Genomic DNA, 121,896 nt, shown 5'->3' on the forward strand with positions numbered 1-121,896 from the left:
TGTGCGTGTTTGTGTGTGTGATTGACTTCTCTCGCCTGGTTGTGTTTGTATAAGCTGAATGTTGTTGCCTCTGAGACCTGGCCCTTCCAGCTCCTCCAGCTGTGGGGCTCTAACCCAAGCTGCTGTGGGCTGTGCGACCCACCACATCAAACACACACAGACATGCATCTCTTAAAAACACATCTTAAGCACTAATTTATGCAATCGCTGCTCTCAATTTACATACATTACCATAGATCATACATGTTGAGGCTGCTTGCAAGGTCACTACTGAAACGCACCCTCCTAATTAAATGGGAGGATAACATGTATGAATGCTGGAACGGTATATCCTTGATTTATTTCAGGAGCTACTGCCTGGGATTTCTGACACTCTATAGAGCGATATGCTACAATCCCTGCCCGTTCCCTGCTATACCGCTCAAGTAGACGTGAAATGCATAGACCTCATTACCACATAATTGCAGGGTTCACCAGCGAGGATGTCTCTCTTAGCATAAGAGCCCTTATGTTAAACAATGGGCCCTGTGTTTCCTCTGCGGAGGTATGTAGCGGCATGTGAGCTGGTGAAAAGAGGAGTGGGCTGGAGCCAGTGATGTCTCCCTGATTCCCCGTTTCCTATCCCTGCCTCCCTCCCTCTCAGCTGGTTAGTATGCATTTCATTAGGCGGCGTGCTGTTGGGGAACCGTGCTCTTTTGGCTCGCCTCTTCCGCTTGCAGCGTGACTCCCTCCAGGCTTGGTGGTGATTCTCCGAGATGGCAGCAGGTCCAAGCCCACTTTCCACTCCGCATCCAGCCAAAGAGAAAGCTGTGGATAATTCACCTCTCCTCACTCCCCTGTCTCTAACTGAGATGGATGCTGATGAGCTTTTCTATACCTCGCATTGTGCATGCATGCGCGTGTGTGTGTGTGTGTGTGTGTGTGTGTGTGTGCGTGCGTGCATGAGTGTGCGTGTAGGAGGCGGCGTGCCTTAAGCAAGAAATGGATTGGTCTGTGTCTTTAGACGGGGCCCGGTGAGGCAGGCGGAGAGTATAATCTGATTTAAAGCATGTCAAGGATTGTGAATAATTTCCTCATTACCCCCACCCCTCCCGTCATTTTCAGGGCATATTTAATTTAACAAGAAGAGGGAGAGGGCTTGTGTGTACGTGTGCGCGCGGGCGTGTATGTGTGTGTATTTGTGCATGTGTCTTTGTGTGTATGTCACGTCTATGTTGAAGACTGTCGCCCATCTTCCCGAGGAGGAAAGAATTACTCCTTGCATACTGTCTCCGTCTCTCTCTTTGCCTCTCTCTCTCTCTCTCCGACCCCCTGAGAGCTACAGCTGTCACAGTGTCACTTTTCCCATCCATAATTGAGGAGTGCGCACCGCACAAAGCCCATGAAACCATGTCAACCACTTCCAGTTGCTCCTGTTAAATAATCAGGCAGAACCAACAGTGCCGGGGGGGGGGGGGATCTGCCTGTGCAGCTGCCTGTATTGCTGGCTTGTGAAATCGGTCCTTAACTTACCCCCTCCTCTATCTTCTCCACCCATCCCACCCCCACCTGCCCAAATATAGATGCTCACTGCACTGGATCAGTTGCCCGACTTGTCCAGTCAAAGTTGGGTCACAGTGTCATGATGGAGGTGAACGCCGGCTTTGGTTGTCAGGTGATGGGGTTGTCAGGAGTGGAAGCACAGAGAGTCCAGGTTGACCTTCATGCTAGAATGCTAACATACCCACAAACAGTAGTAATTACTGGCATGTTGATGTTTAGCTGATATAATGTGCATCTCAGTTTCGTAACATTTGCTAATTAGCACTTCACTTGAAAACAGTGAAACACTGAAAGTACAGCTAAGGCTGATGGGACTGCCATGAGCTTTGCTGGTAGTGTTGGATGAACAGATACATGAAAGTAGAAAAGTTTTCAGAAGTCATCCTCTAGAGAGCATGAATGTCTGCACAACATTTCATGACAATCCATAGTTTTTCAGACATTTAAACTTAATGTCATAAAATCTGTTGCCAATTTGAGGTATTTCACTGAATAAGTAAAACTTTTGACCTGCTAGTGGCTCTAGTCTGGTGGAAAAGTCACAGAATCACCAGATTCATTTGGTTTTATCCTCTATCCTCTCTGCCTGTCGCCGATTTCATGTCAATACATTCAATAGATGTTTAGATGTTTCACTCTGAACCCTAGCCCAGAACCTCATGGTTTCACTTGAGGAAAAGTCTGGGGATTACCAAAGAGCCTTCATCCCCTTGTGACCCTGAATGTCTGTACAAAATTTCATGTCAATCCATCTAATATTTATTTAGTCTGGACCAAAGTGGGAGACTGACCGACTGACAGATCGACATGGCCGTCCCCAGAGCCCTGAAGCCAGCAAGAGATGCTAACTGTGCACATGTGCTCACTTGTGCAGCACTAACAGAGGAGCGTAACTGGGGTTACGTCACTTTTTGCTTCTTCTTTCTACAGTCTGTCATTCAAATGAAGTCTGGCATAATTAGATCACTATTATCTCTCTGATTCGTGAGCCACAACGTTTCAGGAGGTGGGGGGGGTTTCACCTCTTTTTATCCCCCCCACTGGTTTTCTCTTGCTCTCCCTGTTCCCATTCCTTTCACCCCTGCCCCTCTTCTTTTCTGACCCCTCCCCTCTTTCGCTGTCCTGATGGCAGGTTCTCGCTGGCATCTCGCAGCGTCAGGAACCAAAGCGGGCTGAAAGCTCCCAGGAAGGCGTAAGGCACGCTGCTTAACAGGCGATGAGCTCCCGTCCTCGGCCACCCCTTCGTGGGTCTCTGTATAATTAAGCATCACCACCTTTACCGTGGAACTGCAGTGACTCACATTGTTGGCAGCCACAGCGTCCATTAGAATAACGCTTCCTACCCCGGTGATTGTTAGACGCGGGCTTCACTCGCAGGGCGAGGTTGCATATTGGAGTGCATGTGAAGACAGGAAGAAAAAAAACTGGTTAAAATGCAAACCTTCAACCACTTCAAAACTACACAGCTTACATTTAGAAAATAAGTGGTGCTGCCAACATGGCATACGTACAGAAATTGTCCTTTGAGTGTGTGTCTGCGTTGTGTGATCAAAAGAACTGTCTGGAAATGTACACCCTCGACAGAAAGGTAGAGTATAGTGAAGCTTAGTGATGAAAGATCTGTAATTACTGTGTAGTGAACAGTAATGGTAACCTCCCACTCTACAGGCTTTTGACAGCCATGCAGCTCTCTCTGGGGAGCGTGTCTTTATATAACACGGCTCTCTTATCCAAGTCGTATAGGAGCTAAAATGCACCCTGCCAGGCGTGTGGCTCACCAGTGAATACAAACAGGGTCGGACATTGTCTGGCGTTGACAGCTGCCTCTCCATTCTTGGTATAAATCCTGGAAAGCATCACACAGTTGGCCTCAGAGAAGCAGGCCTGCTTTCTAATAAGGCGTTCTTCATAAATCTCCTATCTTCCATCATCTTCTTTTTGAAAAGGTCTAATTCATCACACAATAAGACGCTGCGATTGGACAGTTCAACCGCTTGAAGAGAGGAATTCATGAAAGAAATGATTAACATTGTAATCTAACTGTTAACATTTTTCTGCACTTTTTGAGTCACAGTTATGAACAAATGATTATTGTAATGAACAATTATGAAAGGAGTTAAAGGTTCACATTTTTTCAAGTCTAGCTCAATGAAATACTCACTAAATAATGAAGCACGCATTTGATGTACTTGTACTGTGTTTCATGTTATGCTGTGCCTCTTTATACTTAGACATTTCAGATGAAAATGTTGTACTCTTACTGCTCTGTATTTATTAGACACAAATTAAGATTTTGTGTACAAAACATGTTACGATCTAATGCAATATGATGCTTTGTTAAAGGACTAACATTGATACTTCCAGTCTGATGCATCAGTAATAATAATCCAGTGATTTACTGGTAATGATGCTCAAGTGGAAGTTCAGTCAGGAAGAAGAATATTTACAGTTTGGTGTGCATACTTTTAAGTAAAAGATCTGAATACTTTCTCCACGACTGCCTCTCCATGCACACTGAAAGAGCTCCTGCTCGCTGTAATTGTCCGCGCCGCTTGTGACAAAATCCTTTACCAAAGTGATTCCGATGAAAGCGGCGGGGGACACGTTTCAACATCTTCATTGCATGTGAAAATGCGTTCTAATATAAAGCTGATATGAGGCTTCAGCAGCCTGAGTTAGTCAGATCAAGTGGGTAGCGGTCATTTTAACACAGAATTCCCTCTTCCTGTTTCCGTGGTAAAGAGACGCCCACATGATTGACTAACTGATTCCTGAAGTGTCATATTAGCTTCAGCTCAACTTTAAACTGCACACTTATGGATAATAGGCTGGAGGAATCCGTTATCACTGTGGTACTGACATTCATAGCTACAACCGTTACATTTATCAAGAAAAACATAACTCTTTATTCTAATTAGTTACACTCATTTAATAACTAATCAATTCTGCAGCAGTAATTAATCCTAATCATTTTTAATGAAACATCAATAAAGTCATATGCTACAGCTAATAAAACAGCTGTTAAGTATGCCTTGTTAGAAAATGGTACTTTGTTTTTACAGTATGAACAAAGAAGGATTCACAATTTAAACTGAAGTCACAATTTCATTTGCTTTGTCAGTACTTGCACGAGAAAACATGGGCTCAATTTTGACACACTATTAAGTGCTTCTCACACAGTTTCAACAAAAATGGAACATTATGCCAAATGCGTCACAAGCTTAGTGTTTATTAGCGGGATGTATTCCTTAAGAGAGCCTGATCATTCGCTGTTTCCAGCCACGTGTTTCCAGCTGGTGCTCAGCATCAAAAGAGGCCCACAGGCTGCTGCTGCTGCTCCTCTCTGCACTCGGGAACATGGCTCCGGTTCCCGTGTTTGCTCACCCAGAGACAGCTCAGTGATCTTTCATATCACTTTAATAACGTCACTGTCTTTATATGCTAAGGTACTACTGTTCGTGTGCAATGAATTCCTCTGTGATTTACTCCTGTATGTATGAATGATGATGTGTGGGCCACAGTGCCTCTCTGCCAACCCACTGCTTTGTTGTTATTTGCAGTGACACATGCAGGCACTGGAAAAGGTCAATGGCTTCTCCCATAGAGGGAAATAAGAGAAGCTCTGGATCATGACATCTGCATATCTATGAGCAAGAGAGAGTGGCTGTGACTCGCTTCCGTGGATTTATTGACTATCATGTGAGTCTAAATGGGGAGTCATAATTGTGTGGAGATGAAGGAATCCAAGCAGGTTATATTATGTTAATGTGGTGTCTGCTAGAAGAGAAGAAAGGGCTGTGGAGTAGTATTTGTGTTTTCCTGCCACTCAGAGTCTGCATCTCATGAAAGCAGTCAGCTTCAAGGTTTTTGCTCTGTGTGTACTAACCGGAGCTATTCATAGCTTTGATTGCCCCTGAGCAGAGCTTTGTCTGTGTGAGTGACTTACCAAACTGTGCAAGATGCAATACGTCTAAGAAATGGCTATATGTTTGTGTGTGGTGGTTTTTTCCTTTGTGAGTGTGAGAGAATTTTAAATAATTCATTCATTTTTAGGCATTCTTTTTAGGAATTGGTAGTGATATCAATTCAACTCTGCAAGAGAGACTATTTGTGGAGTGAATCTGCAGAAAGCAGGGCCCTGCTGCAGCAGCCAGCACCTCTGAGTCAGCCTCCGACTTGTGTGTGCCTCTCTACCTTTCCCACGCAGACCCTGGGATTTCTGTTCCTTTAGCAATGAGTGGAAGGCAGCTTCAAGCCTGCCAATCCTCATTACTGGCTGAAATGGTGTAAATTGATTGGAAAGATTTTTCTCTCTCTCTCTGAGTGAAAGAGCTGACTCCCCTGGAACTGAACTCGCAGTATACAGTCTGTTGATATCTGTTTGTCTGAGGCCTATACATGAGCAGCGACTGGATAAAATAATAATGAAACAGTGATAGAAGAGCAAACTTCTGGCACTCACACGAAGAGGAGCACGAGTGATGCAGGGTTTTGATTAAAAGCATTTATTGGGTACATGGCTTGTTCCTGAAACAATAGGAAAAAAACAACCAGTTTCCAACTTGGCAGATCCTTATCAGGCTTCAATTTAGGAAACAGTACCTGAGTGTGTCCTGGCTGGATAAACTGGACAACAGGAGATAATGGTTGCCACTCAAGAGAACACTGCCCCATGACAAATAACAAAACATCTTAAAGAAGCACACAACAGAAATGTTTGTGCGCAAAACCAAAGAACTAAGAAGTTAAACTAAATGAGGAAATTGATATCAGGTCATTTTTCTGTGAGACAGTTAGTTAACTGTCTGTGCAGTATGTTGTTCATTCAAGTCAATAACCAAGTGCATCCCTAGATTGACCCAGTGAGCACTCTACTGTCTTTCTGGACTTGCAGTTGGTACACTTTCATTTCTAAGGAGGTGGATGAAATATAACAACGCCCACTTTTGGTGCGCCCGCCCTAGATGTTTATTACATATGGCTAAAAAGGTTGATTTTCATGTTAAACCTTAAAAATCTGGCCTTCATTACCAAAACAAAAGCAGAATCGAATTGGCATTTTTTTTTAAGCTTTCACCCGACTCCTTACAAGTGTGCTAATCCACAGGAGTGTAGTCCACTATTTCCGTGAGGACGAGGTGTAGTGTGGTCTGCTCAGGAAAGGGCAGATTGGGTTTAAATAAATGTCTCACTGCGCGATTAAGAGAAACAGATTGTGTGGTGTGACACACGCTGCGCAGAAGACAAATATATGCACTGCGCACGAACAAATATTCTCCCTTAGTGGAAGCCTCTTCACACATTGCTTCATAGCCAAACACTAGGCAGGCTACTTGCGTGTACTATGTCTGTGGATTAGATGTGACACGGCGGTGGATGGAGGGGATGTCATGGCGATTCCTCCTGTGTTGTGTTTGTGTGTGTGTGTGTGTGGATGATCACTGTGTAGATCAGGGGGCTGCTGAGCTCATATGTAAGTGTTATTTAGAGGTCAAGCTGTATTTCATGACGAGCACTGCAGGGGCCTTGCACAACATGATGATAATCTCACTCCAGTGTTTGTTCAGACCACGGGGATAATATCTGAATATCCCATAACGACGACCAGTACTTCCTTTTAACAGCTTACTCTTTCCTCTTCTCTTCATGCATTGCCCTCAGGTAAACATTTCTCATCATAACAAGGCAGTTTAGGGGGATTATTTTGCCCCACACAGGGATGCCTTCTTGCTGTGATGTGTTTCAGGATCGCTCTTTACGACTTCCTTGTGTTTTCAATGGCCCACCAGTCAGTGTGTCCTTGACTCTGTCAGCTGCTTAGCTGCCTGGATAACATAAGGAGAATACGATCCTCTGGGTGTGTGTGTGTGACGTGTCTGCAAGAGAGAGGGAGCTATCTGTGTGGATGCATGCATAGTGTCCATGTTTTTCTCTTTTTGTGCCTGTGTTTGTGTGTGTGTGTGTGTCTGTGTCTGTGCTGTGTGTGCAGGTGTCCTCTGCCACAGCACAGGCCCAGGCTCCGCTCAGACATCTTGTGCGTCTCTGGTGAGTAATCAGGTAATTGATCATAGAGACAGGTAATTATTCCTGTGCCAAGCTCACTGGCAAATGAAAAGTCCGGCAAAAAGCATCCGTCTCATCCAACACAGCCTGGAGTCAGAGGATGGAGGGGGAGTAAAAATGGGGCTCTGGGAGGATAGATGGCCAAACGAAAAGGCCTTAAATCAGAAGCGAGGTTTTTAGCCTGTTTTGTCTTGGACTATTAGAGAGGTGTGTGTTCCAGATGTTCACAACCACAACCTCTGAATGCAGGGACAACTGAGGGGATCAAAGGGCTGAATTCTGAGCTCATTCAGAAGGGATTCCTGTTTACTAACTTGGAAATACATTCCTCTTTCATACAAGTTCCCACTGTCACACTTAAGAAGTTTGAATAAAGGCCTGAAATCCTTTCCAGCGATTAGAACGTTTCAGCGGCCGTGTAGTGTGTTTTAGTTGGGCCTGCACTCTGTGGGTTGTAAAAGGTGAGCTACTGTCGGAGTGACAAAGTGCTTACAGGCAGAATTTTGCCTCTCCCTGCCTACATCTGTGATCTAGATTGCTTGCTTCATTGGTGTCATTTAGGTTTGTTCTGGAGCAGTGAGTAAACCAATCTTCTTACATACACCCCTGTCTGCAGTTTGCCTTGATTTATGAACAGAGAATAACCCAGTTGAACTTGAGGCTCATTTGTCACCTGTCATTAAGATGTACTGGTAAGGTGTTTTCCTGTTACAAACAGCCCCCCTCAGCCCCATCAGTGGTTGTGCTGCTGCTGCTGCTGCTGCTGCTGCTGGGGCCGTGTTGTGGAGAGCCGTGGAGGAGGCAGAAGAGAGGAGAGGAGCTTTGCTGCCTCTCCAGATGTGTGTAGCTCACGGAGAAGGGAAGGGCATTACGCGTTGTCCAGTTTGTCTGCCTTAATTGCATTGCCGTCTTCACCAGAAGACTCTTGTTCCCCTCACGGCGATCACTCATTGTCATTTTTCATCTTTGCAAGTGAGTGTACGGTGCTTTTTTTCCCCCTCCCCTCCTGTCCTTTCAGCCCCCCCGCTCCTCAAGCACCCCTCCACCACATACAGAAGTGGTTGCGCTCTTGTGGGCTGAAACTCCCACTGGAGACAGACACTTATTTGGCTCCAGGATAAAGCTAGATGTGTGCTGAATTGAAATGCTAAGTCTAGCATGAAACTCGGGGGCCATCGGAGACTAATCAGTTGTTGAAAGGCAAATAAATAAATAAAGGCACAGTGCAAATCTAATTTCGCCCGGATGTATGCTCCTGCATTTGTGAGCCTTACTGCTGCTAAAGCCTTAGTTGTAAAACACAGGCAAGTGCAGGAGGGTTTTTTTTCCCCCCCTTTGTTTCAGTGCAGGTTAATGGAGGGACGGAGAGAGGGCTAGGAAGGGACAGCAGCCCCAAAGAGGTGGAGGTAGGAGGTAGGGTGAGGCTGGCTGAATGGGTGAGGTTGAAAGAGACGCAGTTGCAGATTTGTCATTAAATATGTATTCCCCTCAGCAGAAATCCCTCTAAACACAGTCCTGAACTGACATTCAGTTGGTATCTCCGAGCTGTATGGGGGGAGTGAGGCGGGTGGAGAGAGTGAGAGAGAGAGAGAGGAGAATATGTTTGACAGGAATAAGAAACAAAGGCAGGAATGGCTCTCCGGCGGGGAAGAGCTGAGCCGACAAACGAGTTAATATAGCTTTAATCAAACATGCGAGTGCTAAATATTCAGAAAGTAAACAGTGACGGAGGTCTGAAATATGAATGGGAGCATTGTTAACCAAATGCTGCTTCAGATCTTCCAGATTGTTCTTTCGAGTGAAAGCAAAATTGAAACCACTGTTCCAGGAGTGAAATAACTGGAGCGTGTGTGACAGCTAAGATTGCACATAGCTACGCAGCTATCGCTCACTAATATCTGAGCCTAATTATAGCATCACTTTCCAGAGGAGCTCTCAGTGCGTGTTCATCTACCTGTTCACACGGCACAGAGGTGCTACGATGACTCGCAATAGAGGCATTTAGAAGAGCACGACTTTTTTATTCCCTCTTACTTGGCGAGTTTACGCTTCCTTCCAGATTCATCGTTTTGCATCAATATTCACCAATCCTGCACAGAGGAATGTGTCGTAGATGATTCACAGGAAATCATCTCTCCATCAGCAGTAGCCTCAGTAGCCCAGAAGGCAGAAAAACTACGAGGCATGTTGTCTTTTGAGTAACAGACACAACTCTTTTGTTGAACTGAAAACCTTGCGCTAAGCCTGTCTCTCCCGCTCTCTCCACCTACACGTAAAACCACAGCTGAGAGCAGCAGGATGATGTCCATTCTTTGGTAGATGATAAGCTGCAGAAATTGCCGACATAGACTGAAGGACACTGGATTCACCAAAGAAGAATAAATCCAACTTTAGTTTGAAGCCACGGGAGGAAAAACCTCTTAAGGGCGCCGTCTCATTTCTGACCCTAACCCCGAACTTTCTCAGGTGTGACATCAAGTAAAGTTTGTTGGCTTCGATTGCCTGAACAACGTGACATTTCCTTCGCCATCCTAGGACCAAAGTTTCCCTCCAGCATGCAGAATTGTAGATGAAGACCCTGTTCCTGTACAGGCAGTCAAATCTTGCATAAAGCAGTAATGTCAGTGTTCTATCACAGGCAGAGCAGACGGTCACGCTGAGCCTGACAGCAGCCTGCTGCACAACACAAGAGCCACAGACTGCGAGCAACAACTCACTTTCCTGCTAAAATCTCCTGATTTAACTTACAAACATGAACGCACGTCTTGTCTGCAACCTTAGCTTGTTGAACAAATGACAGAACAAACACTCACCAGGGAGAAGCGCACTGCTAACGGCAGCTTACAGGCTGGATAGCTTCAGCATTAGTTGCTCAGCTGCTCAGCGGCTGCACATTGAACAGTACGTAAACTACCTGAAAATGCCACTTTGGTCGGGTTTGATGCCGGTGTGGTCCTGACTTCCAGGAACGACACGCTGTATGCCCGTGACATGCAAGCCACAATTCAATTTTGTTTGCTTTCGCTTTCATTCTCTTCAGTGTAACAATGGCCTGCTGTCAATCAAACACTGACGGAGACACGCCCCTCCAGCGTGATGAGGTGAAAAGGAGAATTTCTGATATTTCCCCAGAGACCTATTTTCTTCCTTTTCATAATAGAAAAAAACTGTTAACTACACATTTAGCTACAAAAGGGTCTTTGGGATTCACCCTTTGTGGACCATGATTGTTTGTACATGATTCCAAGTACTGACGCAGTCAACCAACCAACTGATCAACAGGTTGTCACTGCCATCCCAGTGCAGCACTCACAGCTTGATGACATGACATACACAAGTCAGCAACTGATTGTGTGCTGTATTTACAAACTGGCAAAGCATCTTCACTTTGGTGGAGACATTTGGTCGTGATGAGGATAGAGACGGACGAACACACCCAGACCCATCACTCTCATCAAGCATGAGTAGATGTGAGGAGTGTCAGTACCTGTTACTTAAGGCTAAAGCTACCAGACACAACATGAGGATCTATATGTGAAGGATTAGCAGTTATGTGTGGAAAGGCACTGGATGACATGATGGAGTCATATTAACCTGTTAATAACAATCCCAAACTGATTATCAAGGCTCACCTGCAATCAGGTACGTGAACCAGATGTGTCACACAGAATGTATTCAGCATCCATTCAGCTTTGGAGAGTGACAATTACAGCATTTATATAATATATTTGTGTGGGACAAATACAGTATATAAATGCTTCTGATATGATGAGAGCACAGCTTTCCCTGCTACATATAAATTGCCAAAGAAGTTACTGACATGAACATTTTTCCATTAAGTCTGAGTTAAAATATCTGGGGAAATAAATTCTGGAAGAAGAATCAAGTATCAAATTGTTATTCAGCATCTTTTTTACATTAGCTGCCAACTGCATGATTTTGTTATCATAATTTGAAACAAGCTTCGTGGAGTTCATTTACTTCCAACCATTAGTTTCTGCTCAGGCATATGATAACACGTGAGTGCTGACTAGATCAACTTTGTTTCAGGGTCACTCCAAAACGGATGTTTATAATGATAAAAAAAGAAGAAGCTGGAATTCATTTTATTCCCACAGCGTTCGTTGATTTGAGTGCAGCCTGACTCACGGCCAGTTACAGCGTGAAAGTAATTGCATGCAAGATTGTCAGAAATTGTCCACTTGATCTACAAAAGGCTTCATAGAACTCAAGGAACATTTCCCCTAAATCATGTAGCACTCGCTTTGCTCCTCTGAGGTTCCTTCATCCATTTCCATGGAGAAGTAAAATCTACATTCTCCTGACAGCATAAACCAATATTTAAAATGCACTGCCCCACCACACACACAGATTTGATATCTCTAGAGAGAGAAGTGTTGCATATCATCCATTTGAAAAAGGATATCTTCACCAAAATATCGACCGGCTTTATGATTACAGAGCTGGATGTGTCGTTTAAACAATGCAAAGATTTGTTGTATTAGTTTCCTGAAGGCTGGAGTTGCTGCTATCCTGGGAATTGCGTGATGTTACAAAACTCTGTGTTTTTAAGAAGGACAGCTGTTGTCCCGCCCCATCAGGTGCAGCAACGCCAGCTGAGAGAGATGTCAATCAAGCCCAGTTTGTGCATGCCAACGCTGTCCTGAGAAGAGGTGTTATCAGGCAACACAAAACACCTGGAGGTGCTGCAAATCAAAACTGTTTGGATTTCCACAATCTCTGCTTTCAGTATCTGCCTTCCAGCACCCTTATCTTTTCTGCTTTAGGATTTCTACCTTCCCTTACTTTGCAAATCATTAAGAAGACAAAGGCAGCGATGCTGAGCCATATTTTAAAATCTCTCAAAGTGATGGGGGAACCGTCTACCACTGCCCCCCTCAGCACTGATCTGATTTAACACCAATGCTTGGTGCCAGTGAGCAAGGGTTTTTAAAATCTGTCTCAAGGTCAGTTTCAATTCTATGAAGGGTTAATCATGAGCTCAGTGCAGGAAGACCTCTCTGGCTCTCAGCAGGACCTCCCCCTAATGAACACAGGTGGTGGGAGTCCAGTGTGCATGGCCCCCTGCTGTGACTGATGGTTGGAGAAACATGGAAATTGCATTCACAGGCTCAGTGGGAGCTGCTTTCCTCCTCCCTGTTGGTCTGATCCCACAAGTTCTGCAGTTAAACCCCAACTGTTTAGCAAAATGGTGACTAAAATAGTTCTTTTCTAATCCTCAGCAAATGTGGTTCAGAACATATTTTGATGGGCCCAAAAAGCTCTCCAGATTTTTTTTGCATACCCATATAATTAGTGACTAAATTCTTGTAGTTGTGGCCTATTTTGCATATCTGCTCTCATTACTTTTCAACACTTTGCGCAATTACAACTACATTTGGATTGCACATGCAGACTGTATATAAACTCTGAGTGATCCTGCAAAATGTTATGGTATGTCACCTATAGGTGGCGGTACTCCAACCTGATAAATTTAAATGGCCAACTCAGAAGCTCTGACTCTGACTAAGTTGTTTGTACAAGTCAATAAAAATTGAACTGAAAACAACCTGTGTTTACAGACAGCGGTTTTATGAAGTGTTCCTGAGCCCATGCAGTAACATCCTTCATGCACTCATGTGTTCACAAAGTGGTGAACCTCGCTCCATCCTTGCTTGTGAGCGACTGAGCCTTTCCAGGATGCTCCTTTCATACCCAATGATGATACTATCAACTGTTACCAATCAACCTGTTTACCTGTGGAATGATCCAATAATGACCTTTTTTATTATATTAACCTCCACTCTACAATGTGCTGCATGGAGGGAGGCAGGGATGCTGCAACGTGGTTGTTGGCCACAGATTTAGTTGCCTGTTATACTTTCTCCTCCTCTCTGTGTTTGTTTGTTTCTCCTCTCTGTGTCAATGGTGTCGTCCTCCTCTGTGTTTGTGTGGCCTGTCCTCATTCCAGGTCTCTATGGTGGACAGGAGGTGGCGTGGATCCTACTTAGAGGGCGACACCTGGAGCTGCTCTGTTGTCCTCCTGGATCTGGCCTCTTCACTTAATGTTTTACAGTCTACATCATAATTATATATGCTATGATTTATTGCATGGCTGATGGTCTTTGGAGAGGAAGACCTCCTCTGTCGCTCTTCCTGAGGTTTCTTCCATTTTTTCCCATTGAAAGGGTTTTTTAAGGAGGAATTTTTCCTCATTCGAATCAAGGGTCAAAGAACAGAGGGTGTTGCATGCTCTACAGATTGTAAAGCCCCCTTGAGGCAAATTTTTAAATTGTTATATTGGGCTACATACTGTATATAAAAATGACTCAACTTGTAAAATTGACACAGAGTGACAGAGAAGTTAACCAACTCCCACCCCTCATTCATCCTCCACTGTGGCCAACTCTGACTCATCAAGTCACACACAGCCATGAATCAGAGAGAAAAGGCCAGAGAGAGTGTGTGTGTGTGCAGTGGGTGGAGGTGCCAGAAGTACAATAAAAGGTTTTAATATGTCCTGAAAAGCCCATAAACACAGAGCCTATGTGGCTGATACCACTGGGCAGATGTTTATCTCTAATCAATATGAACACAAAGAGATTGCAACGTAGTCTTATCATCTGTCATCTATTACAGCGCGGCTCCAGTAAATATACTGTGGTTGTCTGCACTACCTGTTGTGGGGGGTAAATCCTGCAGCAGTGAACTGACTGAGCAGCTCTGAGCTTCAGTGGCTCTGGTCCAGTCAAAGCTGCGGTGATGATGATGAAGCGAGCTCAGCCAACTGTGCCCCAAGCTTTGTAAGTGGTATCATGAAAGCACTCGAACATGTAAGGGCATATCTGATTTGCAAACCAAATACCCTCAGCCAAAACGTTCTCTTTCACTTGTTCACAACTGGAGTATATTAAAGAACCATTTGACACTAAATTATAACAGCATTTTCTTTTTTTGCTGCTGCCACAAGCTGCAGATAAACTGAAAGAATGATAACTTAAACATTTCTCTTTCTATCTGCTGTCGTCTTGAGATCAGAGTGACAGAAGCTCTTGAAAAGAGAACATTGCTGCTGTAAACTTGCAGTAATTCCCATGCTCTGCCTTTTCCTTCTCATGATCAAGGCTGACAATTTGAAAACGCACATTCTTAAAATCAACTTCCTTAAATTCCTTTCTTTAAATAGCTAAAGCAGTGATGTAGGACTATGCATTTCACTTTTTTCACATGTCGTTCTGTTGCATTTAAATTCTTGAATCAGTACACTACACTCAATATCCCATAATGGGAAAGCAAAAAGAGATTTTTTAGCAAAATCTATTGAACAGAAAAAGGCTACATATCACATTACACAGACATCAACATAGTATCCAGACTGTTAACTATAACACTTTAATTGAGTTGAGGTGCCTCATTCTCTGATCATCTTTGAGATGATGCTCAAATTCAGTTGATTGGACATGATTTGGGAAGGCACACCTGTCACTTTAAGGTCTCGCAGCTGCATATCAGAGCAAACACCAGGCTATGAGGTTGTAGGAGCTGCTTGCAGAGCTTCTCTGGAGTGAAAGACACATGAAAACCCACTTTGAGTTTGCAAAAATGCAACGAAAGGAAACCGTGAGAAACAACGTTCTTTGGTCTGATGAAACCAAGAGTGTGCTCATCACCTGCGCAACATATTAACCCAACATTGAAGCATGGTGGTGGCAGCATCATGCTGTGGGGGTGTTTTTCAGAGGACAACAGGCAATGACCCTACACACACAGCCAAGACAACTCTGTGAATGTCTTTGAGTGGCCCAGTGAGAACCTGGACTAGAACCAAAGCAAAAATGGTCCATGGTCCCCATCCAACCTGACAGAGGATCAGAGAAGAAGGACAGAAAATCCCCAAATCCAGGTGTGTAAAGCTTTTCACGTCATACGCAAGTACTCTTAAAGCTGCAGTCACTGCCAAAGCTGCTTCATGTAAGTCAATGTTACATTCCAGTATCTTCCTTTTTTAAATCTGGGGGGGGAAAAAATCACAAATTCTGTTTTTGCTTTGTCACTGTGGGGTATTGAGTATAGACTGGCGAGGGGAAGAAATGAATTTAAACCATTTTAGCATAAGGCTGCAACATAACTTAATGTGAAGAAAAATGAATGGCTGTGAATACTTTCTGAAGGCACTGTACAATCAAGCTGAGACTCTCAGCTTATATCAAGTAAATCCCATTCAGTGCAGGAAATGGTGCAAGCTGATCACACACATTACAGCATGCCAACCATATTGCCCCTCGGAACAAGACACTCTGCACAGTAAATGTAAGACGCAGATGCAGACATGCATAATGCATGAGTGTTGAGCAAGTGTCCACATTGCGATGCGAGTGTGCTATGTTGAGAGTATTTATGGCATATTGCGCCGTGAATAATGACTCAAAACACACAAACGTACACGCACACTCTCAGATTTGCATGTACATTGAAGCACACACGTCTGCAGACACGCATTCGGCGAACAAAGCAGGCGCTGCTAGCAGTACAAACGGATGTGTTCTTGGCAGCTTATAGCCTGTATCAAACTACCTGCTTGGCTTGCACGGAGCAAGTAATGACATGCACACCATATTATTGCATGCATTAATAGAAACGTACACTACAGTCCTCACTAGACTGTCAGTTCTGCTCAGTGTTAATCATGAGAAGTCATTACTATGCTGTTCTTTACATCCAGAGCAGATTTAGTGTACTGCATGTATTGATCACTGAGCAGAGGAGGTCACTGTATCCATCAGTATTCTCTATTGGGAGGAGGCTGTTTACAGAAGCCTTGGATGCTGCACCTGGTAAACTTATTGACCAGTAACAAGTATGCTCAAATAATCCCCGCTCATGAATATTGACCGACATCCCATAAAATATTGAGCGTGCTGTTTTGATCCTTGGTTGTGTGTTTTTGTTTTTTCTCGGTGGATGTTCTTTTTAGACTGTATTTATTCACATGAGTGTTAGAGTCTGCCATAAATAGTCTGAAAGTCATTTACTGTTTCATTTACCTAAATGAGATGAAAACTAAAAAGCCAAAACCCATTTTAGTTTTTGTGCGATTGGAATCTTGTGAAACACTCAATGAAACGTAATTTATTTCCACATTTTATTCATCATTGAGAGGTTCGGTGGTTTATGTTTATTCAAAATGTAATCTCATTTACAGACGTAATGAATCCTGAAGTATCTCTCGAATGTCTGGTGGATTGCATTCAGAAAGAATAGATTTCACTGAGATCACTGAAACCTTAAACATAACGTGACAGCTATCACAAACACAACTTTAATAAACGTTATGCATCTAATCACTGAAACCGAATTAAAGATTAGAATGTTAAATGTATAAAAATGCATGAATCAGATATCAAACAACAAAATGGGAGAAAATGGAGAAATTCCTCTCATATGTAGTGAAAATTAACTATTTTTTAGAATTTTCCATCTTACATTTAATTTATGATATAGGAGGATTATTCAAATAACTGAAAGTACACGTTGTCTTAGTAAAGGATTGATTTATTTGCAGTATTTATATGTATTTAAACATTGATTATAGTTTGTGAAAAAAGCACAAGTCACATGATATAGATTTGGATTTTTTTCTATTAAACTTAGAGCACTAATATCCTCTTCATCAGAATCTGAGTGTACACAATATATTGACTGTATCTGACCCCACTTGCTTCACTACCTTGACTTGACTTGGGGCGTCACACTGGCGCTCAGACTTTGACATTTATGAGCTGGAAATTGAATTGAGAGTCGGACCTCACGAGTTAAGTGACTCAAACGAGGGCTGTTGCGTCTCACATCTGTTGTTCAGTCGGAACAGAGGTTGGCAATAGCCATCCATCACAGGGCTGCTTTAATTTGTGCATTTATGCAAGGGTTGCATTTTTTTTTTTCCAGAGCGATCACCTAATGTAATGAGCTCAGTGCACAAAGTTAAGGGGCGAGGCTGGAAGGGGGGCGGGGGTGCTGATGTGCGTTGGTGGAGGTGCCGATGGGGCAATGAAATCCTATCATGAGAAGTGGAAGCCTGCTGGGTGGTAAACAGGCCTCTATATCAATCAGCTGAGGAGGAGAGGAGAACACATGGGCTCTGGAGCCTCCTCCATCCCACACACAGCCTCCAATTAAACAATTAGGGGCCGAGGCTGCTATAATTGGAAACATGGTCGGTCCTGCTGCACAAGGGCCTCCACTGCATCAACAGCCCTTCAGTCACCTACTCCATGACACTCAGCATGCCCTTGAGTTGAACTCTAACATCGCCATCGCTCTCTGTCTCGCTGCCCCCTCCTGCTCCTTCTCTTTCTCTCTGTGTGTGTCTGCTTGTCTCTCTCTCTGCTTCGGTTTCTGATCTAATTGCAGCAGTCCATATGGATGGTGGGAAAACTGCAGTGTCTGCAAACCTGGACGTATTTCCTGCGGCTGCTGTGTCCTTTATGATGGCGCAAGCTGCCGTAATCCAAGAGTAAGGATTCAGGATTGCCTGCAGTATCTTAATGTACGTGACACTGGCTGTAGTCTCTTGTGTGTGTCCTTTTTAAATGTCGTTTTACAAGATGGAAACTGTGTCAAATATTCATGCATGTTCTGGAGAAATAACTCACATACACAGAAGCAGACATGAATAATTACACCAGCTTGAAACACAGTGTAAATGTTGCTTCTTCGGACGTGGCCCGTCCCTCAGTGTGACTGTAAAGAAAATGACAAAGCACCATGTCACAGAGGAATTCTGGGCATGTTGTAGCCAGTCACCCAGGTCAGCCTCCTGACAGCGGGCCAGTTTTATGGTTTTGCTGACTGCTGCTTTTGATGGTGTAATTGTGACAATGATCTCATTCTCTCCCTCTCTCAGCCTGGTCTCAAGGAGCTCTGTGCTCAGCCTTCTTCCCAGCGACTGGCAGTCAGGAGGGAGAGGTGGGGGTGCACATTTCATTAGCTTTCAATTCATATTGAATTTATTAATCCCATGCTGGTTCTGCAGGGTGGAAGGCTGCTTAAGAAGGGGGAAAATATCTTCGACATAGACACCTTTTCCTCCATCTGCTTGCAATGTGTGTGCAAAAGTGTATGAAAGAGAGGAGGGAGGGGGGAGGGAGGGTAAGGAACCAAGAAGGCGGGAAGGGAGAGGGAGAATAACAACGACAGCCTAACAACAAGGGCTTGTGAAAAGACTGCAGCGGGAAAAAGTGTGTCAGATCATTTACCAGCGGGGATGCACGACTTCGTCTTTTTAAAGGCAGCAGCCCTGCAGAAAGGCTCTTGTCTAGTCAGCACTGCAACAAAGGCACAGCTATGGCTTTATTTGTGCGCCTGGAATGTTCCTGTGCGCACAGGGGCAGCACCCGAACAACTAACCCTCAGCTCCATCAAGGGAGGGAACATGGCGTTAACCTCGGCCAGACCTCACCCCAGATAGAGAAGCAAAGCATTGTTGCAACAACTGAGCTGACAAGCACTTCACACTATTTAACTATAGAAGTCTCTCAACAAAGAGCAGCTCTCTGCCTAACTGCCTCTGAATAACACTGTTTGACGTCGCTCTGAAGAGACTCATGTTGTAGCACACTGGTCCTGTTACAAAGCAGGTTGTAGAGCTGGATTTGAGCAGGTGTCAGCTGACAAAGAGCTGAAGTTCATCCATCAGTTTTACAAGCAGTCAGCCATTATGCGTTCGTGCTGTAATGCCTTGTTGACCTGCAGAACTACCAGGACTAGGCTTTTTTTTTTTTTTTGGTTAGAGTGCTAGTGGTTCACAATCTGCTTTGCCTGACCCCTCACTCAGCGAGCCTTTACACACTCCAGCCCCGGCTGCTCAGATGAAGGCTGAGGGCACGGAGCCAGCCTCTCTGCATCCTCAGCACTCTGCAGCCCTCTCAAGCTAATGACGAGGGGCTGCTCCCACTTTGTCATATGAACACTCGATTTGGCATTTCTGTGCTTGTGGGAGGGGCTCGGAGGTTCCCATTCACGTTCAGGCAGTGACTGAAATGTTTTCGACTGCATTATCTGCCTATTAAAAATGCAACTCTGCCCCATGCTTGATCTGACAGAGGTCAGACGATCCCAGCAACACCTGCTGGACCCGTAGGCCTCCAGCTCACTACGTTTCATTCAGGGTCCCCTTGGTGGGATTTTCTAATTCAAGGTGTACAAGCTGTTATGAGTGCAATATTTCTGTGCTTCCTATGTATATTTCCATCATTTATGCAAGCTACAACTGTATTTATAGGGAACTTACACAGCACAATGCAATGCCAGGCGACAATGTGAAGCTGTCTCTGTGTCATTGTGGCACAGTTGCTACAAATATCCCATATTTCTGGTGACGGGAAGCAGGCTCTCTGAAACTTCAACAATACAATTTTATATATGTCTGAACTCCAGCCAAACAAGAGCCAATTAAATGCTGCGCATGATGTTCTCTGTTTCCTTCAGTTCAAGTTTTATTTTCACTGCCTGGCGTACCAGCCAACTGTGTCATTATGTTTTATGTGGCAGTACAAGAGAGATTTACTCTACTTTCCCAAATGCAACTTCATCAGCAGACTCTGTGCTTTTATTTTCATGTTTTGCTTTTCAGCTTCCTCCTTTAAAAGTGAATTTCTCAGTGGGATTCAGTGAGACGCTGTTGCTATTTAACAGGAAAAACGAAAAAAGTTGACCAGTGTATGTATTTATTGACTTTTTTTTTTCTTTTTCTCTGGTTTAAAAAAGGGCTAATGACCATGTAGAGAATATGAACCAAATGCAGTAAGTACTTGAAACTCAAGTGCTCTTATTTTTCAGATCAGCTAAAACATTATATTATTGTAATTCAAGCACAACCTTGGCTCTCAAGATGTTTTTATTCCACATTTTAATAACTTTGCAGTCAGGGCCAAGCGCCATTATGTGAGTAAATGAATGGAATAAGTGCTTGTACTCATTATTTTCTAAAGCTCTTCTCAATTCATCTTTGCAGGCTAGGTTTGTAGATGCTTGGAATAAAGGTCAACAGGCAGTGTATGTATGTTTTGTGTGTGTGTGAGTGAGAGAGGGGAGGACAAAGAGCACATATCTCTGTGTGCTTTAACATGGGGGTTGGGAGGAGGGCTACTTTATTTGAACACGGCATGCTTGTTGACCCTCTTCATAACTATTCCTCCTCTGCAGAGGCCAACAATGGGATATTACCACTTAGTCTCTGTAAACACAAGTTACGCAGTTGAACTATGGACCTTGGAGTCGCGCTCTTAACTGATGTACGCCTCAGCTGTGTCTGCCAGCGAAGGGGAAAAAACCTTTCCTGTCTGTGTGGTCAATTTTATTGATTTACAGAAAGCTTTTCTCAAATATGTCATGTGATTCTTGTAATCTTTCCGTGGCAGCGTTGTTTATCCTGTCTCTTGCCCTGTGTCTAAGGTCACAGGACGTACACAGCCACATGTGCACACACATGTACGAGAGGGTGAAGCCTCACCTCTCTCCATACTGTATTCTCACATTGTGTGTTTCATACTCTACCATTTGAGCATGTTAAATGAACACTGAGTCTAATTTTCCATCTGATGCGTTAATGTTTTTCTTATCTGACCACCGGCACTCATTAAATTCAGCCCATGTTCTCTTTCTGGCTAAATCTCAGATTTATTATTCACTTTCTCATGCAGGATTTAGTCACACAACACTGAGACAGGGCCCTCTGGCAAATGCTCCTATAGCAGAATGGCAGGGACCACAGAGCATGTCAAATCAAATGTCAAAAGAGCAGTTGGCCAACTCCAAACTGTCTTACACTTTCATTTCCCCAATATTCTTGAGTGCTGCTGGGATAGAATATATATGACAGAATGTCTCCCTGGGACTCAGATAAGAGGGAGCTGGAGATAAGTGAGAGAAAACCATTACCAGACATGATAACGATCTGGTATTCACATTAGTTACTCTGCTATGACGACTGTGTTCATTGGCTGTGCTATTAGATGTTTTTTCTGTTAAACAATCTTTTACAGATGGTATCATGCCACAATTGTTTTTTTTTTTCGTATCAAGGAGAGTGATGATAAAGCGTGGGAAGCACTGAATGTGAGATTATCATTCATTCCTATGGGGAGACTTAAGGTTGAGAAAGCTGCTCAATCCTTTGGGATCAGATGAAAGACACAAAGCTAATGTCGAGGGGCCTTGGAGACTGCACAATACAAGCACAAAACTCTTGTTATGCATTATATTGGTAATGAGTTTAAAGTGCTCGCATAATTAACATATCCATGCTGGATCATATCATTTAGATCTGGAATATTTGTTACAGTTCTTTGTTTTTTCATGTGAAGGACTGATGCTTTGGAGCGGTGTTATAGAATGAACCAACTGTATGTTGGCAGTGGAAGAATGCCGCATTCACTGGTCCACATTGTTTTCAACCTCGGCAAGTCATATTTGTGAAGCCTCCTCCCAATAAATACTTGGAACAAATTGATCTCCCCACGTGTTGCTGTCTGCTCCAGTAATATCACTCCTCAGACTGCCACACCGTCATGACTCCATCAGCGTTTCAGGAGCAGCCAGCTGTTTTCTGAACCAGGACCTGCTGTCCTCACCACTGCGAAGGCCTGCTTTTCCCACCTCTCACTTTCAGTATTGCAAACAGGAAATGTTACCATTGTATAATTCTGGCCACAGGAGAAAAGGAGTGTAACAGATTATTATTATATTATTTGCAGCTTATTTACAAAAATACAATGCAGCAGTGATTTAGTGATAATAAGAGTTTAGAATAACAGAGACATTAATGTTGGGATTACATGGCAAAGCAGTGGTATAACTACAATTAACTACAAAAAAAGATGCACTTTCAGGTAGAGGAAGTATCAGTGAATCCAAACAGTTGCCATTCATTTCTAAAAAGAAACTACCAGGACTGAAGACTGCTAGCATTTTATTACAATTCGAGGCATTGCATAATGACAAGGACTTGCTAAAAAGTCATTAGAAATATTTGCCTTGGGGTAAAAATGAAAGGAAACTTCTGTTGGCTGAATTTAGTTAAAATTCATCGGTTGCCTGCAGACTTGATTGTCAAAAAAAAACAACAACAAAAAAACAACATCTGAACAACAACAACACAAAAATGCAAAGAGCGAGTGATGGGAGAATATGTGAAACTATTTTGCATGACAGTGGCCTATAATGTTGCATCACAATATTGTTAGTACAGTGTATTTCATAATAATCTTTTATCCGCAGTATAAGAATTTGATTCATTGCTGAAATGATCCATAAATGTCAGCTCCAGTTGCACTGACTGCAACAATTATTTGCATGCACAGCTTCCAGAGGAAAACTCCTATATCCAGTGGCAACGCAAATTCAACTGGACACAGGGGCTCTCTAAAATCAGCTCGCCTTAAGTTTCATGCAGGCTGCATTATGAACAAGCCAAAAGAAAATGGGAAAAAGAAATATTTTGTTTGGTTTATTTCTCTCACTATTTGCAGCTGTAATTGTAGCCCTTTTGGTTTGGCCCAACACCATCTTGGATGCTGCTTGCATGAGATCAGAAGTGTAGCTCTCAATTGTGCAATGTTTTGCAACATTTTGGAAAAATGATATTTATCACTGAGCTCGTTCCAGAGCAAAAGGGGGAAGTTACAGTCATATAAAACTGTCTGAGTTTGACTAACAAATTATTTAGAAGGAAATGCTGGCCGCAGCCAAAACGTGCAAAATGAATAAATAAATAAATAAAATAAAGGAAGAGAATATCCTGAAGACAACCATCCATCCTGCTAAAGAGTCCTTGAGCAACACGCTGGCTGTATGGTTGCTGCTCTAAGGCAGAAAGAAGAACAAACAAATAATGTGTAAAACTGTCAAAACTCAAAGCTAATGAAATGGGACCGATTAAGTTTGTTTGAGTTTTGCTGTGCAAAACAGCTCAAGTAAAAATATGAACCTGTTGTAACCTGAAAAATAATATTGCGCTGATGTTGCTCTGAAATGTATTGGTTTTATTTTTAAAACCAAATGTAAATCAAGACATCTAAAAGTAGGTGCGTTTCTCTGTCATTTCTTTGCATGAGGCTTCTTTGTCAGCAATAACTGACACTGAGTCAGTAGAAAAGTGTTTGAACTGTGTTTTTTCAACAATAAAACTGGTTTGGCCTTTGGATTTACTAATATTAAACTGTTGCCTGTAGTGGCACGTGTAGACTTTGAATTACCCTGAACTTTTATTCTTATTGTCCCGTTTTAAAGTACACGTCACACCCTTTTCTGGAAATGTGTCGGCAAACACATTTTATTTCTTTCCCGTTGAAGTGTTTTCAGTATGTCCTCTTGATGTAATCACTTTTTGAATTGACTTTAATAATATGCATTTGTTTTCGTCCTGCGGTTCTGACTCGAATGTTCGATTTCACAGCTTTTTTTTTATCTCACTTAAGCCACACTGTGTGAAATTGAAGTCAAATGAATGCATTTGATTCAAATAAAACAAAACAAAGGGCGCATCAATGCATCTTGGTTGCACATTTCAATTGCAAGTGCAACATCACATGCGCTAGGTGGTGCACTGTGTAAGTGAGCAAGTTTATAGGGTTTGATCATTGGTAACAAAATCTGTTGCTCAGTAGCGCCACTTGCGCTGGCCTAGCGGCAATACCTATCAGTCTTGTGTTATTACAGCCCTCATGACCACGACGGTGTCAAGTTAGCTATACCAAACACGGAACATCTTGTTTGGACTATCAAAATAAAACGCGCACCAAAAATATCATGTTCCAGCTTCTATTTTGACTCAAAGCACCTTGAGAAAACCAAGTATATTATTCAGTAATTAAATACAAATGTCATCTTTCGGTTTTCCTAATGCTTTGCTCTTAGCATTAGTCATAGTCTTAAAGAACACAATTCTTGTCTTTTACTTTGCCGGAAATGTTGCCTACTTTCTGACGTGTGTCTGTTTATGCTAGGTCAGCTTGACAAAGCTTTGACCACGAATGAGCCAATAGGCTGTGGAAGGCAGAGTTGTCCCTGTGGCCGCCATTAAAGAAAGGAATCCATGAATTCAAATGGAAACCAACAGGAACCGAGGCTGAAAAAAATGATCGAAATTATCGTAGAAATATAGGCGGATGCCAGATTTCGAGAGGGTTTTACAGGATGTATTTCATTTTTAGACTAATTTTTGCAATGGAGGAGTAAGACAGGACGTTTTTATTTTTTTAAGCAGAGACCGTTTTAGGGCTAAGGGGGAGGGGGAGAGTTGCTTCTTTGCTCCCCTTTTCTTTTTGTTTTATGAACATTTTTCGCTCCCTTTAATTTGCTTTTGCTGTGTGCTTTTGGGATGTCTACATAAAGACCACACAGTCTCTTTTATCCGCTTTTAGCTCTGGCGGGGGAACTGCAATCGGAAGGTTGTTGAATTAACTATCCTCCAGCCAAATGTTACAAAATATATTTCTCGTTGATTAAGCCTGCACATCTTAGAAAACACAAATCCGCAAATTGTTCTTTATTTCCCGGGAAGTGAAACGATGGAGAGTTGGATCTCGCAGTGAAGAAGGATGAGTTCTTGTTATGTACCAAACGGGGCCAGCTTGGAGGATTGCCATTCCAATCTATTCTGTCTGGTAAGAGATTTAAAACTAAAGGAAAGCAGCCATTTTTAACTAGCTGAACAGGGGCTAAGCTAACGTTAGCCACACAGGCATCAGTTGATAGGAGCTTAGCTAGGCTTACGGCCCTGTCGAGCTGACATCATTTCAGGACAACAAGATATCGTAGTTCGCTAATGTTACCTCGTCCCCTTGTTTTAACACCTTGACACTTGGTTAAAACGGCCAGTCTATCATAATGTTCTTCCTGCTACATTTCCATTTTTCCATTCGCAAACCAAACACTCAAGGTTAACGCCACTCGCTTGTTAAGCTTCATTTACTACATTTCTCCGGACAGACAGCAACATATCGCCTGTTAGCACGGAAATAACTGTTGTGCATTTTGCTGCCAAAAGCACGGCCGTGTTTCCCAACGAGTTAGTTGTTGTGGCACTTTCTCCCTTTCGCCTCAGCACCTTGTTTATTATTAACTTCCTATCTCGCTCTCGTTACATTTGCCCCGTGTTTTATCAAGTGCTGAGCCGTAAACCAAACACTTCACGCACTCGGGCTTGCAGCGTTAAGTTGTGTCGCTGAGACCGGCCGAGCACGGTGCTTTTGCTGTGATATGCTGTGTTTTTGAATAACTGAAAACTCCTGGAGGAACGAATGTCAATGGCCAACTTGCACAGCTCGTCGGTTAAAGCACGCCCCTTGTGCTTCAGCTAAAAAGCTCTTTTTTTGCAACAAGCATGTAACACCATTGTGTGTGGTAGCAGTATTTGTTTGCCTGAATTATTTATATAATATGTCATCGTGTTTGTCAGTGGCTTAATCTCTTTGGACTTCATTTTCTAGTATTCACACCAACTAGGGCACAGGCCCCAGGCTGATTATATAATCTCTGGCATACATTCCTGGGCATTACAAACATCTAGGTAGCTACATGTCAGGGATGCACTTTCTACTACTATAAACTACACTGTGTGCTGGGAGGGAGTGTGTAATGTGTTCATCTGTTTGCCTTCTCTGAATAGCTTCATCGTCATGTCATGTTGTCAGTTGCGGCCCGCTGACATTAGCCCAAATAGTTGTGGTTGTGATCCTACTTGGAGTTCTTTAAAGCCCCTGTGAGATAAATAGTGCAGCGGGCCTCCACAGTGGTGTCCACACTTTTAGCCACCACAGCAAATGTAAAGGTGTTACTTCAGTGTACGGTTCCTCCTCTGGCCGGATAATCAAGACCATGGTCTGAATGTGTTTGTTGTTGCAGTTAATTGGCTTGTCAGCACGCTCGACTTCAGTTTCACTCATAGATTAGGCCGAGAGTGTAATGCTACCTCCATGAGCTCCTCTGCACATCCTGTCTCCACGGCTGCAAGTTGGAGATGTGATTTGTCAGATGTTAAAAGTAGATATTTGTTACAGATTAAATGAAAAGGAAGCACTTTGTGGTGCGGTGGAAGTTAAAGACCGCAAAGTGCATCGATCCTAGATTGATTTGTTAATATATGTGTGCAAAATGACATTAAAAGTTAAGTGAGGAGTGAGAGTAGGAATGCAGCAATAGTAATGTTGACATAGAATGTAGTATAATAACAATACAGTGAAATACTACACTGCTTTTACCACAAATTGACACAGCTTCCAAGCTGTCCGCCCCCTAAAGGTAACATTTCATTGCAGAAAATCCCCACTCTCTCAGTACTACTTAGTTGGGTCGATTGTGTGTGCTGAACTCGTAATTACAATGTTTACGGCAGCACTTGAAGGCAGCGTTGGCTACAGTGGACAGGCGAGGTAGAGGCTGGTAGTTGTGGTGCTGTGCCTGTCTGGCTGACATTTTCCTGCACACTGAGACTAAGCATAACACCACTGCTGTTATGACTCACTCACTGAACAGACTCCACTTTGTGGTTTTATGGTGAAAGAATGCGAACACATTGTGGTGCTTTTCCCCCCTTCGTTTTTCAGTGGATAGTCTTCTCTGGAGTGTGACACTACTTGTTGCATACTTTTCTTGCATTTTAAAGAGTTTATTAGAACTCATAGTGTGAATTCAATTGATTTGCTCCTGTATTTTGCACCTATGGAGCTGGCATATCATGAAATGTGTAGTTTGAGCTGCCATGCATTAATGCGTCAGAGTACGTTCTCACATTAAAAAAAAAAGCACCTGGCAAAAGTCGTCTGTTTGGTGATAGCATCTCATGTGGCACACAATAAATTAGCAAGAACTGTGTATCAAGCAGCTCAAATGAAACCGAAGAATTTGCATTCCACTCAACCAAAAATGCAAACACACACTTGTTAGTTTCACATTTGCTCCATGACAAGGTAACTGAGAGAGGTGACAGGAAAAGAGACTTGGTAGTAGAGGAGCATTTGCAACATGATTTGAGCAGCTTCACCTGTTGCTTGTCTCATATCTTGAAAGGCAGGAAGGCAGCTGTTTGGACACAGTGTTCCCGACTCAGACCCAGAACCCTAAGTTGCCAGAGGGAAGGTGAGCAGCTGGTAAAATCAGGGGTCGTAACCCCCCAAGTACGCTTCACCTCGGGAAAACATCCTGGCTGTATCTAGTGGCTTTGGCCTTAAATTCCCTCCTAATGCAGCGGTGTGATTTTTGGCTTTGGCTTATGAAAGATAAAACTCCTGACCCACAAACAGTTTCTCACATACCTTAACATTTATGAAGACACCGGCAGGGGGGAAACCTTGCAGATTCCTTGCAGTGCATCAAGTGTTTGAGGCACGCTCACGTGCAGAGCCTGGAAAGCATGAGCGTTGGAAGGAAATGCACAGACATCTTTGGCAGCCTCTGTTTTAGCACACAGGCTGCCACTAATTTATTTTGAAAGGACAGACAGAACAACTGCAGAAGGCACATTTATCCTTGATAGTGCAGTCTGCCTCTTGGATATTGTTGAGGAGGAGTGGAGCACTGATGTGTCTAGTCTTTGACAGAGGGGCAATTCAGTTCTGACTCTTCAAGCTCAGGAGTATGTAAGGACAAAGTTAATATTTTGTCTGTAGTTTAGCTTAAGACACAGTCACATGTATTTTGTGCATTGAACATTTATAACAAAAACATTAAAAGGGTGCAAGCTACAAGCAGTGTGACTTAATGTTTCTACACCATAGCCATCTATGACTTTTTTAATGCTAATAAAAAAGCAATTTAAAGGCAGTTTAATTCCTAAATAATGCAGCCTACTGTAAATCTGTGCAACTGGAGAGATTGCTTGTTCAAGAAGCAGACCTCTGAAATGATATTTAAAGGTTATACAGCATTCAATTAGTCATTGTAGTTTCTTTATTGGCATTGCACAAGATGCATTCTCTTGCTTGAGTTAATTGCAATGTCTCTGAATATGCTTGGGATCAGTCTTTGTTTTTCCGTTTCAAACCCAGAATGTTGCCACTCAGCAGGTCCACACAAACCTTGAGAAAATCATTTCTGTGTCCAATTGATGATTTGCAAATACAAACTTTAAGTGTTTGAAAGGGGGCGTTTGGTTTTATTCAGTTGTCTGGGGAATCATAGATTACATAAACACATTTTCAGTCTTCATCATTAGTTACATCCTCTGTGAATCAGCAGTGTAAATACTTATTTCCTGTGGAAACAAAACAGATTTTGCTTGATGTCTTGTGAGGGAACAGCTTCACTGACAGTGCCGTTTTTGTCTAAGTCTGTCAGATAAGCTCAGCAGGTTAAGATGTATGTCATTAGAATGAATTCATCCAGATCAAGAGCTGCATTAGACCACTTTCTTACTTTTCCCAAACATGTGGTCCGCGTAGTCACTTAAAAACTTCGTGGAGTTGCAGTTTGGGTCCAGTTTGAGTCCACCTGCTTGCCACATCCATGCAGTATTAAGCTCAGCTTCTCACTGAATGTGTTAGGACTCCAGTTTAGACTTGTTGGCCTTGTGCTCTCCAGCATCCAAGCACTGCAGAAAGAGTTTCTAATAGTTTTGAACTTTAAGTGAGTTTGTATTTTATTTTAGTTTTAGTTGGTTTTCGGAGTGTGCTTGCTAGTCTAAGGTTAGTTTCAGATTTCCAAGAAGGTTTAGTTTATTTTTCTTTAGTGTTAGTGTTACAGCAATTTTTGTTTGTTTCTGTTTGGACGACTTACAATGTGTATATGGATAATACATTTACGTATTTTTACGTAGTTTTCTGACCAGGCAGTATTATTTCAGTTTAATTTTAGTTTTTTTATTTTGAATTGTATTGTTTTTTTTAATTCAGCTTTTTTCAAAGCCTACTTTCATTTTAGTTTCAGTTTTAATTTCTGATAATAACCCTGGTGTAGAAGAGAAAAGGCTGCTCTGGGTGTCAGTGAACGCATCGTTCATGATATTATTTTTACATGTTGGATAAGGATCTATCGTAAGCTATAGTGATGTTGTAATTTAGAATATTTCTAAAGAATTGTGACTTTGACAGGTTGATTATGTCGTGTGTTAATGATCATGCTGTTAGATATTGAGGGTGGAGATGTAAGATATAGACTTAAAATAAACACAATACATTCAATAAGTCTTTCTTTACTGAGGACAATTGCTTGTTGACAATTCACATGCCACAGTTGCTGTAGTGAAGACTTTTTTTTGTGCCATATATTCTAAAGGAAAGCTTCATAATGTATTCAATTTCCTACTTGGCAGAGAAACTGCAGCATAGATGCAGCCATCCTAATAGAGACAGAAACAGTTGCAAAAAAGGTGATGAATAGAACTGTAAAGTAAGATGAAGAGTCTAGCCTTCTGCTCTTGTAGGCTGTTGTATTTCATTCACACATTAACGGCCCAGCAGCATTAATCAGTGTTTTGGCTGTGACTGCTACTACAGTAGCTAAATCTCAGAAATGAACCAGGTCAAAGTTTCAGTGGCCACAGGATGTGGTCGGTTGGTTCAAGTTGCCCCAAGTGTACAGTTGTACTGCAGTAACTGTAGTCAATAACAATACGCATGTCAGTGTTTCCTCCGCTGCCATTAGAAAAGTCTCTTGATCCCTGGCTGACTATTATCGGAACTATTTAACCTTCTCATGACCACATGTGCTGGTTTGCTTGAATTTGAAGGCAGACATATGACTGTTGCTTTTTGTAAACCATCTTTGCAACAGTATACACCAATGAAACCTCTGATTGTCAGCTGAGAAAGTCTGACACTTGTAAATATTTCCCTCATTCTTATAAAATTGTTTTTTCTTAAGCAGCTTTTGGTTAATTGGTATTGCAAGTTGTCATTTATTAATACTCAACTGACCATCATGAATTGTGTAATTGTTTCAGAACAGATTTTGTGTGTAGGATTTAGGGGGCTCTATTGGCAGAAATTACATATAATATTTAATTATGTTTTCAACAGTGTATTATCACCTGAAAATAAGAATCGTTGTGTTCTTGTTACATTAGAATGAGCTCTTTTTATCTAGAAAAGGAGTGGGTCACCTTCCAGGAGCCACGTTGCACTGCCATGTTTCTACAGTATTAGAAAAAGAGAGAGTAATTTAATAGTTGACAACTAGTTGATTAAACATTCAGCTCTACTTTTAACCCTCTATAATGTAAATCCAAGACGATGCTCTCAAACCTCAACAATAACAAATGTTATAGCTGTATCTGCTTTTGTCGTGGATCTGGAATAGATCTAGATTGTTAGAGCAATGGTGTTGGCCACAAAAGGGCAATTGTTACTGAAGCGCTTATTTGAATAAAAGTCAAGCTTGATGCCTGGCTGTCTGTGATCAGCACATAATCACCTCTTAAAGTGTGAAACCTCTATCTATGAAGAGGACTTGTCCATAATAAAGTCTAAGGGCCACTTATGAAGAAAAGCATTTCTATGATGAAACTCATCAATACTGTTGGAGACTGGCCTCGGTCAGTAAGATGATGTGGCTGTTCACTTGCTAATTGCGCATCTGTTCGGGTTATGCGCTGGTTTCACAGTTAACTGTTGTTCCCACCCTCTTTGCATTGTGTGCACAGATGTTTCCTAGCAAGACGCAGGTGTAACGTTGTGCTTCTCACACTCCAGCAGGAAGGAGCAGCCTAACTGCTGCAGCTCTGTCGTTACACACAGACAGACCTAGCTCTGCTGTTTGCACCTTGGAGCTTGACCTCAGCATGTGCAGCAGCTATTGAATTCCTTAGGAGCCCCACCGTTCATCAGAGATCATGATGTTTAGTTCACACGTCCAGACAACCGCCGCAGTTGTGACACTACAGTGAGATCTTGGGCTTTTGTATGCTTGCCACAGTTTTTCCCCCGTGAGTTAGTGGTGGAGAATAAATGAAACACATGCTGTCTTTTTATTGATGATGCCTATATGCTGCCGTGGGGTGTTAGTTCGACATGCACAGGAGTCATAAATACAGTCAAAACTATTTTCAACCTCAGATTTATTAACGATTTGTCCACCTGTGTCTGTACTCACTACGTCTTATGGTACACTAACTTGTTGTGATCCAGCTCTGCTCCAGCTGACGCCACACAACGCTCTGTTTTGACAGTCCCCAACCCCCACTACCACCATCACAACTACCACCACAAATCTCCCAGCTTATCCCTAGCCAGGCGAAAGACCACCGCTTCGCCACAACCACGGGTAATCACTTGTTCAGGCTCAGCGCCTCTGCACTTGAGTTAAGATATCCCCTGAATTGTAATGGATTAATTGGTTGAACATACAGAGGGACAGCTTGCCAACTCAGCCTGAACGGAATAGGACTAAACGGCATGAAAATGAACACTTCATGTTCGCACAGATTACTTGAAATGTCTACAAGGATAGATAGAGGGCTAAGATTGCCAGTGGAAATGGGAATGTACGCCAAAGGCATCGTGTGTTTTGTGGTAGTTAGTGTGTGTATGCGTGTTGAGGGAGACATGGGTAGTCTGTCGGCACTTGGGTGATAAGCAGCAGTGCTAGCTAGCAGTGGAGCGTAATGTTCCTGCTTTAACACTTAATAACCCCGCCAGTGATTTACTGCCTATGAGGCTTTTTCCTGTGTGTTTTGTTCTCTCTATAAAAGCCAGACAGCGTTTATAGAAAGGCAAAACACCCCCCCCAGCACTCACCAATAATGAGGATTAAGGTGGTGAGACCACATTTACCAGCATTAGTTTTTTCCTATTTGTGTTTCGAACATGTTGTTCGCAGTGATATTGAAAGCACCTGAAGCACAAGTACACAGTTCTTTGCTGAAAACAAACAAATGTCCCAATTTTTAAAGGCAATTTCTCTTTTGAATCAGCACACAATGGCGCTCTATTTTCTTGTCATTTACTGTGTATCTTTCCATCTTTCAGTCGTCCCCTTTTGCTCTGTTTTTGTGTTTTTTCTTTCTTCAATTTTGACAGTCTGGGCATCTTGTTGTCAGAAGTAGTTGGTGGGTGAACTGCCCCATAAAAGAGGATTAATTCCTACTCTTTACCTTCTGCTCAGCACATGTTTACTCCAAGGTGCTGAGTGGATCCTGAAGCAGCGACTCTGCACACTAACAATCTCTATTTCTCCCTCTCTCCCCCTCCCTTGTCTTGCAGGCTGACTTGACAGGGATCAAATGGAAGAGGTTTGTGTGGCAGGGTCCCACCTCTGCACCCATCCTCTTCCCAGTGACAGAAGAGGACCCCATCCTGTGCAGCTTCAGCCGATGCCTGAAGGCAGACGTGTTAAGCGTGTGGCGGCGCAGCCAGCGGCAGGGCCGGAGGGAGCTTTGGCTCTTCTGGTGGGGGGACGACCCCAACTTTGCTGATCTCATCCACCACGAGCTTGCAGGTGGGGGCCCCTTGGCATACACATAAGGACTAGGAATGGGCATTTCTAGCAAACTGGGTTCTGATCGACTGTTCTTCAACCACCACACACACACACACACACACACACACACACACACACACACACACACAGCGTGAGAGTGCTTCACTCTCAAATGGCAACAAGAGCTGTATAGTTGTTGTAGTGATATGCAAGCAGCTGTCCTTTCCTGTCATACCATAGTTGGGAGCGCACTGGTTTCTGGAATGGTTCAGTGCTTTGCTGATGGTAGTGGATGGTAGTGAGACATTGTGGTGGCAACTTAATTTGTGCACTTGTGCACTGCCTATTATACCTCACTACCTGTAGCATGTTCTTTACGGTGGCGGAGAAAATATATTTTAAGTTTTATAACTTAGACTATTGGAAAATTCAAAAATCCCTAATACGGACATGTCATTTGGCCTGTGCAGGTACATCCTCTTCATGCTGCTTACTCAGTACATGGAGGTCAGAGTTCAGAGGTCAGGGTCAGCTACAGAACAACACCCAGGGTGCTTGTAGGCATTTACTGATTGAGTTCAATGGGAATGCTCTCTGACATAGATGTGTTTTTTAAAGTTAAAGAGCGGTTAATTTACCACATTGCCGCATGAAAGGCAGATAGTCAGCCTAGTTAGTCTTTTTAGTTGTTTTGGCAAATTAGATGATTAATAGAGAGAGATGACTGCTATTCAATATTTCTGAGTCACTGCTCTGGTAAGAAAAATCATCTGTGAATATGAAATTCACCTCCCCTACCAATACACCCTTTGTTGCGTTCATCCAAGGTTACATAGCTAAGAGTGATGGCTGTAAAAAATAGCTGGAAGTGTAGAGGGTTCGCAGTTTTTGTAAAAGAAGCACTTGAACATCGATCACCGTGTCAAGCTACGTTATTGGCTGTGCAATGAAAAATGATACAGATTTCATCGCTTGATTGTCAGGTAGGCACAAGGGAGATGTCCTGTATGTGAGAGCCTCAGGGAAGTGTTAAAATCTGTAGGATCTGATACCTCCCTAATGCCCGTTCTTACCCTCCTCTGACTGATGAGTTAGCCAGCCAGGCTGGTAGTGCCAACACCTGCAGGGCAACTCCCTCTTCCTGGAGACACTGGGCATCACACTGTCTCATTATTACATGTGGGTTTGAGAGGGAGGCATCATATGTAAGTGGCCGCTGCCCTACAGCAGATGAAGCAGCACCCTGCATTTTATTTCTTTTTTTCCCCCTCTTTTTACTTGAACAAGTAATCTAAATTTGCATGTTGCCATTCCACAGAGGATGAGTAAGAAAGGAAGACGGTATAGGAAACTGAGCTCAGGCTGATTATAACTTGAGAGAGAAACACAGCATGCAGAAGCAGCCATGCAGAAATGAGGCAAATGCATTCACCCCCCACTTTCTTCTCCTCCCTCTTCGGTAACAGTAACATCAGAGGTGCAAGGTGGAAAAGGCCATCTTTATTCATGCTCTCTGCCATGCAGATTGAACTTTGGATTCTGAGCCAAGCGCAGCCCGTCTGTGACCCTCCTTCATTATGGGACATTGTGCCTGAAGTGGACTCAAAATGGGAGCTGAAGGCTACGATGGGCAGCTCATTCAGGCCTAACGGGTCCTGGTAATTACCTGAAGCGTCTGGCTCAGGCCCTCTAATGGAGTGTGCTACATTTCAAGTAGGAGGGGATGGTACGGAGAATCTATATTTGGAAATTGTTGGAGTCAGTGCCGTGTTCTTACACTGGTTTTGAGGAGACTCGATGTGATACCATTTCTGTTTCAGGAGATAGAAGTTATGTAATTGACTATTGACCAGAAAATCAGCGGCACATCTACCTTCCAGGTATTTTAAAACCAAATGATGAATCATGTTTTAGTAGGACTCTTGGCCAGACTTGTTTCAGACGTGTTCCTTGAATTTTGGTGAAATCCAGAGGGCATCTGTTTTTCTAGAGAATGATCTTGTCGTGGACAGTAACAGAGACATGCATCCCGGTCACCTGATGAGATTTTTCACATTCCCCGCTCCCCATGTTCAAGTGTCTTGCACTCTGACTCAACTGTGTTTCGGTGTGAATGGTTCCCAGATGGGCGGTGTAATCCATGTTTCCTGTTTTTGAAGCTGCTGTTCCTTTCTTTCTTGAGGAAGATGTCTCCCTCCTCCGTCTTGAGCCTTTTCCCCTCCTGTAGCTGCTGTGGGACTCTGCCAGTGAAATGAAGCAGAGCAGCCCCTCTAGATGGATCTAAAGTCAGCCAGAGGGCTTCTTTCTCTCATCCTCCTTCCCTCCGATCTGCAGCTGCTGATCAGTGTGCTCAGGATGGTGTGTCCTGAGACCTGATAACACAGCTGAGACGGGGATGGAGGAATGTCGGGACCTCTGTCCAGATTTACCCGTGTATGTGAATCTGTCCTCTTTGAGAGCCCTTTAAGGTGTAAAGCTGCCAGTATACTCGATACCCCCCGTCACTTTTCTAGCAAAAAGCAGAGTGCAGCACGGTGAATGTCTTCTGGGAGAGACTGTCTGAAAGCATGTGGATTATCCCCATACTTAAACAATATTGTGTCTCCCCTCTCTCTACAATGAGCAGCTGTATACACACCTCTGCCTTCTGACATGGACAGACAGGTCGTACCCACATGTTCTTTTTTTGGCACCATTGGGCCTTTATGGCAGTGCACCCTCTCCTACAGCCGCAGATTCCTACTGGAGTTCTCTCTGACCAGCTAACTGGGATTAAGGGGATGTCGTGTGAACGTTGATAGAATAAAAAAAAAAAGAAGGTTGTCTTGTTCCCAAGCACCTGGATGGAAGATCACTGCTTTGGCAGCATGTGTGGATGATGATTGACAGTCTGTTGCGCTTGTGGACTCTCCTGAGTGCTCTGCCTGTGAAGGCGCGAATCGACAAACACCAGCTAGCGCTGGCAGAGCAGATGATGGCAGGATCCAGCCCAACACATGCACTCAACTTGAATGTCACAACTGTTGTCACCTTTTAAACGCCACACTCACTTTTTCCCCACTAGTTTGATGGAATTTTTTTTCCCCTTTTGGTCAGAACCTGTCTTGGGAATTTTAGAAAGCTTTCTTTTCTTTCTGCGTTTTCAGCCTCTTTTTAGTCTTTAGTGCAATCTTGGCAGTAAACATGAAAATCCGCTCTTTTCCTTTCATTTCGGCAGCCAGAAATGGCACTTTTGCTCATTCCCCCACCCCCCTCCACCCTCATTAGATTAGTGGTCTGTGAAAGTCTTTTAATTTTGAGCAAGTGCCATTTCTGTATACCAGTGTGCCAGTAATCCCTTCTTTCCAGGGAGATGAGGGGAGAAGGAGTGAGCTGGAGAGATGAGAGTAGTGAAGGGCGGAAAACTTGAGGGATCTTTTAACATCTGACACTTAATCACCATTGAAGGAATGTAAGGGTAACCACGAAGCCCCTTCTCTGCACTGTTAGACAACACGCCTTGCTCTACTAACACAACAAGAAAACCAATTCCAATCTTCCCCTGGCCATGCAGAGAAATTATTCCCAACAACTGAATGCCTTTGCTGAATTAACCCCCCACCCCCAGTGGTTGCGTATAGGCATGTATTTTTATGCAAATGCCTTGCTCTCTTCATTGTCCTCTCTCCTCAAAGGCGGGTGGAATCTCCTGACCAGGAGCATCCAAAGCGAAAGATAAATGGCAGCCTCTTCCTCACCTCAAAGACCCACTGATCTTTTTTTTCTTTTTCTTTTTCTTTTTTTTTTTTTGCATAGAAATTAGGAATGGATGTCGGTCTGTGAGGGTAACTTCTCTGCTACGTTTCTCCTACGTTCTTACTCATCTCTCCTGGTGCCTTTTCCCACCCTCCATGGTGTACTTCCCCTGCAAGACAAAGTCCCACTGGGGCTTCCACTGCTGGCAGTCTGGCACCACATTTCCCTCTTGGGCTTTTCCTAGTTCACTGTTCCCTCCACTGCATGTGACTCCAGAGTGGTGGGCTTCATGTTGCAGTCATTCTTTACCTTTCTGATTTAAGTTGAAGCGAGTAAACGCAAAGAACACACATGTAGGGAATTTTAGCAAACCTCCGATTTGATGAAGACATGTGATTTTGGTGTTGCTGTTTTGGAACTATGTGAAACATCCATCCATGCATATTCCTCTCTTTGATCAATGATGAATGAATGATGAATGCATTGTTTGGGATCCATCCACTGATGGAGTGGAAAAAGGTTCAATTCAGCAGCACTTGTGTGCTGGTGAGTTTGTTTTCCACAATGATCCTCCTTGACAGTTGTTTTGGTTTTTGCTAGCAGTAATTCTTGGAATTTTTCAAGCTTTGCCAAGTTCACAGGATTTTTTTTTTTGTTCTTGTTTGACCTCTCTCCTCTGTGCCTATTTGAATCAAAGTGAAATAAAAACAACCCTGCTCTGCACCTCAGGGCAGAATACCCAGTTCCAAAGGGCATATTTCAGTAGTCTGTGAGGGCCATGTTGACTGAAGGTTTCACTGTTTTACTGGCCAGACTATTTTTTTTCCTGTCTTCTGTGAAGATCTCACTACTTCAGAATTATTGAACTGCCCTCATCTGTGAGAGATGTTCTGTTTGAAGCACTGCCTGCAGAATACAGATGTTTGTTGACGACAAATATCCACATCATTCAAATGCTGAAACATCTGTTGAAATTATGTCTCTGCGGCTCTTTTTTCCCCCCAGTGCTTTGAATTTTCTCGGATGTACAATGACTGTATGACGAGCCACCTGACCGAGGTGAAACGTTTGATCTGCTGTTGATTTTGTGTGAAACAGACTTAAACCTTAAAACGGTGTGATATAGATGGTCAGTTCTTTTTACTGGTGAAACAAAGCATTGTGGGCAAGTCAAAGTTATTGCCGTGTTGGGATCCTTAGGCACAGTTTATGCCAGAAAAGAACTGGTTTGTACGATGTGTTGTCCGACTGTGTCTGAAAACAAAATTGTGTTGACCTGTTCCTAATGGCCACGCTCAAAGGCGGAGTGAAGCTTGCACTGAGCATCAGTGAGTGTAAAGAAACAGCTCTGTTTCCTGCTCACCCTAAGACTATACCTGCCCTCTCATATCCAGTACAGCAAACAGTCTAAAACAAAACTCTTACAGATTAAACTGCTGCCGTTAGTGTGTTACCCTGACCATCAGAATGCATTGAGAAATCCAAACAGATCTTCCTGGCAGATGATTGTACTGTGCAGTTGTTGCTTTATTGGTTGTGTGGAGTGCTGATGTTTTACGCGTGGTAGACTTTCAATTCAGGTATTTTAAATCTTAAATTAGGCAGCTGTGATTGTAAAACACCATTTGTATTAAATACAATGTATGTACAAATGTATAATTCATGTTTATTTGATTAGTGCTGCTCCCATACAGCACTGTTTCTTTGTGTCCTAGTGCAAAGTGTAAAGTATCTGCTTTTTCCCCACTTGTCTGCATTGCTGGATTTTATGCGTTAATCTTTATTACATGACCAGTTTTGGCAAAGTGAAAACATAGGATCATACTTGTCTATTGCAGAGCCATATTCTTACAGCGAAATGCCAAGCCTTCAGTTAAGTGGTCATCTGGGTCCGCACTCGCTATCCTGTTTAAAAAATTGTTATGGCATATTTGCTGTCTTGGATAACGACCGAAGCGATGACACAAAAATGAATGTGATAAAGACTCAGTCCCACAATGATGTAAGGCCCATTGTATGCACAGTAGCCCAGTGGATGCCCCAGGCAAGGATTCAGAAAGGAGAAATGCCACTCACTCTTTAGAATTTCCAAATGTTATTGACTTGGACAGCCTGTGAAAGTCAAACTGAATTTTTGAAATCTCCACACTTCAGCTGTAAACATGGACAAAGGGTGTCCAAAAGCTTTAAAGTGGACGGTGAAAAGTGTGGGCTGTCGCGTCCTGGCTATGACTAAAACTAATTAAAAAAACTGACTTAGAATACATAATTGGGACAGGAAACATTGCTTTCTGGAATGACATTTAAGCACCCTGTTAATACTGTGAAAGCTGTATTTTCTCTCAACTTCGTTTCAGCAAATGGCATTTTCTCATTTTTTTAAAATACTATTTGAACAACACTGCAAATACTCTGAAACTATGCTTTGTTGGAAGTACACACTGGTTTGGTGTAGTGCTGGTCACAGAGAAGCTGTGGATGTGTATCACCAAGATAATTGGTCAGTGATACACGTGGTTAACCTTGGCTTAGGATCTGTGGTACTTTTCTCCCTTCAAAGATGGTTCTGAAGTTCAGTGTGCAGCACAGAGAATGATGAATAGATAAACCCAGACCAGCTCTTAGGAGTTAAAAGTTGAGGAGGCCGATGGCTTTTGTGCTTGGGGATCAATTTTCCAGGGCTAATCTCCTGCCTGTGAACCACCCTCTGCTTTCTCCTTTTCCTCCTGCTCCATCTCCCCCTCTCGCGCTCTCTGATGGATCTCCATTGACCGGCACGGTGCACCGACTCTGCCATGCATGCAGCTCTGACCCATGGGTGCAGTCTCCCTCTCTTCTCTCTCTATCTGTCTCTCTTTTCCCTCTCTGCTCAAGAAATATTCATTAATTAGTAATGGAGACTTTACAGAGCACCGCTGGCTCTCTCTCTCTCTCCCTCTCCTTCCTTGCAGATAAGGAGGAAGAGGAGGTGGAGGAGAGGAGAAAACCTTCTGGCCAGGCTTGGTAGAATCCCCCTGAGCACAGTCGATCACAAGGCATTAATCTTGCTGTTTAATGACCGACTGCTGCTCTAATTGCTTATACACAGATGAGCGTGGGGGTGGGGTGTGTGTGGGGGCTTTTACTAAATTCCATAACTTTCTCAACAGTTTATATAGACCCCAAAACATTCAAGTGCCATTTTGTGGTATTTAAACATGGGATAAGCATATAAATGATGCTGCATTGTACCTCATCGTTACAGGAAAGGTGTTGTGCGCTTTTGTTTCAAAAGGTGTTTTTACTTGCAGGAGGTAGATGTGAGTATTCTTAATAGAGCTGCTGTGCACCCGCTTAAGAGCTCTTATAAAGGTCAGCTCATCTGGGCCTGCTACACAGGAGGCAGAGACATGAAAGTGTCGCGGCCATCAGCTGAGCTCATAAATCTTTGTTTAAATGAGGCCACTCATCTTTCGCTCTGTGCACTGACCACCGCACAGCATTCCCCACCCTCCCAATCACATGTGCACTCGCAAGCCTGTCAACAAACTGCAATTCTGGGTCACAAATGTGAAAGAAAATTTTACAACAACCGTGTTAACCTCAAGTGTTCATTCTGATCATCTCACTTTAAAAGTGCATGTGCGCACAAAACACTGTTAAGTAAATAAGGTGAAAATTGAAGCAGGAGGCAGGCCTGCAGAACGCACGTTTACTGCAGTTTGAGTAATTTGAACATTGATTCCTACTTTTGCCAGAGCTGAAACGTTTGTAGATTTAATCTGCAACTATTTCACTAATCGTTTCAGTCAAAAACATTCACTGTTTCCACTTGTGAGGATGTGGCGTATTGATGCTTTTCTCTGTCGTAGTGTATTTTGAGCTCCTGATATGACTTGAAAATGTTGTCTGGTTGATTGTGACATTTTACACATTTTTCTGACATTTTAAATTCACAAACACAAATTTCTCAATGGTTGTGTCTGTAAACCATGAATCGATAATGGTTATTTTCATCGATCGATAATGAAAATAATTGTTAGTGGCAGCTTTTGCGTTCACTTCTCAATAAGATGGTTAAAAAGAGGATTTGTTCTGGTTTGTTTATTGAACATTTCTTTTCTCTATTTTGCTATTTTTATATCTTGCAATTAGAGTCACACAACGCTCTGTTACAGGTTATAACCCACTCACTCTCAGCTGACTGTATTCGCTGATTATCTTTTACCTCTCTGTAGTGAAAAGTGGTTTTCCATTCGGCAGAACCTTACAAGATTCTGCTGTTGTGGATGGTTTTGTTTTTTTGATGGGGAGTAATGTTGAGAGGAGAGGTTTCTGCACTTGTTTTTATCTCAAAGATGGTGAACGCTAACCTGGGAAAACAAGGGCAGCAAGGAAAACTAACATGTTCAGGGATGAGTTTAAAGAGGTTTTTGTTGTTGTTATTATAATTATTATTATTATTATTATTATTATTTCCCCTGTGGAACCCGGATTCCTCCATTTAAAAATGTCAAAGTGAAGTCCTGTCTGTCCCGGGGCAGAGAGTCTTCCCTCTCCTGGATGCTTGGTTCTTTATTGAAAGTGATTATTCTCATTGCAGTTGCATTGCCAAATCTAGTGTGTGAGTGAGTGTCATGTTGTTTACATCGGAATGAACGCTAGATTTCGACTGCAGCATCCCTTTTTTTTGTCCCAGCGTCTGTGTGAAGCAGGGAGTGTTGCAGCAGGCATTGCATGATGAACATGAGGTCGTTAGGAACACTTGATGTAAACCAGACGCCTGTTTTAGCGCTGCTCAGCGCTCGAGGGAGAGACCGAGGAGGAACAGGCGACAGAGAGGAGGAGGACGTACGGGGCAGATGTGGTCTTGGCAGAGTGAAGCAGATGGGATTGCCATGGCGGCTGATGCGAAAGTAGGTGTAGGGAGGTTTCTGCCAGTTTTGCAGAAGAGCCATCATCCATAGAAGACTCAAGTAGGACTGCAAAAAAGCAAGCTGCGTTGCATGCTTTGGACTGGGTCCTGTCGTGGTTGGATCCTGTCTCTCAGACATTATCAGTCACATTGATTTGTCTTTTTAGCATTAGAGTCTGGCCTAAATCCTATTTTGTTTTCTTTTGCCTTGTCCTGTCTCTTAATCTGCTGTCAGTGCCTTAGTGTGCTGGCTTTCTTTTCTTGTCGAGTTCTTGCCCTGTTGCCTGCCATGTTTCTCGGGATGACCAGACCAGCTGCTAAATCACTCAAAACGAGACTTGGTTGAAAGCGTTCTAGATCCTAGGGCTGCGCAATAAGCCCAAAATCTCATCTTCATATCCAGATGACATAGATATCACAATGTGATACAATGTGAATTGATGAATAATTAAGTAAGTATTGTTTTCTGGTCCTTATCAGACTTTTCATACCCAAACCACGTCCATGCGATAGAAGTGGCCCTTTGATAGATAGAAAGATAAACATGTATCGTCATATCACACAGCCGTACCTGATCCTGTACATACACTATTAAGTGTACATTTTCTAGAGAGTTAAATGGCTTTATACTGTTGTTCATTTATTTTTATTCTGCAGTTGCTGTTAAATCTTCATAGGAAATTGCTGATTTCCTGCCTTTTTCCTGCCTTTGCCCTGCTTTTTTGTGTTCCTGATCTTATCCCCCAAGATGTGTGTGCACCTGATGAAATAGTTTGTTGCTCTCAAAATCATCGGGCACATAGCTGCCTTTACTTGGCAGCTAGCCTGAGGTTGTTTTCCATTGGTTGGCTGTAATGTTTTAAAGGCTAGCGGAACTTTCTGTGCCTAGTAGAGCTGTGGCATTTGAAAGTGGATTTGATGGGATTTTTTTTCCCTTTTGAAATTAAAATTGACACTTCTTTTATATTTTTCCAGCAGATGTTTAGAATTGCATTCATGCAACATCGCTGGCTGTTTGCTTAAACTCAGGAAAAGCATAAAAGCTCTCAGCGTCTCCCTAAAGCAGCTTTTCAGACCTGCCAGGCTGGCACGGGGCCCACAGTGTCTCTCTTATTTAAGGAAGGAAATCAATGTCATTTCCTATTTTGATAGCTTTGGAATCCTCTAAATTTGAAATATCTTTACCTACTTCGGCATTACAACAGCAAGCCAAGGGTTCGCTTAATAATTCAATAAATTTTGATTATCTTGCTTTTGGGTTGGCTTGTGCCTCTCTGGTTGCACGCCAAGCTGACATGAAGGGTGGGTCACACCCGGTATTTATTTCATCTGTGCTCAGGCAGAGACAGCACACTCAGGGAGATGTTTGCCGGAGACTTGACTGAAAGGAGCTTAAGTGCTGTAAGATGTGAGCAGTGGCTGTTAATGAGATTAGACCAGCATTCAGGCCAGCGTAGAATGTGATTCAGAAAGCAACTCTGATATGGGTGTAGCGGTCTGTTCACCCTGAACAACTTGGTGCAGGACACTCAGTCCGGCATGTGACTCGTTTAGGTTCGGTGCAACATATGAACCAAATAATTAGAGTCCTGTGAGCCAAACACAGTGCAATTGCAGTCTAACTTGCAGGTGTAGAACAGAGAAACTGTGAAGTGCAGGTTCTACCTGAGAGTGTTGGCAGTGTGTCAGTTACTTTCTGTTAGCTTAACCATACTAGTGTCGTTATCCCAGCGTGCATAACAACACAAAAGAGCTACATCAAACATGTTATGTTTTTTGCGACAGCATCTCCTGAGTATATGTACCACTGGAGGGAGGCTGAAACAGAGTGCGGGTGCTAAGTCCTTTCCCCCCGTGGTGTTCAAGCAACGAGTCGCTGCAAACAGCAACAATGACACTGGGAGAGACGTTACTCATGTGACCATAATCAGTTTTGCAGAAGACATGGTATTTATGCATTGTATGCTCAGCGTGTGGGCCACAGTTTGATGTTCCTACATGTGCACAACAAAATGAACACACTCAAACATAATGAGGAGAAATCAAATCTTGGTTTTTCCCACTGTACCGAAAACAAAACCCAGGGCACTATTGAGCTGTGACTCTGTGCACCGTTACACCCCTAAACCCTGGTATTCAAACTAGAGAGAGAGCACCTGAAACCTCCACAGCCTAAAAGCAGTCAGCAGCAGGTTTCTAATTAAACTCTCTCTCTGTCAGTGAGGACACTGCTGTTTGCATTTTCATTGCCTGTTAACCATCGTTTGAGATAGGATTTTCAGATATCACATCATCAGACATGTCTTACTGTTTTGCATTCCAGGAACTGTGCATTTTCAGTATCGAGGTGTCCAGTGTCAACTGACAGGTCTTTTTGACATGGCTTGTGAGAGAGTAAGCAAGCCACACCTCTCCCTCAGTGATTGTTCTGACAAGTGAATGCACAAGACCCTGCTCTCACTTACCTGTGTGTTTGACTAGAAATGTAATTGCCGTGTTTATTAGAAAGTTTGCCAAACTGGAACTGCAAGCTGTTTCATAATGCGATCCATTGGACTGAATTCATTGAGTGTGTTTAGTCAGCTAGATTGTCACCGTGAAACTGCTCAGACTTGATGCCATCCACACAAACAGTGTATACATATTCATGCTGAAGCCTCAATTCCTCTTGAACTACCTGTGTGGAGAGTGCCTTCTTCAAAACGAATAAATCTTTGAGTTTGTGGTGTTTGCTGTTTATGTATTTTTTTTAAACGCTTTCACCAGTGGGACCTTTTACGAGTCACATTTTTTTAACTTGAGCAAGGGAAAGCCGAGCGATAGAATACAATAGTTTTAACTTCAAAGCTTGATATTGGTGATACAGTGGAATGTGACAATATGTTTGGTATGACAGTTGGCGTTTCCATACTTAATCTTGTCAACACTGATATGCCCGTCAGTTACTGTGCCATCTGAACAAGTGTAAATGCTGCTCGATGCCATGCTTCTACCAGCCACAGCAGCAACATGCACCTCTCACTGTAATTGTAAATGGAGCTTTTGTGCTGTCAAGATTGACATTCTTTGCCGTGGATAGTTCTTACAAGTTTGTGAAAATGGCACAGAAACTCTGAAGTTTTCCACTCCTCTCACCTTTTTGTGTCTCTCTCCTCTCTCTAGCCGAGGACGACGGTCTATGGGAGAACGGCCTGTCTTACGAATGTCGCACGCTGCTCTTCAAAGCCATCCACAACCTGCTGGAGCGCTGCCTCATGAATCGCAGCTTTGTTCGCATTGGCAAGTGGTTTGTCAAACCCTACGAGAAGGATGAGAAGCCCATCAACAAGAGGTAAGTTGGCACCGCTTGTTCTGCTGGGCTCCAGGGTTGCCATGGGTCTGGAAAGAACTTGAAAGTGTTTGGATTTAGCCGTCCGGAATCTCTTGAGTTTTTTCGTCTAGTGTGCTCCATCATCTCAAAATGCATCAGGAGCCAAGCGTGATACACTTTCTTTCCATCTGTCACTCTCCACGTAGGCTACAAGCATATAGCGATTTGCCAATCGCTGTGCTGTGTCATTGGCTGTTGTGCTCTCATGTAGGCATTCCTAGCTCAACTACGCACCTGGTCGTCTAGGTAGCCTGCGTTGTTTCGGGTGTTTTTTTTCCCCTCTGTTACTGGGTGGTGCCTGGTCTTAAATTTCTATTGCCGTCTGATTAAATTAAAGCACTTAAGTTTTGTATAGTACTGTGTTTGGTTAGACTGGTAAATGCAAACATCTATGTGAATTATTGCCCTTAATTTTGAAATCATTTGTCCTTGGAAAGTGCTTGAAAAGTCCTTGAAATGTATAATTACAAAAGAGTGGCAGCCCCGGAGTTCTTACCCTCATAGTCTGTTGTTTATGGCAGTGCACTGCACATTCACCTGCACTCTGGAAAAAGGTGTTTTCTTGGCTTTTTTTCCCTTCCCATTGCCCTTTTAGACATGTTATGTCTCTTGTTGTCGGCTGTGATATGGTCTGGTGCGGCTCAGACTGAGCACTGCTCCAGCAGACACAGGGTTCAGTTTTTATGTGTAGTGGAGTGTGTAGGCTATTGAACCCACACTTCCAGGGTGAGGGGTTCTGGTTCCCACTGGGCAGCACTTGATACATGTTCATGTATTCATATGGCTGCTTTGCATAGAGGCAGATGTTAAATAGCATGTGTGGTGCTAGGGATTTCCTGCTCATGTTTTATTTGTGGCTGATCTCAATTTCAGTGTCTTATGATAAAGAGTTCAAGGCAATCTTTGTTTTATCATGCTTGTGTTCTTTTTTAAAACATTACACACAGTTCAAGCTTAGCTCAGAGTTAAGACATTAAAAATTTGTAAAAAGCTGTAGTGATTTTTAATCTCCAGCACCAACAAAATATTGAAGTTCAAAGGCAGCTTTCAACCAACAGCAGGAGTATGGATGTGTAATTCACTGACTAAATGATGCTGAATGATATGCAAATTGAACTTGTTTCTGAACCCTAAGCAGCTCAGCTTGCTTGCACATGATCATATCATTAGTTCAGTTGAAACTGCTGACTGCTGGTTTGTTGTTTTGAGCGACACAGTTACCGTTCAGGTCAATTGCTTGCCGGTTGCATTGCAGTTGTTTTAATGGAGAGCAATTGGACACTTCTGACAGTGACTGTACCGATTGCAAACCAACAAAAGAGTGTAAATGCATCAGGCTTTATGCAACTTTATTGATGTAACAAAAAAAAAAAAAAAAAAGACTGCCGTGGCCCCTATCAGTATCCTGTGGATCAGCTCTGGACACTCCTGCATTGTGCACTACATTACAATGGTGATATGAGAGTTTTAAAAAAGACTGAAAGAGGTGCTGTTGTGCCAGAGTGCCAGCACACTCTGTCTCCTATCTCTCCTCTCGCTCTGAGTGTGTTTGTGTACAACTGAGACATCCTCCACCTCCTCTTTGCTATCTGCTGAGCTGGATTTCTTGCCCTTGGTGTCTGGGTTTATTGATAAGAGATGGAGATGCTGCTAGTGAGGAGAAAATGACCGTAGCAGTTTTTTTTGCCCTGCACCCCCACCAACTCCCTGACTCTTCTCAAATCACCTCCACACTTGACACGCTGCTATTGTTTGAGAGCTCAAATTTAGTTTTTTTTAATTATTTTGGTTTTTAAAACTCTAACTGTAGTGTGCAGTGTGACAGCATGTGTAACAACTGCAGGGCAGTGTTGAATGAGAAAGTAGACAGCAGCCTGTAAATTGTGGAAAAAGCTCTAGAATCAAAGAGGCTTTTTGTTGTTGTTTTTTTTTAAATGCATCTGATCGCTCGCAAACTACCAGCTGTATTTTGTGTGCGCATGTGGCAGAGTGTTATTGTTTCTCGAGGTCTTTAGTTGTCGTTGCCAGATTTCCCAGTCAGGTGACCATGGGGGCCATGCAGTGACATAGTCGTGTGTGTGTGCGTGCGCAGGCCAGTTGCTCTGTCCTGGATAGAAATGGCCAGAACTCTGCTACCTGCTGTCAGCTTGCCTTTCTCATCACCACAATATGGGTTTGGAGATCAGAGTTGCCAACTTTGATGTAGACACTTTCTGCTCTTTGCATCTGTAGACAATGACTCTCATCTCTCAGGACAAGTATGATGGATTTTCACTTAACCGGCAGAATAATAGACAAAATAATACTGAAGAACAAGCCACTTCTCTGTACAGCTGTATTCATGCCTTGTTTTTAGCTCTATTGCCTCATTACGCAGTACACTGATCACAGAGGGCCCCAGTCAAGGGAAAAAAAAACAACAACAATGGTCTTTTCCTCTGCTCTGGAATTCACAGGCCACCCTCTGTCTGTGTGTCTGCTTCTTTCTCTCCTCCCTCTCCTCACTCTCTCTCTCCCCTTCCCTCCATCCCCCTCTGCTGTCACGGAGCAGACTGGGCAGGTTATAAATAGTGGTGCAACCACCCTGATTCTTAGTTGTCGTCAAGGATGTTTGTCCTCTCCCTTTGGTGTGTTCTGCTGTGCTCCAGCCACACTGGGATTTCGACAAACAAAGCACCACAAAACTGTGACGGAAATTTACTAGACCCCTTTTGTGTGTGTTTTTTTTTTTGATGTCGCTACTGCGCCCAGACCAGCTGGTCTGACAGTGAAACACTTCCTGAGCTGCTATTGATGTAGGACTGTGGTGTTCCTGATTATTAAATGGCTATAGTAATGCTATTTTTTTTTTATAGCTGTTGGACAAAATGAAGCTAAGTGCAGTGTGATAGGTCCCCACTCTCTTATGGTTGCACTCAATCCAGAGCTATTCTACCTTCCATGCATCTTGTCACCATGGAGATGCTCAAGTTTGTCAGACCAGTGCTGCCACAGAGAACTTGGTGTTCACCCCAAGGGAGCCTTCATCCTCATGGGTGGCATGATGGCATCTTTTATGCCAACGCTCAGATCTTACATCATTCTCAGAAACTTGCTGATTCCATAGGGAACGGGATTGAAAAGTTCCAGGGAACCCCCCCCCCCCCTTGTCCAGTGTTCATTGTTTCACGCCCGTCATTCTTGGATACTTCTCCTTCCTCCCTAAATACAGAAACACAAACTAAACTGATTAGTTAACAGTGTTTACTAACACCTCTGCTCATCGGTCGCCAGAGCACCTTGTTCACCCTTCATTGACATGTAGGTCAGGCACTAGTTAGTATTGCCTCCTCTTCTAAATCACAAGTGGATTTGCAGCCAATCAGTAGTATATTTAAATCCATACTGTATGTCTTTTACTGGTGGAAAACTCCTACATCAGACATGCTGGTTGAGGAGAGTGGTGGCTGCAAAATAGCATTGGATGCAGAAGCTCATTTTTTTCCTGTCATCACACATGAATGCCAGGCTACAGCTAATGATTATTTTCATCATCAATAATCTGATTATTATTTTTCTAATGAATTAACAAATCATTTTGTCTATAGAATGCGTGGAAATTATTATTTAAGTTATTAATACCCATTGAATTTCCCACATCTTAAAGTGATTCTTTTTAGATATTGATTCACTTGTTTTATTCACCAAACTGTCCAAAATCCAAACATGTTCAATTTGCTATCATATATGCCTTTAAAAAAAGAAAAGAAAAACGAGCATCAAATCATTACATTTGAGAAGCTGGAACCAGCAGATATTGGTAGTTTTGCTTGAAAAAGGATTAACATGGTTAATTGATTACAAAGCTGCAGCAATTGTTAATAATAATCTGAAAAATAATCTGTTTGTATATTTTGTTTAATTAATATTCTATTATCAAACTGGTTGCATTCTTTTAATAAAGCCTCTCAAATGTGAAAATCTTTTTGATGTTTGGACTGTTGAAAAACAAGACATTCAATGACACGGCTCTCTGTTTTTATGATTTTTAACTGTTCTCTGTTGTTATGTAGTCCATTAACCTGTTTATGGGACTCACTTGCCACCCCTCTGATCATTAGACAGCTCCTCTGCAGCATCCGAAGTCTCCAGTTGGTGGAGGCTGTGGCCAGCTGACAGTGTTCATAACCTCAGCACCAGACCTTAGCCTGTGTTGAAATGCTTACATCATCCCCCTCCCCATTTAGCATTTTAGCCTAAGCATTGAGCAGCAAACTGAATTTTCAGAGCACTTCATAATACCTCTGTGGGTGCCTCCAGTTGTTCGACTGTCGTCTTTTCAAATCAAGACATTATGAGGAATTAGCCGTAGACTCCTATTTTAATGAGTCTACAAGAAAAATAAAATGTGAAGAGTAATGTTAAAATGACACATTGAAGACAAACAGTTTTTTCTTTATACTTTTCTTAAATAAATGGATGCACGTCGATTGGGTGAAGCCTTTGTTTTTCACGTGAACTGCGAATGCAGCAGTACGTGTTGATACAGCTGACAGTAATTCTCTTTGTCTGGGGTGCAGGCGGCTCCAAGTTGTGCAGCCTGGTTGTTTCTGTGAACCTTATGCTGCTAGGTAGACTGGCTTCAGGAAACAGAGAGAGCGGGAGAGAACACAAGGGAGGGAGGGAACGAGCAAGGGAGAGCTCCTCTTGGTTGTCATGGCAGCAGGGAAATGCACCATGGGATCGTGTGTTTCCAAGGTGAAGCGGGATGCTCGTGCTCTATTGGTCAGCTTAAGGCAGACTAACTCGTTGACTTGCTCCTAATTGGCTGCATTACTGAAATGCGGAGCAACATTAAATCTGCGCTGCTTTGATGTTTCAATTTGATCATGACAAAAGGGATATCATTTCTTTTTATCTGCTTGGTATGCGCTGTGTAATAAAAGCAGCATTTACAAGATCTACAATGTACTCCAGCTGCGCTTCAGTCAGGAGAGTGTTAGATTACCACTCCACTGTATTTAAATATGTGTAGTCTGGTGTACATTTAGCTGTTATTGTCTGACTGAAAGCATCATTAACAAAACAAGCTGTTGTGAAATGAGGCCAGTGTGCATCAGCTCATATCAGAAGAGCAAATCATAATGAGTGAATGCAAGACATAGTTATACAACAACAAATATGCCTGCATCAGCACATGCGACTATCTGCACTCATGTTACGTGGCCGAGCACATTGTTCCTCTGTTGTTTTGGCCCGATGTTGGGAGGTGAATGTGTGAGTCCTGGTGCGCTGTGGCAGGCGGAAGCAGAGAGCAGCACTCTGTTAAGTAGGACAGTGCAGGATAAAGGGCCACTGCCTCCAGTCTGGGGCTAAAGCGCTAAATTTATCCCCTCCCTGCTCCCAGCACAACAGAAGACACACAGGGAGACAGGCACACAAACATGCTCGTCAACAATCGGCATGCAAGCCAGTATGCACCGACGGCAGTGGAGGAGTTGGCACACGAGCTTTTCATTGGAAGAAGACACAAGGAATGAAGCCAAGCAACACTGCGTAAATAGCATGTAGTGTTCATACAGGCAATACAGGACAGCTCAGCACCTCTCCTAAGTACCCCGCTCCCAACACTCGACCCCCTACCCCCTGGGCTTCCCTATGCTTCATCAGTCTCTCTAGCAACAGGAACTCCAGGGAGACTGGACTGTGGGACCATGTGACCCGGCGCTCTGGATATATCATGTTGCTGGAGAGATCCTGTCCAGAAGATAAATATGGCTCTTAAAGGAAAATACCAGTGTTTGTCATTGGTATGGGCCATTTCCTTAATTGCTGCACATTTAAACACTATTAATTGTTCATTTCCCATTGCATCACTTTAGTGTTACAATTTAAAGCAAAGTCTTTTGAATCACTGACCTTACAAAGACCTTACAATTCCTAGCTATCTGCTAATATCCATTTTAACGACATACAGGCATTTGAACTGTCAGCCTCAAGGCAAACCATATTATTTGTGTTGACTGTACAGGCTGAAACAATATTTATCCATAGAGTTATTTCCTGATGGAAATTAGGGCTGCAGCTAACGCTTATTGTCATTATTGATTACGGTACTGTATTGATTACTGTACCGATTATTTTCATGATAAGTGACTAATTGTTTGCTCTGTAAAAGGTCAAAAACATTGTTGACATCAGAAAAGTGATGTCTTCAAATTGGTTCTTTTGTCCAACCAACAGTCCAAAACCCACTCTTCATTTACTGTCATAAATGACAAAGAAAAAGCAGCAAGTCCTCACATTTCAGAAGCTGGGCCAGCCAATGTTTAACACTTTTTCTTGAAAAATGACTGAAACGTTTCACCGATTATCAAAAAAGACAATACATTTTCTTTCGATTGATGAATTGTTCGTAAGTAAACTGGTATCTAAAAAATCGCTATCGCTCAGTTGACATGGAAGGAGTATGGCATTCTATTGTGGTGAAGAACGTATGCCATTTGAATGAGAGCTCTCATTTACAGAAGTCAATATGACTTGGATTAACATATGTCATCACACTGCGTGCACAGTGAACAGAGCGCTGACATTCTTAGAAGTAGTGTGAAGAAACACGGTACTATCAGAAAACATGTAGCACCTTATTGTGAGATTTTTTTGTTTAATTAATTTCCACCATTGAATGCCCTTCCCATTTCTTCTGATGCCAGCTAGAGGCCCTGAGAGAAGGAAGAATTTATCTCTCATTACTTAAGTTAACAGGCATCATCGTCTTCTTACGCATTGTGGTGCCATATTTGTGTCAGCAGTGGAATTCAAGGGTAGCAGCAGGGACAAATGTCACTTTTCATGGAGAGAATCCTGTGTCCTTACATTTCCTCTGCTACCTCTTGACTCCCCTGTTCTTTACACCCTCCTGCATTCCTCCCATTCCTCCCATTTTCCCATGTGACCAGAGGCTACGGCAGGGTACAGTGCCAAGCGAAGGTCTGAAGAAGTCATCATAGTTAATCCCCCCCTCATCTCCCCGTCCCTTTCTCTCTGTCCCTCTCTAAACTGTGATTCCTGTGGTACTGTCTTTAATCCAGCGGTTCAGACAGATGGCCACATTTAAATGTCCAGTGTGTAGGTTTCAGGGGGGAAATGGAATATAATAATCATAATTATGTCTTCATTAGTGTATAATCACCTAAAAGTGAGAATTATTGTGTTTATTACCTTAAAGTGAGCGCTTCATGTCAACTGAGGGAGCCACAGCAACCCAGAACAGACAAACCAAACACAAGTTCTTCAGCCACATAGGGGAGGGTGGTTGCAATCTGCACCTCACCACTAGATGTCACTAATTTGTACACACTGGACCTTTAAAGCTAATCACTTATGTAGTGTTAGTCCTTTCACTTCATCCCTGTAGACCATAAGGTGGCTGCACTTTAGCATGAACTAGCCAAAATTATTCATACATTTGCAGGAACCTGGAATAGGAATACTATTTTGCATTGTGTGAGTTGAAGTCTGAAATCCACTGTTTTCCAGTTTTGTTAATAGAACCAAATGCAGAACTACTAGTAGTTGTTCCAATGTGCTGCTGAATGTGCTGTTTTGATTATCTGCGTTACCTCTCTGCTACACTCTTGGTTTAATACTGTGTTAATACCCAACATTGTTTGAGAGTTTGATTAGTTTAACAGATGTTTTCAAAGCGTCAACAACGAGCAAGCTTCCACTGCATGCAGCAAGCATAAAGGACGGCTTATTTCTCCACCAAGAGAAGTTGACCCTTAAACTTCTCTTCCTGATTAGGCACCTTTCTTGCATTGCATACATAAGCCAACACACATAGATGATTTACCAGGAAAAAGCTGAACACAGCCTGGCTGATGTTGCCAGCCAATACTGTTGAAAAGTATAAGGGAATATACTGTCTATCTTGTGTTGCCTTAACTTGACAAAAAAGCTGAAAGCAAATCTGATTACTTAAACTGAGCTTGGAGAGTCAAAAAAAAGCACATCTAATTGTTGGTAAATTTTGAGCTATTAACCTGATGCTGAAGTTTAATGTCACTACACGGTCGCATAAAACCCACAAACTCTGCGTTGGCATTTAGTTATATTTCCATGTAGAATTTGTCAGAGCGCGTAGTCCGAAATTGAAACCACACTAACTGCAGCATAACACGATTTTCAAAAAGCCTGTCAGCTAATTTGAAAGAAAAAAGGCCAAAGTAGGCCTTGCCTTTGTGGGTTAACTGCAGAAGCCCGGCTTTAATCGAGGATGAGGCTGGCTAATTAGCCACGGCTCTGGATGATGAACCTTTATTATTACAGCTGCACAACTCCTATTACTAAGGGCATGATGACCTAATGACTCAGTGTGAGCATGGCTTAAAACAGGCTTAAATTTCCACCCTTTTTACATACCACCATAACTGTAGTTTTTCACTGACGGCTTTATGGGATGCCATATGCTACGCAGTTAAAGAGTAGGATTGTTTGCAAGTATATTATGTTCTTTGTATAGAGTGCATATTTTGACAATTAAATGCATATCACACTGCAGTGATATACTAAGTGCCTCTTTCACAAGAAGGAACAGATGTCGCATCAACTTCATCGAAGTTGCAACATGATTATGTGAGCATGGTAATGAGCATAATTGCTGGAATATTTTTTCAGAAGAGCAAAAGTATCTGGCTCAGATTGAGACAGTTTGCTTTCTAGCTGACAGCAGGTGTATTAGAGGAACCCTGGGGTGGGTGGATGGGGGTGTGTGTGTGTGTGTTTGAGTGTGATACAGCCTAAACGGGGAGAGAGCTGGAACCTGACTTGTTGTCAGGGTTATGTCAGTATTATCTTTGGTCGGCTCTGGCTGTGTCTGTGTGTGGCTATGATAGACTTGTGGAGGATCGGATTTCTCCTCTTTTTGTGGACTTGTCGTTCTATCTCTTTTCCATTCCTCTCTCCCCTCCAAGTTTAATCTGACATATATAAAGAGGCTCACCCCCCTCTCCATTTGCGGCAGAGGGAAATCAATTCAAAGTAATAGAGCTCCGAGTGTGTGTAAGTGAATGTGCCGGCCTTAAGAGTTTCAGTTTAGTGTTTCCTCTAGCACCTACTCTCCTGTGTGAACTGTGTGCTAAAGCCGGCGCTGGTGCGTCTCTCCGGGCTCTGTGTGTTTGTGTGAGCTTGTGTTACTTTGGCAGCAGACAGTGCTGTTGTTTCCCAGTGGTCAGGTGGCTAGACAGTAGGGAGGATTATATCAGCCTGGAAGTGTGTCCTCTAATTCAGTGCTGTTTACCACCTTCTTTCTTTTTGCCTTTCTATCTTTCCTCGCTTATTTGTCTCATCTTTCACTCTTGAACACAACACCACCACATTATTTCATGAAAATATGTGCCATCGTTATGGATTAGCATGTTCCTTGTCCCATGTTAATTCCTAATGTGGGTTTGATATGAAAGTCACATTTGCACTGCTGGTGGGTAATTCATGTAAACAATAATCCAAACTCCATAGTATGTGTTCAGAAAAATGACCTCCTCGCTCCTTCGAGAAAAGGCTTAAATAGATACCCATGCTGTCTTTCGCATCTCCGTCCACAGTCAAAACAATTCAGCCTTGTTCATGTGGTGGCTGATTGTTATTGTAAGCTTTAATTCCAGAAACATTGTTGAATAATGTGCCAGAAACTGTGCCCGTGCCAGCACGCAGTGTCACTGCAGCAGCACATGACCAGTCAAAACATGTTTACATGCCCCAGTTCATAACAACAAGCTGCTGCAAATGGCAGATACCCACGTACAAGGCAGACCAGAGGTGACTGCTGTATCAAGTAATGCAAAATGACCAGAGATGGAAGGGTGACTCTTCCCAGCAGCAGGGGCACTTGCTGCTGCTGCTGCTGCTGCTGCTGCTGCTGCTGCTGCTGCTGCTGCTGCTGTTGTTGTGCTGAGGAAGTGTACATCAGCTAAACGGAAGCTCGGTTCTTAGAGCGTGGCCAGCCAAGCCCAACAAACATCTGTGGAATGTCACAGCTCTGCAGCCTCCTTCCTTTTTCTCCCCTCTCTATCTTCATATCTTCCCCCAAACTGTCCAGACGCTGTGGCTTCCATTTGACTTTTGATTCACCTTAAATCAAGTTTGATATTGCCTTCGTAGCTGTGTGTGTTTGCATTCATCTGATGTGTCGATGTTGGCGGATAAATTGGCTGTTGCCTTTTTTGTGCTCCAATCTATCATTATTATATCGCCCTTTCAAAATTCACTATCTGTCAACCTGTAGTCACAGCATCCAAAGAACTGAATCAACATATTTTTGAAGAGTGAAGCAAAATTGACAGGACTGAAAATGCCACTAATACATGAAAATTTGGCAGGAACGTCATAATCCTATGATGGAAAAATTACAGTGTACATGAATTTACAGCATCTTAGACAGTAAGTGAATGAAGTGGGATGCTCTGTCCTTGTAGGTTTACATGGGCAACTGCTTTTGCTGCTGTTTGCTGTAACCACATGCAACAAATTAATCTGGCAGTCCTTGTCCGGATACCTCACCGAAGATAGCACGGTAGCGTTACTCACGGAGCCATTGTTTCATTCAGAAAGAACAGCGTGCTTTCTTTCCATTGCTGTTGTCCACATGTAAAACACAGGTTTTCAGCAGATAATTCTTTCAGGCATGCAGGTTTGCGTTAATAGAGCTGAATTCTTTAAGGCAGATCAGCCATCTTTCCATTGGCTTTTTTCAGTCAAACAATTGATATAGAGAAATTTAATCATGAACCATTTTGATAATCAATAAATCACTTCAGAAAACAAAAATGCCAAACATTCACTAGTTCCTGCTCTTCCATTGTAATCTGAACGGAATGTATCTGGGTTTTGAACTAGAGGTCAGACAAGACAAGCAATTTGAAGGTGTCATCTTGGACTCTCCAACTATCTTGGAGCTGCAATTGGTATTTTTCACAGGTTTTGGTATTTTGTATGATGAACGATTAATCAAGAATATAATCATCAGATTAATCGTTGATGAAGATAATCCTCAATTGCAACCCTAGAGAGTTTGGGATTTGTAGCAAACAGTGGAAATGGTGCAGAATATAGTGTCCAGTGCAGTTTAGAAATGTTTGAGGAAACTAAAAAGCAGCATTTTGTTCTGTTTCGGTGTGTCAGTTGGTGTTGGTTCAGTGAATAAGTGCTTTGATGAAGTGAAATGTCAATAGGCCTGCTCTGTGTACTGTTAAGGAACAAGCTGTAATACCTTTTTGTGAGTAAATGCCGTGTCAAAACTTTGGGGTGGTGAAATGGCTGATCATCTGCTTGTGTGCTACACAGCAGACCATCCCTGTGACGCTGATGGAGGTTGTCAGTCCCACTCGGCTCCCTCACTCGCTCCACGCCGCCGCACAGCTCGCCGCTGGCCTTTGGCACCTCATTTCCATGGCATGCCAGCTGAAGGCAAATGTGCCCACCTGCCCTCCTTTGTATGTGGCCCCGCTTCAAATCCTCACTGGACTATCTTATTGTCTCCTCACCCAGCCAAAGGCCACTGGCCATTTGCATCTGAGAGGCTGGGCAGGGAGTGCCTCTGTGGACAGTCACAGTGGCATGTGAGCGAGTGTGAGCTGTGTGTGGCGGCAAAGGAGAGGGAAAAGTAGAGCAGATCAGAGAGCAGCCCAGTCTATTTGCCAGTTAATAGATGAAGAGCAGAGGAGAGGGGAGTGGGAGGGAAGGTGGAGACAGAGAGAGAAAAGATGATTAAAAGATCTTTGGCTTTTTGTCAGGCTACAACGGCAACCCTCCCTCCTTCATATTCTTTCTCAACATGACTGAGAGAGAGAGGGAGATGGAGATAAAAGTGAAGCCCCACACGTCTAGTTAATGAACATGATAGTCTGACAAATATCTAGTTATTTTGAAGGCTGTAAAAGTCAGTGTTTTTGGTACACTACAGCCTGTTGTGTCTCATATATTCTCTCCATTGTCAAAATGGTGCATTTAAATCCTCTAATAATAGAGTAAACAAATGAGATGAGAAATCTTAAGTCGGTTAAAAAGGGATTTCTGTGACCATTAGCTCATGCACAGTGTGCTGCTGACAGGTGGCATTTTAATCACGTGCATGCACAGTTTTCTATGGCGCTCAACACTGGCCTTGGATTTTGGCCTTTTTTTGTCAGTGCAAGCACTATCTCGCTGAAGGGGGAATGGCATTCTGAAATCCCTAAGAACCTGAGTCTTGAGGCAGGTTCGACATACTTACACAGACACAGTGTATCATGGAGCAGGGCCCCCGAGGGGTCCCTCAGGAGGTTCCTGGGAACCCTTAGGCAATGTAGGAAATTGTTTTCAAATGAAATCATAATTTCATTAGAATTTAATTTGGAGTTGAGTCACACAGGGAATGCCCATGCTCATTTAAAGGAGCAGTTCAGAAAGTTTTACATGGATTAAGCAAATGAGATGTAATATATTAAGTAGTGGGTTTTAGAGGTGCTGCCTGGTGGATTTTGTTCCCTGTGGACAGAGCCAGACAAGGTGTATCCCCCTGGTTTTTATGCTAAGCTAAGATGACTCGCTGTAGCTACATATTTACTGTACAAACATGAGAGTGCTGTCCATGTTCTTCGCGACCTCTCAGCAAAGAAGCGAATAAGTGCTTTTCCCAAAATGATTAATTCTTCCATTTAGATTTCACATAACAAGTGAGTGTATTACTGAATGACAACCAGAAGCTTCTGTGAAACTGATGACTGAAATCTGTCTGTAGGGAAATACTTAAAATCATTTAGTTCTCATTCTCCATGCCTACACTTGACCTGCTCACCCCCCAACCTCTGCCCTGCTTAGCAGCTGGTGTCTGTGTTGTGTGTTGTGTTTTGTGTTTCCCTCACCAGCATGCCGCGGATGTTTGCACAAGAATTGAATTTGGCACGATGCTCCGTGCTAGTGGTTAGTGTGTGTCACGTGTGTGTGGTCATGCTACCGTTGTTTTTGTTGATGTTTCGGTGCTTCCTTGGCCAAGCGCTAGCCAAGCACCTGTTGATATTCGAGCCTTCCCTCTGTCGGCAATCGCTCTGCAGCTTAATGCTCTAAATGCTCAGGTGGGTCAATAGATTCTAAAAATAACATTTAATGAGGCTGACATACAGGATTATTTCCGGGTTTTCATGTGATCTGGCAAAAAGTAAAAATGCCTTACAGTGATGCTGATTTGTTGCTTATACGAGTGGACAAACATGTAAAGTATGTAAAGTGATATTTTCATATAGAGCAGCTCGTCCTTTAATCTCTACTGGATAGTAATGTGATCATTTAGCATGTGACAGTTTTAATGCCAACAGCTGGCATGCCTGATAATCTTCTTAACCAATCAGCTGACACAGGCAGAGCAATCTGTACAATCACATTTGTAAAGAATTGATTTGGATCTGGTATGATGCTGTGTGTGAGAGTTGTGGTGTACTTCGGCCTGTTGAGCCACAGATGGCAGCCCTCTACCTCAAGTTTGCAAGTGCCCTGCAAACACACGTGTGAGTGTGCAGTGTCAGGTTTTCTGCGCGTGTGGGGGGAGAACGGTAGACTGCAGTCCCATTGACGTCTGCAGAATGCAACAATACATCTCTCATTTCTCTCAGCTGTAGGGTCTCGTCTCTCTCACTCGCTTTTCCTTTCCTCCCTTGTTGCTCTCTCGGCCATTTCGCTCCCACGTACATTAATACACCACAGTAATAGCAGGATGATCTGTTGGTCATTCTTGTGATGACAACAATGTTCTCATTGCTCGACAGGTTTACCAGCTCCTTCGTCTCCCCAAAAAATGTGGTTCATTCCTTTCAAGAGAGCATTAAATGACCTCAGCACCCCCTGCAAGCAGGTCTCAGTCCAAGTTATGCTAATGAGGAGAGCTAATGCCTGGCTACCATTCTAACCCTCATCTTTATTATTCTACTTGTTGTTTCTAACACACCCTCCAGGTGGTTGGGTGACATGCCATGCCCAGGACTGGAGGGTGTTTTACACAACACACACTCCCCTCGCAGATGTACACTGCAGTCAGAGCGCCGGAGCAGTCGTGTCACAGTTCCCAAACAAAGGCATCTTTGCTCTCACTGCTCCTTTTCTTTGCTTTTCTTCTTATTTTGCACTAGGAAGACTGAATATAACCATCACAGTTCAACTTGGGTGTTCTTTCCATGTACTGAAATTAATATTTGTTTGACAGGGAATCTTTGTTGCACACATATAATGCATTTAGAGGATTGGATTACGCTGTAAATTGTTTTATAATCTAAGAAGTCAGTTATAGGCTAAAGAAAGCGTGACAACTGAAAGACCGTTTCAGTTTGCTCGATAGCCACAATTAGACTCCATGACCTAATCTGGCCTGCATGGATTACATCACTGTTCTTGGCTAGATTTTTTTTAAATTAAATTTTTTTAAATTAAATTCTCAAGATTGTTTTAAGAGTCGTTGTTCACTACATTCATTCTTACTGTCCATATTCGCTGTTCAGTGATCCATTCCTAACTCCACTCCAGTGTGTTCTAAAGCTCATCTCAGGCTAATATGAGGCTTCAGTCCAAGTAAGTGGGTGTTAAGACCAAAAACAGCTCTGCACTTTAAAGTAAATTCAAATGGCATGTTGGTGGGGGAGTGTACCTCAGTGTGAGGGTGTATCAGATGCCAAACACCATACAGCGGTTTTCTGATATTATGAGACAGAATTTTGCAACTCTGGAAAGTATCACAGCAGCAAACTTTTTGTCTTTGTTTGTGGTGATGGTGAGGTAAAATGGCATTGTTACAAAATAATCTACCAGGATTGTGTTCTTATACTTATTTAATGGTCCAACACAGCGCCTTGCCAGATGATGTCACATTGTGGTTTGGTGAACTTGAGCCAAGTTCAACCTTTCTGCTGGACGACCCTGCATCATTTGCCAGAGCCTGCTGCATCAACAGAGTGGCCTGAGTGTGTTTTCATGTAGTGCAAAATAATGTCATCCAAATGCAGCCCTTGACAAATTAAGAGGGTATCTTCCAAACGTAGTCTTTTTCGAGTGGAGTTTCCTTTTTGGGTTCCCTTCATGTGCAGCTCAGTGAGGAAATAAACATAAAGAGGGAATTCTGTGCTGTAAAGACTGTAACTTTGGAAGATACCTGCTTGATTTGTCTGAGCGAGGTATTAGCTTTTGCCAAACTGAAAAATGCAAGGCTGTTTTCTGTCTGAACGCCCAGTAGCTCAGACTGCTGAAGCCTTATATTAACCTTAGATTAACGTAAGAATGAATTGTTTTACAGGGTGAGGTCTTGGTTTTTGTCCAGCATGACTTACATTGCGGTCACGTTAGGAAGGGATTGCTGCACGGCCTGTAGAAACAGGAGGAATGATTACAGCAACCAGTAGCTCTCTAAATGTACAAGTATGCATCTAAGTATTGTATTATGACAGACTTGAATAAATCTGACCTGATCCTTATATGTCATGGCAGTAGCAGTCCAATACCTGGGTACATGCATGTTTGGGCAGCACTGCTGTGGATGCAAGTGTCTCTCTCTTGCTCTGACTCACCTTCATTAGCCTACTTGCTTCCAGCTGTAGAATATGAATATCATACATTCATAGCCATTCACCAACTAGCACCACCTTCATTTTTACTGAAAAAAAAAAAAGTGTAAGATGAATGTCAAGCTCTGGGGGGCTTAGGGCATCTCTTCACTACGTAGGTGGTATTATCTTCTTGAAGTGCTCTCTCTCTCCATCTCTCTGTCTGCCTCACTCTGCCTCTCTGCTCCTTCTCTTTAATCCTCTGCAGAGTAGGTGTGCCAGAGAGAGACGGGGAGAGAAGACTGATATTTGCTTAACCAAATCCTCGGAGGAGGCAACCCTCTTTGATCCACTTCCAAATTCACAGCGTCCTCTTTCATTTGGTCATCCGTCACTTGCGCTGTCTCTCTCTCGCTCTGTGCGTTTGTGTGATTCGTGTGTGTTTGCCGGCGTGTGTTTTGGACGAGAGCGGGCTGAAAGAGAGAGGAAAGCCCGCAGACAATGGCCTGCATTTTGCTCCGTCCCTCTCTCCTTCCGTCTGCCTCGTCCTTGCTTTCCGTTTCTTCTTCAACTTGTCACTTTTGTTGTGTGGTGTTGAGGTCAGACTGGCACAGGCAGGCGTTGTTGTAAGCAGAAGAGCGTGTGTGCGACGTACTGTTAGAGCTGAGTGTCTTGGCTTGAAACCCAGGTTTGGTCAGGTCTTGCCTCTTTGCTTTAGCTACACACGGCGCTATACACACATTGTGGACACATGCTCGTGCACACATCCCACCTGTGAGCTCCGCTTTATTGACTTACTTAAATCTTGACCTCTGCACAGGCAGTTTAAGTCTAAAGGCATTACTATTTAACATTACGCTGGAAGGATGGACATGCTTTGTTATTGTCTTTAGCAATATCACAATATAGACTTAATCCAGCCATCAGAAAAAATTGATTCATGCTTATAAGGCATGTTTGCCAGAGGGTGCACGGATTAGCCTCTTCTTGTACTCCCTTGCATCTATCTCTGACCTCATCTTTCCTATCAAGAGTCACTGTCGAGAGCAGAGACTTTGAGGAAAAAAAAAAGACACAGGCTTTTATAATCATATTTTCTCTCTCTACTTTTCCTCTGCCAGCCAACTCTTTTTCCTTTCTCTGTGAAAAGGAACATGAACTCCACTATTTGATCTGCTCCCTTCTCCCCACAGCAGTCACTTCTCCACCTTACACTCTACTGGAGTCATTCATTGCAAGCGACGCTTCTTTTCAAAGGTGCATATTAAAGTAGTGTGATCCCAAACCACTCATCTCTTTCTTTCTCTCTCCCCTTCCTCGCAGTGAGCACCTATCCTGTGCCTTCACCTTCTTCTTGCATGGTGAGAGCAACGTATGCACCAGTGTGGAGATCAACCAGCACCAGCCTGTCTACCACCTGACGGAGGAGCACCTCACTCTGGCTCAACAGGCATCCAGCCCCTTCCAAGGTGGGTCTCCAGTCCACAACACATGGCGGTTTTGTGAGCCGCTCAGAATGCACTGGGAAAAGTTCAAAGCCAGCCGACAGAATCCAGTAGAAGACCACACACTTGTTTGTACATATGGGCTCGAACGGCCAGGCCAGCAGGACCAGTAGCTTGTTGTCATTGCTGTGTTTTCAGCTTTGCATCTTAAAAATTTAGGGTCAGTGAGGGAGAATTTTCCATAAACTGCAAAATACCAAAAACCAATGAAAAAGCACCAAGCTCTGCAGAGTGGCCCAGTTTGACCCAAACTTGAGAATTGGGATAGATTTTCCTGTTGGCACTATAAACTTTGACAACTGAGCTCATCATCCTATGACTTTGCCTAGCTGGAATTTTGTTTTTCAAAAATGAGAAAAAATCTGTATTGTTCACACTCACACAGTTGCATAGCTTGTTAAAAGTTTCCTCAAGTAATGTGAAATTATGTGGTTAATTTAAGTAGTTTGTTGTGTTGTATTTGTTTTAGCCACTGTGTCTGACCACATCATGGAACAAAGAGGAGTGAGAGGGAGGGCAGACATCAAAGAAGCAGACATTTTTTCACCTGACATCATGACTGCAGAGACTTAAATATGTAGGATTTTACTGGTCCAAAAAAGTAGTAATTCCCAGATAATGCAAACCCTGCTCCCAGTTAGCACTGATGAAGTCACGGGTAGCTGTGATGAAGCTTTTGTTTGTGAGAGCTGTCCAGCAGTCGGTGATCAGACCTGGCTTGTCTGCGCTGGCTAGCTTGACTTCAAACTCATTCTTGTTCGGTTTTTCAATGCCTTTAGTCACAGTAGCTCTCGATGGCAGAACGAACTCAGGCTTGAGATACAAAACCAGCTCTTTTGATCCCTTGCCTTCTACCACACTGATTGGCAGCATATGGATCTCAATAATACCGCACACCAACTGGGTGATGGCCTCGGACTGGAATGCATCACACTGTGTGTGTGTGTATGGAAGTTAAACTATGGGCTGACATTTGTAACCAGTCAAAAATATTCTCAGTAGTTAACTGAGTAACGGTTAATCACTGACGTCCTTAGTTGAAATGAACTGTTGAATCATAAGTGGTTACTTCTCTTCTGTCAAGTCTAAATGGAAAAAATGTCAACCAACAATGACACCATGTGTCAAAGGGCCAAAACAAGGAGACAATGCCTCCTTTGCTCCCACTTATGAAAGAAAAGACACAACATACAGTATCTGCTAATCAGATACTGAAAGATCCGTTTTTTGTACATAGTGGTCCTGCAGATACTTTTATTTTCAGGAAGCTGATTTAACCCAAAAAAAGAGGTTTTGTTGACACAACTGCCTACAAACCTAAGAAATAGCATTGACAAAAACATTAATCTCGAGGAGTCAAGGACTTCACTTAGCTCAAAGTAACTTTAGGCTGTTGAGAAAAGCACCCAGAATGTTGCCACAAGGAGTTCAGGGTGGAGTAGAGTGGAGAAGTAAATAAGGTAAATAGGCTTTCAACAGCATTTTAAAAGTATTTTTTGTCAGTGTTAAATGCTCAGTGTATGTGTAGGAGTGTTTTTTTTTCTAATAAAATGTATTAGTAAGCTATGTGTGTGCTGTGTTGGGGGCTGTTGCCAAGATAATGCATATACAATCTTCTGTCAGGCTTTCATTACAGATTGGCTTGCAGCCAGTTAAAAAAAGAAAGCCTCTGCAGTCTCTTTAAATTATAGTGTAGTGTAGTTATAGAAATGTGTGGCTCTAATGATATCCCATCTAAATTCATTACCCCACCCTAAGCCAAATACTATGTAATCCCAAAACCACTGTTTGCTTGCATTTCCACTCACACATAGGAGTGACTATGAAATACGTTTTGACTTATTTTGTGGCGGGAAGGAAATAGCTCTCTGAACAACACTGTTGGAATAAAATTATTTCTCACAAGTATCACACACTTACCCTGTTGGTATTTGTATCAAAGGTGAGGTATGCATATCTGTATCTTCATTATTCCCCTGATCCTCCCCCCCTCTACCAGACGTCAAGTGGACCCTTTCGTTGTCACAACAACAACATGCCACCTGAACTGGTCTCGCTGTAACGTACACATTTTAAACCCATGTGTCTCCAAACAGAAATTGAAGCTTGCCAGAAAACTGGCGAAAGGAGCACTTTTGATCAGAAGCTTGACTGCAGTCGCAGAATGATTCTACTATCAAGATCTTAAAATTCCTTTCTCTTTCTACCAAACATGAAGCAGAGCGAACCAAGAGCCCCAAAGTTTTCCTCTTTTACCTTGTCATAAATAGTTAGATAGATAGATAGATGTGATTCACCCCCCGGTCCATGCGGCCCATCCAGAATAATAACAGTGATGACTTCCTCCATTCACCACAGTAATTCATGTATAGCCAACCCCTTGAAGGTAGGTGATAATGTCCCGTCTTGTTAAAGTGTAGTACCCTGGATAAAAATAAAATGATTATTGGAACTTGGTAGATGTATTTCTATAGGGATTTTGATGGGTTTTGGTTGTCATTTAGGACGATTGTATTGCTCCCTAGCTGCCAACTAGTAGATGGTTATTTATGACTCATTTTATTGGTCAATGAATGCCTGCCTTTGCCCAGTTATCAGTCTTTCTATTTTCCCTGTCATGTAGTCAGACATGTGTCTCTGTTTATGTATTTTACGATCAGCACTAGCTTTGTTCGGTCTCTGAGTATGGCGTGTGTCAGTGCGCAGGTGTGTGTTTTCACCGCCGCAGTACATCTCCTCCTGGCTAACCAAGCATAGCGTCGAGGAAGGGCTGACTTCCATCCCCTTCATCCACCCCCACCCCCACAGCCCCCAACCTCTGCCAAGCTTGGTTTACGGTGCGGCAGAGCGCTCCGGCAGGCAGACCTCTTCAGGATGTGACCTCATAAAAGGGCGCAGAGTGAATGTAATGAACTCTCAGCCCATTACACTGATCTGAGCACATTTGACATGTCTTCAGGGAGCCAGAGATAGACTCACAGTCAGAGAGAGAGAGGCAGAGGGGATGGAGGAGAGGGTGAGGTGGGGTGGTGATGGGGAAAACGGTAAACCATTTCCATAATTGTGCTGATTTTGATCTCTCTTCCTCAACTGGCCTCAGGTCTGTGCATGCAATGCAAGCAGGAGTGTGTGTGCATGTGTAAATGTAGAAATGAAAGGGAAAAGGAGTCGGGTTGAATTTAATTAAGGTTAATATGATCGGCCGGTGCTGGATGTTGTTGTGTACCGCAACATTAATAACTTTTGTTCTTTCTTCTGTGTAGCCCTGTTTTTGCTGAGGTGAACATTATTGTGAGGAGCATCCAGGATACATTGTGTCTAGGCAACATGTTTCATGCTTTAGTTTTGAAAAAGTGAAGTACTTTGCCTGGTGTAATGCTCAACAGTGCTTACTCCATCACCTTGTTACTTACCTTTCACCGCCACCTGTCAGTCACTGCCTTAAAATATCCAGAAATGTTGCATCTGTATATTAGATTTTTCTATCAAACCAGTAATTTTTAAACCTTCTCGTTCTAATTTGTAATACTTGAGGTTTCAGTCCTTGTTCATTGGTTGACAGGTGTTTACTGTGGTAACAAGATATGGTTTAACACTCCTTGACCAACATTGTCAGAAATACAATAGACGAGCAATATCTGTTTATATCATTACCAAATGGACTCACCTTGCTTTGATAAATAAGTCTGTCAGTAATAACTGCAACCATGATGTGATGTCAGGCTGCACAGGGTGCAACAGTTTTCTACATGACAGCAGGGCACAGTGAAGCTGGTTATCTTGCAGAGGAGTGCAGCCTGTCGCATGCTGCTCTTCATATAACAGAGCTGCTTCTTGCTCCATTACTCCTTTGTAAAAATTAAAACTGATATCACCGAGATTAAATTGCGTTGGATTGTTCTCCATCCCCTTGTGCTTAGGTAGGCAATCTGAATCCTGCGCGGGAATGGTGGACTCCACCACGACCAATAAAATCTACTATATAGAGGGGTAATTATTAAATGTAGATATATTGACTAGCTATTGTAGATTAATTGGCCACCATAAATGGTTTAAAATGGGTTTGATTCCATGATAGTGTTAAGGATTATATGTTGGAAGATTTGGAAGGTGCATCTCATCTTTCTTCTCCTACACTTTTCTTCCCATTGCCTCCCGCCATTTTCCCATCCTGGAAGCTGTTCTCTGGTCCAGCCGCAGGATCAATACCCGGGGACAGAGGCCATCCAGTCTAGTAATGACACACTAGAAAAGCAGTGCAGAGAGGACATTAACTAATGCTCGTTCAGACACTCTGTTCATAGAACCATTTATACCCCCGCTTCCACGTTCAAATGTACGTTGCACACAGAGAAAGCAAATGCAGCATAACAAGCTGATATACATCTATATGCGTGTCAAGTTGCTATGCATATGGTTTCTGTGCTCATATGTATGCATTATGCATGTTAGTTTATAGTACTATCCCCAGTCGCTGATGGATGTTGGTCTGTTCTATAAGCAGGCTGATGGGCTCTGTTTGACTCCCATATGTCTGTGCAGTCAAGTGTGTTTGCTGAGGAGTGGCCTTTTTTTTATAAGCCTCTGTTTATGGCCTCTGAGAGGCCACCGCTTGCCAATAATTGGCGTCTGGATTGCTCTGTAAGTATTTGGCGAGTCAGCCAGGACCGGCTGGGTCCAGCAGTGCTCTGGAAAGGTCAGAGCACTTCTGATTCGGCCGGAGATGGCAAAATGACAGGGAAAGGGAAGCATGTGGGAGAAGAAAGACAGGAACGATGATCAAGATAAGAAGCGTTAGATTGTTGCAAGAGTGAAAACAGGAAGAGAAAATATATAAAAGTGGACATGAATGAGGTGAAGAATGAAATGAAGGCCTGGACCTAGAAAAAAGGCATAAAGACAGACTAATGAGAGAAAGGAATTAAGACAAGTTAGGAGGAGGAGAAGGGGAAGGATAAGGGTATGATGGCAGAGCGATTGAAAGAAAAAGGGAGGAGGTGAAGAGCAAAAGGTTTATTATGTTTGTTGAGGAGACAAAAGAAGGGAACGGAGGAGGAAGAATACAGACTATTCAATGAAAAAAGTGAGCGAAATAAGGTGGAGCAATGTTGGAGGATTTAATAAGAGGAAGCAGTTTAAGAAAACGGATAAAGGTGCAAGGAAAAGCAAAAATAACAAAAATTGGGAAGAGGGAAGTGTGGGGGAAAGGATGTGAGGATTGGTGCTGTGAGAATGATGGAGAGTTGAAAGTGTCTTCATGCTGACTAACATTGTCTTGTCTTCCTCATCTCTTTTACTCCACACCCTTTCCCTCTGGCTAGTAATCCTGAGTCCTTTTGGCCTGAATGGGACGCTTACTGGCCAGTCTTTCAAGATGTCAGACCCACCCACCCAGAAGCTGATTGAGGAGTGGAACCAGTTTTACCCCATCAGCCCCAGCGCCAAGGAGGGTGTGTCGGAGGATAAGGTGGAGGACATGGACTGGGAAGATGACTCTCTGGCCTCTGTGGAGGTCCTCGTAGGTCGGTTCTTGGAAAATATGTGTATCATTAAGCGTAACCTTTGTGAGATTACCTGTAGAGCTGACTACTCTGGTTCCTGAACATGCTGCCTCTGTGTGTACAGGTGGTGTGCGGATGGTGTACCCAGCCTGCCTAGTGCTGGTACCCCAGTCAGACATCCCTGTTGTGGCCCCTGTGGGGTCCTCCCACTGCACTACCGTCTACTCGGGTGGCCACCAAGTGCCTGCTTCCCAGCGAGAACCCGCCATGTCTTTGGTGACCCTCACCCCTCCCACATCGCCTGAGGAGGCACAGACAGGTAGTGGCATTAACACGATGTAAAGTTATAAGCGAGGACAGTAAAGACTTCCTTTAAGTCTTAAAGGCGAGGATTGCTTTTGAATTGATCTGCATCATTAAATTGTTCACTTTTTGTTGTATGTCTATTAACCCTGCCCCTCTCCTCTCCAGTGGACTCACATTCAGCCCAGAAGTGGGTGAAGATGCCTTCATCGTCCGATGCTTTCAGCGTGGACAGAACAAGTCACCATGGAGGCAAGATTCCACGACGACTAGCCAGCCACGTGGTGGAGCGCGTCTGGCAAGAGTGCAATATCAACCGAGCCCAGAACAAGTAAGTCTGTCTTTGTCTCTATTGTTCAAGTTTTCTTGAAGTTAGAAATCTCATTTTTACTTGCAGTACAATAAGCTCAACTGCTTCAGCTGGTTCAAGGTGCTCCACACAGGCCAATACTCCACGCCTGGTGAATTATTTTCCCAGTAAACTTTGAATGAAGTGTGAATCTGCACAGCCCCATTCTCTGGCACTGTTGCCTTTTGATGATATTTCCCTGCACCTTCTGACTGCGCGTCTGTCATATTCACACTGCATTGACAGACTGCATTAAAGCGTTTTCAATAATGTTTTATTTATTCATACACAAACCATACAAAAATGCCAGAAAAACCTAGGTGGAAATGATGATCGCTCGTAATTGAAGCAAGGGTTAGCTTGCAGTTTTGTCCCATGGTCTTTTGTATTATTCACAATCTCTGAATCTGACACATTGGGAGCAACCCGGGATCTGTTGCCCCTTGACCAAGCACAGAATGTCGGCTGGAGTTAGCTGTTGGCTTGTCAGCCAAAATATTATTGCTCCAAGCAGGACAATGAAATCAGCCTCAGCACAAAGCTTGTGCCATTCGCCACTGTAGACTAAAGAAACATGAGAAAGCTGTGCAGTTTGAATTTATGCCATAATTTTAGGGTTTGTCATCATGGTGGGTGGGTCTGTTCTCATGAGTAACACTGCATGAAAATGAGCCAATGAAGTGGCTATACTTACAGTCAAAATTAACCCCCAGTAGAGTTGTGACCGAATTTTTTTTTCTCTCCACTCCCCAGGCGGAAGTTTTCAGCCGCAACCAACGGTACCTGTGAGGAGGAGCTGACAGAGAGGGTGGGAGCCTGGGATTTTGTGGAGCATTCACAGAGGTCATACTGCAGCTGTTCCAGGTCAGTCTCTTCCCATGTGGATGTACAGTATGTGCACATATTGCTCATGTATGTGCGCTCAAAGACATTTCAAAGAGGTTATACATAGCTCCTGAGCCCAAGGAGCTTTGAACGCAGAGGGCCGTAGTCAGCAAAATATCTGCAAGTTATATCCACGTCTAGACTTTGACAAGCATATTATTCTTCATGCTTTCCAATTTATCACTATTTTGTCTAAATGACAGCCGTGTCGGGCCTGACGCTTCTGCTGGGTTGTGTGTTTCTGTAAGTCAGACATTTTTATTCCCACATTGATGGGAATAGAGAAAGAATAGTTTGACCTCTGATGGAGCATTTAAGGGGTACCGTGGTAATAGAAGGAGCGTGTGCCTGTTGCATCCTCCTTATTTGACAAATGGGCTCAAAACATGTTGAATGTCACTGTTGTTTTTATCTAATAGGACAGATGGGCACAGTTACAGTTGTTGTACAGTTATTGTCAGGACAGAGGCTGGGAAAGGCTACATGTATCCTACATGTAAAGACAAGCAGCTTTCCACTGCAGACTGCAGATCCAGCAGGTCTGGATGCTTGACTAGCCTCCACATGGCGATCCTTAACTGATCTAATAGACTGAAAGAAAATTCTTAATCAAGGTTAATGAGCAAGTACTATCTAAACTGACATATTGATTGGCGGATACCTTAAAAGTTTGGGCAGGCTTCCATTGGGGAATCCTTCGCACGAGGCATTTTTATCCACCTAGGGAGAGGAGAGACGGCTTGGACCTCAGACGAGAGCAGAGTGGATTGGGCCAGTCAGCTGGAGCATGTTAATTTGTTGGAAGCCACCCAGCACTTTGGCGACACAGAAATGGGAAGCTCTGTGCATTGCCAGTTTTAATGGCCATTAGCTCTGTTTTCTGGATGGAAGCCTTCCGTGTGTCTGCTTATCTTGACATTGAATTGTCAGGACATGCAAGTACCCTGGCCATTAAAGAGACACCGCTTCCTCATCAACACCCTAATGTAAAACCACAGCAGTAGGCTGAGGGGTGACCCAGCAGAGGGGAGGCTGAAGGAACACTGACGCTGACCCAAGAGACATGCAGTGGTAGCTGCAGGAGAAGGTGACTGAAGTGGCTTCATGGTGAAGACTTGGTAGGGTGTAATCCAGCATAATGCATCATCTGATCCGCTTCATAAAAACTAGGCAGTAGCGCTAAGAGTGAGACAGTTTCTGTTTGATTTATTGTTTTTCTGTTTGGATGTTTTGGCAAAAGGTTCATGTATAGACTTTCAGAAGATGGATTTTGTTCATGTCATGTTTGAGTGTGCATAATCAAGAAAATTATGAATGTGCAATAACATTTGTGGATTAGGTGTTGCAGTCTTACATTTATACAACTTAATTGTTGTCTGTCTGCTAATTAATTTGAGATTAGTGAGGCTGCCTTGCCATGTTGCGTGTGAGAATAATTGAGTTAATTGATGTTTTCCAGAAGCAGATGTGAGGGGGTTGTAGGGAGATTTTTTACACAAGCGGCACAGAATCTGTTTGAATCATGACGATGAAAAATTCTCATTGCACATCTTTATGGTTAGACTGATTATTTTTGTCTGTGTTGCCGTTTTGCTTGGTGTCACCGGTGCCTCATAGTCTCAACATATTTCCCCGTTTGTCTTCCCCTTTCAGATACAAATCTGTGAAGCAGCGAACAGGCAGCACCCCAGGCCAGGCTCAGTCAGCAGGCCAGCCCTCCCAGCCTCCGACCAAGCACAAAGCCGGGGGAGAGAAGCCAGAGAAAGGTGACAAGCAGCAGAAAAGACCCCAGACACCTTTCCATCATCGCAGTCTGACCAGCGACGATGCTTCGATAGAGACAGAGGCAACAGCTGGCCAAAGGTTGGCCATGAGGGGTCAGGATGGAGGAAGATTCACAAGTATACGCTCTGCGGATGTGTCCGCCATCCAAAAAGCCCCCCAGCTCCACAGTGGGGTGGTCAGCACTGGGCCGTCGGAACAGGCCAACTCCCCCCAACCCCCACCACTTAGCCCCCACCCCTGCGAGCGTAGCGAGGAGTCAGGGGAGGGCATGAAGAACCCTTCAACCCCCAACAGCCAACACTTCTACCAGCCACCCCCGGAGCCCTGCCTGGTTGGGGTGAAGGGCGGCGGCGAGGAGCCCGGCGGGCCAGAGGGTCTGAATCAGCACTTCCACTCCCATCACCCCCACTCCCACCCTGGAGGTTCATCCTACTCCGAGCCTCCTGAGCCCACTGTGTACGTGGGCGCAGCGGTCAACTTGGAGGAGGACAGCTCCCACGCACCATGGAGGTTATTCAACCTACCCCGCAGGAAAGAAGCCGAGCTGCCCACGCCACTGCTGCCAGGGGACAAGCTGAGGGACGAGGCCTCAGCATCACAGGAAAACCTGGTGTCGGTCACAGAGTGAGTGACACCTGCCAATTGACATCACTATTTGTGATTTCCTCGCTCTCTTACAAACACTCACTCACACACACACACACACACACACACACACACACACACACACACACACACACACAGAGGCTTCAGCCGTATGCAGGCTGACTAAACAGTTAGGCATCCAAGCCCTCCTACCATTCACCCTGTTACAGCGGGGCCTCGGGCCGCTTTGGAGCACTTTCAATAGTCCAGAAAAAACTGTTTTGAAAGAGTAATGATGCAAAACCCACCTTCTCCCCCTTTCTCATTCTCTCACTCAGATCCCCCCGACCCCCCTCCCCTCCCTCATCCCTCAGTTTCAGAATGTTGGGTATAGCGCTGAGCTGCACACAGCATGTTAATCTCTTGCTATGTGCCCTTTTGACATCATACATCACCAATGTGCAGGGCCAGCACTACTCATCGATTCCTGCACCCCAAACATACACACACACACACACACACACACACACCAGTGTTAGGAGAGTTGAAGAGTAATGGTAAGGTTAGATAAAGATAAAAACCTCTCCTATTGTAATACAGTTGAAGCTGAAAGAAATACTGTCGGCTGGCAGGCACTGGAGAGAGGCTTGCACCAAGAAGAAGCTGCCAGCAAGGAAGAGGATCACAGATGGACAGAGAGAGGGGGCTCGTCCAGTGTGAAGGCAGGCAGAGTGACCAACAGGCCATAGGGTGGCCGTAGTGGGAATTATCGGCGGGGTTATGCAATCCCTAGGGGCCAGCTACTTGGATGGGCTATTCTAGTGAGCTGTAATCCTCCCAGCCGCAGCTCTGAATGGCGGCTAATCTCTGGCCCAGGCCACTGCACACCATCACCTCACATCAGAGCTGGACAGGCATGACGAGAGGACAGAAGTACAGAGAAATATAGGAGGCAGCGAAGGCCAGGGATAACACATAAGTTGGGTCAGTCCCTCCTCTCCGGCCGAGTAGCCAGTCATTTTCTTCTTTTCCCTCCCTCCCTGTTCCGTTACATATAAGGAACAAGTAGGCCACAGTCATAGCCACAGCTTTTGATGAGCCATGTCACAGTAACAAGTGATAAATGTGTCTGTCTGCAAGTGCATGAGCAGTCAGTGCGGCAGTCACCACGTTTCCATAAATCTGCTCGAAATGTAATTGTCTGACAACAAACATGATGCATCCAGTTGTGCTGCATGACAGCTGTCAGGGCAGTTTGCAATCGCTGCCATTTCTGTTTCTGCAGATAAACATGATAACAAATGTGACATATGATATCAGGCAGCATCAGGCCCAAACACAGCGCTTGAGGAAATGTTCCTGTTGCCAAAATTGTAAAGAGAGAATCCTTTGAAGTAGTGAGTTTTCTGCTTCTCTCACATAAATCTCTTCTTTCTGTTATTTGTTAACTCACTGATCTTTTAATAAGGTCAGTGATTGAAATATAGCTCTTGGGATGTACATTTACAATGTTTAGGTGGTGTGTGGTTGGTGTTGTCTGTGCACTGTGAATCTCTCAGACTCCAGAGTCCTCACACCTCAGCTTTTCCATCCTCCCAGGGTGATGTCCACATCTAAATGGCCGCTGAAGGTGTCTGAAGAGCGCGTTCAGATGTATCGAGCCAGGAGGAACCAGTACCTATCTGCTGCCATAACCGACGGAGATCACGAGCCGGAGGTGGACCCTTATGCATTCGAGGAAGGAGATGTCAAGTTCACATTCTCCAACAAGAAGGATAAGGCAGGCGGGGAGCGTGAGCCAGGCAAGAAACATAAGGTAAGGCTAGTCAGGTGGAGTGAGGAATGGTCCCTCTTGCTTGTACAAAAGCATCAGATAGAAAACTGTTAGATTTTGTCCTACATGTGCATTGTCAACCAAATGGTATGCAGATGAATTGAGAACAGGTTTTTCCACTTGTCTCCATAACAACAAACTGCAGTACCTTTCTGTATTAGCAAACATAACCTTTGTACAGCTGTCAGACATCTAACTTCATCTTCCACAACATATGCTTCACTTTACTCTGCTATATATGTCTTACTCAGGCTTACTATTCATTTTAACTGCAGGTTTTACAGTTGAGATTACAACTCATCTTAAATTTGATCCTCGTTCAGAGTGATCAATATGCCACAATGATGGCCTCAGAACAGCTTCTTTGTGTCTGTGTTGCAGGGACTGCAATTCAAGAACAATTTAGTGATAAAAGCTTCATACTTAAGACTGCAAATACCCCAATTAAGGATAGATTATCTCACAAGATATTTACGCATCATGATTCAGCTTCCATTTATCACCCACTGCTATAGCCAGTATTATGGCGGGATATTTGTACAGCTCTGCTGCCACTTCTAATGCTGATGGTTCTTGTCATAAACTTCAACTTGACAGCCTGCCATTTCTCTGTTGTGAGTAGTTGACCTGAAAAAAAACAGGCCATGTTGAATGCCACTCTGCCTAAAAGTAAGCCACCCACAGTGCCTTTTGCAAGTTGGCTGCTTTCATTCTAGTGTGCAGCCACACCCCATTGGATTTAATGCAAAAATGGCAGTGCCAGTTATGAAGCCCTCCTAAAAGGCAGCATGGAAAGTAACCACTTCATCCACACCTCCCTCTCTAGTTGCCCAAGGTAAAGAGGGGACAAAGGGCTAACTTTAAGATCAAGGAGCAAGCGAGGTAGAAAACAGACCATTAGCATCCTCAGCAATACTGCGCTAAAAATAAGGGTGCAACGGCTTTCCGCATACTGTACATTTGCTTTGGCTGCCCAAGCCTCACTGAACAGGAAACTGTTCTGGATTTCCATTGTTAGCTGAGCCCAGGGAACACCAAATAGTTAGCCTGTCCAATTTCCTTTAAGTTGTTATGTTTTTCCTATTGGATCTGCCCTCTCCCTCCTTCCCTTTTGCACCGTAGTCCTCTGCCACTGGGGTTGTTGGCTCCAGCTCCAGACAAGGGCCACCTGTTAGCTGTGGATCGCCCGCAGCATTGAAAGGGAGATTCAGTGTGTGTGTGTGTTCATTCCTTCGCTGCATGTGTGCATCAGGCTTCACTGAGCCTGGAGTCTAACCGCAGCAACAAACCTGGTCCACTGAACCATTAAGCTTAAAAAGCGCACTCAAATATTTTCCTTCTCTTCTGTCCCCCCGGTCTGTGCTGGAATGTGAGGGTGAAGGCAGCTCTCAGTGGAGCTGAGAGTCCCTGAAGAGCAGTCTGTGCAATGGAGCCCTTCCACTGTCTGCCTGATGTGGTGTGTGCATATCCACCACATGTGTGTGGGTGTCCCTCCCCGATTTTTACTTTAGATAGATAATACCATAGTGTTAGGGCCTTTTTCCTTGAGCTTCTTGTTCATTTATTGCAGCTGCTGGATACTTAACTTCACACTAGGCTGATGTGGATTATAAACCTGGAGCAGAGTGAACTCATTATATCAAGATAAGAATTTGGGATTCCGGTAATTACCCCAGACCATTTTCCCCCTTTTGTTTGTGGGTTTGGAGCTCGACAAGCTGTTGCAACATCATCCTTATTCATCGTTGAGACGATTAACCCTCTAAAGCAAGCAGTTTCTGGGTGTTTTTGGCCCGTCACATTTTTTTTTTCCTCACTGTGGGCTCATTTTTCACTGCAATAGATACGCAAGTCCTGCACCTCTGTGCAAACAGCAATCATAGCAAGAAGTAGGGAGAACTCAAAAATGTCTTGTATGCAGTATAACTCAGTAAGCCAATAATCACAAAAAAGAAAAAAAAATCAGGTTTAATTTCTTTGATAATTTATTTTACAGAAATTGCGACACATGCGTTTTTACAACCTCTACAAACTAGGTGTTTTCAACCTGTGCTCTGTGTAAAAACAGCCTGCAGTTCAGTTGAATATTTGTCCCTTGGCTCTTGTCATATCACTTATGTAAACTTAGATTTGGTTATTTATTTATTTTGTAAAGGAAACATGCCTTTCAAACCCACTGGCGGTAGTGAGGCTCTGAGGGTTGACCACCGACCGGTGGCTCACTATAGAGTGCAGAGACGTAGTGTGAACTGTAAATGAGCATCTCCAGCAATCAGTCTGTCAAATCTTCAAACTGGAGAGTTATTGACCCCATTGCAGGCCATGTGACTTGTGCTGCAGATGGCCATCATCTGATCACCATACCATTACACTGAAGTGGCACACCTGTGTCAGAGCCTCCTGAATTAAGTGAGATGGAGGAAAAAGGTGATGGGATGCTCTTCATGTAGGCACCCTTGGAGCTGAACAAGCTTTTGCAATATGTAAAGACTAACACGTACACACTTTTCCACCCAAGGCCAGCTTATTGATACGGGGTCAAGGCATCATTAGCACCTATAGATTGTGGCCATGGTGCGGATGTTGTGCACTGCTGTGGATTGGTCCTTAAAGGGAGACAGATTAAAGCCTGCGTTACTCAGAGAAAAGCCCTGGAGCGTAATGAAATCAATGGCCAGGACATAACTTTCCTGTTCCCCAGCTAGAACTGCTCAGCACACACAGTACACACACCCCGTCACGAGAGCACACACAGGCACACACAGAAGGCCAGCCCTCCTACATATTGATGTCTGGGTGGGAGCCTAAGAGGCCATTCCTTGGATCATGATTTCACTCTGATCCACACTGGAAATCTCATTTGCCACAGCAGAGGCAAGCAGTCCCTTTTCTCTGTTCTTCTGTTCCTGTCCAATTTCCCCTTGTATTATTAGTATTATTATTATTGTTATTATTTTTGCCTTGATTAGAGAAAGGGGCCCCCCTTTGTAAATCAGTCTGCTTCACGACATGTTTGTTTGTGTGTGTGTATTTCCATGTTCTGATTTGTGATGTATCCCAACTGGTCCAGTGAAATTTATTTGTATCGTTCTTAATCACAGTTATGGACTCAAAGGATTTCAAACACTCACACGTTAACACAGTAATGAAGCAGGCTCTGCTCAGCTGCAGGCCCTCATTAAATACAAGAAAAGCCTTCATCGACATGGGATTGGTGTCATGTTATTATAAACAATTGATCTTTGTGGACTGTACATTCAGAGTTTTGTTTAATCAGATATTCACTGTTTGATGGATCTGTCTGGTTGTATGGGTTACGTGTGTTTTTTTTCACCTCTCCATCTAACCTTCCCATCTTTGTTTTTCCTCACAGGGTGAAGATGGAGGAGCAGGTCCGTCAGATGGTAAGGAGCCTCTTTATTTCCTAACAACCCGCTTAGCCTTTTCTATGCCTTGGCTACTGTCACACAGACACACACAGTTATACTGCCGCCCTCAGAAGAACTAGGAAATTGTTGTTCCTTTAGATCTGGGGAGGTAGCATACTGAATGAAACTTGTGTGTTGCACTTTCAATTCAGTCTTCCCAACATATTAATAGATACTATGTTTATTCACGAAAACAAGGAACACTCATTCTCAAGTATTTTTTTATTTAAATCTCATATAACAGATTTGTCATGCTACAGGCGTTTCAGTAATTGACTTTAGAGGAAAATCTTCTTCCTGAATTGATTGAATGGAGAATAAATTGAAGCCAATCTGGGTAGTCACTTTGCATAAATGATCATAGCTGGAATCAAGATTTTTGCCTTTCTCTGAGTTCTCAAACACTAAACATCTACAGGTGGATATTTTAGTATTAACAGGAACTATGTCTGTGCAGATGCTCAGCGGGCGGCTGCTCACAACCGCATGGCTTCCACCAGCCTGATCCACGAGACAGACCTGGTGGTGTCCATCAACGACCTGGACAACCTCTTCAACTCAGACGAGGATGATCTGGTTAGTATAGACCTTGGCTCGCACTGCAATGAATATCTCATTGCACACAGTCCGGCCTGGCACAGTATTTGTGTGTATGTGTGTGTGTATGAGTGTGTGTTTCCACTGGCATTCTTCATCATCAGCTGACACTTATCACCACCCACTGCAGTTACTCTAAGAAGATGTCATGGATGATACTGACTCGCAGGCCTCAGAAATATAACAGGAATGAATTTGGAGCAGTATTATTAACTGACACCTTGAGTTACCGGCATGATCAGGTGCTAAAAAACTTGTTTTAATTTTGGTGTGTGTGTGTGTGTGTCCACAGCCTGGTTCCAGGCGACCGGTGAACGGAACGGACGAGAAATTCGGCGGCAAGGAACCAAAGCCATCCACTTTGGACCCTGTATCCTGCATTAGTATGTATCTCTGCATCTACCTCTACTGATGCCTCTCCCTCCTCTCCCTGAACGCTGATGTGTCGTGTCTCCTTCAACTACAAGGCTGGATTTACCTCAAGTGCTAATCTAGAATCTGATTCTTCAGCCCTGCGAGTCCCTTGAAAATTAAGAATGGTTCACTGAGATTTCGCCAGAAGTCACTTCAGTTTTAACGTGGTATTCCCCCTACTCACATTTACAGCTAAGTGAAATGGCAGCATATCCTTTAAATCCACTAATTAAAATTAAGGCTTTTACTACTCAAGCATCATTGATGCTCACCCTTGGCTTGGCCACCTAGTGGTGGAGAATGTAGCTGTAGTTAACTTCACGGTGCATCAGTGTTTAGGTTGCAGCTGACAGCTGGAGTCGTCCTGCTGCTATCTTGTTGTCTCCTTTGTTACTATACTGCTAACACCAGAGTCTTGCCTTAAAGCAACACCCAATTTGTTGACTTGAACACAACTGTAGCACAAGTACGTTCTCATATGTTTCCATTTCGTTATTTATTCATAGCTTTTGAGTTCAGGGACACTAATACAGAGCTAAAGAGAATTTAAGGAAACTGTATTTTGCTGTGAAGGTAATTGGTCTCAGATCAACCATTTTCCTTTAGCTTTATAGACAGATAGTGTACAAAAGTAGTTTGTGCCTATTAATAGTGTTTGTTAGTCTCCACCTGAAGCGTTTGGCAAGTAGAAAAATGGTTTGAGAGTTTCAGGCTGTGGATATTCCCCACGTAGTCTTTGGCTGTTGAATAGAGATATGCATATCTTTACCAGAAAACCTGTCATTCTAGTGGGGTAGAACACGCTTACGAAACTGAAAGCAGTATGAAAAGAAGGCGCTCCTGTTATTACCCACCTTTCAACTTTGCATAAACAGCTCTGTTGGATCCTGTAAATATTCTCACTAATATAACAGGGAAAAAAATGTGAGCGAACATGCCAAGGTGACTGTGACATATGATGTAAACATTTCATCAGCCGTGGGCGAGATGTCTATTAGACAAGCATATCTAATAAGTATTCATCTGTTTTGTATTTACATGGTAGCTGCCTGTAAAGACAGATGCTTGTCATATTTGGTTGCAGAACAAGAAAACGTACATCAGCAAGCATCTTGACAGAAGCTATCGTAACAAGCAACAGAGTTCTAACAACTTGAAATTCTGCCTCTTAAAGTCGTCCATGATATGATAAGGGCTATGGATTGGAATAGACTTTTTACCCTCTGCAGTCATTCCTCTCCAACACATCATAATCCAAGCCTGTCGTATTCTGACGGCCCGTTGTTTCTCTCTCCCACCAGGCTCAGCGGACCTGCACCAGATGTTTCCCACACCTCCCTCCCTAGAGCAGCACATCATGGGCTACTCGCCCATGAACATGTGCAGCAAGGACTACGGCAGCATGGAGGCCAACCCAGGCATGACCACGCTGGACGGCACCTCATCTCTGGGAGGCCACTTCAAGATTGAGGTGGAGGAGAGCTTCTGCAGCCCGAAGCCATCTGAGATCAAGGTGGGTCTAGACTCAGTAAATCTGTCACGCGTTATTGCAGCGTCAATTACAACTGACTGAACCAAGAGGTTGAATTTACTGCCAGAACCAGTAGCTGCCACAAGTCAAAGTGAATGATCATTGTTGGATATATGTTCTTTACCATGCTCATTTTGAAACAGCTGGGTGGCCTATTGGTCAGAGACTGCCCATCAGATTAGGAATGCAGGGTTCGTTCTCCATGTCAACAAGCATCTGCCCAGCTGTGCCCATGAGAAAACATAGTAAATCCCTACTGCAGTCCTGCAGCAATAGTCCTGAAGATAATATGAGTTCTAGGCAATTTTCACTCTTTTACTTCATGCTTTACTGCTTTTCTGCTGCTGCAAATGTGAAGCACATTTTTAGATTCAGTGTGACTTCCACTTTCTGAGGATTTCATTATCTCTGATGTCTATCATGAATTATCATACATGGATCCAGTTTGAAATCTCAGAGAAAAGATACTCCTTAAAACTCCAGATACTCCTTAAAACTTGTATGAGAAGTCTTTTTCTCCATCAAAGTGATCTAGGGATAATTGTCTGTACAGCCGTGGGTACACTGCAAACAGGAGCAATGGCTATCAGCAATCACTTTGAAATATCCTGATGGGTTCATGATGTCTCTGAATGCATTGTATTTCTTTTTCTGCTCCATGTTTTACTTGAAAAAGAAAATGTAACTTTTCAGTTTACACACTGTGTCAGGTTTAAGTACGGAGTTGCTGAGATTAAGCTGCCACAGGTGTTGTGTTTATGGGAATATAAGAGAGAAAAGTCTTTGCCATTTGTCTATGTTTTGTGTGTTCATCCTGTTTTCAACATGCTATTCACATCTCTGAGGCTGCTGTTCGGCATGTTTCTCTGTGCCCTGACCATTTATTTCTACTTGCAATGCTTTATTTTCTGTCTATCTTGTAGGACTATTCATTTGTCTACAAGCCAGAGCTGTGCCAGGCGTTTGTAGGCTGCTCCATGTTTGCTCCTCTGAAGACGTTGCCCAGCCAGTTTCTCCCACCTATCAAAATACCAGAGGATTGCATCTACCGACCGAGCTGGACCATGGGCAGAGAGATGCTCAACCCCGTGCCTGTCATGACCTTCCTCAACAAGGACAGGTATGCCGCTGTTGTGCTTTTCACTGAGGTCTTAAATGGTGGGTGTCATCTTCAGAGAAGTCCTCAGGTGTTGCTGTCATCACACAGCTGAGATCTTTAATATGATACTGTGGGTAGGCAGTACCATGCAACAAGTAAAATGATGCACATGAAGTGATTCCTGTGGTGTCAGTGCCAGCCTTGCTGACACTCTTCTCTACAAGCCTTATTTTAGCTCGTTTCAATGATTCTTTATAATTTATCATGATGAACTGGGCAGACGTTTACTGAGGCATTCTAATCTAGACTTGCTGCAGAAATGCCGAGGCTGTGTTCGTTGCGGTTGCGTTTATGTGTGCAAGGAGGCATATATTCATACTGTGCTCCCTCTCTGTCCTTACACCCTCTGGTCTGTCCCAGGACACCCCCTTAGCAGGCTGCTCGATTTCCCATGCATGGCTGCCTAAGGCGGAGCAGGGAAACGAGTGTAAAATGCCTTCTTGGTTGAAGATGAGGATTATCACTGGAGTGGTGAGATGGGCCCCCACACCGGCTCCATGCCACCTCACTGCTCCATAGCAGCTTGGAGTTTCTAGTATATCTGTCACTGTTCCTCTTAACTACTCACAGCTACTCCACTGCCACTTTCCGCACACACATGGGGGATCTCTTATCAGAAAACTCCCAAAACAAACCATGTTTTGTTCTATTGATTTAGTGCTTTTCTGTAATCAGTGCAGTCGACCTTTATTATATTTGTATGGGCTTAAATTTATTATACTTGCATTGACCCGGGAACATGAAATCTGGCAGTCTCACCAAACTAATGGGGTTCACTGATCTGTATCTAATCTTGCTGCTCTGAACAGAAACTTTCACCATGATGCACTTCTTATTTCAGCTTTTAACAATGTCAACCTTACTTTCTGTGTTTGGCTGAATTTTATTCCATAAAATGCACACAAAACATTCAGTTTTAAGCAAAGGAAACAAATCCTGTAAACTAATAAACTGACCTGGAGCAAATGCCAGAACATTGCCTCAGGTGTGGTTCTGATTGGAAAATGTTTTGGCTTATAAGAAAGGAGGTGTATATTGGTTATTAATGAAAAGTGAACTGTGAGCATGCACTTTATCCAGCAGGTTCAGGCTTAGCGGGAAATGTGGACTGACTTTGCAGGAATTAATTCTTTTTGCAGCAGAGCTAATTGCAACTGTGGGGCTATCCTTTTCCTGATGATGATTAGCTTTTTTTAGTGTACGCTGGAGCATGACAGGAAATTTAGAGCAGAACGAGCAACAAAGGTGGTCACATTTTAAATACCTTTAATATGAGGAGCACTCATTATTTTCTCTTTTTATTAAGTGTGTAATTGGAGTGCTAAGCCTGGTTAAGGTGTGGATGGAGGGAGCAGTGGCTGCACTTTACTAAGCTTGGCCAATGTCCAAAGAGTCATGGCTGAAGATCTTATAATGTTGTGTTAGTGCTGCTTATGCGTCTGCATCCCATCTTGAACGTGCCCTGGCTGCAGGAGAGAGAGAGTTGTGCTGGGACTTCCTTCTAATGGGTCTGTGCCAGGAGTTGTTCCCCACATACAGCTCGGGACATGATGTGCTCACCCTCCCTCCCTCTCTCTCCCTCTCTCTCTCCAAGCTTCCCTCACTGTTGCCTGCCAGCCCAAAAATAAACCTTACCTCAGAGGGACGTTCATTGAAATGTTTATTGAATGTCTCTCTCTCTCTCTCTCTCCCTCTTTCCTGCTGCTTCTTTTCGCTACCCGTTTCTCATTCTCTCTCTCTCTCTCTCTCTCTCTCCTGCGTTCTTGTTCTCTCATGTGTAAACATGTGTGCAGTTTAAACCCACTCTGCATTCCTTTTGTTGTGAATGTGGTCGTGCCCTACTGCCTTATTACTCACACTGTCTTTACAAATGCAGCGAGACAGTTGGATAACAGTACATTGTTATTTGAAGCAATGTGCTAAACGTTGCTGCTTTGGTTTTTAAAAAGACCTGAGATAACAAGTATGTTCTGTGTACCAGTGCAGGCCGTATCCACATTTTCATGCCTCAGTTAGATGTACAGTAAATCAGGACCACAGTTGAAATTTTCTTTTTTTCCTGTGAAGAACATGGGAAATTACCAGCGTTGACATTGAAAGCTGTGATTAGAATAGTTATTTTTATTCATCGTCACATTGGGATCCCTTCTAATTGTTCACAAGCCTTTGTTGGGGATCACAGGAATCCTTTTGATGACCCTGGACTCCCCCTGGTTTCCACTGTCAGATATAATCTAGTGACTTTATTTGTATTTGTCTTTGTGCCCTCAGTAATATCCCCAGTGTGGGCAGCACCATGGACCAGGATTACAGCCAGACCTACACCCCTCAGACCCACACGCCCTTCATGTCAAACAGTGCTCCACCAAGTAACAGTGGTGCCGGCATCCTGCCTTCACCTGCCACCCCGCGTTTCTCAGCACCCACGCCACGTACGCCACGAACCCCACGCACACCTCGAGGCCCATCCAGTGTTCAGGGCTCGCTAAAGTATGAGAACTCCGACTTGTATTCGCCAGCGTCCACCCCCTCCACCTGCCGACCACTCAACTCAGTAGAGCCAGCCACCGTACCCTCCATCCCCGAGGCCCACAGCCTCTACGTCACCCTCATCCTCTCCGAGTCAGTCATGAACCTCTTCAAGGACTGCAACTTTGACAGCTGCTGCATCTGCGTATGTAACATGAACATTAAAGGAGCTGATGTGGGCGTGTACCTGAGCGACCCCATTGGCGAGGCCCAGGAACCCTGCAGCTGCGGCTTCAGTGCCGTGGTCAACCGGCGCTACGGCAACGGCTCGGGCCTCTTCCTGGAGGATGAGCTGGATATCATCGGCCGTGGCTCGGACGTCAGCCGAGAGGCAGAAAAGCGCTTTGAGGAGCTTCGGCTGTCCTCACTGGAAAGAACTGGAGTTGGGAGGGGTGACCGTGTCCCAGATGAGCTGATTCTCCTCCTGCAGGACCAGTGTACCAACCCTTTTTCACCCATTTCAACCCTGGAGCATGACATAGTGACACGGGGGCCGACCGGGGCTCCCATACCGCCCTGTGTGAGGGTGGAGGAGCGGGACTACCACAGCGACTGCTACATGGCCCTGGAGCATGGCAGGCAATTCATGGACAACATGTCGGGTGGCAAGGTGGACGAGGCGCTGGTCAAGAGCACCTGCCTGCACCACTGGGCCAAACAAAACGGTGAGAAATATGGCATGACACTTGCTAAGATTTAAAATCTTATTTTTAGCCTCTTGGATCCATGTTTATGATCTGGCACTTGCAATGTTTTTATAAAGTCCTGCCCTCACACTCGGAGCTACACGCCCTCTGGCCTAAAGGTTGATGCCCAGAAACATCTGAAACCGTAAAATGAGAAAATACAGACAGAGGGCATGACCTCTGCATACGCAGACACTGCCACACACTTCTCGAGAGCCATAAGTGATGATTGAGAGGGATTATTTTTGTGTGAGTTTATACAGTTTTTTAGGAAAATCCTGCTCATTTTGCCTTTAACCTTAAGAAAACTTCAAAGTCTCTGCCCGCATGTAATCGTTCTTCCAAATGCTTTCAATATGATAGAAAAACTAAACTAGAATGAAAATATATTTATGAGGGTTCAAATGTTAAAATGGTTCATGGTGCTAATAGTCTACCTTTGTCTTATTTTGAGATTTTATCACCTTTTCAAAATATTTCTCAAACAAATAAAACTGCATTATATAGTAGAACAGTATTTTTAACATTTTCTTCATCTGTTGAGAAACATGCTGATTATTCATACATGTCAAATTGTCAAACTCAAACACCTGTAAGTTTTTGTGTTGAGTGTTGAATTTCTTACGGTGTGATTCATCTTCAGCTTCCTCTTTCCTCCTTTGTCCTCCAGCAGTGGACGTGAGTGCGCTGTGCTCTCAGGACGTTTTGCGGGTGCTGATGTCCCTCCAGCCCGTACTCCAGGACGCAATCCAGAAGAAGAGGACGGTTAGGTCGTGGGGTGTTCAGGGTCCCCTCACCTGGCAGCAGTTCCACAAGATGGCTGGACGGGGCTCTTACGGTAAGCTGACAGGCTGGGGAAGTTTATAGACTTGATACACTTGACCGATGCTTTGCTACCATCCAGTTGTATTACAATGAGAAATCAATGAATCAATTTTTTCCACCACATATATGACATATATGAGCTTCAGACTACTCTGTCAAGAATAAGAAAACCTCCATGACTGTGAGGGTGATGGCAACATGGTGTTTGTGTGTGTGACATTTTGGACGTGTGTGTCTCTCGGGGTAGAAAAACTCTGGCTGTTGTCAGATCAATAAGCAGTGTGGTCCCTCTGCTGTGGTCCAGATGTCAGCTCTGTTGGGAGGAGCTGTCAGATCGTTTGGTGACCTCACATTCTGATGCACAGTGGAGGGTGGAAGGAGGAGGCAGGCTGGCTGACACCTTACCTGTTAACAACACTCACTGGTATTTCTGTCCTTGTGTTTCTTTCTGCCTCCACCCACACTTTTTCTCCTCCTCCATCCACTTCACTCCCAAAGGCACAGACGAGTCCCCAGAGCCCCTGCCCATCCCCACCTTCCTGGTGGGTTATGAGTACGACTTTGTGGTGCTGTCTCCGTTTGGCCTGCCCTACTGGGAGAAGCTGTTGCTGGATCCCTTTGGTTCGCAGCGGGACATTGGGTACCTGGTGGTTTGTCCTGACAACGAGGCCCTGCTCAGCGGTGCCAAGAGCTTCTTCCGAGACCTCACTGCTGTCTATGAGGTAGAGACTCTGAAGAAGAGTGCAAACACTTCATTGTTAGCACTATCCAAATGTAACACTGCTTAACTTCTCTCCACCTCAGATTTGGCAGTTAATTATGCTATTAGAATAATTCCTGATAGAAAAATCACTTTCTATTGGAAATTTGTAAAAATGTTTTGTTGTTCACCTGATCAATGGGAAAAACACTGCAAATACACGTTAGACTGCATTTGTTAACTATTGTCACATTAAATTGCTTGTATGTTCCAGTTCACACACTCATGGTCTGTGCCACATTGTATCTGTTTTTCTACAGTCGTGTCGACTTGGCCAACACCGGCCCATTTCCAAAGGCTACCCCGATGGCATAGTCCTCGTCGGTGGCAATGGAGCCAAGAACCTCGTGGATCAGCCAGTCAGCGAATGGTTCCTCAAGGCTGCTAGCGGCAACAGCGACGCCTTCACTAAGCTCAAACTCTATGCACAAGTGTGCCGCCACAACCTCGGTACGTGTCATTTACTGCCTGCCCGGTAACTGCTGCGTTTTTGATTCTTCACGGCCCCTGGTTCTTCTGTTGCTCATTGCTCAGCAAGGTCTTTGCTGCTGAATTTCCACCTTCGACACCACTTGCTTTCGTTATAAAAAGGCTAGCTAGAGAGCCTTGACTGCCTAAAGAGAGTTTGAAATCAGTGTAGGAGGAGGTGAAGTTGAAATGGAATAAATGGAGTGTCTTTTCATTTTCTCGGTGTTTGATGTTATTAATAAAAGTCCAATGGTGTTCTTTCCCCTGTAGCTCCATACCTCGCATCACAGCCATTGGACAGTTCCCTCCTCACACAGCCCAGTCCCCTGCCCTCATCCAGCCAGTCATCATCCACACAACTGTCTAGCTCCTCCTCCAGCTCGGTGGGCCAGCAGGGCTCAGTGAATGCCGCAGGCTCCGCTGTTCCCAACAGCAGCGGCACCAACGGTGGGTCCACAAATGGCTCTGCGTCATCCAACAGCCTGGTGACATCCTCAGGCCAGACTGGCAGCGGGATGCCGTCTGCCAAGCCCAACTCTTTTCCCCCCTTTGGGAGCATGGGTAGCCAGGGCCAGGGAGGCGCCCCCCAGAGTGGACAGCTGGGACAGCAGGCTGGTACCCAGAATACTGGCACCTCAGGGGACAACTCCAGCAGCCAGGCCCAGGGGCCCACAGAGCCTCCTGAAAGGTACTACAGGGCACACAAGCCTGTACACCGTCAACAACAAAACAAAAGCAGAATATATTTGATTAGTTTTGTACGTAGGTCAGAGTAAGTCACAACAAGCTTGGATCTACTGTATGTTAAGTATTTTATTGTTGTGAAATCACTGTTACAAACTTAGTAGGTAATTACTTCTATGAAAGACAACAATAATAATGCATTAAAGAGCAAAATATGTGTCCTAGGCTTTGAATTTTAGCAAAGAAGTTGCTTAGCAACACTTATGAACCAATTTGATCTATGATATTAGCATATTTTTGATCATTGTAATTTAAAAACATTTGAGTGTTGGTATGAATGTGGTTTTCTGAGAGATTTTTTAGTAGTCTTGAATGTGTGACTCAGCCATTTAGAAGCTGAGGACAAAAACGGAGAGGACACGATCGCTTTGGTAATACAGCGTGTGTGTCATCTTCTGGTGCTTTCCCCAGCACTTTGGAACGAGAGAAGGTAGGCGTGCCCACTGACGGGGAGTCCCACGCCATCACCTATCCACCTGCCATTGTTGTTTACATTGTGGACCCCTTCAGCTATGAGGAGGCCGACGGTGGCCCGGGGCCAGTGCCGGCCCACTCCAGTGTGTGGACGCTGGGTTTGCTACGTTGCTACCTTGAGATGCTTCAGTTCCTGCCCCCACACATCCGCAATTCTATATCTGTGCAGGTAATTAAGTTCCCAGTGGAGCAACATTTTTATACATTACTGTATTTCATTGTCATGAAGGTGACTGCAGAGGTGAAAATGCATTAATTGTGTATTCAGTGTCAGTGTGTCAGTTACCATCTATCAGTTAATGGTTAACTGATTACTCTCAACAGCATCATAACCGACATATCCATCACCACCACATGCATTTGTAGAAGCATTGTAGTATAGAGTGTAGGGAGAGTGTTTCACTTTGGTTTCCTGTGTCTAACAACATGCATATGTCTTTTTACCTCAGATTGTCCCCTGCCAGTACCTACTTCAGCCAGTACGAGGTGAAGACCGTCATATCTACGCCCAGCACCTCAAGTCTCTAGCCTTCTCTGTCTTCGCTCAGTGCAGACGGCCGCTGCCCACCTCCACCAATGTCAAGTCACTCACAGGCTTTGGCCCAGGCTTGGCCATTGACACCGCGCTGAAGAGCCCAGAGGTAAATGCAATACACGGCCAAGTTGTAGCAGTTGCGCTCAAGTTGCTTTGACATAATCCATCCGTAAAGCAGAGAAAGCTGTGCAGTTGCAGTTCAGCTCTTTAGCTGATCGGTAGCAGTGCCCCGTTGGCTGTGTGTCTTAGCATCAACATGCTAGTGTTGTCCTCTGATCGATAGGCAAGCAGACAGAGGCTGACACCGTGGCCCTCGCAGCGGCATTTCAGTTGCTTTGAGCGCTCCCGCCAGGCATGAACCTGACCTGATATGACACAGCCTTTTGCCCCGGCTGTGTTCAGTCTGCCACTGGAAAGAAAGAAGGCAATGAGATATAGAGTTCTTAGTGCTAACCATCCTTGTAGTTTTTTCTGCTGGAACAGAACCAAGAGAACTTGTAACCCTCTGCTACTCCAGTTTTCTTTCCATTATCTGCTTGGCTAGCTCCCTGAGACCTCCATAATGGGATCTCGACTCCAGGTTTAGACAAAGGGGCGCTTTAGATCAGGACCTAATTCAGTTGACTTTCTTGCAGCCACTGCTACCTTTTCCCTTTAACACAAACCTTGAGCTGCCTTGCTGGGAGAACTGGAATATTGATGGGACATTAAGACTGGTACAAGGGACAGTTTTCCTTGTAAAGATACCTAGAATGTGAAAGCAGAAATTTGGATTGAAGGATTTCCTGTGGCTGCGAGTCCAGCAGCCAATCATGCATGCACACCATTTACATATCTGGAGCATGTCCAATTTTTATCCATTTGTGTACAAGGGCTGAACATTTACCCTAAATCCTTTGTCCTCACGTCTTCACCTCCCAATCTGCAGAGGCCGGAGTGTCTGCGTCTGTACACACCTCCGTTCATTCTAGCACCAGTGAAGGACAAGCAGACGGAGCTCGGAGAGACATTTGGGGAGGCATCGCAGAAATACAACGTGCTGTTTGTGGGATACTGTTTGTCCCATGACCAACGCTGGCTCCTGGCTACTTGCACTGACCTGTATGGGGAACTCCTGGAGACCTGCATCATCAACATAGATGTACCCAACAGGTAGGACTACCAGCATCCTCACAATATTAACAACATACTGCCTAAACAGTCTTTATTATCATCACTAGGAATCACGTAACACCACTGGACCCCCACACCTTAACAGACACATCTAAGAAAAAATATGTATTCGTTGTCATTCAGTGTTATTGTTTATAGTGCAGTTACTATGAAAGTCATTATAACCATCTGGTCCATTGCATTTGTCTGAACACCATAGCAGTCACTAGCAGTCACACCGCGACTCGCTATCATCCTCCACATTCTCGACTGTTTTTTTTTCTCTGTGAATATCCCACATTCAGTCACAGCTGCACACCAAATGTCTTTAACCTTACAAAAGGTGTGTGAAAGCTGCCACCAATGCTTAAATGTGTCTGCTTGATACTGTGATTTTTTTTTCCTTTTTTCCCATCAATTATCAGTATAGCAGTATAGTATTAGTGAGCTGTCAAAAGACACAATTCACCTCAAGTATAAATTAGGCTAGAGTGGGAAGGCACACGGCTTTCAGTCAGACATGAGCACTTACACTAGCCTGAAGAACATGGCACACAAATTTTAAACCAGCTCCACTGACTAACAGCGAGGCGCACTGCATGTACAATACACTTCTTTTTATGTTTGTTGTGAATGAAAGTGGTTTTGACATGGGTGTCAATTCGTGTTCCACAGGGCACGGAGGAAAAAGGGCTCTGTTCGGCGGCTCGGCCTGCAGAAGCTGTGGGATTGGTGCTTGGGGCTGGTGCAAATGACATCAGTCCCCTGGAGGGTGGTGATTGGCCGACTGGGCAGGATAGGACACGGAGAGTTAAAAGGTAAGGAGGATTGTCATGCTAAAATGCTTTTTCATGACCAGAAAAAGAGAGCATTCAAGTGTGTTTCATACCGCTTTGTCACTTGTTCGTTCATCCCTGTTGCTCTGCTCCCCTGATGTTCCAGACTGGAGTATTCTGCTGAGCAGGAGAAACCTCCAGTCACTGAGTCGCCGTCTGAAGGAAATGTGTCGAATGTGTGGAATCTCCGCCTCAGATACGCCCAGCATCCTCAGCGTGTGCTTGGTTGCCATGGAGCCCCAGGGATCCTTCATCATCATGCCAGGTACAGTGTGTGCACACGACTTAGATTATAAATACACTTACTACACTTTTCATCCGAGCTGCATTGCTCTAGCAAGAAAGGCAGTGCTGAGGTGTGCTCATGTCTGTCTGTTTGTGTGTGTGTGTGTGTGTGAGCGCGACGGTGTGATGGATGGCAGCAGCATATCACAATGCGTGTCCCCTCCTTGTCCAGATCAGATTGATGGCAGGGAAAAATCATGTACCTTTCGCTCATAAAGCACTAGCTCTCAGATGCCCATTGATCTCAAAGCGGTGTGATGGAGAGTCAGATCAATGGGTTTATTTTGGGAAACGAGTGGGGGATTGTCAGTGCATCATACCAGGATTGTGTTGAGCGATGCTGGGCTGAGGACATCTCCTTCCTCAAAAGCTCTTCAAGCTGGAAGAGATTAGCAAGACTGTGTTAGCTGCAGAAGACTGTGACTGGAGGGGGTGTACATCACTGCAACATGGAATTTAAACTTAAGAGAGTTGTTGGCAGCTGCTGTGACATTTTAGTTCCTTTTATGATTATGAAGTACATATGCAGAAACCTACCACTGTGAGTTTAGCTTATGAGATCAATTTTGTTAAATTAGGACATTAATATCTGAACAGTAATTTCATTGAGTTTGAATGCTGTAGTTGAAACAGGCTCTGTTTGAATCAATGTAAGGCTGTTACGTGGTGCTCAGTTGAAGATGGTACTTGTATATTATTAACATTCTCAGTAGTGTGTTGCATTGAAATTAATCAATGAAAGGAATTTTTTACACTTTCATCAGTTTCAAGTTTCCTGTTTGTTGCTTGAATGCTATTTTTTCCCCATTTTCTTTCATTGTCCTTAAGCACGCTCTTTATTGACCCTGCCACTCTTCCTCTGTGCATCCCAACAGACTCTGTGTCGACAGGCTCAGTGTTTGGCCGCAGCACCACCTTGAACATGCAGACATCCCAGCTGAGCACCCCGCAGGACACCTCCTGCACCCACATCCTGGTCTTCCCCACCTCCGCCTTCGTCCAGGTGGCCAGCTCCAATTACACCAACATCGACCCCAACATCGACATTCTCAACGCCACCACCGGTCAGTAGTGCTCCTTCATCTATCTTGCAGTCATTCCCTGGGATGCTTGAGTGTGGCTCATCCTGTTTGCTGGACCTTAAACAAAGTCACAGATGTTAAAGGGAAATGCAGCAATTACTGTGTTCTCCTCTTTAATCTGCGCTGTTTGTTTCCAAATCCTTCCTGTTTACTTTTCCAGTCTATTAAGACTGTTTTGTAGTGGTGTGCGCTTACATTCTTAGTCATCTATAGCACCCTCAAGCTTCTTTCCTTGATGCAAATATATTTGCTGCCAGAAATATGAAGCATGGTCACTCACATCTGATACTCAGTAAATAGCTAAATTAACCATATAATTGCATTGACAGTAAAAGGTCCACATTATATTTTCTGAAATGTATATTGTACCAGTAATTGCTGCAAGCATATTTTTTGGCTAATAACATGCAGATCAGAGGGAGAAGACATTTCATGAAAAGCATTTTAGATTCTTTTCAGAGACACAGGGAGCTAATCAGTTAAAAGACGTTGTACCACTTCATCAGCTGCAGACTGTTGAATTAATCACCTGCTCTCCTCAGACGGGTCTGATGCCATCGGGATCTTTGACCTGCTGGACCAGGAGAACGAGTTGGTGGACCCAGACATCATCAACATCTCGCCCACCACTTCACCAGTACACTCCCCTGGCTCTCATTACCACCACGGAGGTGATGGCAGTAAGGTGAGACAGCGTGCACATGCACACAGGTCATGGTGGCTGGGTGTAGCCTTTGATTGATGTCCTGCCTCGTGTGTCCCATTCTTCTGCGTAAATGAGTCAGAATATAGCAACGTCAGATGGTCTGATTGTGTGGTTTGTCAGTGACATCAGTACAATATGTGACATGATGCATGGAAACAAAGCTAACCTTGAGTTTCTGCTTTTTTTGCAGGGTCAAAGTACAGACCGCATGGAGTCTCATGAAGAGGTTCCAAACCTCCTGCAGCAGCCTCTGGCCCTCGGCTACTTTGTCTCCACGGCTAAAGCCGGCCCGCTACCCGACTGGTTCTGGTCAGCCTGTCCGCAGGCTCAGAACCAGTGTCCACTCTTCCTCAAGGTATTGGGCTCTTACCATCTCACATGGTTATTTAATCATTTCATTACTTTTTTTTAAAAAATGGGGCTGCCTTTTTACACAAGTGCACAGTTAAAAAGAAATGTTCTTTTCAAGATTGAACAAGACAACTTAGTGGAACAATTAAGGCAGGTCGTAGGGCATTCAGGGTACAACAAAAACAAATCATAGGGATGTTAATTAGTTTTGCTTCAAATAATAGTTAAATATGGCAAATGGTAAATATGCCTCCTTGCAGAGAGTTTCGTGAGAAAACAGGCACCACTTTCATGTCCATCCATTAAATGCGAAGCCACAGGGAGCATCTGATTATCTTAGCTTGGCATAAAGATGAGACACAGGAAACAGGTAGTCTCTGGCTACCTCAGGTTGTCTCAGGCTCTGTCCAAAGTTAACAAAATCTGCCAACTACCGCCTGTAAACGCTCACTAATTAGCATGTTTTAACTTGTTTAATTTGTTAAAAAGCAAAAGTGTAAAAATGACACATGGTTTTATGATGGACTCTACCTGGAGTCTCTGCTGATTGCTTGGAAACCTGCTCACCACTGCCTCCGGCCAAGACAGAGTACAGCACGCAACTCCCCATAAAACCACAACTGTCCTTTAAAAAGCAGTTAACATGCAAGCCGTTAATGAACTTCAAATCTTTTCTGTGGCAGTTTTGGTGCTCATGACACTCGACCTCAGCAAGGGTTGCTGCTGTAGCTGAGCCCTTGTGTGTGAGGGAAAAATGGTACAAGAGAAGTAGATAGTTTTGATTTGCACTGATATCCCTTGCTTCTGGAATTGGCTACAGGCTCACTGCTGCTGTCACTGCTCTGTGAAAAGGGCTGTAATTATTTAGATGAGATGTAATAAAAGGTTAATAACTTCATTATAATGCCATTGACACTACATCTCTCCCTCTCTCAGGCCTCTTTGCACCTCCATGTGTCTTCAGTGCAATCAGATGAACTACTGCACAGCAAACACTCCCACCCCCTCGACTCCAATCAGACCTCAGACGTACTCAGGTAAACAACACCAGAACACATCCGCCACAAGTCAAGTGCACAAAATGCTATTACCACCCTGCTGACTGTGCTTTCAGGGGATTTTTGAATTTGCAGATTTTATTCAGATTTAACATGTTTTTCTGGTTACAAGTGATGACTGTGTGCAGGAGTGAAAGGCATGTTTGAAGTAGTTTTTAAGATTTAAGTAGTTTGCATGCACTTTGGTTGACTACAGCCAAGGACTGGATAATTTTGAAAATAAAGGCTTATTCTATTTATGTTTTTAAACCCAGCGTGTCAACCTTTAAATAAATTCAAATTGAAGAGCACCTGTATGTCTTTTGTTGGCCTGAACAGATTTGTGCTGGAGCAGTACAACGCCCTCTCCTGGCTGACGTGCGACCCAGCTACACAGGACCGACGATCGTGTCTGCCCATTCACTTTGTGGTGCTCAACCAGATGTACAACTTCATCATGAACATGTTGTAACCAACATTTACAGGGGGGGGTGTAGGGGAAACATTTCAGAGAAGAGGAACGCGACAACTCCGAAGGGGGTTTCATCAAGACTGAAGAAAACTGCAAGGACCAGACCAGAGTATGGAGCTGGATCCTGCACAAAGATGGGATTAGACGGCTGTTCTAAGCTGAGACTGTCCTGTCCCCCGTGGCTGTTACCGGTTGAGAGTCCTGTCCCTGTGATTCAGAGACATGCACATAGAGACAAGGGAATAAAGAAGAGGGGGAACCAGATGTTGAGTCGCAATTAATGAACGTGAGAGAATGACAGATTGGTTGTCATGGTATGTAGCATGGCAGCACAGTCACTGGCCAGTCTGTATTGGAGAGACAAGTCTATCTGTAAAGTTATTGGAAGAAAAGGGACATATTTGATCAAGGAAAAAACTCAAGAATGGATCATTGGTTTTAAGACCTGAAATTCCTTTTTATTCCTTTGGATGAAATAGTATCCAAATGAAATGCCTGCATCTATCTTATTTATTGTAAGTTTGTAAATGTATAATTTGTGTTATTTCTTAACCTCTTTTATATATAAAAAATGGAGAAGGTTTATATCACCTTCCGGCTTTAAAGCAATTGGTCTAAGATATATGTAATCGTCTTAATTAAAAAACAACCAGGAAAAAATCCCATAAAAATTAAATAAAGTCCCAGTAGGTTGCTTTTAGAGTATTATTTTTTGTAATGGAGACAGAATATTTGTATTGTCACAATGTACAGAAGAATTAGAGTGGAGAATTATGTTCCATGCCTTTGAGCATGAAGGACTTACAGCAAAGCTGTAGCTACAGAGGACTTGTACAGCAATGAACTTCACTGTGTTCAAATAAAGAGGTACATTGTTGTATATAGTATTTTATACCACACATTTAGACACAAAAACCAAACGGCAATATATATAAATAACTATATATGAATGCCATGCCAGCAGTTGGTGGTGTGGCTTCTGTTTTAGGAATAAAGTATGTCAACTTATTTTCCTGTGCTTGTGTTCATTGCTTTGGGGAGGGGGACTGTGATGTGCAATTGGACAAGGACACCAATAGTGGAGTGGAAGGAGAACTATTGGCACCTCAGGTTTGAACTTTTTTTTATATGGGAGAAATAAAACGAGAGCTAGAATGTGAGAACAGTTGTCTTAATGGCAGACATGCAGTGTCCTTTTCAGCACATCCCTTTAGTTTGCTTTACCTCTCCTTACTCTGATTGGCTGAGGTCTGGCTCTTTTGGCACCACTTCTGATTGGTTATGGATACATTTAGACCAATCCCATTTTACTTCGGTGGGAAAGTAAATGTGTGGTGTAAATGAACTTTAACCAGCTATGGATGGCTGCCCATTGGATATGCAGTGTTTGTGCACAAAGGAAGATCTGTTTGGATTTCTCCGGCTCACAGGGAAACTGTACTTTGACTATTGAGAATCCACTGATATTGCTCTTTACTTTGCATATTTGCCAATATTTGTTGGCTTGAAAAATTTGACCATCAAAATGTATTTGGTCTTCTTTTGAGTGTAGATAAATACATTCAATATTTAATAAAACCCTGAAATTTTCTTTTCAGTTCAGTGCCATGTTTTCTTTTTGGGGAATCATGGTTGTTTGCAGTGACCATCTGCTTCTACTGTACAGTAGGTCTGCAAGCTTGTTACCACACTCTATTCACAAGTGGGAAAGGCATTGGAATAACCCTGCATAATAATTTGAGTCAGATATCTTACTTGTAAATTGCTGAATTGCCCCGGGGTTGTGTAGTAGCAGCTGGCAATTCTTTCTTTTGAGATTTTTCTGCATTTTTTCCTCGCTGTCAGCAGCCTTTGAATACACAGAGGTCCTGCTCTGTTTGCCTCCATCCCTCAGCAACTGCTGTCACTGTGCCCTTGAAAATGTAGTGGAATCCACACTGACAACATGTCAGTGACTGGGTAGGTAAAAGTCTGCAGCATTTAAAAGAGAAATCTAAATAGTTAGAAATCGACAGACACTTAAGGTTTTTGTTTGGTTGTGGCTTCTCACATAACTATAATACCAGGTACGCATGCGACATGAAATCATAGTATAATTTCATTTAGATACTTCCACACTTTTAGATTAATCATGTTATAAAAAATATATTAATTTTTGCAGCATACCTAGATATAAATAACAAGCCTGTCTGCCATAGGAGCTTGGAGAAAACATTGGTTTCTAGGGGGCATCTACATTGTCTATTTTCCATTAATTATTAGTGATGCACACATTATTCATAAATGGGAGGTTACTTCATACACTAGTCGTCTGGTTTTATCCAAGGTGTACTCATCAGGTAAAGTTGGAAAACATGCTGGAGCCGCTGTTTATTTTTCTGCAAACGAAACTAAGATGTCCATCACACTCGCAGCTTGTCAGTATCAGCTCTGCCCATGTTAGTGACACCACTGCCTGTAGTCAGGGAAGGTCTGAGGTGTCGTACTGCCTCCAGTCACTGGCAGTTCTCTCACTGTCACGCGGACATAGTAATCACTTTAGAAAAGCTAATTATCGAGTGGATATGGGGAGACCATAACAAACGGCGTTAAAAATACAAAGAAAATTCTATAAACCTACCGGCAACAGCCGGGACAAGCTTCTCTCTCTGTCATTGGCTCAGGACTCCCCCCATAACGTTAGAGGTTGACAGAACACAGCAGAGTCCGAGGTCTGAGGGCCTCGGTGGTCAAGTATCCTTTTTAAAAGACTAACTATCATCCAACAAAGGGAGGTAAGGTGATTGTTTCTCATCTATTGCATTTACATAGAATGTTTACACGGCAGAGACGGACAAGACAGCGCAGTCTTGTCTAACAAGTTAGCCTAGCCTAGCTGGCTAGTAGCATGCTAAGAGTCGCTCCAAAAGCAGTGGGGATACTGAATGACTGTTAGCCGCTGCCAGTTAGCTAGTGGCTAATACGATGCTGTATTCTACGATATAACTCGTGCATTGAAAGTATATGTTAAACATTTCGGGGTGCTACTCATAAATTGAGACAATGTCTTGACTCTGGGCAAGCCAATTCCATGTCAGTGGAAGTTAACGATGTGTAATCCCAGTATTAGCTAGCTAGCATTAGCACCACTAGCATTAGCGGTAACGCTAATGTTATCATGAGCGATAGCCAGTCCGGCTTTTACCTTGTGTGCAACGTTATCATGATAATTACAATCGTAATGCTGTTTTGCTGCAGCTGACCAACCAAACCTCCAGGCCAATTAACTAACGAACACATCACTCATGAGCCAAAGTTTTACCGACGTTCGTTACAGGAGTAATGAATGTATTGAGACTTTGGGGCTCCCGTTAACTGTCAGCTGTACACTGCTTGGCTTTGTAAAGCTCCGTAGAGTTCTGTAGTGTTTGATAAACCCTTTGGTGCATGTGCTCGTACCCTCCAAGATATGCAGACTGGAAGACTGTCCAGTTAATTTGCTTCAGATGGTATCGGATTTTATCCTTTACACTGTCTCGTTGTGTCTGTTCGTTCCCTCAAGGTTTAATTGCAGAGAGATGGCAGACAGTGCAGGGCTGCAGTTTGTCAGCTCCTATGCTTTTGAAGCCATGCAGAAGGTGGATGTGGTGCGCCTGGCTGCCCTAAGTGATCCAGAGCTGAGATTGCTGCTGCCCTGCCTGGTGAGGATGGCTCTATGTGCTCCAGCTGATCAGAGCCAGTCCTGGGCACAGGACAAGAAGCTCATTCTCCGCCTGCTGTCTGGAGTGGAAGCCGTCAACTCCATTGTAGCGCTTCTGTCTGTTGACTTTCATGCCTTGGAGCAGGATGCACGAAAGGAGCAGCAGCTTAGGTATACATGACAGTTTGGTGACTAGAATGTAGTGTGTCTGTTTTTACATCAAGTCACACTTGCATTGCTTTCTTCACAAAAGATTACTGTTTCAAAATTCCACAGGAAGTTCATTTTATCAACATATACAATGTACCGTCTCTTCTGCTAGGCACAAGGCAGGTGGCTCTAACGGGGAAAGCATCCTGGTGTCACAGCTACAGCATGGCCTGACCCTGGAGTTCGAACACAGCGATCCTCTCAGGAGACTCCGTCTGACCCTCAGTGAACTGTTGGCCATCATGAATAAGGTACAGTCAAAGGTCCCCACATAATTCAGTAAATCAAAAGTCATTCAATGAACTTAGCTTAAATGGGACTTGTAATTATTATGCTTAAGAGAAGAATAGGAAGTAGACCTATAAATTGACTGTATAAAGGTTGTTAGCAGTTGATTTGAAAGAGTATTTAATGCGCCAGTCTAAACTACCCAGATAACTGATGACGACACTGCAGAAATGGGGGAGATTTTAGTGGCCTAAGTCTGAGCTTCTGCCTTTTTTTTAACATAGAGATGTGGAAGAGACATCTTTGATGCTTGAACATAAAGAGACTGAGTTGTCTAGATACAAAGAAATTGAAGCATGAATAACTTGATAAAAAATCTTTAACTTGTGGAAATAAGTTTTGGGAGTAAGAAACACAATTGCACACCTTCTTTACTTTTTCATCAAAACTTAACTTGGCATCAGAAATCATTTGTAAATTACGACTAAATTACGACTGACGATGACTTGGATGATTGACCCACACAGTCTGTTTCTATTGTTGTTTCTCAGGTTGTAGACTCAAATGGAGAGTTCTTCTTGAAGTCTTCTGAACTCTTTGAAAGCCCTGTTTACTTGGAAGAGGTTGCTGATGTCCTCTGCATTTTACAAGCAGGTACCAAACTCCTTTCATCCTCTTAATAGTTTTACCTGGAGGTGCTGTGGAAGTGGGATGGTGTTGAGTACAATGGCTTCTGCACAAGTGTGCTCATTGCAAGAATGAAAATTGTGGGATCCACAATGCCCTTCCCATTATTGTAATGTCTTGTTAAGAAAGTGCATCATGGAGATATATTTTGGATGAAGAACTTATAATAAATTGCAACAAAATCGTGATGAACATGTTTATGAGCAATAAGCAATAAGTGTATATTAGGGAAAACTACCTAATATTTCTTTAACGCCAGTCTAAAAACAGTGTTATTGTCCTTTGCAGTTGACAAGTTGTTGTCCAGAATGTGTGTTTATTTTTTCTTTTTCTCAGAGCTGCCTTCTTTGCTGCCCATTGTGGATGTGGCCGAGGCTTTGCTTCATGTCCGCAACGGAGACTGGTTTTTGTGTCTGTTGGTTGCCAATGTCCCTGACAGCTTCAATGAAGGTAATTAATCTGTCTCATAACACTGCACTTGCTGTCTGCTGATAATGTGAGATGGATTGGATGTTTAATTGCCAGTACATGCTTTGTATAGTTAGCAAGTGAACCTGCTGTGGCCGAAACAGGGCTTCACTTAACATTACCTTAGAAGCTTCGTTCCTTCATTCATGTACAGGCAGTTTGCTATTTAGTTGCCAGCACGTTTTGTTTCAGAGTTTGGCTGTTTCCCCTCTAATTCTAGCTGTGCCACTGGCCCAAGGGTGTATGTATTTGTCTTTGATTGATGATGAACATTACTGTCTCGCTCTGGCTCCCAGAGTGGGCTGTGTGTGTTTTGAGAGATGCATTATAAGAAAATGCCTGCTGTCTCCAGTGCCTCCTTATCACACAGAGGGTCAGGGCTAAGTCAGGAACTTTTGGTATGTTACCTAGCAGTCCACATCAAGGAATCCTTTTGGCTTTGAGACCTTGATTAAGACCTTGTTTCACTGAATTGAAAGTGAAATGAATTGATTTGGAAGCTCTTAGAAAAATTTAAGGGTGAAGCGTGGGAGATGGTTTTGTCTCGAAGCATCAAGGTCTGCCATGTTAAACGTGAACTGGTAACCAGACCTAACTCTGCTGCCTTCTTTATGGCATATGAAATAATCCAGATGTGGCAGAGATGGAAAAGAATATTATTTTAGTGTATGTCATAATCTCACCCAACCATAAACAGTTGGCCTTTTAAACTGTCAGCTGTGGAAAGGTACAAGGGAAATAGGATGAGGCTGTGGAAATGCTGTCTTCAGATGGCTGTTAAATCTTATTTACAAGCAAGTAAATGAGTCATGATTCTACAGTTTATGGAGGAATATGACTTGGCCATGACATTGGAGAAATTATACACTGTTACTGTCTGTGATGTACAGAAAACCAGGAGACCTATAGGCGAGGATTACATTATTAAATGAACATGACATACAGCATTAAAGTGTATTCATTTTAAAGCATTTCCCTTACTGTGTGGAAAAAACCAAATTCAGTCAGCATGCTGCTAATAGGCAGCAATTCCCCAGATTCAAAGCATCAAATGTAAAATTTCATGAAATTCAATAATCCAAATGATGTTTTTTAAGGCTGTGCGGTTTGTTAACTTAAATGTGCATGTCTGTCTTTGCAGTTTGCAGAGGTTTGATCAAGAATGGAGAGCGTCAGGATGAGGAGAGTGTGGGTGGTCGACGCAGGACTGAAGCCCTCAGGCAGTTATGTCAGATGAACCCCTCACAGGCCCTCAACATCAGAGCTATGGTGGTCAGTTACACTATGAATATAATCACAGGACTCCAAAGTAACACCAGAATCACACTTAACCCATCACCCCCCTAAAAGTTGATCTGTTTCAAATGAGAGGATCCATCACAGGTGCTCCATTCTGCTGGAGATGCATTTGTGTTGAATTTATTCTGCTGTCCTGCTGTTTTCACAGTTCACAAGTATGGAAGTGTAAACTAATTTAAATTCTCGTTTATCTTGTTGGTTTGTGTGATACACTTTCATGACAAAATGATTGTGTTTCAGGATTTTTTCCCCAATAATTTTCAGAAACATTGTTGCATGTTTAAAAATGGACAAGGTCGTGAATTTCCAAATGCTGAACATAATGGCTTTAAAGTGGCTTAATAGATATTTTTAGAAAAGCGGGTAGTATGAAAACAATGAGACAAGGGACAAGTCGAAGTGATCAATCTGCAAAGAATTATCACCATAATCTGCAGGTCCCCTCGACTTTATGGAGCTTTATATTGACTTTCAGATCATTGTTTGGCTGTCCGGCCCACAGCTTTAGTGTTTCAGGTCACTCACCAGTGTCATAATGTTGTCGCTTGCAGCGGGCAGGTGTTTATGATGAAAATGCTCCAAACAGCAGACAGACACAGGCAGAGACCAGCTGCTGAACATAGTGAAGCATTTAGCAGTCAAAGAACCAGACCTTCCTCAGGAGTAGGTAGAGACCAAAAACAGAGCTACAAGAGAGTGAATATTAGACGTACATTCACCAGATTCCAGGCGACTCTAAATAAATGATTATGTTGCTCTGTAACTACTGGATGTGTAAATGAGCAGCTGTTTCCTAACAAGTTGTCTATTTCTGTTTTTGCTTTGTGATTGTGAGGTTTTGCTCTTTTTATTTGTCTTTTGTAATAGTAAACTGAATATATTTGACTTAGTAAACTGTAACAATGCAAGACGTCTTGTTGGGCTTAAGGAAAGTAAGAGAAGTGTTTGTCACAATTTTCTGGCATGTTGTAGACCAAACAACTAATTGATTAACTGAGAAAAGAAAAAAAATCACAGTCATTTTTGTTGATTCCTAATTGAATGGACTTGTGAGGTTCTGCTCTGCCAGGAGCATTTTATTCTCTAGTTATTTCACACAAAGACGTCATAAAGGCTGGAAACAGAAGGTCTTTGTCTTCACTGATTTATGTTCTGATACACTTGGTGATACTCTCCCTGAAGGGAGAAATTTGTCTTCCTGCTTCCCCCCTGTTCTCAGGAAGGTTACAGCACAAGGTCAGTTATTGAGCGACGCCCCAGGAGGTAGTAGAAATTCATGGCCTTGCTGAAGGATGCATCAGCAGGACTCGTACTCGTACAAAAAAATGTCCTGAGATTGGTCAAAGGGCAGATAACATGCAGGGACAAGTGACAAAGCATGCGCAAAATAACATATCATAGAGCTGAAACAGTTAGTTGACAAAAAAAAAAAAAAATCAGCAGTTATAAGAGTGGGCTGCTCATGAAACACATAGAAACCAATTATTTTCTGTGGGAGTCTTTGTTTTTCAGCAAAACCATATGACAATAGAATAATTGACTAATTAATCAGTATAATTTACTGTCTTTATTATCTGTATTCCTAGGTGGAGGAGTGTCACCTGCCTGGTTTGGGTGTGGCTCTGACTCTTGACTATAAACCAGATACAGCAGATGAGGCAGTCAGTCCCCTTGTCTCATATGTCAGCGGCCTATTATTGGGTACCAATAGCAAAGTCCGTACCTGGTTCAGTATGTTCATTCGCAATGGACAGCAGGTAAGGGGCCAGGAATTATTCTGTATTTCATTTAAGGATGTAATTACACATACACACACACACACACCCACACACAAACACTCCAGTTTGTTCAAGAAGACACAAAACTGATCACGGAGGTAGTTTGTTGAGTTAACATGAAGGAGCTTGTAATACAAAAAGATGCACTTTAGTATCTTGTTTCATCATGTTGAGCACTGAGGCAACAGTACTGTGTGTGAGATGACAAGACAAGATGCCGTGCTGTACTCTTGGAGCACATTACAAGAGCCTCACCATGTTAAAGTAAACACTTGTAGTCTACTGGATGAAATGGGGCTAGGCTAAGTTAAACTAGGCCATGCTGACATGAATTGTGATTTGAATTTGATTAGATATTCAGAATTAGGTGTTAACATGTTCTGGGTCTGTAGTAGTAAGATTAGCATCACCATGGTCAAGATTAAGTCAGGGTTTCTAATGTGCATGTAATGTAATTATCCTGAGTGTGAAAACTGTGGTCTCTCTCTCGTGAGGCCCCCACATTCACATAAAGCATTACGTAGCCCCAGAGCCTACATTAATCATCAGTTTAAATGCCTAACCCGAACCCTTGACCTAATTCTAACGTCGTCCTAATGTCAAACAGTCCTTTGATGTAGTGAGGATTGGCCAAAATGTCCTCACTTTCTGCATTGTCAACAATTTTGTTTAGCAATTAATTGTTTATTGTCATTTTTCAAATGCCACAACATTCACTGGTTGGAGCTCTAATGTAAACACTTGGATGCATGCAAAGCAGTTGGCTCATGTCTTTCCCTCGCTCCCTCTTTGTACTGCCAGCGAAAGAGAGAAAGCAGCTCGGTGCTGTGGCAGATGCGCAGGCAGCTGCTGTTGGAGCTGGTCGCCATCCTGCCGCGCTCTCGCAGCACCCACGTGCCGAATGACGGTGATATGGAAGAAGAGGGCGGCTCAGGGTACTCTGGCCTCAGAGAGGAGCATGTGGTGAAGGCCAGCGCTCTGCTGCGACTGTACTGCGCCCTTATGGGCATCGCAGGCCTTAGGTAGGTCAAAGAGGATGCAGGACACCTCCTGATATTTGATGCTTGTGTGATAATGATTTGAATGTGCATTTAGTTGTTTTTATAGTTTAATTTTGAGCTCTGAAAGTAAGTGTTTTTCCAGTCATTTTTAACTCAGAATCCGTCATTAATCAGTACTGATATTAAAAAAAACTCCTCAATGTGATCCCCCTGCAGACCTACAGATGAGGAGGCAGAGCAGCTCTTGCAGTTGATGACCAGCCGGCCCCCGGCCACTCCTGCCGGCGTTCGCTTTGTCTCTCTGTCCTTCTGCAAGCTGTTGGCCTTCCCTACTCTGGTCAGGTACATAAAGCCAGTCTCATTAACTCCTATTTTTGGAAGTCTTTTTTAATTCAGCAAACACAAAAGGGATCACAAAACCTATTCAACGAACAGTGGTCTTGAGTTTTGATTTTTTTTCCACTGCATGCCGCCTGCCAGAAGTCCTCTCTGCATCTTTTGGCATTTAATATTGTCCTTTGTCATATGGAGTGTGAGCCTTATCCTCTGTGTATGTGTGTGTTTGTGTGCCCAGCACTCCAGAGCAAGAACAACTGATGGTGATGTGGCTCAGCTGGATGATCAAAGAAGAGGAATACTTTGAGAGGTAAGAAGAATTTCTATATTCATGATAACGGGGCATTATTGAACAGGCATTATTATATGGGTAAAGTGTGCTTCTTATATTCTATGTCCAAGTGAACAGAGAGTAAATGTTCATGTATCAAAATCTGCCTTCTGACTTCATGACTTCATTAGTACAGATTGCAATTAATGCAATTCATCCCTTTTTACTCAATTGAACTCTTAGATTTTTTCTATGGGATTTTAAATACATTGTAAAATATGCATACACACAATATTAATTTTGTACACAACAGTAGTCTTGGCTGCACGATGAATTGTTTAAGACATTAACACTGAGATTATGTCGTGGTCACCAGCGTTTCAATGACTTTCAGTGACTGAGTATTTCTCAGAAGCAGTGACTGTTATAAAATTACTGGATGGTGTGCCTGTGTGCAAAATTTGTTTGTACTGCTCTTTACATTGATAGTCTTACATTCAGAAGCTGTTTAAAGTCATAAACTTGCTAAAAACTGTAAGCCTCTAAAATGGTAATGTAAAAACATGAATGCTCACCTCATGACATCATTCATGATGGAAAGGTTGCTTTTACAGGAGCAGTGATTGTTTTATAATGCAGTATTACCCAACAAGAGAAAGCATTAACATTTTCTAAATATATTGAGTACATCATATGTAATTCTGACAGCCATGATTGTTTTGACAGAACTCCTAATTTTATCCTCTTTTGTTTTTTAACACTTTTAGTTATTGTCAGATTTCTATGATTTTATTAATGTTTTAAAATATTTGATCTTGTTCCAAGCATTCTGCCTCAGCAAATGTCTGATTATTATAGGATTCAGACAGCGTACACTATCCTCTCTATTGTTGCACTTACCACACTAGTCTTCTGCTCCAGTAGAACATGTCAGTAACAGAATTTACTGAGACGTGACAACAATGAGTGAGAAAAAAACACTAATACTCAGAATAAACAAGGTGCAGTAGCAGTTAAATTATGTTACATTTGATAAATCCATGTCTGAATTCATACTTGAAAGTGTGTTTGCTGTATTCAAACTCAGCAAACTTTTTGTTTGTCTATATATTAAAATGAAGTTAGTATGACCTGTCTTAACAACAAATTATAACTGCAGCAGTGCACATGAATGTGTGTGTGTGTGTTTGTTTGTGACTGTAGTCCATAAAACATAAATCATCAGAGTCTTCCGTGACTTTTAGGGTGACTTGTAGCATAATCACTTTATTCAAATGTCTGTCCTCTAAGATGCAGTATTTAAGATGTCCAAGTATCTTTTCTCGCTCACATCACATGCATATGTGTGTCCTCTCTACAGTGCTGCAGGCGTATCTGCTTCTTTTGGAGAGATGCTATTACTGGTTGCCATGTATTTCCATAGCAACCAGCTCAGCTCCATTATTGAGTTGGTGTGCTCTACTTTGGGGATGAAGGTAAGCTGGTAGGTGGGAGAGAGACAGTGATCAATACATTAGTCTGGCTGACCAGGTACTAGCCCCACTCCTCCACTGCAGCAGAGGCGCATATAAAGACTCTACCACTGATGAAACACTTGCAGTATGCACATATCTACTAAGACACTCTATACCCTGTGGCCAATTTGCTGTTTTATTACTTATTAAGTACGCTATTGTTTCCTGTCTGTGTGCTAAATAGTTTTCCTGTCTCAGTGTATTTTCCACTAAGATGTGTAATGTAATTGGATTTAGAGCCTGTTTGCCTCCACCCCTAGGGCAATCTTCTCAATTCGGTGTTGTGCCTGCCATGTAGAATTTTTCTTATGAAATATGAAAGGAGGGAATTACAAAATACCAGCACTGTTGCCTGCAGGTTGTTTTCACTCACAGTAAACCTTCCATTGTTGACAGTCTTATCTTTTTTTGTGCACAAATGTTTAACTTTCTACAGATTGCCATCAAGCCCAGCTCTCTCAGCAAGATGAAGACTATCTTTACACAAGAGATCTTCACTGAACAGGTACATACAGTATAGGTCCATCCAGAAGTCAGGTATTGTCAGGTAGAAGTCCATTCTAGCTTTTAATTTCACAACTTGTCAAAATGATATAAAATGTCCCTCAATTGGCCATAAATTACTTTAATGTACATTATTTTAAACTACCTAGCAGTTTTGGGAAGCGTTTTGTAAATGCTATCCCTGATCATGACTACATAGTTCATCATGCTTGCTATCAGTTCATCAAACAAAAATGTCTAACGTCCATTATAAATTAGTTAAAAGTTTTGTTGGATTTGTTAAGTTGTATTGTATTTGTGTTTTCAGAGTGAGTCATTTCTGTTTCTTGTCAACATACCTTGTCAATTACTTGTGTGTTGTACCAGTAGATGTATGCACGATTAGCAGTATGAATTACATCTTGTTAGGGGTGATTCTAGCATTACTTAATATTTTATCTGTTTGTTGTTTTATATTGTTATACATTATATGGAATTTCAGTTAAAAAAAATCTATAAATAGATTAATAAAAACATGATGGAAATGACTGTTTTTGTCTAATCCAGTTCAGTGACTTAATACCTGAAGCTTCAAGGAACTTCATCATCTTGAAAGAAATCGTGTAAATCATGCAACGTTGTATCATGACTACAATAGCACAACATAGCCACAGATATTAAAGGTACAGATACCTTAATATAACAAAGGCAAAAACAAATTTCTGTTGTCTTACTGTATATATTATCATAAGGCCCACTCCTACAACTGTGTGTTATAAGTATTGATGCTGAGTCATCAGCAGTTTGCTCACACACGTGTCGCTAATGGTCATTAGCAATCAAGAAGCCTCACAGTACCATAATCTCATTAGAAGAATGAAAGGTGCTTGTTAGTGAAAGAAATCACATACAGTCACAAACAAAGTTGTGCATCCCCACTACAATTTTGTGATGCTAAAATATACAGAATTTCTATGTGTTTTTTGTCTATTTCACATTGGTGCTGTTTAGATAACTTGTTTATTATTTTGGTGTGTAGGTGGTTACAGCCCATGCTGTGAGGGTTGCAGTGACCAACAACCTAAGTGCCAACATCACAGGATTCCTCCCCATTCACTGTATCTACCAGCTGCTTCGGAGCCGAGCCTTCACCAAGCACAAAGTGTCCATCAAGGTAGGAGATGTGCACTTTATGGCTCATAATGATGACCAGCTGCTTAGCTGGTCATAAATAAAAATATTATTTATTGTTCTTGTGTGCATCTTCCAGGACTGGATCTATCGCCAGCTCTGTGAGACAACCACCCCCATCCACACGCAACTGATTCCCCTAATTGATGCCTACATCAACTCCATCCTCACTCCAGCATCCAAGGCAAACCCAGAGGCCACCAACCAGCCCATCACTGAGCAGGAGATTCTCAATGTCTTCCAGAGCTCTGCTGGGGTGAGTCAGTCTGAGGGCTTCATGTGAACAGGGAAAAACCCTAATACTGCACTGTTTTTTATTTCACCTATCCGTTTTGATGATATCTGACATTGTGTGAGTATTTGAAGGCAACATTTTCCACCTAAGTTATGATTATGAATTGATTTGAATCAGGTTGTTTTAAATAAAAATTACCAGCAATTCATCATCATTATTATTCACTATCGTTATTCAGTATACGTCTCCACATTCACTGTGGTTGCAGAGCCCTCTTGTGCTGCCTGTCCCTAACCTGTTGCTGTTGTTTTGCTTCTCTCTTTCACTGTTGTTTAGCAAGGGGAGGCTAGTCGAGGAGGACGACAGCGCTACTCCATCACAACCCAACTCCTTATCCTCTACTACATCCTGTCTTATGAGGAGAACCTGTTGGCAAGCACCAAACAACTGGGTATATACAAGACAATAACTGTGTCCCATATAACACTCCACTGTGCCTGGCTTCCCACTGTGCTGTTGGCTCACTTCCTTTCTATTTCTTATTTTCTCTTCTTGTGCCTGTCTAAAGTGCATCCATTGTCATCTCCTCCACTGAAGGAGGCATTGTATTTGAGACGGAGGGAATTTGTCAGGCAGTGAGAGGAGAAAGGCAGCTTTTGTCCTCTGCAAAGTTGTTGGAGATGCTCTCACTCTGGATGTGCAGTCATTCATCCTTTTCTCTCCCGGCACTGAATGTTGGCCGCTTCATAGAGAATAAATGGAGGGCTGACAAAGAGCCAAATACAATGGCTGCGGGAGCTGAGCTAACTAGGACAGCTGTAGGTTAGATTGAGCATTAGCAGTTAGCCTAGTCAGTGTTTATTCTCTCCCATGACGAGCTCTGCTCTTGCCCTTCATTAGGCCAGATTTATGTGAGAGTTTATGCCCATCTCTTTAATTGCTGTGTTTACCCAAGTGCTCCCGCAGCCTTCAAGGAAGGAGTAATGAAGCCCATCACCAGTGGTAATGAACCCACGTCAATGAAAAATCACCTCCGCTCCTCTAACGCATCGGCACAGCGGCTCTGGCGTCCTTACTCTGCCAAATAAAACACTTATGCTCTCTCTTGTCCTTTCCTTGCTTTATCCTCTCACCCCCGCTATTTACTGTCTTATAGTTTCTTTGCCTCACTCTCCCTTTTCTCTTTTTTTAAGCCCTGATGCAGAGGAAGCCAAAGTCCTACTCAGCAGCCCTGATGGACCAGATCCCCATTAAGTACTTGGTCACTCAGGCCCAGGGACTGCAGCAGGAGCTAGGGGGTGAGACTAAATCTACAGAATTGTAGTTGTAAACCCACATTACGTTTCACTTCACAGTAAATATCACTACTCAGCCAGAAAAGCTTCTAATCTGTTTGTCTTCCCCCCAACCATATTTGCTGTTTATTTTTTTGTGGACGGTGGTCCTTTTTCTTTCCCTGGACCCAGGTCTGCACTCTGCCCTGCTCAGGCTGCTGGCCACCAACTACCCTCACCTATGTCTAGTGGAGGACTGGGTGTGTGAGGAGGAGGTGACGGGTACCCTGCCCCTGCTGAGGAGGATGATGCTCCCCAGCAACACCTGCAGATACACTCAGAGCCAGCTCCACCAGGGTGAGGAGGGATGGAAGAAATGGGGTTGGGGCAGAAGATTTAGGCTGGTAGTTCTGAATCCATGAATAATGGTCCTAGTGTTGGCAGTCTTGAGTAGAACAATATAGTAAATGTATTATATTGTATAATACATTGACAGGTGAGAGCTGTTATCCAACTGAAATCTTATATCAGTGGTTAATCCTTCAGGGTTTAGAGGATTATGCTGTAATTGGCTTTTCTTTGATAGAGATCCTTGACAAAATACAAAAGTGTAACAGATAATCACTTTCATGCCATTATGCAGGTTAATGTACAGTATATATATACCTTTTTAAAAAATTCTGTTTTATGTATCTATGCAACAAGGCACAACTGTGTTGTTTTAAGGCATCCAGGGTGTTTTTTTAAGCTTCCTCTGTATAGCAACCTTCTTCAGGAGAATGATGACAAGAAAGACGTAGAATTATGGATTAATTCTGAATAGGAAAATATGGTAAGAAGCTCCTCTGCCTCCCAGGGCTTGGTGGTAGGAGGTGAGCAGGGCTTTCAACAGACTTAACAGACTGCAGCATTGGTGTGGAACCTGAGCTTTCAAGTCGATGACCTACTCAGTGTCTTTTTTCATTCTGTAGTCTTGACACTTAATAGCTTGGATTCACACTTTTTGTGGATTGGAGTTAAAGGATGACATGGCTATGAACAGATGTTTGCCAGATGTTGCTACTGTCTTGCACTGGATTTATGTGATGCTCCAGAAATGTTTGGTTTCTATTCATTTTAGTATACACATTTGGTTCAGGTCAGTTAAAGGAACACAACAAGGCTCCACAGTTTTAGACTTTGAAGATTAATTCAGCCGTTTGCCCCCCTCAGCCTTCCAGAAGTTACCATCTAGCAGTCCCAGGCTGATGCGGATCCTGGAGCATTTAACACTGCTCTCGCCTGGAGATCTGATCCCTTATTCGGAGGCCCTCACAGCCAGCATGGCTCTGCTGCTGGAGCCTGCTGTGCCCCGCCGAATACTGCAGACCCTCAACAAACTCTGGATGGGCCTCAACACTGTGATGCCTCGCAGGTACATGCTCTGGACACATGTTATAGGGAAAGGATAGAAAATTCTACTGTGGCAGCCGAATGAGAATACCACAGAATTTCACATGGGAACAATACATTGTTGTTATTGGAATATTCACTTAGTTTACATTATGTGAATTAAAACAGAATAATTAATGTGCCTCGTGGGTATGATGTATTTGATATTTTCTGCCTTAGAGCGTTTTGTGTGCCTTTAGTTAATGGCATCACTTGGGTATTGGGTCTCAAAATCAATCAAGAGTCCAAATAAGCATCTTGTCTTCACTAATTAGAATTTGGCATCTTTTGCTCAACTTAATAAGTAAAGAGTGCAAGAACAATAAACAACTTTTTCAGTAAAAGGTTAACAGTGGTACTTGACATGGTGTCGTCTCTCCCAAGGAAGTATAAAGTTGCTGTGAGACTCAGTAAATGGATTAAAGGAAGACCTGTGGAACAAGAGTTGTTACCCTTAACCCCAAGCTGCTTGCTCAATGATTATTGTGTGAATAGATCACAGGTATTGAGCCAGGCAACTGTGTCAACCTGTGGGAATCTCCAGACAGAAGAGGGTGACCCTCACTCTGCCCCAGGGCCCACAGGAGCACAGTTACCAAAGCTCTGAGCAGACATGCTATCGATCCAAAAGGAGGCTGTAACAAGAAGCTCAGTGAAGGAAAACTGAGGGAGACTCCATGAGAGAGATGTAAGGGATTGTTGCCCCCTCCCTCTCATAGAATTCAGTGGTGCACAGGGCTAGGTGACGGGCTCTGTGAATCTAGGAGGGGGGCAGCAGTGCCAAATTTCACACAAGATCCACTGATTGATGCTGGTGCACAAGCTGCAGGAAGGCTTGGAGCTGCAGGAGTACCCTGTTGTTTATAGTTTAGCATTGGTCTGATAAGAGAGATTGAGGATGAATTGCTGCCACAGGCTAATTTCTGAGTAACTGAATTACTGAAGTCATTAAACCTCGACTGAAGTGTGTCTCATGCCATGTTTTAGTAGCATTTGAGTTTTTTTTTCCTTTCTGAAAAATACAATGAATCCACTTTGGGGAAAAAAGGTTGAGAGTTCATGATTGATTCTAAGTAGTTAATCTGTCCCATAATGTCTTTTCACGTGCTACCATGCTATTTCAAATGTTAAACTCTCTTAAACTGTAACAAATGTTAGACATCTCATTTTGAAATTCTATGAGTCATGAAGCTCCAAAAGCAGGGCCAAAATAATTTAACTTTCCTAGTCAGGTAGTGTATTTCCTCCATTTCATGATACTGTGATATGAATGAAAGTTGAAACTGTTTCTGTCTTGCAGGCTGTGGGTGATGACGGTAAACGCCCTGCAACCTTCAGCTAAGCTGCTCAGGCAGCAGAGGTACACTCAGAATGACCTGATGGTGGACCCTCTCATTGTGCTGCGCTGTGATCAAAGGGTGTACAGGTAACTGCAGCACATATTCTAAAAGGCCTAATACTGTATAGACACATACAGCACGTGGATGCAGTTCTGTTTATGCTATGCTGGGTGTCTGCGTACACTGGCTGGTTGACACATTTGTTAATTCTCACCATATGGACCCACACAATTGGCTGCATTTTTTTCACAATATACAAAAATGGTGTAAGATGTGTGGGATACCCTCCAAGAAATTGTTGAAAGGTCTTGTACGATGCTCGTTTTCAGGTTCATTCTTTTATTGTGGGTGTCTATTCAAAAATATTTACATGTTTGTTAATATTAAAAAACACATTCTTTTTCTTAAACTGCATTATTGTAGCACTGCCAAACACTTTTAGCAGAGAAAATTAAATAAGGAGAAATTCTGTTTTGCCCTGGGAGATTGAAAATTTGAGTTTGGAAATTGCAAAAGTTTTAAACCACAGGAGTTCACAACAGATGGGCAGAATGAGGAAGACATACCTTACACCTTGGTGTCAAGCTGGATTTAAACTGGTAACATTAGATGTATTCAGGCCATCATGACAACACAGCAGTCATTGACAGCAGTTGAAACTTTACATTCAAGTACTGCACTAAAGCCAGTGGAAGTGAATAACTTAATGATCTGTAACACTTGACCGTGATGACCATCTATCAGGCATGTCAAACTCATTCCATAAAGGGCCGTGTGGCTGCAGGTGCAAGTATTTTCCTGATGCGTTCTCCAGCCCACTGGCTCCTTAGGAAGCTAAACCCACCTCATGAACAGAAGACAGAGAGAGGGATGTCACAAAACATATAAATATATTCACAGTTTAACTGTTGGGGGCATCATTTTGGAAATAACAAAATCACACATGTTTTTCTCCAGTGTATTGTCAAACATTAGGGTGAAAGTTTAGCAGAATTTGGTGAAATAGAAAATGATGTGCATACAGTACTAATTACAGTAAGACACTGAATGTCACTGCAGACTCATCGTTTGACATATCTGAATACCATTCGAAACATGATATCAAAAGACTGTCAACTTTGGTAGCATTTTATGAAGACTTGTGGAGACATAGATGTTAATTGATTTTGCATATTTTGAAATATACAGTGATGGAGCTAATTATCAGACATAAACTTTTTGCATTTGTGCCCCCTAGAGGCAAAATATCCCAAGACTGTTTGGTGAAGCTCAGACCTTGCATTTGAAAACATACACTGAGTTTGGTTACAATCGCTTAAGCCAATTTTGATTTATGAGCATTTATGTAAAATTGAACATAAAGACACATAAAGCCTATTGTTTCATAACAAACTGACATATCAAAATGTCCTTGATCACTTGAGATCCTCAAAGTTTGTAGATGATCCTGACCCAAAGGTTTCTGAGGAGTTTTCCAAAATAGGATTTTGAATTCAGAAAAAGTTGAAAAATCTGGCATTTTTAGAGCAAAAGACTATCGGAGCAAAGGTACACATGAGTTCAGAGGTAAAAATGATGAAAGAAGTTTAACTCTAGGCCAAGCCATTTTTGAGAAAATTGCAAAAATGTTAGTGTCTTTATTACAGCGCTACCTTGAGGCCAATGAGTGTCATTTTTTTGTGCATGAGTAGTTGGTGGACAGGTGCACCTGTCCACGTTGGTGTGTGTCTGTCACATTTCATGGAGAAAAATAACAAGAAAGAATGATGATGATAATTATAATAAGAACAAAAAAATAACAGAGGTCCAGCAGCGAGCAACACTGTTTGGACCCATTATCAAAGCTGTATTCAGATCAAGTATATTTATTGGATCTCTTGAGCATTTACACTTTTAGTTTGTTTTGTTTTGACAGATTTCCTGAAAATAAATAAATTAAACAAAATCAGATTTCTGGTGAAACTCTGGTTTCCACTGTTAATGAAGCTCAAGGGAGCTCTGATTCTGCTGTACTCACATCTTTCAATTGTATTCCTGTTCATTTTGTATCCAGAACCTCGGTTTCATTATCCTTGTCAGATTCCACCAGATGACCCCAGACCTGCAGTTCATACCTGAGCAAACAAAATTACAGGTTGAACAAATGTTTGTTTGTTTGTTTTGCCAGGTGTCCTCCTTTGATGGACATTGTCCTTCACATGCTGAATGGCTACCTGCTGGCCTCAAAAGCCTACCTACACTGCCACTTAAAGGAGACGGCTGACTTTGATCGGCAGAGCCAGACAGTCTCAAACCTGGGCGTGCCTGGACAACCAGATACACCCGAGGTCACCAGGGAGGAGCTGAAGAACGCCCTTCTAGCAGCGCAGGTATTGTAAACCACTGACTGACACATTCACACATGCTGTGTCTCTCTTACATACTCAGACCTCACTTTTGTACAGAAAACACACTGTTGTCTGCATGTCATGGGCATTTGGTAAAGCATGGATTCAGAGATAATATGGCATGAAATTACACAAAAAACATGTGAGAGATGATCTTTCACACCTGTAATCATCTATGTCACACTAGGACAGTGCAGCCGTCCAGATTCTCCTGGAGGTGTGCCTGCCAACCTCCGAAGAGCAGCAGCTTGGGGCCAACATGGAGAGCCTGCTGAGGAGTATCAGGGGCCCCTTGCCGGGGAAATCAAAACAGGGAAGCCAGGGGCCGAGAGCCAGCGGGAACGTGGAGGACGCCGAGCCCGAGGGAAGCCTGCTCAGTGACTTGAGGGAGGTGCAGTGTCTCATCTGTTGTCTGCTGCATCAGATGTTCATCGCTGACCCCAACATTGCCAAGTTGGTCCACTTTCAGGTAACACAATAGGAAAAAGATTAAGCAGGCTGTACACTTGTTTGTTGTTTTACTGTGAAAATGATCAGACTTTTTCTGACTGACCTGCTCCTTAATGACCTTTCTGCATGTCTAGATTATCTTGTTTCCCTCCAGATCTTGCCATTAGAAAGTAATACTATTGTACGTGATCATCTGTGTAAGTGGTTGAGTGGATAGTGCCATATTGCTGTAAATACCTTCGAGTCAGTTTTTCATGAAGAGCCAAGTCATGTTGACCCCATTAGTCATCACATTCTGCCATGGCTTTAGTGGTCAGAGACTGCAGAACTCCCAGAAGTAGCAGATGACCATATGGTGGGCTTCATCAAACAGTCCTTCCTCCTTCACACTAATCCACCCATGTCCACAGTCCCAAGCAGTGTGCTGTGTGCATTTGTGTCCACACACATTTAATATTAAAGTACTTGTGTGCTTAAATCACAGCTTTATTGAATTGACTTTGTATTCCTTATTCAGCCGTTACCATTCTTGGTTTTTATCATAAGATTTATGTTTCCGACTCTCTCCCTCTGTGTGCCTCTGTCTGTCAGGGTTACCCTCAAGCTCTGCTGCCTCTAACTGTGGCAGGCATCCCCTCCATCCATATCTGTCTGGACTTCATCCCAGAGCTGCTGGCGCAGCCCCAGTTGGAGAAGCAGGTAAAGCCTCACAACCTCCCCTCCCATCTCCCCTTCCTGCCTTTAAATCCTAGACTTGCCCTGGTTTTGTGCCAGAGCCTTTCTTACACTGTCTTGTTTTTTTAAGCAGTTGTGAATGTGTGTGTGCCCACAGATCTTTGCAATCCAGTTGCTGTCATACTTGTGTACCCAGTACGCCCTACCCAAGTCTCTCAGTGTGGCCAGGTTGGCCATCAGTGTTATGGGCACCCTCCTCACAGGTCAGTGAACTATTTTTCAGTGAACTCCTTTACTCACCCTTCTTCTTTTTATTTACTTTTTTGTTTCCATCATTGAATTTGCTTCCAGCACACTCCTGTATACACTATATCAGTGTCATGTCTTTGTTGTCAAACAATATGTTGTGATGTTTTATCCCTATATTTGGCTGCCACCATCTGGCCTTTGGCTGTTAGTGCAGCATTCTCTCTCAATTACATACAGTGTTCAATGCATACCAGCCTATTAGTCACTGTATTTAATGTTAATGTATTTCTTGTATGTGCTCTGTGTGGTCTGTTTTTAGTGCTGACACGTGCCAAACGTTTCTCCTTCTTCATGCCCATCCTGCCGTGCCTGGTGGCTTTCTGCCAGGCCTTCCCTCCACTCTATGATGATGTGGCAGCTCTACTAGTACAAGTGGGCCAGGTTTGTGCCTCTGACGTTGCCACCAAAGCCAGAGACATTGACCCTCTCATTGCTCGTAAGTATAGTGAGTCACTTTGGTGCCATCATAACATTTTTAGCCACTGGGGTACACTTTTCATTGATACATGATTTGTAACAGTTGCTTTTCATTGTTTGTGTGACCACTAGTGTAGAAACAGTACATGTATGTAGTATATATCATTGAGGTTATCAAGTAGGAACCTTCAAACACAGATATGAACAGAAACTCTGGTGTCCTGAACTGCCTCTGTTTATACCTGATGTCATTGATAGGGAACTATTTGCACTTCCATTAGCAGTCACTGTCCTGAAGACATTGTTCATATCAGACACTGGTAGATCAACCAACATGAAAAAGCGCCAATGTAGCTATAGATACCAAATGCCAATGTGTAAGTGCCAACAACTGCAGTTCTTCAAATCGCCACTTGAGGCTGGCTCCTAAAGTGAGCCAATCCCCATAGACCCCACATTAAAATGCCCAATTTCAGCAGAACCAAGTTGTTTGCAGCCTGGTACAAAAAAGCTAATTTCACTGTTCATGACAACTGTACAGGAGAGTGAATTTTAATTAAACTCCCTTTTTTAATTATATTAAGGCTTAAAGTTATGTATAATTATGGCCTTGGCCATATTGAGTGACAGCTAGACACTTGGTTTCGGCAACCAGGCTTCATTTGGCCAGTCTCAGCTGCACCCATGCTCCACCTCTTTGCCCGTTTTTGGACCAGGTGGCAGTTTCATGGAGTCAGGCACTGTCAGGATGGTCAAGGCCAGAGCCACTGTCACTGAGCTGCACAATGGCTCTTCAGAAACCTATGGGTGAAGTCACAGAGACTAGAGACTCCATGTTTCATACAGTCTCTGAGTTATTTGAATCGGTAATAGTCCAATATTTAAATTTGACTACATAATGTAGTTGCACACTTTACAGAAAGTAGGCCTGCATTAAATTGAATAAACCTAACACATTTCTAACAGTTGAATAGGTCTGAATCAAGAAAATGTGTCTTTCAAAGATTTCCTTTAGTGGCTGAGAAAATGATGCAACTTTTCACTGAATTCCTAATTTACCAACACGGCAAACATCACTTTTCCATCTGGCTGGAAGCACTACAGGCAATGATTGAACCTGTGCCTCTACAATGTTGAACATGTTTTGTAGTTTGTGGCCTGCTCCATCCAGGTGTTCAAATTAATACCATCTGGCCATCCCAACCTGAGTGTGCCAGATCTCATCTGATGACAAAAAAAGCCTTGATCAGCCTTAAATTTGATCTTGCAGATTGAATCAGCAACTCTAGCTATAGATGATATGTATATAGTATGTAGATTTTGAAAAATGACATTGGTTTATTCAGAACTGCTTTATGTTGACACCACATGGACTGAAAAAGCAAAAAGTTACGTTATACATGTGCCTTGTTTTTATGAAGAACATTTCTAGACACATGTAAATGCTGCAAAAAAATCTGTAGTGTAGATCAGTCAGAACCAGAAAAATCCAAAGAAGACAGATGATAAAGGGTATAGTTAAAAAGATCTTAGTGTTAAAGTAATAACACAAATAAATATGTTGTTTTCCCTGTCTCAGGTCTGCAGTATCTGAAAGAGAAGCCTCAGGGGGCTGTGGCTCCAGGAGGAGGTCCCCCCAAGCTGACTTTACCACAAAGGACAGCAGAGGAACTGGGTGGAGCTGACCCTGATGTCCAGCTCTGCTACTGCATAGAGGCCACCTTCATGGACATCATCAGCTCCACCCTTCATGGACTATAGACCAGACACACGTATTGTACATTGGCTGGACAAACTCTAGACACTGCCTCTGAAAGACATTCATACTCCAGAGAGGCCTACTGTCAACACACATCCATTCATCTTTAACAAATGGATTCAGACTGATGTCACCTTCAAGAGCTTTCAGACAATGTAAGGTTGTGGGTTCCTCTCTGTGCATGTGATGGGACATGTTGTACTGTGTATTCACTCTACTCTGTTCAGTCTGCACCAAAGTCAAGTAGTGAAAAATCCATTCTCTACCATCAGACCCTTTTTGACAACTGATTTGCAATCTGTTTCAAAATGTATGTTTATGTGCCCTGTCGGAGTTTGTAGAAAGTAAAATACCGAAAACGCTAGGCATATTTTTCTAAGCTGTAAGCCTTGTGACCTTTTTCTCAGCAATTGGAAAAAGGAAAATGTTGCCTTTAAATAAAATGTAGAGCTTTTGTACTGATTTGTTTGTAATAAAACAAAGAAACCTTTTCATTGATGAGGTGTATTTGGGACAAATGGGAAACATTTTGGTTTGAATTATGGTTCAAGGTTAATTTAATTATGATGTCCAGGATTTAGTCCAATCCGGCGCGTCTTCTCGCGATTTTTGTAAGTTTATGGTATTTGCGTGAATGACAGAGCCCGCGCATTTCGACGAGACTCCAGCACAGAGGAGCAGAGCGGACTAGTTCAACTGGTAACCACTGGCCGGTGTATGTTAAAGTCTGAGGGACTGTGGACACGAATGAAAAGCCATTGAAAAGGTAGCCAGACCTGCCCAGGCTAACGTTTCTAAAGAAATACACGATGTACAGCAAAGGGACGGTGAAGCTCCAGGTGGCAGTGTTAGGTGAGCGGACACCAAACCCTGTATTAACTGTCAAAAGCAACTCCACTTTAACGCCTACTTACAAATGTAAGAATACGGTGTTAATGTTGTTAAATTAAGGGAGCTCCACAGGTCTCAGGTCAATTTGCGACTCTGCATGGGTCCAAAATGGCTTCAGTACAGCCACAGGAGAGCGCAGTCTTCTGGTACATGTGCAGCTGTAACGTAAATAATGACAAGCCAGTGGCCCTGATAAAAACAAAATGGCCTCAGTGGTCCAAGGTTATACGTCTGATTTAGAGTGGAGCCGTTTTAGTAGTTTGAACTGCTGCCAGTGAGAAGCTGCGATATTCAAACGTTGATATCTCGCTGCCACGCCGTCATGGCTGACCGGTGCTGTTCATAGAGCGGAGCCGTCGTTAATGTCGTGGCACCTGAGCTGTTCCTGTTATCCCAGACCAACATGTCCGCCGTGGAACAGCTAGTCCTGCTGATGAATCACGGGGTGTGGGGTTTTCGCTGTTACCCGGCCAGTAACAGACTATGACAAAATCATTATTGTTAATTTCAGGAGTCAATTGCTAATGAGGACATTGAAGATTTCACGGAAAAGTCAACCAACAAAATAAAAATCTCAGGCCTGTGCTTCTGAGGAATGAGTTAACACTGAGAAACCATGACTTATAAGAACGGTAAACCCTTCAACATTGAGTTCTGAGGCTAGTTTCTAAAATAGCTCTCCTCCTCAGGCACCATTTACTTATTGTCTGTAAGTAGGCAAACTAAAGTATGTTGAGTTTAAAACTACTTCCCTCTTTATGTGAGCTCCTGTGTTGCAAAAATGTAGGAATTCTCAGAGAAAACACAGAAGACATAACCTCCTGTCCTTAATGGAAGCTGTGTCCCTGACTGAGGTGTGTGTGTGAGAGAGAGAGAGAGAATGGGAGGGAGGTGGTGTGATGCGCCTCTGGAGACTGTCTTAATATTCTGAAGTGTGAGCCAATGTTATTTGGAAGTTTTTGTCCTTGAGTGGCTCCTCTGTGAAATTTCTCTGTGTGTGTGATGTGGTCTGTTTTTCTTATGGCAGTAGCTCATTTTATTGGAGGTGGAACATGTGGCTGATTTGTCTTGCGCTATGCTCACTTGAATTCGTATGATCAGTAGAATTTGCTTGGAAGTGGAACTACATTAGCAAATATCAATTTGCAGTCTGCTCCCCATTTAGTAGTGAACCATCCCAGCGAGGATGTCCTGATGCTGCACATCAGGTGAATTATCCTGAGTGATTCTTTAAGTCAGCTGCTGAATAACAATAACACTGAATGGACAGTGTTAAAAACATCATCCAGGCTTGGGCTTGGGAGAGAACTGGTTCATCTTGTGCTGGTATTGCCTTCAGCCCCTTCACTGGTTTGGTTCATGGTCATATTTAAGGTGGATTGATAGTGCCAAACATGTTCCACACAAAAACATACACAGCGAGTTACATACACTGTGCCTTGGCGGCAGAGCACGCACTCAGATGAACGTCATGAAATACAAAGCCTCTGTTAGTCTTATCTTTCTAGCTTACATGGCAGAGCATATTATTGCACACATCAGTCTCTTGCAATTGCTTTCTCATATGTAGCATTACCCCTGACTATAAGTCAGAAATGTGTCCTCTTGTAAAATGGTTAATACTGTATTTTGTGAGATTGTTAAAGGGCCTGTAACAGCAAATCATCTTATGCAGCTCTTATGCAGCGCTGCATGAAAGAATTCTAGCCTGGTTAAATATGTTTTGCACAGTTCTGTGGACAACGTACCACATTGTAATCTCAGTTTGAGCCTCTTGAAAACCACTGTTGACTTTCTGAAGTCTTTTCAATGCCATTGTCTTTTAGAGTTTAGCTGTTACCAGACAATTATAGAACCTAGTTGAAGTGGCTGCCTTCTTTACTTTTATACCACTCACTTGCTGCCCATATGACTTCACATGAATCCATATTATTGCAGCTGTACCATCATATCCAAATAGACATCTCCTGGTCATTCACCAGAGGGCAGTCTTGTCACACTAAAAACAACAGATCCATCCTGGCAGACGATACCCATTAATTAAATAAGCCTTCAAGAGCAACCTGAGAATAGTTTTCAAGGATTGCACATATTATGCTGAAACATAAAACTATCACTGTTAGCGACGTTACTATGTAAAACACCCTATGATTTACAGTGTTTATGAACAATAAAATGTTGGAAGTGAAAATGATTTCTTACATTTCCTCTAAACACAGTAATTAACTATTGTATGAGCAACCAGAACGACCATGTACATAAGAAAAATTGCCAGGCAACAAAATAAACAATGACAGAAGAAGATGTACATTTTATTAAACTTCTAAAACTGTCCTATACAGTACAAATCGGTAGATAATATACAGTATGTTTTCTTGTCTTTTATGTGAAGAGGTACAAGTGACTTGCACCCACATAGTTCCTCATCTCGCTCTCTGTGTTGTGGAGGCATTTATGAAGCACTCTGCCGCAGTTTGTTGTGCTGCTGCAGTTTCCCGGTGCTATGAGAGATGCCTGAAGCAAGTCAGGGTGAAATCACAGAGCGGTTTTGTTTTCACTGGCATTGCCACTGTGCTTCTAACACCTACCACCCAAAATATGAGGAAACTGGAAATACTTGCAAGCTACTGAAAAAGGGAGTTGAGGAGGAGACAGGGAAGTGATTTACTCTGTTCGATATGAAGACAGGACAAGGGAAGACTTTAGGGGACATTCATGACCTCTCTCATGTTTGCAACCATAGAAAAATCTGATGATGACATTTTATAATTAGACACAAGCTGTCATGCTGCAAAGTCCTTGACAAGTTGATGGTATTCCAATATCTCAAATAGACAGAGCTGATTAAGTTGTGAATGTGAGACAGAGACACATAGCTGCTCCATTCATCCATATAATTGAAGCAGTAGCTCCATCTATAGATATTTAATGAACAGATGGATCTGTTGAGAGAACGCTGCAAGTTTGATGTAAAAGCATGACCTCAAGTCACGCACAAAGGGCTTGATTGATTTTTAGTTAAAAGGATCACAGCTTATGAGGAAGCTTTTCAGCTCCTGGTTGTCATACTAAAATAAGATATCATGTTGGCACACTGGCAACAGCTCTTATGTAGTTGTTTACACCATCACACATTTCGATTAGAGTAGCTGTCTTAGAATAATCTGCTGTTTCAAATCCTGTTAGTGTTGCATTATAGAAAACAGACTTTTGTTATTTACTGACTATAGAGGTAACCAGACCTTTATTTCTTACTCAGAATTCAGTTTAGACACATGGGATTCAATGTGGTGCACAGGGTCTGTGGACCTTGAGCTGAAGCTCTTATTTGCAGTGGAGACCTTTTCTTTCAAAGGCCTTGCACATTAGCTAAGGATGTGTAAACACCCACCTTACTGAAAACAGTTTGCCAACAATGCCTCTACCTCTTAAGAAATCTCCCCAAGAACGCCAGGGGGAAGCGCTTAAATGGTGTTCTTAATGCACTTAGCGAGGTATACACTACCTCCAGCTTTTTCAATTCACATCACAGGTCAATTTGCTTCTGTTTACTTGCTAGTAATAAAAGACAAGCCCTTAAGAGGCAGCAGAAAATCCCGCTTCAGCTTGTTCCAAGAGTCATTGAGGTTAGCAGAGCATTCTTTCCCTTTTGGCCTCAGTGGTTCTTTGAGAGAAAGGCACTTCAGGTATAATGCAGTAAAACACCCACAGACTGCAGTGACTACTGCTAAGCCATCCACAAGGACAATGTTTGTCTCTCGAGTGCTCTTTGGATATTTGACTTTTTCAAACCTGCTGTTTGAACTTTAAAGTAAGGTCCCTCATACAGTACTGCATTTTTACAATACAGAGCCAAACATCTCACGTGTGACCTTTCCAAACTGGAATTCTGAATAATCCACGAGCATCGTGACTTTATTTCATATAGCATCATTTAATTCCCCTGCTTCTGTCTGTGTCCATGTTGGTTGAGTGAACTGTTTTAGTTGTTTTTACAGCCTTTTCTTTTGTCTGCTCATCCTATAGCCATGCTATCATCAGTTGTTCGTGTTAGTTCATCAGTTGTTAGTTGGCCGGTCTACACTACGCTACACTGGTTCAGGCTAAAATATCTCTACAACTATCAGATGGATTGCTATGAAATTTTCCACATTCCCAGCAGATGATTGCTACTGACTCTGGTGATCCCCTGACTGTTCCTCTCGAGCCACC

General features: G+C 43.1%; 2 protein-coding genes across 2 annotated transcripts; both read left to right on the forward strand.

Annotated features, from left to right (window-relative positions):
- Window positions 1–24,682: 24,682 nt before the first annotated feature.
- On the forward strand, window positions 24,683–94,942 carry med13a (mediator complex subunit 13a). The gene is made up of 30 exons (XM_041952424.1): window positions 24,683–25,268; window positions 32,799–33,033; window positions 44,807–44,975; window positions 61,877–62,022; window positions 67,380–67,580; window positions 67,684–67,878; window positions 68,031–68,193; window positions 68,965–69,075; window positions 70,750–71,505; window positions 73,066–73,282; window positions 76,674–76,704; window positions 77,186–77,304; window positions 77,618–77,708; window positions 79,041–79,252; window positions 80,194–80,390; window positions 82,701–83,623; window positions 84,315–84,482; window positions 84,968–85,191; window positions 85,490–85,679; window positions 85,968–86,385; window positions 86,853–87,084; window positions 87,365–87,556; window positions 88,379–88,602; window positions 89,278–89,420; window positions 89,545–89,703; window positions 90,599–90,787; window positions 91,348–91,490; window positions 91,702–91,866; window positions 92,799–92,899; window positions 93,239–94,942. The coding sequence occupies exons 1-30, from the start codon at window positions 25,203–25,205 to the stop codon at window positions 93,369–93,371; spliced, it is 6,513 nt and encodes a 2,170-aa protein (XP_041808358.1). The 5' UTR covers window positions 24,683–25,202; the 3' UTR covers window positions 93,372–94,942.
- A 906-nt stretch (window positions 94,943–95,848) lies between these two features.
- On the forward strand, window positions 95,849–117,280 carry ints2 (integrator complex subunit 2). The gene is made up of 25 exons (XM_041952353.1): window positions 95,849–96,145; window positions 96,913–97,221; window positions 97,373–97,511; window positions 98,040–98,142; window positions 98,512–98,625; window positions 99,785–99,915; window positions 101,529–101,699; window positions 102,522–102,742; window positions 102,938–103,063; window positions 103,296–103,367; window positions 104,689–104,803; window positions 105,279–105,347; window positions 106,365–106,499; window positions 106,596–106,772; window positions 107,088–107,202; window positions 107,945–108,049; window positions 108,218–108,382; window positions 109,238–109,439; window positions 110,757–110,882; window positions 112,964–113,165; window positions 113,371–113,652; window positions 114,225–114,332; window positions 114,466–114,571; window positions 114,877–115,053; window positions 116,614–117,280. Exons 2-25 carry the CDS (start codon window positions 96,929–96,931, stop codon window positions 116,793–116,795), a joined length of 3,636 nt encoding a protein of 1,211 aa, XP_041808287.1. The 5' UTR covers window positions 95,849–96,145; window positions 96,913–96,928; the 3' UTR covers window positions 116,796–117,280.
- The last annotated feature ends 4,616 nt before the right edge of the window (window positions 117,281–121,896 follow it).

Source organism: Chelmon rostratus, chromosome 14 (genome assembly GCF_017976325.1).
Source record: "Chelmon rostratus isolate fCheRos1 chromosome 14, fCheRos1.pri, whole genome shotgun sequence".
Taxonomy (NCBI): domain Eukaryota; kingdom Metazoa; phylum Chordata; class Actinopteri; order Chaetodontiformes; family Chaetodontidae; genus Chelmon; species Chelmon rostratus.

What these genes read in the sequence shown, in the direction of transcription:
- med13a (XM_041952424.1), top strand. Translation starts at nt 25,203, where the DNA reads ATGAGTTCTTGTTATGTACCAAACGGGGCCAGCTTGGAGGATTGCCAT. An exon ending in ACCTCACTGCTGTCTATGAG is followed by an intron (nt 85,192 to 85,489) that starts GTAGAGACTCTG and finishes GTTTTTCTACAG; the next exon opens with TCGTGTCGACTTGGCCAACA. An exon ending in AGTGTCCACTCTTCCTCAAG is followed by an intron (nt 91,867 to 92,798) that starts GTATTGGGCTCT and finishes TCCCTCTCTCAG; the next exon opens with GCCTCTTTGCACCTCCATGT.
- ints2 (XM_041952353.1), top strand. Translation starts at nt 96,929, where the DNA reads ATGGCAGACAGTGCAGGGCTGCAGTTTGTCAGCTCCTATGCTTTTGAA. An exon ending in GAAGAGGAATACTTTGAGAG is followed by an intron (nt 103,368 to 104,688) that starts GTAAGAAGAATT and finishes TCCTCTCTACAG; the next exon opens with TGCTGCAGGCGTATCTGCTT. An exon ending in TGTGATCAAAGGGTGTACAG is followed by an intron (nt 110,883 to 112,963) that starts GTAACTGCAGCA and finishes TTGTTTTGCCAG; the next exon opens with GTGTCCTCCTTTGATGGACA.